This window comes from Herpailurus yagouaroundi, unplaced genomic scaffold (genome assembly GCF_014898765.1).
Source record: "Herpailurus yagouaroundi ecotype Mexico unplaced genomic scaffold, PumYag 323, whole genome shotgun sequence".
NCBI lineage: Eukaryota > Metazoa > Chordata > Mammalia > Carnivora > Felidae > Herpailurus > Herpailurus yagouaroundi.
In genome coordinates this window covers 725,860-870,038 of record NW_024412540.1, presented here as the reverse complement: position 1 = coordinate 870,038, position 144,179 = coordinate 725,860, and the positions used below count along the sequence as shown (strand labels likewise).

The 144,179-nt window shown below is 41.9% G+C and overlaps 2 long non-coding RNA genes and 1 pseudogene across 17 annotated transcripts; all 3 read left to right on the top strand.

Moving 5' to 3' along the window:
* Positions 1–1,777, top strand: part of LOC121021847 (protein shisa-6-like) — a 14,251-nt pseudogene extending 12,474 nt beyond the window's left edge.
* A 25,246-nt stretch (positions 1,778–27,023) lies between these two features.
* LOC121021844 (uncharacterized) lies at positions 27,024–37,761 on the top strand. Of its 4 annotated transcripts, XR_005786712.1 has the most exons (8): positions 27,024–27,292; positions 27,406–27,441; positions 27,516–27,583; positions 31,921–32,028; positions 33,488–33,642; positions 34,271–34,347; positions 35,912–36,038; positions 37,589–37,761. It is a non-coding gene; the product is annotated as an uncharacterized LOC121021844 (long non-coding RNA). The 4 variants fall into 4 exon arrangements; XR_005786713.1 differs by lacking the exon at positions 27,024–27,292 and having other exon boundaries at positions 27,315–27,441; positions 27,521–27,583; XR_005786714.1 differs by lacking the exons at positions 27,024–27,292; positions 27,406–27,441; positions 27,516–27,583 and adding exons at positions 29,792–30,119; positions 30,807–30,974.
* A 3,317-nt stretch (positions 37,762–41,078) lies between these two features.
* On the top strand, positions 41,079–96,927 carry LOC121021843 (uncharacterized). Of its 13 annotated transcripts, XR_005786701.1 has the most exons (15): positions 41,079–41,211; positions 41,545–41,612; positions 42,009–42,133; positions 60,106–60,366; positions 60,808–60,924; positions 61,037–61,217; positions 61,439–61,508; positions 67,552–67,707; positions 71,920–72,061; positions 75,740–75,779; positions 86,947–87,057; positions 87,236–87,314; positions 87,391–90,043; positions 91,457–91,761; positions 96,713–96,927. It is a non-coding gene; the product is annotated as an uncharacterized LOC121021843 (long non-coding RNA). The 13 variants fall into 13 exon arrangements; XR_005786709.1 differs by lacking the exon at positions 75,740–75,779 and having other exon boundaries at positions 87,236–87,295; XR_005786710.1 differs by lacking the exon at positions 75,740–75,779 and having other exon boundaries at positions 89,901–90,043.
* The last annotated feature ends 47,252 nt before the right edge of the window (positions 96,928–144,179 follow it).

Genomic DNA, 144,179 nt, shown 5'->3' with positions numbered 1-144,179 from the left:
TTTTAAAATCAAACTTAGAAGTGGCTCAACACCCCCAACTCTTGTGGGAAGGTGTCTGTGACCTATTCTCCTACCAGGCCCTTGCCCTAGGCTCCCAGCCTTGAGGCTTGCTGGGAGGTGCCTGGGTGGGGTGTGGTGGGGGTGGGCAGGCAGGAAAGCAGAGGTTAGGAGTCTGGCATTCTCCACCCAGCCCTGGCTTTCCCATTTGCTGACCATGTGACCTTGGGACAAAGCCCTTAACCTCTCTGAGCCTCAGCTTCTCAGACCTTGGTAGGCCTGTTGGAAGAGTCCTTTCCAATTTTGATTTAGTGCCTAGAAACATCCTAATCCGTCTGTGTGATCCTTGCAGCAGAAACTCCATTGTCTGTCCTGTTGTACGCATTCCTTTCCTCCCTTGGTTTAACACCAAAGATCTTGCATAAGAGCTTAGTAAGCTCATCAAAACAGCCTGTAAATAGTTTTTCTCATGCTTCTGGCTGCTGTAGGTGCTGGGAGATGCGCCTGGCTAGAGGGCGCAGTCGGGGGAAGGGAAGGGCGAAGCGAGCTGAGGCGGCCCCGGGCACCATGGAGGGGCGATCCTGGTCAAACTGTGCCCCAGTCTGCCTTGGAGTGGAAACCACTTAGTCTGTCCCCACCTAACGCCTGCGAGTCCCCCCTTCCCTGGAGGACAGATTCGAACCACAGCTCCTGCTCTCCGCCGCCCTCTGGCCCCGCCTCTCCCCGTAGCCGCCCGGAGCTGCACCCGGCGGCTCATCCTCCCCCACTCATCCTCCCCCCGCCCCGCCAGGCGCGCTCCTCCCCGCCCGGCCCCTCCCCCTCGGCGTGCGGCGCGCGGGAGGCGAACGCGGGCTCAGCCCCGCGCAGCTGCCTGCCTGCCGCGAGAGGCGGCGGCCCAGCGGCCGAGCCCAGGCTGGGAGACTTGGTTCGTCGCGACCTCCGGCTGCTTCCTCACCGAGCTGTGCGCCGGCGGGGGCCCGGCGCAGGAGCGAGCGGGGCACGGGCAGCTGGCGCAGCTGGGCGGCGTGGTAGTGCTGGCGGGGGGGGGGGGGACCCCACCACCACTCCGGGGCCGCCTGGGGAGAGGCCGGCGCGGGCGCGGGGGTCTCAGAGGAGCCCCCTTCCCGAGCGCCCACCCCGGACTTCTGCCGGAGCTACTTCGATGTCATGGGCCAGTGCGACCAGCCGTTCACTCGGGAGACTTCATCTTCTGTGCGGGACTTGTGACTTCCGGTTCTGCCGCCTGTTTAAGAAGCGGGACTGAGGCAGAGCACCTGCACCAAGCACGACACTCCGCTGTGGCTAGACACCCGCAAGCCCCCCCCCCCCCGCGCGCGCAAGGACGACCCCCTGCACCACCCCACGAAGGACAAGACCACCCTGATCCTTTACATCGTCTGCGGGGTGGGACGTCATTGGGCTTGTAGGCATCTTCACCAAGCTGGGGCTGGAGAAGGCGCCCGGGCGGCACAGGGAGCACATGTCCAGGTGGGCTCAACCCTTTCCCCCCACCCCCCGCCTCCCCTCCCGGCGCCGCTCTCCCTCCACCTTTCCTCTTCCTTCTCCACCTTTCCGTGGGCAATGGCGCGTCCCCCACCGCCCGCACCTCCGCTGGGAGAGGTCGCCCGGGAAGCCAACTTTCGCTCCGAGCGCGGAGAGGGGGCGCTGGGCTCCGCACGGGTGTGGACTTGAGCGCGTGTGTGTCTGTGGGGGGTGGTCTCTTCCCACCCTCCTTCACCCTCTCGCCGCCCCCTCCCGCCTAGGATTGAGGCGGATCTGAGACACACACAGCCCGGGAGCCCACGGCCCCCGGAGTCTTGGGTTTTGGCAAGGGGTCTACCCCTCGGATTCCAGATGCTAGTTTCTAGGTAAACAGGGCAGGCGGGCCCTGAAGGGAAGGAGGTGTGTGTGAGGGAGGGAAGGGGTGTGTGCCGCCTGCAACTCACTAGGCTGGCGAAAAGGAGGTGGAGAGAGAGAGAGGGGAGGGCGAGAACAAAAGCCTTGCCTGGAGCGGCCGCCTCTCTCACTGAGCGGCCAGGTCCCTGGAATTAGAACCTTGGTTGCCTCCCCGCCACCCGGACCCCTCCCCGCTTTCCGCTGTCGCCACTTCTCCCTGTTGGGTGCCAGCGCCTCTGCCCCGCGCTGCGCCCCTTGCAGGGGTTGGCGCGGACTCCAAGGGCGGGAGCCCTCCTCCTGCCCCCTGATTTCCTCAACTTTCCTTCAACTTTCATTATGCAAGTCCTAGTGGGAGCGAGTTGCAGCAGATGGGAGAAGGCATTTGGGGATTAATGGGGCGATTTTCCTTTTGCTTCTTGAAAAAGTGTCTAAATTGATTCGCACAACCCAGTAACCTTGGAGGCAGAGGACACAGCCACCGGGAAGCAGCCCCCAGACGCGACGCAGGCCAGGGTTGGCATGAGGTCTGGGCGGGCGGGGTTGGAGAGCGACTGGCCTTCTTGGGACAGCTGGATGGCTGGGCTCTAGCTAGCCGGATCTTGCCCAATGTGGGCAACGGGGTCTCCATATGTCCCCCCACCCCCCTACACACAGACACACACCCTCCCCACACCTCCGGCGGGGGCCCATGTGTGCTCGCACGGATGCACCAGCTCCGTGCGCCTGCCTAAAAAACCTGAACAGAGACCCACCCAAAATAGGCGAAGGAACATTACCAACTCACTAGTAATTATTATCCATTTATACTCAGAGTATCCGATGATTCCCACCCCACCCCCAAGAGGGGAGGGATTTGGGGCAAGAGGTGAGGAAGTTCCTCTTGGTTTGGGTCAGCAGGGAGGTGTGGGGGGATGTTGGCATCTTGAAGCACAAAAGTTAGCTTCGAGGGGATTCAGGAAACTCTGACCAACTGAGAGAGCAACACGCTGGCCCCGCCTATCTCCAGCACCCCCAAGATGCCCTGTCGCCAGCCCCACCGGCGGGGTTTCACTTCCCCTCAGTCCCTGCCAGTCCCTGTAGCTTCCCGGGGTCTGTGTTAAGGTGAAGGGAGAGTACCGAGGCAGGACTGCGGCAGGCGACGGGTGCCGCCTTGGTCGGGAGAGAACCTTGCAGATTCGGATACTCTGCTGAAGTATCCACTGAGCCTTTCCCTTGCAAACCAGGGCTTCCAGGAGCCCCCCCCCCCCCCCGAGTGTTTGAGTGGGGGGTGGAGGAGGGTAGGAAAGGCTGGAGAAGGAGGTGGGAAGGTGCGAGCTGAGCTAAAGGTGGGCGGCTCCCTTGAGCCTGTGGCGGGGGATGGTGATGTGTGATCTTCAGGCTTTTTGTGACCTGGGTATTCCTGTTGAGGCAGCGCTCCCCCGCCCACCCAAGGGCCCAGGAGGGACTCCTGTTCCTGTCCTGCCACCTTGAAGCTCTGTCTGGAGAAAAAGAATCCCCCCAGCTTAGTCGGTTGCAGCCACTTCTGCAGGGACCGGGAAAGGGCTGCTTGGGGGGGGGGGGTGTGTGGAATCTCGGGGCATCCACGCCTCTGATAACAGCCTGGACACAAGACTCTCCCGGGACACAGTAGGGCAATTCCAGAATGTGGTCGAAGTACATTCTCTTGAAGACAAAGGATAGTTGATTTTTATTGGCAGTTTCCCCGGTGTGGTTTTCAACCCCAGCTGCTGTTGAGCACCCCCTGGAGTGCTTTAAAAAAGAAACCAAACCAAAATAACCCTGTTGCTAGGGGCCCGCCCTAGGCAATTTAGATCAGGATCTCTAGGGTTGCTGAGTCTGTGTACTTCTGTAGAGCTCTCTAGGCTTTCCAATGTGTGGCCAGTCACTAGTACGGAAAAGGAAGGAACATTTGCCAGGCACACTGCACTAGAGGGGTGTGTGTGTGTGTATGTATACATACACACTCGCGTGCATGCGTGTGCAAACACTCCTTTAGTGTGCGTGACCACATTAGGAGACAGGTGCTATCAGTTCCCACTTATAGATGGGAAAATCATGGCTCAGGTTGAGTGGCTTCTCCAAGGTCACCCGGTTAGTCATAAAACTGCAGTCCCCAGCCCCCTGATTTCAACCGTGTTTTCAGTTTGAGTGAGCTTTGGGTGGGGGTGGGGTTGCATATTCCCGATTTCTGTCCGGAAAGGGAAAGATTCCGGGTCAGTAAAGATCTGGTATGTGGCCCAGAAATCTGCATGTAACAGCCTCCCTGAATGGCGCCTCAAAAGTGGCCTACACGTTTAAGGAAGGCTGTTCTTGAGTTTGGGACTATTTCAGTCTTGGAGATGGATGCGTTAATCCAGTGCCACTCTCTTATTTGCATTTGGTTGTGTGTTTTCTGCACGTATTTGTGCTTTGTGTATTTGTGGTGCTGGGGGCTGCCCCAAGGACCGTCCAAATGCATGTTGCACTGTGTATGCAGTTACTCATTTCAAGTCCCAGCCACAGGTCAGGGGGTACCTGGGTGGCGTATACCCAACCACCTGAGAGCTTCCGGGTGAAATTAACATCTCGGCCACAGCCTCTTAATTTATTTTGTCTTGGGGTGTGCCGGTCACTAAGATGAAGGGTTCATTCTCATTTCATCGGAAGGCACCCCCACATCACCAACTGCTTCTGGTGACCCGTGCACTTGTGGTATCCCAGAAGAGGCCTCCGTGATGTCAGTTTTCAGACCCAGAGTCATGGGTATGTCGGCTGCTCCTTTCTGGGCCGACTAGTACCTGAAAACAGGAGAAAGTCTCTAATTCCAGGAGCTGCGGGGGTCTTGCCCACGATACAGGCAGAGCTTCAGAGACCCTCATTCACCAGCCACAGCAGCGTTATATCCTGCCCCTCTGTATCAGAACAAGTGACTGCAAACAGTGGCCAGCTGTGGTTACCCAACCACACAGACATGTTTTGTTTGGTCTGCAAGGTATTGCTATTTATGTATTCTTTTTTTAAAAAATTTTTTAATGTTTATTTTTGAGAGAGAGAGAGAGAGAGAGAGCATGAGCGGGGGAGGGGCAGAGAGAGAGGGGGTGGGGGGAGACACAGATCTGAAACAGGTTCCAGGCTCTAAGCTGTCAGCACAGAGCCCAACACAGGGCTCAAACCTGGGAACGGCGAGATCATGACCTAGGCCGAAGTCAGACGCGCAACCAACCAAGCCACCCAGACGCCCCTATTTATGTATTATTTTTATTTTTAAGTTTCTCTCTCTCTCTCTCTCTCTCTCTTTTTTTAACTGAAACATTTTACACATACAAAAGACAAAACTTGAAAGAAGGATAAAAATGTCTTTAGGGTTTTTCACTCCCGGTACGACTGCCATTGGGGCAGCTCATTCTTGGTTGTGGGAAGCTGTTCTGTGCATTGTGACAGTTAAAAAAAAAAAAAGTCCTCAGTCATAGCCACATCTCATCTGGGGGTAGAATCACCCCCAGTTGAGAGTTACTAATCTAGGCCACACAATGGTGAGTATTTTGTCATATCTGCTTTAGTACACACTCTGTATTTTCATTTTCTCTCTCCCTTTCTCCCTCCATTTCTTTTTCCTTTGTTTCTTGGCCGAAACATTTGGAAAGAAGTTGCAGACGTGACACTTGATCCCTAAATCCTTCACCGTGGATTGCCTAAGAACAAGGACATTCCCCCACACAACACAGTCCCAGGATCACACTCAAGAAGGACAGAAACTCTGTGATACCATCAAATAGCCAATCATGGTAACATTTTCCTGGTCATGCCACAAATGTCCTCTGGAGCTTGGGCTTCCAAACTCAGATCCAGTCAAGGCTCACTGCGTCTGGGCTGTGAAATTTCTTCAGTGTCTGTTATATATTGTGTTTTAAACCCAACTTAGAACCAAGGAGATTTCACATAGAAATCCCAATTTCTGACTTCTCTTGAGAAATTGGTAGAACTGACAACACCCGACATGCATTTTCCCAGGGAAGCTGTTGGTTGCCTCCCAGGGGTGACTTCCCTCTTTAGGAAGCTCTCAGGTTCACCTCCTTCTCCACCCCCACCCAGTTCCCCTAGTGCTGGTCCCTGCAGTGCCTGGAGACGCATTCAGGCCGATCTCAAGTCAGATGGCCGGAGATTTCCATCCAGCCTGGCCACTTGAGAGTTGTGTGGCCTTGGGGCGCCTGGGTGGCGCAGTCGGTTAAGCGTCCGACTTCAGCCAGGTCACGATCTCACGGTCCGTGAGTTCGAGCCCCGCGTCAGGCTCTGGGCTGATGGCTCGGAGCCTGGAGCCTGTTTCCGATTCTGCGTCTCCCTCTCTCTCTGCCCCTCCCCCGTTCATGCTCTGTCTCTCTCTGTCCCAAAAATAAATAAATGTTGAGAGTTGTGTGGCCTTGAGAAAGTGACTTCACCTCTTTGAGTTCTAGGTTCTTGTCTGTAAAATGAGACCATGGTGATCCCTATGTCCTAGGCTTGTGTGAGGGTTTCACTGAGACTGGGCTTGGGAGGCCCTTAGCACAGGACCTCTTGGTCACTGCTCAGCAACTTTTACCCCTTTGCCATCACCCTTATTACTGGAATTTTCTACCCCTTACCTGTCAAAGGGGTACCTAGCCCTCGCTCTGTTATATCTTTTTAGCTGTGTGACATTGGTCAAGGCTCCTAACTCCTTCAGAGTTAAGCAGCGGAGGGTGACAGGTTCAGACTAGGAGAGAAGACCCAGGTATGGCCACCCTGAATGCCTTGCAAAGTGTTGGCCTGGGTGATATTAAAGAACTCTTGTCCAGGGGCGCCTGGGTGGCGCAGTCGGTTAAGCGTCCGACTTCAGCCAGGTCACGATCTCACGGTCCGTGAGTTCGAGCCCCGCGTCGGGCTCTGGGCTGATGGCTCAGAGCCTGGAGCCTGTTTCCGATTCTGTGTCTCCCTCTCTCTCTGCCCCTCCCCCGTTCATGCTCTGTCTCTCTCTGTCCCAAAATAAATAAAAAACGTTGAAAAAAAAAAAAAAAGAACTCTTGTCCAGCCTTCTATTTTGCCGTGAGCTTGGGTATAAATTCCCCTTTAATGTCAGGTCCTGCCCCAGTGAGGCAGGCCTTAGGACAGTGTGCCTGTGCCTTTGAAGAGGCACAGATTTCTTTCTGTGAGGATGAACAAGGCCCTGGGGCGTGGAGGAGTCAGACTTCCAACCTGGACAGTCTGAGGCCAGGGCACAGGTCCTTGACCACTAGGCTGCACGGCCTTTGAGGGGACACGTGCAGGACTTCCGTGCTCTCAGATCACAAAGAAGTGCTTGCTGTTCTGCAAATGGCAACACGTGCAGGGGGGCCCGTTCCAGGAGCCGCTGTAAGACCAAGACCAGGAGTGTTTCCTGCATCTGCCCCTGCCAGGGCCAGTGCCCTTGGAGGAGGCATTGATGAGAAATGACCTTGGGGGCAGGAATGCCTGTTTAATGCTCCATACACTTGAGGCCGGGAGGGAACACATGCCATTATTTTGCCCGCCTTCAAACAGAATCAGAAACCCAAGTGGCACATTACACAGCACAGTGTCCTGGGTGCTTTTCAAACACACTTCAGAAGAGCTGGAGTCCCTTCTAAAGAAGTGACATCAAGCGATAAATGTCTTCCCTTCTTTTGCCTTTTCTCTCTTCCTCCTGCTTCCCCGTTTTCCTGCATGTCTGTGGTTACCCCTGGCTTTGACCAGCTCCCCAGCCTGGAGAAACTCTTGCAGGCATGTCTCCTTGCCCGTGGAGTAGTCTGTCTGTATCCTTTTTCACGGCAGGTTACTTCTCTTTGGGCAGTGGAGTCCTTGCATTTTAGCAGTCACCTTCAGTGGGATACACTTTACACAATAAAAAGCACACGTTTTAAGTTTAAGTGTGGTTTGAGGAGCTTTGCCCGTAACCACCACTCCAGAAAGTTACCTCCTGCCCACGGCCCTTGAGATCTTGAAAGACTGAAAGATGCTTCTGGTACAAGAGGAAATGCTCCGGAATCCTAGTCAAGTGTTTAAATGTCAGAGCACGGTTTAGACCTCGGGACTCCTGGAAGCTTTGAACCAAGATGAGGAGGTTCTGAGCTCTGTTTGGGAATGTTGGGGTCTTTTATTTGCTCGCTGTAATTGGAAAGTGAAGGAACGCCGTATTCTCTTTTTGTTCCTCAAATATGTCAAGCTCATTGCTACCTTGGAGCTGTTGTGTTGGCTTGGATTGAATTATCCTCCATCAGACCTCACATGCTGACTCCCTCGCCATTGAGATCTCCGCTCCAGTGTCACCTTGTCTGAGAAGTCGTCCCTGACGACCCAGGCTCAGTTACCAGTATCCACCCACCCCAGCCCCTAGCAGCCCATCGCTTGGTGTTACCTGCTTCATTTCACATTACAGCCTAAAATTAACTTATTAATTTCCTGGTTTGCTACTTGTTTATCCATCTCTTTACATTACTGTCCACAGTAGGGAGTGCAGGGACACTTAGCAAATCTCTTCTACTGTTGTATCCTCAGTGCCTAGAACAGTATCTGGCACAGAGGAATTCTGGGTTCTGACATCCCAGTTTACAAAAAAAGTATCGCCTCTTTTATTCATTCATTCATTCATTCATTCACCCATTCACATATTCATTTAATTGATATTTATTGAGCACCTATGGCATACTTAGCACTGTTTTGAGAGCTATAAGAGAGTAGTGACAGTACAGACACAATCCCTGCACTCAAAGAATGCAGTCAAATGGCCCAAGACAGGTAACACACAAGTACATTTAGAAGGAAATTGACACTAAATTGAACCTTATGAAATTGCCAATATTCAATCATTTTTGACTACAAAAAGTGGCAATGTTTCAACCTAATTGTTCCGAATTGGGACAAGTGATATCAAGGAAAACTATAGTTTCTTTAGTAAGGTACCTGTATTAGTTAGGGTTCCCCAGAGAAAGAGAACTCTATTTATATATACATACATGCAGTTGAAGGCTGTCAGACAGGAAAATTCCCCTTTACTCAGGAGAGGGTCGGCCTTTTGTTCTGTGCATGCCTTCAACTGATTAGACAAGGCCCACTCGAACAATGGAGGGCAATCTACTCAGTCTGTTTTATGTCAACATTCATCTCATCCAAACACACATTCTCAGACGCATCCAGAATGACCTGTGACCAAATATTTGGGCACCCTGTGGCCCAGTAAAGTGGACACTTAAAAGTTACCATTATAGTTCTTTTAGGGACTTAGTACTCAGAGTGTGTCCTGTGGAGCAGCCTCATTTTCATGACCTGGGAGCTTGAGCAGAAGAATCTTATGCCCTGCCTCAGACTTACTGAAATAGAATCTGCATTTTATCAAGGCCCCTAGGTAGCATGAATGCACATCGTTTGAGAAGCACCCAAACTAGGTGCCACAAAGAGATGGCAAATCCTTGGGAATTTGTTTGACTTACAGCACACAGTTGGTGATTTCCATGGTCTTATTTATGAAACTTTATAGACACGTATTTTTACATGTTTTTTAGTATGTACCCTAATCCGTACACATTTGTTGTACTAATAATACCAGTGAACAGTTATTAGGTACATTATAAAGCATACATAATAACACATTTTAAACTGAGCTGAAGGTGCAGTCAATGTTATTTTAAAATTTGTTTGTAAGGATGATGATCCTTACATCGTGGAGTCATTAGCTAACGTCAAAGCATGATATATGTTGAGGAAGAAACTTACCATTAACTGAATATATTGAATATTTTACAGGAGAGTTTTGATTATTCTTGGCTGACTTTGCTTTGATCTGATAGGACATCGTTGTTTTTAACCTTGTGACAAGCTAGCTGTTGAAGAGAAGGGGAGAGTCGACGCAATTGTTTTCTTGTGCTTCTTCTATCAGTATTTTCTTCAACCTGTGGTTCTGTGAGGGCTGGGGTGAGGAGTGGTGGTTAAGCCAGGCTTAGTGATGGTTAGCCTCGCTAACCCTGGATAATACCTCTGCATATCTCCTTTTGCGGGGCTCATAGCTGTAATATGTGCAACATACCCCAGTGAGGGTGCCACTGCCAGTCACCGTTCTTGGTCTGAGCTTCCTGATCCTCACTGTCTGACGTGGGCATCTCAAGTGAGGGTGCCAGCATCCATCCACATATTGCATTGATTCCTCACTTTATTTATTAAAAAAATTTTTTTTTTAAATTTTATTTATTTTTTACAGTCAGAGACAGACAGAGCATGAGCAGGGGAGGGGCAGAGAGAGAGGGAGACACAGAATCCGAAGCAGGCTCCAGGCTCCGAGGCATAGCACAGAGCCTGATGTGGAGCTCGAACTCATGAACCGCGAGATCACGAGCCGAGCTGAAGTCAGACGCTTAACTGAGCCACCCATGCACCCCTGATTCCTCACTTTAACAACTAAAGACCATACACAGGAGTTCTCACATTTCCTGTCCTTATGCAGAGTCATTTTATGTGGTGCTTAGAGTGAGTGGACTCTACTTTGATGACTGCTTTTCCAGGATATGGAGGCCTCTTAAGAACTCTCATCTCCATTGCATGCCCTGGGAAGGACTGCCTTGGGGAAAAGCATCCTTGGTTTTTGGGCTGGGTTTTCAGGAATTTCAGCACTCCAGAGAAGCCCAGGGGTTATGCAGATAGTAGTGCTGCCCAAGTTCGTGGTAGCTGTCCTGATAACCTACTTTGCTACTCTCTTGAAAGCCTGAATAACATGGAATTCTGGGGGGGGGGGGGGGACTCCTTAGAGAAACTGGTGAAACCTACAGCTTCTTGTTCCAGAAAAATGCACAAACAAAATTTCCACTCAACACCCGCTGGGCCAGGGACCCCCTGAAGCTCATGATGAAGAACCTGTTTAGAAGTGAAAAAGGCAAATCAGGTTTGGAGGGCCTTTCTTTACCTCAAACATTCCCTTTCCTGTAGCTTCCTTGAGTTTCAGACTCTGCTTACAGCAAAGGGTGAGGAACGAGGCTGAACTCCGATTTCACAGACACTCAGGTTTGTATCTCATTCCCTGCAGTGATGCGCCAGGTGACCTTGAACAGTTTTTTAGCTCCATAAAACGGGTAGGATAATCCTCAGGGACATGTGCAACACTCCCATGAAGCAAACCCTACACACACTGGGCACACAGAAAACACACACACAGTTGTGGTCAGAAACACCCAAAGTGACAGCAAATTCACACATACAACCAATACACAGACACGAAACACAGATACACATGGATACTCTCACAGGGACACGTGTACCTGAGAGATACAGATAATACAGTCACAGACACAGAGATTTGCACAGCAGACATATGCTCATTCAGAGACACAGACAGATACACATGCATACAGATAAACACAAGAGGAAAATGATGAGGGGGCATAAGGCAAGCTGCCAGGCCTAAAACCCCCGCCCCACCCCCAGGTGGGATATGTGTGATATCCCTTGGGCACTCCTGGCTGCCCAAGAACAAAGGAAAAGAAAAGAAAAACAAATGGTTAACAGAGATCATAGTCCTGCAGGGCCTGTCTCCATCTACTTACAAATACTTTAGTAAATCACGAGAAAAAGGCAATGGTAATCTCCAGAAACCTATGGACTTGGTTTCCTAGAACCCCAGCAACATCCCTCCATAGTGATGTAGGAAACTAAGGCAGAAGGAAATGGCAGATAGGACTAAATTTCCTTAAAACCTGCAGCCCATTGACAAATACTTGAGGCCAGCAGAGTGAAACATTTCTCCAGTAACTCCCTGTGTCTTAATGCTAATGCTTTGCTAGAGGGCAAACAACCTTAGTTTGACAAAAGCTAGGCCTCCAGGATCCTGGGCGTCTTATTTAGCATATGAAAGTCTCACTGGAAACTTCCCCTGGACTTGACCTCCCCCCAGCTCCATAGTATATAACTAGTCTCTCCTCATGCTGCCTGGGCAGCTCTTCCGCCAGGGCCACTGGTCCTGTCCCTGTGCTTTAATGAAATCACGTTTTTGCACCAAAGATGACTTCAAAAATCCTTTCCCCACGAACCCCACTGTCACCCCAAAACCTCATCAGGAAACATGAAAACAGCCAAATAACAGGAAATTCATGTCCACAGTCAATACAACCACAGACCCAGAACTCCAACTCACAGGTGCATGATGCGGATTACACACATGTGCGCAAGTGCATGTGCATGTGCGCGCACACACACACACACACTCCAGGACAGCTCTGGCACCCCAGTGGAGGCCACTACAAGAAGAAGGGGTGCACAGACCCTGGCCTGACCTTTCCCATCTAAGTTGTCATGGAAGGGGGTGTTTTCCTGGTTCCAACCCTGTGCTGGGCATGTGTCCCATGTCAGTGCCTTATGGAGGGTTGTTCCCAGGCCTGGATTCCAGAGAGTGGCCAGGATAGGGTGGCTACAGGGACAGGGGCACAGGGCAGAGACAGGGTATGCTTAGAGTGGGGGTGTTGCATGGGACCAGGTCAGGTGAGGGAGACAGGCGAGTCTCATCCTTGGGGTGTGTCAAAGTGGGCTGTGCCTGCTCCCACAGCAATAATAGCACTAATGGCATCATCAGGACTAGCATATGACAGCACTATCATCACCACAGAGATGAATGACCAGCAACCTGAGGTGCAGGAGCCAGGCTGTGACCTTGCCATCTCGTTTGGCCTCAGCTTCTGTACAGGCTGACCTGGAGCAAAGCGGGGCTATGGGGCCAAGCATCTTTGTGGCCCTTGCTCCCTCTGGAGTCCCCAGGCCCCAGCTTCCCACTCTCCCAACATCCCCTCCCAGACCCAAGTCAGCAGTGAGCCTTTTCTCAGCCTGATTCCAGCCTTCCCCTTGAGGGCTCTGAGCCTGGTTCCCCATCTGTGCAAGGGGTTAGAGATGGTACTGCCGCTGGGTCCTGAGAGGTGATGTCTGCAAAGGCAAAGGATTGCCACAGGCCTGAAACTGGAGGGAACTGAGGTTTTCACCTTTGTTGCCTTTAACAGCTGTGCAACTTTTAAGGCACCAGACTGGGAAGACTCATGCCCCAGGGAGGTGGTGACACTGATATCCACTAGTGCATAGCACGTGGCTTCCTCTTGTCCTCAGCACAGTTCTGGACACAGGCATGGACACTCCCATTTTACTGTAGGAAACCAGCCCAGGCTCACACAGCTGTTAAGCAGCACACTGGATCTCAAACTCCAGGCTCCTGGCCCCGCCCCCAGGGGCCACGAAGGACTCCCAGATGGGAGGCTGACATTGGCTTTGGGGACACTTTCTCACCTCCATGAATGATCTCACTTGTTCAAGGCCCCCCAAACTCTGTCCACTGCCTCTTCTTTCCCCGGTTCCTGCTCCAGGTATAATCAGGGTGACCCTGGCCACCCTTCTTGAAATTCCCTAGGCCCCCTTATAGTCAGGGCCTCTCTCCCATTCACTTTTGGGCCATTCAAACTCCACCCCCTCTGTAGCCGGCCTCTCCTTGTACAACCAGGACAGCCCAACACTGGGGCTCTTTAGGTAGGCAGCAGGATCTAAAGGGAATGTAACACTATTGGTTTTTCACTCCTGCTTTGTTTTGGTTTTCGTTGTTTTGTATGGTTTCTTTATATCTAGATTGGAGCCCTTCCTTTGCTATTTTAGCAGTGCCAGAGTGGTTCCTGTTACAATAAATTTACATAAAAATAAAAGTGAGGGGATTTAGAGCAATGATTTTCAGTTGGGGAATCACTGAGTCAATCATGTACAGAAACTATATAGGAAGCTCAGCTCAGGACAGAGCCCAGGAGAGATGATCACAGTAGGTTTGTCTAGTCACCTGGGTCCCTGGCCTATGCCCAGCAGACCTGGTGCTGCCAACAATCTGGGTATTGTCCCATTTCCCCCAGGAGAGAAGCTGATGAACTATTTCTCTTACAATGCTCTCATTCCTGGAGATTGCAGGAGATCCCTTGTGAGTCAGCTGGATTTCCCCTCACCACCCCTGTATGGTTCATAATGTACAGCCCATGCCAATAGGTAGGAGGGTCACACAGATAAGTGACAGATCCACCACCGTTTGTGGTGTTAAAATGCCTAGGTCAACTAGAGATGATTTGGGGACCAGGCAATCTTCTCACACTAATATTCCAGGGTATTCCAGGCCAGGAGACATTTTTTATTACAATTTTATCGTGCACCTATCATTCAGTTCAAATATAGCTCTTTTTCTTTGGGATTTCTTGGCTCATATTCTACTTCTAGAGGAACTTCTCAATTTCTAAACATATGGGAGTTTCTAGTTACCTCTTTATTAGTGATTTCTAGCACATTCTATTACCAAAATATGCTTTGTGTGATTTCCTTTCTCTGAAATCATTTCATTCCTTTGAAATTTCCCTTATGGCTGTAATAAATAGGGTGAATGTTTGTAACTGTATCCTCTGTGCCTAAAGTGAATGTGTCCTCTACAGTGTTATGTCCATGTGGACACATACATGGATATAGCTGTGGGATTCAGATGGTTTTCTATCAAGATGACTACCCTATGGATGTTCTATCTGCTTTGACTTACTGAGAGAGGGTTAAACTTTCCTGTCTACTTGAGTATTTGATTGTTCTTGCAGTTGTGTCCTCCTCTGCTTTCTCGCTTGTTCAGCTATTGCCCATGGGAGATGGGAGTTCAGAAAGGAAACAGAGAGCACTCAGAAGAGGTGACGGGGAGCTGGGTTGGGAGGGCCCAGAAACCAGAAGGTCGGCCAAGTTTCCAGAAAGGAACGGTCGTTGGGATGGCACGTGATGGTGCACCAGGTGGGAAGCGGCTTTTTAAAAATGAGGTCACAATGGGGGTCCATATGGCTCTACCAGGGGTGAGGGCAGCTGATTGGTGGAGAGAGAGTATCAAGGCTCTGGGTTGCTAAGGCAACACCCAGACAGGTGAGGGCTTGGAAGAAGAAGGATCTTCCTCTGCTCCACCTGCTCCTGAGAGTCCACTTAACCTGCTGTTTGTGTCCTGCTCACCTAGTGATTTACTGACCTGCTGACCTACTAGCCTGTGTGAACCCTCCCCCCTCCTTGTACTTGATCTGATCCTGGTACTGTCTCTGACCCCCATCTTCTCCTGACACATCCCTAGCCCCACCCCCTTTTTATACTCCTCCCCCAACCCCAAGGATCACCCCTCTCCCTGTCCCACCCCTCCCCACTCCTCCCTTGCTAACCCCCTGTCTCCACCTCCTGCCTGGAACCCTAGGGTCCCCTTAAAGGACCAGGACAGGAAGGTGCAGAGGCTACTTTTCTGGCTCCTTCTGCTTGGGTGTCCTGGTTGCCCAAACACAAATGTGAGTAAACATGGACGTCGGTGGATTCTCCCTTCCTTTTGGGGGTTATTTCACACTGTGGTTACACAACAGCTTTTCCGTGGGGCTTTTGATGGGAACTTCAGAAGAACTTCATTTCTTCCTGAAGACTGAGGACCACAGGGCAGGTTTCTCCACCAGCCTGAAGTGGTTGTGGTCACAGCTGTCCACATCAAGTTCTGGGTCCTGTCTGTGCTGCTTGGTCCAAAAAGAGCAGTGGTGACAGGATGTAAACCCAATCATAGTAGGTTTATAGTGTCAAGAAGGAAGGATTTGTGAAGATACTAAAAGCTATTGAGCTGATTGACTGAAATAGGTGTTTCTATGATGTGTAAATTATTTCATTAAAGTTGCTTTAAAAAATGTCAAGAACTCTTATTTAATGGGAACTATGGGTATTAGACTGGCTCCTGGAAGCCCTGTTAAGATCCTGCTTCAAGCTTTGTAAGCTTAGGGTCCATGTTCTATGTAGTTCATTTTCCTATCAGCACGTTGTTCATATTTGTGAAATTTGGTAGCTTTGGGAACAGTGGTAACTGGAGCATTGGTGTTGGCACTAGAGTGTTAAAAAGTGAAATGTCTTTGGGCTCTGTGCTTCCTGGTTTGTTGACTTTTAGCAACTTCTGAGTCATCCCTTTGCCTCTGGTCTTGGAGGCTGTCCCCAGGGACTCTGTGTCCAACTGTGTTGATGGGAGCCTCATAAGCCCAGAAGAAACTAAGTGGCTGCATCTTGCTTGGACATTTACAATGGGAAAGTCACGAGGAGTGACATGATCAGGAAGTGAAAGAATTGTTGTCCCTTCTTTAGCTAAGTATGTGCAGAGTGTTGATTTCCTCAAAGCAAGAAGGGTTCTGAATATCCTTAGGATGGTCCAAATATAATGAAATACCTGGTTCCCAGTTCCCGGTGTTTCACTCTATCATTGAAAAGCAAAACTTGTACCCCTAGGAGAGTGAGAGAGGCAGACAGACGGGGACACCATAGAGATAAGTAGATTTCTTTAGATTGGCATGTACCAGATCCTTAGAGTGGGATCTGAAAAGTCCCAATAGTCAGGAATAACCCTTGCATTGAGGCAGAATCATTCCACACGGAAACGTCCAATGTAAATAGAAACGACTTTATTTCTTTTGAGACTATGAAGGAGGAAAATTCTTGATTGTCTTTATCAGAATCTTCCCCCTCTACCTAGGCTGCCTGTCACAAATTGGTTCAGTTCTCTCGCCATACCTCATCTCTGAATTCTTCCATTAGCTAACTTGTCTTGCATTTGCCACCTCTGCATACTCATGGCCATTGACTGTGAGAACCTAGTGTTATTGGCCCCATTGGATCTAATCTAGTTCAGCGTCAATTACTGATATCAGCAGCCAGACAGCTGCCAGATGCACCAAGAGTGCCCACAGCTGAAGGTGTTTTACCTTTGTGACAAGATGGCCTGTGTCTTTGGTGCATTTGAGCCCCACGAACAACCACTGTGCTGACAGCTACTGCTTTCTTTTAGACAGTGGCTAGTCAAAGACAGTGTATATTTCCCACCATTACACATTTTTGTGACCTTATCTCTGAGAGCTGAAGATGAAAATGTTATAGATTTCAGAGGCTACTTTCTAGACAGGTTCATTTGCACAAAATTAAGCTTGGTATGTGAATTAGTGTGAATTGCATTGTGAATGTTTTGCTCCTAAAATGCTTCTAAGTCCAGTTTTTGTAGAATGAGATGTGTTCTGTTGTTTTGGTGCCCATATTCAGGAATTTTGTATTCTTTTAGAGATCAGTTTTCAGAGTTGCGATTGATTGCTTTTGGCACAATACCATGAAAGAGAAACATGAATTCCTTTCATAGGCTATTTGGAGATGTGTGTTCAGGTAACTTAAAATCCCACAGATATTATCAAAATATACAAGGTCACCTGATTATGCAAATCTTTATGTGTCTCAGAAATCTGACATTTTGAGCTGTGATTCAGAATCGAAGTGAACAGTAAAACATCAAAAAGTGAACCATCATGTATAATTTATTTTTTTGGAAGAATAATCCCATATTATTATAATAGCAGTTGCCCGTTTCTCTCAGATATATCCGTTATCTGTAAACATCTTTCTATAGAACAATCTCATTTTTATCTCTAGTACATTTTGTGTTTTTACTTCCTTCCATTCTTCCATGAATTTTGGGCATAGTCTGGAGATATTCCAAAGGATTTTTTCCAGGTACTTCGTGAATGTACACTAGAAATCATTGACTTCTTATCTACTATAAATTTGCATTTTCTTAATTTTTCTATTTTACATTGGCTTACAAATTCTTACTATTAAAAGACAGCTGCAGGGCACCTGGGTGGCTCAGTTGGTTGAGCGTCCGACTTCACCTCAGGTCATGATCTCACGGTTTCGTGGGTTGGAGCCCTGCATCGGGCTCTGTGGTGGCGGTTCGAGCCTGGAGCCTGCTTTGGATTCTGTGTCTCCCTCTGTCTGTCTCTCTCAAAAATAAAAAAAAGATTTAAAAAAATTAATAAAACAAAGCAATATGTTTGTCAGCAAAATAAAATTTCTCAGTGTTGCCTATTACATCTTTCCTACAGCTGCAGTGTCGTATAATTTGTATAGAATAACAACACCTTTTTAAAGAACACAGTACGCTGATATTTGACATATGTAAGCAGCAATGAAACCATGACCACAGTAAGGTAGCAAACACAGTCATCACCCCCACAAGTTTGTTCCTGCTCCTTTATAAGCCATCTGTCCTCTCGCTCTTCCATGAGAAGATATTTGAGAGGTGTGCTTATAACCTCCTGGGGGCTGGTAGATGGTTTATAAAGATGATTCTTTGTGACAGATAGATTGTAAACATCTTTAAGATTCTTCATCATCTCCAATATTAATTCAGCCTGTCCATATTTTGCCTGACCATTTCCCTTTTGGCTCTGATGTGTTTGAAATTCTGTGGAAACATAACATTATTATTGCCTCTGTGAGAACTGGTGCTTGTCTAATTTACATCTGGAGAACTGTTTTTGCTGTGAATATACCAAGTACCTTATAGATAGACTTGTAATTATAAGTAAGCAGAAAATTTTATAGTCACTAGAATTTTTATATGCACTCAGTATTACAAATTTCCCTCTAATATGTTCAATTTTCATGATCATTTAGATTGAAATATGCTAAAATTTCTGTAGAAATGTCTTCTTTGACCTATATGGACTTTTTAAAAAAAATCAACTATAATTAACATACAGTGCAATATCAGTTTCAGGTGTTCCATGGTTCAGTGATTTCATGCATTTCTCGTGTTCATCACAAGTGTACTCTTGATCTACTTCACCTATTTCTGCCATCTCCCCACCTAACTCCCCTCAAATCCATGTCTTTTTGAGAAGGTTGTTGTTTAATCTCATTTTTTTGTCATTGTCCAACTAAGAACTTTTTGTTCTTGATGTCTAGTTTGAGTCATTTGTGGTCTGAGAACATAGTTCCTATGATTTCATTTCCTTTGTTCAGATCTCTCTATAACGTCTCAAGTACCTGCTCTAATTTTATAATGTCTTCAGGGAATGACTCTGGTCAAGGAAGCACATTTGCACTTTCTGGAAATGTTTGTTTTCATTTCTTTTGTTGCTTGTGTGTTTTCTCTAGCCATCTCCCAGTTCCTTTCAGAAATCTGATATTTTGAGCTATGTTGTTGGTGATGTGGGAAAAATCATAGGACCTGATTTGATAGAACTGTTTGTCAGTTCAGGAAATAGCCAACTGCACAAGACATTTCTCTGGTGTTTCTGGTGAGCCAGAGGCATATTTTAGTCCAAAGATTTTACTTTGCTTTGTCTGAAACTCTGAGATAATTTGTGGTTCTGGACTTTATTATGGCTATTGGACTTGACAAAAAAAGAACTGAAAGTAAATGGTGCATTGGTTATTAATTTAAAAGAAGTCTGCCAGGCCAGAAAGGAATGGCAGGAAATCTTCAATGTGATGAACAGAAAAAATATGCAGCCAAGAATCCTTTATCCAGCAAGTCTGGCATTCAGAATAGAAGGAGAGATAAAGGTCTTCCCAAACAAAAACTTAAGAAATTCATCACCACTAAACCAGCCCTGCAAGAGATCCTAAGGGGGACTCTGAGTGAAATGTTGCAAGGACCACAAAGTACAAGAGACATCACTACAAGCATGAAACCTACACACATCACAATAACTAAACCAATATCTTTCCATAATAACGCTGAATGTAAATGGACTAAATGCTCCAACCAAAAGATATAGGGTTTCAGAATGGATAAAAAAACAAGACCCACCTGTCTGCTGTCCACAAGAGACTCATTTTAGACCTGAGGACACCTTCAGATTGAAAGTGAGGGGATGGAGAACTATCTATCATGCTACTGGAAGTCAAAAGAAAGCTGGAGTAGACATACTTGTATCAGACAAACTAGACTTTAAATTAAAGGCTGTAACAAGAGATAAAGAAGGACATTATATAATAATTACAGGGTTTACCCATCAGGAAGAGCTAACAATTATAAATGTCTATGTGCCAAATACGGGAACCCCCAAATATATAAAACAATTACTCACAAACATAAGCAACCTTATTGATAAGAATGTGGTAATTGCAGGGGACTTTAATACTCCACTGACAACAATGGATAGATCATCTAGACAAAGGGCCAATAAAGAAACAAGGGCCCTGAATGATACATAGGATCAGGTGGACTTGACAGATATATTTAGAACTCTGCATTCCAAAGCAACAGAATATACTTTCTTCTTGAGTGCACATGGAACATTCTCCAAGATAGATCACATATTGGGTCACACAACAGGCCTTCATAAGTGTAAAAGAATTAAGATCATACCATGCAGACTTTCAGACCACAATGCTATGAAACTTGAAATCAATCACAGGAGAAAGTCTGGAAAACCTCCAAAAGCGTGGAGGTAAAAGAACACCCTAATGAAGAATGAATGGGTAAACCAGGCAATTAGAGAAGAAATTAAAAAATATATGCAAGCAAATGAAAATGAAAATACAACAATCCAAATGCTTTGGGATGCAGCAAAGGCAGTCCTCAGAGGAAAATACATTGCAATCCAGGCCAGTCTCAAGAAACAAGAAAAATCCCCAATACAGAATGTAACAGCACACCTAAAGGAACTAGAAGCAGAACGGCAAAGACACTCCAAACCGAGCAGAAGAAGAGAAATAATAAAGATCAGAGCAGAAATAAACAATATAGAATCTAGAAACACTGTAGAACAGATCAATGAAACCAAGAGTTGGTTTTTTGAAAAAAAAAAAAATTTGAGAAACCTCTAGCCAGGTTTCTCAAAAAGAAAAGGTAGATGACCCAAATAGATAAAATCATGAATGAAAATGGAATTATCACAACCAATCCCTCAGAAATACAAGCAATTATCAGGGAATACTATGAAAAATTATATGCCAACAAACTGGACAACCTGGAAGAAATGAACAAATTCCTAAGCACCCACACACTTTCAAAACTCAAACAGAAAGAAATAGAATACTTGAACAGACCCATAACCAGTGAAGAAATTGAATCAGTTATCAAAAATCTCCCAACAAATAAGAGTCCAGGACCAAATGGCTTCCCAGGGGCATTCTACCAGACATTTAAAGCAGAAATAACACCTATCCTTCTCAAGCTGTTCCAAAAAATAGAAAGGGAAGGAAAACTTCCAGACTCATCCTATGAAGCCAGCATTACTTAGATTCCTAAACCAGACAGAGAACCAGCAAAAAAAGAGAACTACAGGCCAATATCCCTGATGAATATGGATGCAAAAATTCTCAATAAGATACTAGCACATCGAATTCAACAGCATATAAAAAGAATTATTCACCATGATCAAGTGGGATTCATTCCTGGGCTACAGGGCTGGTTCAACATTTGCAAATCAATCAGTGTGATACAGCAGATTAATAAAAGAAAAGAACCACATGATCCTGTCAATTGATGTAGAAAAAGCATTTGACAAAATTCAGCATCCTTTCTCAATAAAAACCCTTATGAAAGTTGGGTTAGAAGAAACATACTTAAACATCATAAAAGCCATTTATGAAAAGCCCACAGCTAATATCATCCTTAATGGGGAAAAATTAAGAACTTTCCCCCTGAGATGAGGAACACGACAGGGATGTCCACTCTCACCGCTGTTGTTTCACATAGTGTTGGAAGTGCTAGCATCAGCAATCTGACAACAAAAGGAAATCAAAGGCATCAAAATTGGCAAAGATGAAATCAAGCTTTCACTTTTAGCAGATGACATTTTATTATACATGGAAAACCTGATAGACTCCACCAAAAGTCTACTAGAACTGATACATGAATTCAGCAAAGTCGCAGGATACAAAATCAATGTACAGAAATCTGTTGCGCTCTTATACACTAATAATGAAACAACAGAAAGACAAATAAACTGATCCCATTCATAATTGCACCAAGAATCATAAAATACCTAGGAATAAAACTAAACATCGAGGTAAAAGATCTGTATGCTGAAAACCATAGAAAGCTTATGAAGGAAATTGAAGAAGATAGAAAGAAATGAAAAAACATTCCATGTTCATGGATTGGAAGAATAAATATTGTTAAAATGTCAATACTACCCAAAGCAATCTACACATTCAATGCAATCCCAATCAAAATTGCACCAGCATACTTCTCGAAGCTAAAACAAGCAATCCTAAAATTTGTATGGAACCAGGAAAGACCCCAAATAGCCAATGCAATATTGAAGAAGACCAAAGTGGGAGGCATCACAATCCCCGACTTTAGCTTCTACTACAAAGCTGTAATCATCAAGACAGCATAGTATTGGTACAAAAACAGACACATAGACCAATGGAATAGAATAGAGACTCCAGAATTGAAGCCACAAAAGTATGGGCAACTAATCTTTGACAAAGTAGGAAAGAATATCCAATGGAAAAAAGACAGTGTCTTTAACAAATGGTGCTGGGGGAACTGGACAGCAACATGCAGAAGGATGAAACTAGACCACGTTCTTACATCATTCACAAAAATAAACTCAAAATGGATAAAGGACCTGAATGTGAGACAGGAAACCATCCAAACCCTAAAGGAGAAAGCAGGGAAAAATCTCTCTGACCTCAGCTGCAGTAATTTCTTACTTGACACATCTCCAAAGGCCAGGGATTTAAAAGCAAAAAATGAACTATTGGGACCTCATGAAGATAAAAACCTTCTGCACTGCAAAAGAAACAACCAAAACTAAAAGGCAACCAATGGAATGGGAAAAGATATTTGCAAATGATATATCAAACAAAGGGCTAGTATCCAAAATCTATAAAGAGCTCACCAAACTCCACACTCAAAACACAAATAATCCAATGAAGAAATGGGCAGAAAACATGAATAGACACTTCTCTAAAGAAGACATCCAGATGGCCAACAGGCACATGAAAAGATGCTCAACATCGCTCCTCATCAGGGAAATACAAATCAAAACCACACTCAGATACCACCTCACGCCAGTCAGAGTGGCTAAAATGAACAAATCAGGAGACCATAGATGCTGACGAGGATGTGGAGAAACGGGAACCCTCTTGCACTGTTGGTGGGAATGCAAACTGATGCAGCCGCTCTGGAAAACAGTGTGGAGGTTGCTCAAAAAATTAAAAATAGATCTCCACTGTGACCCAGCAATAGCACTGTTAAGAATTTACCCAAGGGATACAGGAGTGCTGATGTATAGGGGCACTTGTACCCCAATGTTTACAGCAGCACTCTCAACAATAGCCAAATTATGGAAAGAGCCTAAATGTCCATCAATTGATGAATGGATAAAGAAATTATTGTTTATATACACAATGGAATACTACGTGGCAATGAGAAAGAATGAAATAAGGCCTTTTGCAGCAACGTGGATGGAACTGGAGAGTGTTATGCTAAGTGAAATAAGTCATACAGAGAAAGACAGATACTGTATGTTTCACTCTTGTGTGGATCCTGAGAAACTTAATGGAAGACCATGGGGGGTGGGGAAGGGAAAAAAAAGATAGGGAGGGAGCCAAAACATAAGAGACTCTTAAAAACTGAGAACAAACTGAGGGTTGATGGGGGGTGGGAGGTAGGGGTGGGTAGGTGATGGGTATTGAGGAGGGCACCTTTTGGGATGAGCACTGGGTGTTGTGTGGAAACCAATTTGACAATAAATTTCATATTAAAAAAAAATCTCTTCTTTGTTCTGGGGCGCCTGGGTGGCTCAGTCAGTTAAACATCCAACTCCTGGTTTCAGCTCAGGTCATGGTCTCATGGTTCATGAGTTTGAGTCCTGCATCGGGCTTCGTGCTGACGGTGGGGAGCCTGCTTGGGATTCTCTCCCTCTGTCCCTCTCTTCCCTTCTCCTGCTCACTTGCTCTGTCTCTCTCTGAAAAAATAAATTAGAGTATTAAAATCCCTTCTTTGTTCTTTAAAAATGGAACTCAAAGTAATGAGTAAAGTATTCCTGATAACTATGTTTTTTGTTGAAGAATAACAGTGAGATGCTTGAGGTCACTAATGAATTTTTTAATGACATAATTCCAAGTGTGCACGCTTCGTTGCAATCTGAGAGAAATCAGAACGTCAAGAATCAGGGCTTCCTGAGTTACCATAATTTGATGTTTGCGCCCTTTTGATCATTGGGTGAATTGAGCCCCTTAACCTTCCATGCTGTCTACTGCTGTTCCAAGCAGTAATACCATAGTACCTCTTTTATTTAGGAGTTAGGCAGAATTTGTTTTCATAACCCTGGGTTAATTTTTATATCATTCAGTGCTGCCAGGAGAGGACACTAGGGGTTTCTTCGCCGTGTTGAATAGTTCTGTTCCTCTTAATTCAGAAAATTTTGAAAGTGAATCTGGTGACAATATTTCTCTTCCATAACGAAAAGTCATTCATTGGAGCTTTTTGGCTTGAAAGATTTTACACTGTCTTCACTTTTTCATTGTCATCCAGTCACAGTTCCATTGTCTGGAAACCAAGATAGTTGCTCTGAAACATTTACACCTTCCACCGTTATCTTCATCCTTCATTTCTTTATGTGTCTGGCTTTTCTCTTTGGCCCAAACTGGATCGACTGTTTTTAATGATACAGGGACTGACCATGGGGTGTGTTCTATTGACAACGCTTCTTTGTGACACGTTGTCCAGTGTTTGTTTGGAAAGCCTTGTACACGTTTTGTTTCTATCTTACTTGCAAATCAGGGAAAGGAAAAATCTACAAAGAACTTGAAAAGTGCTATTTTAGTAAACACTTCAGAAGTTTCCGAAGTAAATTCCCTCTATTTCCTGCAGGATTTCCACTGTACACTTTAGCTTTAAAGAAAAACAAATCTTTTATGTCTTAGAATATTCGATTTATATGTTATCTACTGAGTGATCTTCTTCTTGGGAAGAAGTCACTAGAGAGAATGTTTTTCTCAGCTTCACTTCTCCCTTAATGAAGTTCATACCAGGGAAGTGAAACCAAAGTCTGAAGAACAGCCTCTGCGGAAAGAAAATGCTCAGCTTAAGATCCAAAAGAATCAGGTAACAAAATTTACTATCAAATGTTATATAAATCAGAGAACTGAACATCATTACTTTCTTTTTAAGTTTCTCTTAACTGTGGTAAAATACATGCATTAGAATTTTTCCCATCATAAACATTTAAGTGTACATTTTAGTATTGGTAAGTACATTCGCTATACTGTATGTTCTTCTATAGTCATTCCACCTTCCTCAAATCTGTCTTAAAGTCAGGAGATACTGCACGCATCAAGGATTCGATGCAGAGAGTCTTGACGTCTAATAAATGTCACGTGGAAAAGGTGTTGCATTGGGGGGGAGAAAACCACTCTTGGTAGAATGAGTTTGCTCTGGGAAGGTAAAAAGTGGCTTCCTGCCTTGGGAGTCTTGTCCTTTCTCCTCTCCCCTCTCATGGCCACACTCGTGGGAACAGGTGTGCACACTCAAACTGTTTTATGCTTGATAGGCAGCAAAAGGGAACTGGGGGACAACTGTGATGCACTTAGGTGTGGGAAAGGGGCAAAAGATGCCAAATGGGACACGCTGAAGAAGAATGTAGACGTTCGTGTTGGAATGTGTGGACAAAGAGAGAAGCTCACAGAAGAGTAAGACTTTCAGGAGTTAATTGTTACAAACACTGTTATAAGAATGAATGTGTCAGACAGCGGGGATAATTTTCTTTCTTTGAGCACATTTAACACCAACCATACTTTTACCATAGTAATCAGTAAAGAATTGTGTTTCTCCCTTCTGCCTTGAAGGTGATCTGCACCTTCCTTCGCTTTGTGGAAACCTCAGGGTTCATTTTCAATGTCCTTTACCTTTCAGCCCCATCGTGGCAACATGACTGCCATATGTACGTATATTTTTGGTTGAACTCTAGACATTGGGTAGGAAATATTGGGAGGAGAATTCAGGTGTGCTGTGATGGTATCTTGCTGCAGATGATATGGGAGTTTATGTCTGGTAGGAGATCAGGGGTGCCAGCATTACTGAAACCTGTGAACTCAGTTTTCTTTCCTTTCTCTCTTTCCCTTCTCTTCATTCCTTTTCCAGGAGACAGTATTCTGAAGGTGGGCAATTCACATCATTTTCTTTTCATCAGTGTATTTTGCATTCTTCTCAACTGATGTCTTTGAGTCAGGTGGCAGGAGTTCCCTCGTGAAGTGTAGAAATGTCCAGTAGGTCATTGTACAGTGTTAATGACACCATGTCCGGGAAAGATGCCTCTATGGCAGTGTCATGGCCCGAGCCTTGATTGAAAGTTCAGGGCTCTTGGGAGAAAGTCAGGAACCCTTGCGTCATCCTTATGTGTTGAGTTGTGATGAGTTGGCTAGGCTTGGTTTTGTACATTGACAAGAAATACGCTTGTGCCGTCCCCATCACAAGCACAAGTCTGAGACTGGGAGGGCACTTATTGTGTCTCATGTGGGCTTTTTATATTTATGTGATGTATTGATGAGTAAGAACAGAAAGCTGTGAAGAGAAACTCAGAGTTGCCAAAGACTTGCCAGCATGCTGGAGTTTGAGTTTGTTTAGTCCCTTCATGGGGTGTGTCAATGCTTCCCCCTGGTTGTGTGTGAGGATCTGTGCATTTATGGGGAAGGGGAGAGGGGACATTTGAGTCCTGCCTTCAGATTTCAGGGAGGGAAGAAAGGCAGAATTTCACATGGGCTACCAGGTAATCTATGTTTCTTTCCCTTTAATGAAGCTGCGACTGAAAGAATGGGAGCAGGTGAAAGGGGAGAAGCAGCTGTCGGCCACAGAGGAGAAACTGAAATTAGCTGCAGAAGAGCTGTGGATCTACAAGTGAGTTCAGCTCCTACCAGCATCTCACACGACACCCATTGTATTACTTTGAAACTTTGTACAGTGTTTAGACCCAAGTAGCACACAAATCTATACAAATATTCAGGAGACATTTATTTATATAGACACTTCAGGAGAAATGTGACATTTTCCAGATGTTAAGTTAAAAATATTAATCTAAACAAGTTAAGGCACTAAAGATTTCCTGATCCCTGATGCTGGCCAGACTATGTGGAAATGTGGTTCCTGAACATGTTTCTGGAGGTGCTGGATATGATTACAAACCTCAGGAAGCAGTTTGGTGGAGGACGAATCACATTGACAAGTATGACCATCCCATTTAAGAGACCCACTTGTTGTAACCATGAGAAATAATGATGAAGATACAAGGAAAAGAAGATTTGGACTTTACAGTGAAAGATCCTCATTGCAGAATTAGGGAGCTGTCACCACAGGTAAGGAGACCGTGTCAACGTGGAGCCCCACAGGCATTAAATAATGAATCCAAGATGATGTAGCGATGGCTTTGAGCTTTCTGTACTCTCCTCCTCATGTGAAATGTGTCTTATATGATCAGATCGTGTGTATGAGAACTCAGTTCTTATACTGGGAACCTGGGCCAATTAACATCACCCTCAACATGGTGCTTCATCTGATGAAAGCCATTGCACACCCAGGAGAAGAGTAAAAGAAACACAAGAACAGCTGCAGCAGTCAGAGCTCACCTTCGGACACCAGGTATCTGCACTCTGCCCAGTAGTTCATGAGTGCTTCAGCACCTAATGCAGATGATCATAATGGGCCACTGAATCTCTCCACATGGGTTTTTATTGATGTGCTGACTCTTTCAGATGGCTCTTGGTGAGAAGGTGACTCAGGACAACTGGGTAAGAATGTTTTTCTCTCCTCTTCTTGTGCACATCCTGCCACAGCTGAACGTGGATGTGTTTCTCTCTCCCAGCTCAGGGCTCGTGATCTGGAGAGGGCGGTGGCTGAGCAGAGCAGGGAGGTGGCCTACTTGAAGTGCAGGTACAGGATTTTGACATATTTATTTTAAGGGTGCTGTGACGTGTTTAAAAAGGCTAAACTGTTTGGTGTCCAGTGGAGGCCTGGGTGTGGTAGCTCATAGTGAAACGGATTCATCTTGATCTTCAAGACTGGAAGTCATCCAAAGACAGAGGCTTCCAGAGGAATTCAGGAGGCACAAACCAATGGCAAGAAGACCTGACAGGGAGATCCCTCCATGGAGGTACAGAGCACATCGTGAAATGCAGTAGTTTAACTTCTGCAGCAACATCTGCACAATTGGCTTATTGTTCCCGTGGGTGTAATTGTTTGGTCTCCTGCAAACAGTCCCAGGTGGTTACTAGAGGGCAAAGTTGTCTCACAGTGGTGACAGGACACTGTTTCCCTCAGATGCCCCAGCCAGCAGGGCTCTTTGGGTCTGTCCCTTGTGCGTGGTGTAGCTCACGCCCCTCCAATGACTGTGGGCCCCCCTACAACCTCCCAGTTACAGTTAACTGGAGAGTGGGTGCTAGAACGGATGTGGGTCAGTCCCCCTTCCACCTTGAGACAATGTTGAAGGATTTTTCTTTTGTTTCACATGAATAATGTGAACAACAGCATGAATTGGAGGCTGTATGTCCCGATGAGCTTTCTTGATTGGCTTTTGGATAAATGCTCCGTAGAAAATATGCTTTCTGTAAAGAAAGCGGACATTTATTTACCTCTGTTTGGAGGTCCCTTTATTCTTTAAAAGATGTTTGTGTTTTTTTGTATTCTGAGCTATAGTACTCCATTAGTAAAGTAAATCCTTGTGAAATTTCACTCCTCTAATGTTATTTTATTAGTGTAACTCTAAAACTTTGCAGGTCATTCCACATGGAATTAACCTTTCCCTACCTCATTACTATAGTATTAGTCTCTTCAAGGCAATTTCTGTTCATGAATCCTCACATAATCCCTTGTCATACACATAAAGCAGACAATGTAGACAGTAAACCACTTCAAACGCCCCACCCATGCCTTGTAGAAAAAGACAGTGTGCTGTTCATGCTGACGTTTACGGACATTATCCTAACTAAACCATTCCTATTTTCATTTTTAATCTGATAAATTGTCATTTCCCATGATGTGTATTAGGAAACCCTTCTCTTCATGTTAATTTCCAATGAATTGAGCCCTGACCTGTCCACAGTTGGTTCATTATCAAATATCCAACCAAAGCCTTCTAGTGCCTTCCTCAACGCTCCCCTGAGTCCCAAGGAGCCACCTGGGCCATGTGGAAAACCCTCTGTTTCTGTGAAGGGACCTCATTGTAGGAAGATGGAGGAAGGCACAGAGGTTTTTTTTTTGTTTTGTTTTTTTCCACCCAGTCTATGCAAGTCAGAAGAAACCTCCATCCCTTCTTTGGCCTCTATCACATGCAGAACCTTGTGCAACTTCTGTGAGGAACAAGAATTCTTTCCCTACTATGGACACAGAGAAGGTCAAGGGAAATGATGTGACCATTTTCAGTTGTAGCTCTCTCTCTGGAATCTTTTTCTCTTTATACAGACTTTCTCCTGGTCTTGTCTTTAGGTTGTGTGTTCTGAGATATATCTATGGTGTTATTTACTTTACAAAGAGTAAAACTCTTTCCCAAGAGCCTATGGGCCTCTCTGTTCTTAGCTTGTTGGTCATCTTTGGTGGTGCCTCCAGCAGCCATAAGTGTTTAGAGGCTGAGGACCACAGGGAAGTCACTGTGTGTTTGTGGAAATATCATGAGGAGGATGACATCTCCCTCCACACTTACGTCTCCTGGCCTGGCTCACTTCTTCCAGACCCCCTTTCATGGGAATGTTCCTGAAAACTGAAACAGTAGTGTTGTTGTTCTTTTACTCCTTTTCTATCCAGAGTTAGTCGCCAACCTGTTTAGAACATCGATTGTAATTCTCACTAACTGAAATACATGAAAAGCCCAACTTTCTGAGAGGTGCGTATCAATTTTGAATGCTCTTATTCGAAGGTTATTTTTTTCTAAATTTCATAATTCATCAGTTTTCCCATCTCTTTTGGGAAATGTGCTTTTGCAGAGTCATTGCAGCTGTTCAGTTAGTAAAAATATTATGAATTCTCAGGGAAGACACATTTGCAGTAGAAAATGTACACTGGAACTGAAGGAACAGAGAGTGAAAGTCAGGTCTGATGTGCCAGTTTCTGGAAAAGAGCTGAAGCCATGTTCATGTAACCAGGTTCTTTTATGGCCTCTGTAGCTGTTATAGCTGGCATCTTCTATTCATACCTTAACTGTCTTTTCCATTTTGATATCAGAACATATTCATTTTAATTCTGTCATTTCAAATTCCAAAATATTTTTCCGCGGGAAAAAATTAGTCTGTGCGTCACAGTGTACCTAAAAATTCGGCATTACCTGTGAATTCACATATTATCTATAACTTTTCCTAACTAACTCCTGTAGGTGGCACTGTTCCTGCAGAAAACACTTTTCCCAATTCCCCTTTAGGGATGTCATCTCCCCAGAGATCTGTGTGGCTTCGGACAGCAGGTCCAGAGAGGGAGCCAGGTAACCGAGGCTGCCAGCAGGACCTTGCAGGCAGAGCTGGTATCAACTCCTGCTTCACCTTTTGCAAGCCTTTTACCTTCATTCCTCTTAGAGCAGGGTGTGGCTGGCCATCCTTACCTTGCAGAGTTTTGAGAATCAGAGCTCGGGCATGAAAGGCCTGTAGAAGGTTCTCTCATGAGTCTCCGTGGTGAAACCACTCATAAGAATTAACTGGAGGCAGACTAAAGATTTAAATGAATGCTATGAAACCATAATTCCCTGTCCTTCTATCTGCTCTTAATATGCCAAGATGGAGCTGTTGAGGTGGTAAAGGGCTGGGTGGAGAGTAGTCCTGGAAATAGATGCCTGTGTGTGTGGAACAGACATTCTTTAGTAGTCTGGAATTATCTATCTGATCCTCTAGGACCGGCCACTTCCTTCCTCCATTTGCAGACACAGCCAGTACCATGCATGCTGCCAGAAACTTACTGTCTTCTTTTCTCAAACTCCTATAAGGTCTAGGTGGGACCCAGTGGGAAGGGTGGAGTTTTGCAGCACTGATGCTGCCCTGTTGAAACCAGGTGGAAGGGAAGGAGACAAGCACTGTTCCTGCTTCATTGTGGTTCAGCTATGTTAGCGTTGGTGTTGGTGTTGGATTTCTCATCTTTTACCCTAACATATCTCAAAAGTTTAATATCTGTCCTGCAGGGCAACATGGCTGCCAGAGCATTTCCTTCTTTCCCAGAAGTGCCCTCCATGAGGTACCCATGGGCTGCCCTTTATGACCATTCATGAGCTCTGGGCCACCCCCATATTCTCCAACCTGGTGGCCTTTGGGACCTCACCCTCCATCTCCGTCTCCACCTCCACCATTTGGTAAAATGATCTGAATAGTAGAAGTTGACTTGCAAAACACATTTTATCTATTTTTTCTTGTTGAGTCTTTGGGGGAAGATGCAGTGATGGCATCACAGGGCTTTCAGGTCAGCCTGACTGAAGGCATTGTAACATTCTTGGGACATGCATGAAATGGGCTATTTTTTCCACATGGTCAGCTGGGCAGCAAGTGTCTCTTACAGAGAAGAAACAGGCCTTATACAGGTTGACAGACATAGCACTCTTTAGGATGTAGCTTGTTACAGAGACCACGTATTGGGCTCTCTGAGGGATGAGACATGCCCCTAAATTTATTTCTAGCTAGTTGAGACCTGAGCTGTTCACAGTTGCTTGATCAGTTATGAAAACACCTGAACCAGGGCCCTGTGGAATCTCCCTCAAAGGTCAGGGTCAGATCTTTTCTCTTGACTATAATATTAGTCTAAGTCCATTTCTATTCGGAAATAGTTATACAATACCTGCTGACATGTGGAAGGCAGCTTACAGATAAGCTGAAAGATTGAACAATTCCCCTGGAGCCAGACAAAACACACCCATGCTCTTCTGTTGAGGATTTATTGATGTTATACACCAATTGAGACTCTCATTTTAATTTTTATCTATAATGAGATGGTGATTTATTACCCCTAATGTATATTAAGAAATGGCTGTTTTGGTGACGATTTCCAGATTTCTATTTGAGCTGACCTGTCGAAAGTTATTTGACTAATTAAGAAGAACAAGAACCAGGGCCCTATGGTTTCTTCATTAAGATGATGGGATGGATCTCCCCCTTATCGTCGGGGTCACCTGAGGCTTGTGGGTTACTCTCTGCCTTTCTTCATGGTCCTGAGTGTGGGGAAGAGTTTAAGATGTCACAAGATGTGGTGTTTGTTTCAATTCTGCACAGCCTACTAAAAGCAGAATACACCTCCATCCCTTCTAGAGCCTTTAGCCGATCCAGAAGCTGGTGTCACTCCCATGAGTCACAAAAACAAGCACTCTACCAAAAATGCCAAGAAGGACCAGGAAAATGCTGGGGCCATTTTCAGTTGTAAGTCTGTCGGGACACCCTCATTTGCGATACAGCATGCTCTCCGGCCTTTTCCCTGTTTTTTTTGTGTTGTGTGATATGTCTGCCTGTTTCTATTTGCCAAATGCACATCCTTAACCCAAGAGTCTACAGGCTTCTCTCTTTTCAGCCTGTCACCTTTTTTTCTGGTAAATTTAGTGGCCAAAGGAACTTAGAGATTGAGTACCCTATTGCTTTTCCCATGTGTTCTGGAAATAACACAGGAAGATAACACTGCGCTCCATACTAAAGTCTCTAGGCTTGTTGACTCCTGCCATACCGCCTCTCTGTGGGATCAGTGTTCTTGTTATTTTCCTTTTTCTGGTCATGCGATTACGTGTTAAAGCTATCTGTTAATTGGAAATGTGAAAAGACGCCCCTCTATTTTTATATTGTGTGCCTTGTACAATTTAGAGTGGTCTTAGGCAAAGGTCATTGTCATAACTCACCACCTTCACATCTTCGTTGGTAAATGAGCTGTTTGGAACCCTTCAAGCTGTGCCTTGGGTAAAAATGTTTTGAACACAAGGTCCTTCACTTGTGTTCACACGAGCAGGTTCTGTTGTGTCTCCAATCCGTTTTAGAGCTGATACCATCACTCATGACACATCCCAGGGAATTGATACCAAAATCAAAACATGTTCACATTAATTCTGTTACATGAATTTCCTCTTTTTTCCCATATGATGTATTACTCTGTGTCTTCGTAGTGTGCTCAAAATCAGAATTCCTTATGAATTCAGATAAACACATGTGGGCTTAGTAGACACTGGTAAATAATGTGTTTGTCACAGCAAACACTTTCTCAGTTCCCCTGCAAGACTCCAGGGATCCCCAACTCCCCAGTGGCCTCTTAGGCCTTTGACAGCACTTCCAGAGATGGGGAAGACCCCTTTCTCAAGGAGGGAACAGGGGGCAAAGTGAGGGGCCAACAGGCAGAACTTTTCCCCAGTAGTAGCTGTGATTTTTTTTTTTGTGCAGAAAGTGAGCTGTTTATTTGCACTCAATTGTGTGTGTGTGTGTGTGTGTGTGTGTGTGTGTGTGTGTGTTCTGTAGATGCCAAAAACAGAGTTTCTACAGTCACTGTAGTGGAGGGATGCAGGGTGATCTTGGACATAGATGTCTGCCTGTCTGGAATATGCTACTTCATTTGTTTGGACTTACTTCTTTTAATCCTCTAAGATGGGATCATTTTGTTCTCCATTCTCAGACATGGGCAGGGATATGTGGTGTCAGTAGTTTAGCCTCCTGCATTTATTTGCCTAGGCTGTAGGTGGTACCCAGTGGGAGGATAAAGTTTTCAGGTAGTGATGCTACTCTCTTGGATCCTAGTGGCAGAGAAGGTGGCAGGTGCTGACCCGTACTTCTCTGGGTTTCAGCTGCTTTGGGTGTCGGTTCTCTTGTCTGGCATCTGAATGTAGCTGTCACTTCTGTTCTGCAGGGCAGTGTGGATCCATGGGGACCTCCTCTGTTAACTGGAAGATTCTGCACACCCTACCTACCCTAGAGGCCACCCTACGGGCTCCTGGGCACATCCACCTCCTGAACCTTGGTGGCCCTGGGTACTACCCTAAACCCCTCCACCTGCACCACTTGGTAAGATGATGTGAGCAGTATGAGTTGACTTTCAAAGCACGTTCATCTGATTTTTGTTGTTGCTGAGTCTTGGACAAGGTGCAGAGGTGTTACTACGGGGCATTATGATGCAAGAGAAATGTGTCTGCCGCCATTACCACATTCCTCGAGTGTCTCATGATCCACATATCATCTTTGTGTCATTTTCCCCACTCTGTGTTGGTACATATGTCTCTTGTGGAGATGGAATGGGGCCATATACAGAAAAGCAGGCATGGCGCTTCAGCAGATGTGTGCCGTACACAGTCCATGTGCTGGGCATTGGGAGGCATGAGGCTCAGCCTAACGTATATCTATCCAGTTGAGCCCTCACTCATCCACAGTTGTTTGATGAGTCATGAAAGCACCTGAACCAGGGCTATAACAGGTCATCATCAAAGTTTAAGGGATGGTTCTCCCCTTCACCTTGGGATCACCTGAAGCATGTGGGATACCCTCTGCATGTGATTTGGGATGTGACTGGGCCAAAGAGTTTAAGTTATTTGAGGAATGAGGTGATGGTTTTTGTTTTTAGTTTTTTGTTTTTTGTGTGTTTTTTTTTGTCTCTGCACAATCTACTCCAATCAAAATAAACCTCCATCCTTTATAGGGTCTTTTGCAGATCCAGATTTTGCTCCCGTGATTGACAACAAAACTGACTCTACCACAAGGACCAAGAAGGACAAGGTAAGTGTGTGGACATTTGCAGTTGTAACTTTTTGTGGAAACCCTTATTTTTCTGTTCAGCACTCTCTCCTGGCATTGTCTCTGTTTTTTTTTGTGTTGTATAATACATCTGCTTATTTTTCTTATTTTCCAAATGCACAACCTTAACCCAAGTGTCTACGGGCTTCTCTATTTTCATCTCGTCAACTCCTTGTGGTAAGTTTAGAAGCCAAACGTGGTCAGGGCTGAGGATCTGAGGGCTTTTCCAGTATGTTCCTGGAAATAACCCAAGGAGGATGACATCACACTCCACCTGGAAGTCTTCTGGCCTGCCTCATTTTTTCTGCACCTCCTCAAAGTGGAATCATTGTTCTTACTGTTACTTCCTGTTCTGTTTTTGTCTAGGGGATTAACGTGTTCAGAAAATCCGCAGTTATCCTTATGGTATGAAAATGCAAAATACCTTCACTCCAACTTTATTTTTGTATGTGTCATTTAGAGTGGTCTTAGACAATGTAAATTTCATACCCATCACATTTAGCCTTTTCTTTCTTTCTTTCTTTTTTTTTTTTTTTTGAAATGTGCTATCCGGAATCCCTTCACATGTGCCCTGGGTATAAATACTCTGAACTATAAGAGGTGACATAATTGTCCTAGAAAACATGCATTGGAACATGAGTGGCAAAGAGGGAAAGTCCATAATTGCCTGCATCGTAATTCCCCACTGTGTCCTTCGTTTGTGTTCACATGAGCATGTTCTCTTGTGTCCTGTGTCAGTGTTACAGGTGAAACATGGAAATGTACAGCAGAAACAAAAGTGTGTTTATGTTAATTCTGTTATTTAGAATTTCAGCTCATTTTTTCAGAGGACACAATTACCATGAAAATTGTACTATACTTAAACTGAGAAGTACCATTGCATTAAAATAAATTACCTAAGCCTAACTAACATGTATAAGTGACATGTTTCTCTAAGAACATGAATTTCCAGGTTCTCTGCATGACATCAGTATCCCCATCACCCCATGTGTCTCTGTGCCCATGGATAGCACTTCCAGAGAGGAGAAGAGCCCATTGTTGGGAGAGAAGCAGATTGGGCACAGGCAGGGGCTTAAAGGCAGATCTTTGAGCCACAAGCACTATGATTCCATGTGTGGAGACTGGGATTGTCATTCCTTCATATTCTGTAGTTCTTCACATACAAATAAGCAGCCTCTGTGGTAGAGGGGGATGAGGGGTGGTGGTTGATCCTGGACTTAGATGCCTTAATATCGGGAATATGCTATTTTATTAATTTACTCCATATTCACTCCATGAATCCTTTAGGACAAGAGCCCTTGCTGTCCTACATTTGCAGACATGTGGAGATCCTAGTTCCTTCCCATAGCCTCTGTTCCCCACCCCCAAAGCTCTCAATAGAACCCAAAGTATGGGTAGAGTTCTTTTGATGCCGATGCTGCCCGCTTGGAACCTGGTGGTGGGGAAGCTGGCGGGAGATGAGCACTGGTTCTTTAGGCTTCCACTTTTTGCCAGTGTTGGTACTTGGTTCTGACCTCTGAACATAGCTTTCATTTCTGTTCTGCAGGCCATTATGTATGCAAGAGGGCCTGGTCCTTTCCTAGGTTTGCCTTGCAAGCTGTACCCCATGGATCACCCTTCATCACCAGTCATGGGCTATGGGCCACCTCCAGCTCCTCCAAGTACTCAATTTGGTAAGATGACCTGAACTGGATGAGTGACTGATAAAGCGTATTCATCTTCTTTGTGAAAGACTTTGTGGGAATGACGTAGAGATGGTTGTGAGGGCTTGGCAATTCAACTGCAAACCTGCCTGAGGACAGTGTAATATAAATCCAAGGTTTCTCAGGACATAGGTATGATGGGCTTTGCCATTTCCCTGAAATGAGGTGAGGTATAGGTTTCTCTTGTCAAAAAGAAAGAGGATTTTTACACAACGGTAGACGTATCAGCAGTACTGGTGTGTATTTTACAGACACAATGTTGTGGGTTCTGTGACAGATGAGATGCACCCCTAACTTTAGGTGCCTCATGTGTCCTGTGTGAAATGGGGCACATGCATTATATGACACAGAACTTGTGGTCACCATAATGGAAGCAGCAGGGAAGGAATGGGGGAAACTTGAATCACACAGGAATAGAAAGTAAGTTGTGGGTGGCAAGCAGAGTTTGAGGAGGTGCAGAAAGGAGGGTGTTGGGGTCAGTAGGATGGATTTGGAGGCTTTTCATGGCAGGGCCCACGGCCTGGGCAGGGAGCATGAGGATATCTGCAAAGAACTGCTTCATGGGTTCAAGCACAGTGTACAATGCAGTCATCATCTCTGGAATGTCAAGGTTACCACAGTGCACCCAGTTCATAATCTAAAAAGAAGACTGTTGTTTCCTTTGGTTTTCTGAAGGGTCTGCACATGTATGAAAGAATGTCCTGGAGATTTGGTAAATTAAACTTGGTCTTAGGAAATGCTTGTCTGCCTAAGTTTGTGTGTCTCAGTGAGACTAAGTGCGAAGATAGGTTGTAGATCAACTGAACGGCTTCCTTGGCCTTCAGCCTGAGTCAGATTCTTGGGGAATTCAGGGTTGAGGAGGAGCCGCCCCTGCTGAAGTCTGGTCATCACACCCCTGCATCTGCTGTCACCACCCTGCCTGTGGGTTTGCATCTCCAGAACTTCCCTCACAATTTCCTGAGGCTTTGCCTGTGTTCCTGTTGGCTCAGCTCTAACACCAGCTCTCAGTGGGGCCATCTCAGAGCCTGAGATTTGTAATCTGAGAAACAGGGACAATGTTGGTTGCTGAGGTCAGTACGATGAAGAGGTGACAAGCACATAAGGAATTTGTAAAATGTATGGGATGAGTGGGCACTCACCCTTCTCAGGGTATAAATGTATATGCACACAGAAGATCATCTACAGATGTTCATTCAATTTCATGCAACTGAGAGTATAATGCCTGAGGCTGAGAGATTGGCAATCACTATTTCAAAAGATACGGCAAAGACCCCAGTGTTTTTTCTATGAAAATTCAGGTCCTGTTTTACAAAGAAGAAAAAGATAACTGTGATACTGTGTACATTCAGGAATCTATATCTAAGATTTAAAGACAGTCATCTTCCCTTATAGGTAGACACACAGATGTGGCCACACAATGAAGTGTTCATCCAAGGCCACAGATCTGTTGTCCTCCATGCATTTTGTCTTCAACAATATAAGATCCCATTGTAATAACCCAAAATCTCTTTGACTTACAGGAGAATTTGAAGTTTGAAGAGGACCCTGAACTGCGACAAATGGGCTGTGGTCATGTAATATATTTAGAAAAGTTGTCTGATATACGTATTTGACTGAATTCTTTCCCTGACCAATCCTGTCCCCTCTATTTTGTCTTTGCTCTTTTCCCCTGATAAACCCATCACAGTTCTGTGTCTGTGTCAGTATCTGCTTCCAGGAGGACATAACGGTCATTCTATTTTGATGTATACAGTGTGACTCCTGTATACACAGTCACAAACAGTTAGAATCTACAGTAATAGGGGCAGAAGATAAGTCACTGTTTGAATTGTATTGACTGCACATGTCCCCTGGTTCCTTCTGGGGTGGTGGACACAACCTTCCTCTAGATCTGGTGATGGTGGCGTTCACTCCTCAATAGGTACTCGCAAGCACACGGTGCCTGCTGGTCACAGTGGTGTGTGGTGATCAGCAGGACAGCTGTCAGTCCCCACGAAGTGGCTGATTCCTGATTGCAAGAAATGGATGAGGAGTCAGCAGTGTCTCTGGTAGAACAGTGAGGAAACCCTGCATTAATCCAGATGTTGGGGACTTTTCCCACCTACCAGCTACCTCACAGTAGCACCAATCCAGGTGGGAGCTGAGGTAGACTTATGGTAGTAGTTTTTGGGGTGAGACTTATGATGTCCTGTATTCCTTCCAGTGTTTTCTTTTAATTTTTTTGCAATGTGTTTATTTTTTGAGTGGGAGAGAGACAGAACACAAGCGAGAGAGGGGCAGAGAGAGAGAGCGGGAGACACAGAATCCAAAGCAGTCTCAGGCTTTGAGCTGTCAGCCCAGAACCCAACGAGAGGCTCAAACTCACAACCCACGAGATCACGACCTGAGCCGAAGTCAGACACTTAACCGACTGAGCCACCCATGTGCCCTTCTTCCCACTGTTTTCTCAGTGAGGGATGGGCAGGGCAGAGGTCGATGACATGATACCCTTTCCTCCCTCACCACCAAGGTGGGGTTGGTTGTAAGCATCTGGCTCTTTCCAGGTCCTCAAAGCCCATGCATAATGCCCCCGAGCCCCTGACTCCTGCTGGGCCCTCCTTCCTCCCAGGTTATGGAGGCAACCAGCCTTCCATCAACTTTGGGGTCATGATGGCTGGGCCACCAGGGGGTTAAGGTCTGGCTGTCCACATGCTTCCCAGGAGTGGCTTGGGACAGCAGTGCTGCAGTAAAGGTCAGCATGAGCAGCTTGTGTAAACAGGATTCTCATCCACTGCGATCAGGGCCTGGGCTAAAACATGACAGGAGAGAGGGGGACACAGGATATGTGGTGCCCTGCTTCTTGGCCAGGGTTGCACAGAGCAGAAGGCCGAGGGCCTGGGGAGAGGCAGAGAGACAGGCAGGGAGAGAGACACTGAGTCAGTGATGGGGGAATTGGGCATGTCCGAGAGAGTGAGAGGAAGAAACAGAGGGAGACAGGAGTAGAGAGAAGCAGAGACAAAGAGGAGTCAAAGAGGAAAGGATGGAGCTGGTCACAGTGTGTGAGGGGGTGATGGGCCATGCAGGAGGGGCTCTGTGACGATACTCTTAGTGTTGGAGGCAGAAAGTGTGGGAACCCTGGGCATGACAGTTCCCTGAATGCAAGGCTCCAACCTCACTGGGGCAACCTCTGTACAGGCCATTGCCCCTGGGAAGATGGGTGCCCCTCATTTTGCCTGGCGTGTTGGGGCCCAGTCTCAGTATCGGTCATGGAGAGAAATGGCTTGAGGCAGAGTGTGCAGGTCATCAGCAGGTAAAGTCCAGAGTGTGCCCCATGGGGAGGTAACCATCATCTGTCTCCCCCACTGCTCCCAGTCCCTACTCCATTCCCCCGTGCTTGAGCATGACCTTCCCTATGTTCCAAAACCAGGCATCAGGCATTGTGCTGTCCCCAGAGCCTGCAGCCTGGAACTTGCAAAGATGGATTGTTGATCTCAACCAAAAGCTTTTGAGAATAAGGTCTGTATTCTCCTTCTGGACCGAGTTATGTGCAACATGGTAGTGCGTTGCTATTCTTACATCTACTGCTGACCTCTGGATTCTGGATTGTAAGTGAGCAGTTTAAAACACCACAGCCTTCTCTTACATGAAAGGAGAAACCTATGTCTTCACCTAGACTTCCTCAGATTGTGAAGACATGGCAATTATTATTTGAAGGCACAATTATCTACCTATGAGTCTGATGGAAACTATTTCATCCGTCTTCACCCTGAAAGCATTTTTCATTGAAAATATTACCCATATAGAGGCAGGAAATTCATAACAGATGTGTAGCTCCCTCTGGGTATGCATTCTGACCTTGTCACATTTGTGTCATCAAACACATTATTGACAACATGAAAAATAAGCTCTCAACATCAAGATGGTGACATTAGAGAATGTGGTATAAATGGAATTTCATATGTTCTCAATTAGAAATAATTTTTTAATGGTGAAGGAGAAACTTAAAGTTTTGTCAAATTTTATTGATATATAGTAGACACACCATGTTGTATTAGTTTCAGGCGTATATCATAGTGATTCCGTGTGTATACATTATGCTCTCCAGATACCTAGACAAGTGTAGCTATCATGTGAAAGCATGCAACCCTTTCTTACAGGATTGACTATATTCCATAGGCTGTACCTTGTACATCATTACGTATTCATTCCATAGCTGGAAGCCTGTATCTCTTTCTCAAGGGTGTCAATTTTTTATTCAACCCAAGTATTTTCGTGGTAAACGCCACTGCCTGTGGTTCATTCAGCATGTGTCAATTTGCGTTCTGTATTTCTGGGAATGCTGCTTAAAGCATTATAAATGAGGGGCGCCTGGGTGGCTCAGTCGATTGAGCGTCTGACTTCAGCTCAGGTCGCAATCTCGCCGTTCGTGGGTTCAAGCCCCGCATCGGGCTCTGTGCTGACAGCTCAGAGTCTGGAGCCTGCTTCAGATCCTGTGTCTCCCTCTCTCTCTGCCCCTTCCCTGCTCATACTCTGTCTCTCTCTGGTTCTCAAAAATGAATAAATGTTAAAAAAAATTTTTTTAAAGCATTACAAATGATATCATGGCATCAATAAATTCTGTTTCATTCTTCACTCACTATACAGGAGAAGGAAAAGATTTCTTTGTGTCCCAGGCCCTGTCACTAAGACCTTTCCCAGTCTGGAGAACAGGCCTACTGGACCGGCTGCACCCTCAGTACCTCCAGCTGAGCCGCCACGGCCTTGAGCATTGCAGGAATTCCGGCAGCCGGCAGAGGGCGCATGCGCGCGCGTGCGCACCAAGCCCAGGGAGGGCCTGGTCTTCTGCTTGCTCAGTGATGGCAGGAAAAGGCGCTTGTTAGGTTTTTCTGATCCAGTGTGCCTCAGAGCTGGAAAGGCTTCCTTGCTTCTGAGGTCCCAGTGCCTCTGAGCGTGGGCAAAGAGCCAGAGCTGCGTTTCCAGCAGGTTCCACCCCAGGCGGGGGGACACCCTGGAGGCTTCCAGCAGGAGAAATCCTGACACAAATCCGGAGGAACAAGAGCCGCATTCAGTTGGAAAGTGAAGAAGCCAAATGTTGACTCTCAGGACCTTCTAGAAGAATGAGCTGGGAACCACCCTCTGGGTCCTGCCGGAACCAGAGCCCGAGGTAAAAACGCGATGTGTCCTCCACATCATACATGCTTTTAGTAATGTTCAGTGGGGATTTTTTTCCCAACAATGTTGTAGTCGTTGACAACAACTGAAAAACTGACAGGTAAGTTGTGTCAGGAACCTCCCGTTATTTGAATGTTCAATATTATTCCTGCCACAGAATTTGTTGTGGTTGTCCTCTGTTGTCTTCGTTGGAAGGAGTCTCATCAATAATATCTTAAAAACATACTCGTTACCTTTTCCCCCTTTCAGTTGAGATTTGGCATGTTTTCTGATTTCTCATGAACATCTGAAATACTTTTAAATTGATTGCGGTTTTTACTAAAAGCTGAATCACCGGATCCCTCTGTGACTGCTCCCGGTGAAAGGACATACCAAGGCCACTTCTCAGTGTGGGTACGATTGTGCTAAGCAAACACTGTGAATCAATTTTATTTTTTTTATTAAATTAAAAAAAAATTTTTTTTAACGTTTATTTATTTTTGAGACAGGGAGAGACAGAGCATGAACAGGGGAGGGTCAGAGAGAGGGAGACACAGAATATGAAGCAGGCTCCAGGCTCTGAGCTGTCAGCACAGAACCCGATGCGGGGCTCAAATTCACGGACCTCGAGATCATGACCTGAGCCGAAGTCGACCGCCTAACTGACTGAGCCACCCAGGCGCCCCTGTGAATCAATTTTAGAAGAAAAAGCCTGATGGTATTTTGTCTTTATGAAAATTGATGCTTAGATTCCCCTGTCTGATACATTTCGACTTTTTTTTTCTTTTTTGCTCATTTTCTCATTCATAGATTCATAGACCTGCCTGAGTTTTACATTCACCACACATACTTTCAAAGCTCCTTTCTGTCGCTGTAAGAAAGAAGACAGACCTTCTGATGCACATGCAAGTTTCTGTAACTTCAAGATTCGTTGTGTAGGTCTCTGTTACTTTTCCCAACCAGTTGAAAATATCATCCCACCTTGGGTAGATCCATAAAAAATGTAATCTGTGTGCACCAGTATGATTTCATTTCATTATACTGGATTTCTTCATTGTATGTGTATGTATGTAAGATGTTCTTCATCTTATGTATATGTATACATTAGATGTTTTAGTCCTGAGAAAATCCCTCATGTAGTTGAATTTGAAAGAAAAATGTATATCCTATACATTTTGCATATTAAATTCCTAAATGTAGATTTTTTGCAAGTGAAATTAGGGTTGTTTTCTGAGAAAGATGCAAGGGGAGAAAAACCATTTCAGGGGGAAAAGAATGGTGTGTAGTTTTCACATGTCTGCAGGAGTTACTCAGTGACATATGTGTTTATGAGCAATTTTATGACAGTGTCCTATTTTTCCAATTCATTAATGATTTCATAAGCTACATATATCACTTTTCATTCCAAGATTATAAAATTAAAACTTCTTTCTTCTGTTGCTATGAGAGTATTTCCATTTTGTATTAATTTGTAAAATTCAAGTGTAATTAACATTGGGTTATGTTTGCTTCAAGGTGTACAGTATAATGGTTTAACACTTCTCCTATGACTCCATGCTCCTCAATATGAGCGTATTCTTCATCTCCTTCCCCTCTTTCACCCACCCCCCACCTACCTGCCCTCTGGCAAGCACCAGTTTCCTCTCTAAATTTCAGAGTCGGGTTTTTTTTGGTCTGTCTTCTTTTCTCCATTTTCTTTGTTTCTTTGTTTTGTTTCCCAAATTCCATGTAAAGTGATGTCATATGGTATTTTTCTTTTAGCGTAGAGCCTCATGGGGGGCTTGAACTCCTGAACTGTGAGAGCATGACCTGAGCCCAAACCAAGAGTCGGACGCTTCACTGACTGAGCCACTCAGGCACCTAAGGTGAATGACTTTTTAAATGCATTGTTGGATTTGGGTTGAAAATATTTTCTTGACAATTACTGTATTTATGTTCATTGGAGATATTGGCCTGTTGTTTTGTTATTGTTTTGTAATGTCTTTATTTGGTTTGGTATCAGGGTACTGATGACCTTGTAGAATGAACTTGGAAACTTGACTTCCACTTTCATATTTTAGAGTATTTTAAGAACAGGTATTAACTGTTAATTTTTTTAATATAATTTATTTTCAAATTGGCTTATATACACCACCCACTGCTTATCCTAACAAGTGCCCTCCTCAGTGCCCATCACCCACTTTCCCCTCTCCCCCACCCTCCCATCCATCCTCAGTTTGTTCTGTGTATTTGAGTGTCTCTTATGATGTGCCTCCCTCCCTCTCTGTTTGTAACTATTTTTTCCCCCTTTTCTTCCCCCATGGTCTTGTTAAGTTTCTCAAGATCCACATATGAGTGAAAACATATGATATCTGTCTTTCTCTGACTGACTTATTTCACTTAGCATGACACCCTCCAGTTCCTTCCACGTTGCTCCGAATGGCATGATTTTATTCTTCCTCATTGCCACATAGTACTCCATTGTGTATATAAACCACAATTTCTTTATCCATTCATCAGTTGATGGACATTTTAGGCTCTTTCCATAATTTGGCTATTGTTGAAAGCACTGCCATAACCATAGGGGTACATGTGCCCCTATGTATCAACACTCCTGTATCCCTTGGGTAAATTCCTAGCAGTGCTATTGCTGGGTAGTTGTAGTTTTAATTTTTTGAGGAAGCTCTGCTCTGTTTTCCAGAGAGGCTGCATCAGTTTGCATTCCCACCAACAGTGCAAGAGGGTTCCCATTTATCCACATCCTTGCCAGCATCTATAATTTCCTGATTTGTCCATTGTAGTCACTGACCGGTGTGAGGTGGTATCTCATTGTAGCTTTGAGTTGTATTTCCCTGATGAGGAGTGACGTTGAGCATCATTTCATGTGTCTGTTGGCCATCTGGATGTCTTCTTTGGAAAAGTGTCTATTCATATCTTCTGCCCATTTCTTCACTGGATTATTTGTTTTTCGAGTGTGGAGCTTGATGAGTTCTTTATAAATTTTGGATACCAGTCCTTTATCCGGTGTGTCATTTGCAAATACCTTTTCCTATTCTGTTGATTGCCTTTTCCTTTTGTTGGTTGTTTTCTTGGCGGTACAGAAGCTTTTGATCTTGATGAGGTCCCAATAGTTCATTTTTGTTTCTAATTCCCTGGTCTTTGGAGATATGTTGAATAAGAAATTGCTGCAGCCGAGGTCAAAGAGGTTGTTGCCTGCTTTCTCCTCGAGGATTTTTATGACTTCTTGTCTCACATTTAGGTCTTTCATCCATTTTGAGTTTATTTTTGTGTATGGTGTAAGAAAGTGGTCTAGTTTTCTTCTTCTGCATGTTAATGTCCAGTTCTCCCAGCACCATTTGCCTTTTTTTCCCATTGGATACTCTTTCCAGCTTTTTCAAAGATGAGTTGGCCATCCATTTGTGGGTCCACATCTGGGTTCTCTATTCTATTGCATTGGTCTATGCCTCTGTTTTTGTGCCAGTACCATACCGTCTTGATGATTACAGCTTTGTAGTAGAGGCTAAAGTCTGGGATTGTGATTCCTCCAGCTTTGGTTTTCTTTTTCAGTATTATGTTGGGTATTCGGGGTCTTTTGTGGCTCCATACAAATTTTAGCATTTTTTCTCCTAGCTTGGAGAAGAATGCTCGTGCAATTTTGATTGGGATTGCATTGAATGTGTAGATAGCTTTGGGTAGTATTGACATTTTAACAATATTTATTCTTCCAATCCATGAGCATGGAATATTTTTCCATTTCTTTGTGTCTTCTCCAATTTCCTTCATAAGCTTTCTATAGTTTTCAGCATACAGATCTTTTACATCTCTGGTTAGGTTTATTCCTAGGTATTTTATGATTCTTGGTGCAATTGTAAATGGGATCCATTTCTATATTTATCTTTCTGTTGCTTCACTATTGGTGTATAAAAATGCAACCGATTTTTGTACGTTGATTTTGTACCCTGTGACTTTGTTGAATTCATGTATCAGTTCTAGAAGTCTTTCGGTGGAGTTTTTTGGGTTTCCATGTAGGGTATCATGTTGTCTATGAAAAGTGAAAGTTTGGCTTCTTTGCCAGTTTTGATGCTTTTTATTTCATTTTGTTGTCTGACTACTGATGCTAGGACTTCCAACACTATGTTAAGCAAGAGTGGAGAGAGTGGACATCCCTGTCCTGTTCCTGATCTCAGGGGGAAACTCTCCGTTTTTCCCCACTGAGGATGATATTAGCTGTGGGCTTCTCATCTATGGCCCTTATGATGTTTAAGTATGTTCCTTTTATCCCGGCTTTCTTGAGGGTTTTTATTTAGAAAGGATGCTGTATTTTGTTATATGCTTTTTCTGCATCTATTGACAGGACCATATGGTTCTGATCTTTTATTTTATTAATGTGATGAATCACATTGATTGATTTGTGAATAGTGAACCAGCCCAGGAATATCAAATATCAAATATCAAATATCAAGCAGCCCAGGAATGAATCCCGCTTGATCATGGTGAATACTTCTTTGTATATGTCGTTGAATTTGATTTGCTAATATCTTGTTGAGTATTTTTACATTCATGTTCATCAGGGATATTGGCCTGTAGTTCTACTTTTTTGTGGGGACCCTGTCTGGTTTGGGAATGAAAGTAATGCTGGATTCATAGAATGATTCCACAAGTTTTCCTTCCATTTCTATATTTTTGGGACAGCTGGAGAAGGATTGATATTAACTCTGCTTTAAATGTCTGGTAGAATTCCCCAGGGAAGCCATGTGGTCCAGGACTCTTATTTGTTGGGAGATTTTTGATAACTGATTAACTTCTTTACTAGTTATGGGTTTGTTCAAATGTTCTATTTCTTCCCATTTGAGTTTTGGTAGTATGTGGGTGTTTATGAATTTGTCCATTTCTTCCTGGTTGTCCAGTTTGTTGGCATAGAATTTTTCATAGTATTCTCTGATAATTGCTTGTATTTCTGAGGGACTGGTTGCAATAAATCTCTTGTGATTTTATCTACTTGGATCCTCTCTCTTTTCTTTTTGAGAAGTCTGGCTGGAGGTTTATCAGTTTAGTTTATTTTTTCAAAAAACCAACTCTTAGTTTCATTGATCTGTTCCACTGTTTTTTGGGGGGGTTCTGTATTGTTTGTTTCTGCTCTGCTCTTTATTATTCCTTTTCTTCTGCTGGATTTGGGGTTTTTTTGCTGTTCTGCATCTAGTTCCTTTAGATGTGCTGTTAGATTTTGTACTTGGGATTTTTCTTGTTTTTTTGAAATAGGCTTGGATTGCAATGTATTTTCCTCTTAGGACTGCCTTTGCTGCATCCCAAAGCGTTTGGATTGTTGTGTTTTCATTTTCACTGGTTTCAATAGATTTTTAAATTTCTTCTTTAATTGCCTGGTTCACCCATTTGTTCTTTAGTAGGAAGTTCTTTAACCTCCATGCATTTGGAGGGTTTCCAAACATTTTCCTGTGATTAATTTCAAGTTTCATAGCATTGTGATCTGAAAGTGTGCATGGTATGGTCTCAATTCTTTTATATTTATTGAGGGCTGTTTTGTGACCCAGTATATGATCTATCTTGGAGAATGTTCCCTGTGCACTTGAGAAGAATGTGTATTCTGCTGCTGCAGGATGAAAAGTTCTAAATATATCTGTCAAGTCAATCTGGTCCAGTGTATCATTCAGGGCCATTTTTCTTTATTGATTTTCTGTCTATATGATCTGTCCATTGTTGTAAGTGGAGTGTTAAAGCCCCTGCAGTTACCACATTCGTACCAATAAGGTTGCTTATGTTTTTGATTAAGTGTTTCATATATTTGGGTGCTTCCGAATTCGGTGCATAGACGTTTGTAATTGTTAGCTCTTGTTGATGGAGAGACCTCGTAATTATTACCTAATGCCCTTCTTCATCTCTCATTACAGCCTTTAGTTTAACATCTAGTTTGTCTAATTTAAGTATGGCTACTCCAGCTTTCCTTTTACTTCCAGTAGCATGGTAGATGGTTCTTCATCCCCTCTGTTTCAGTCTGAAGGTGTCCTCAGGTCTAAAATGGGTCTCTTGTAGTCAGCAAATAGATGGGTCTTGTTTTTTTTTTTTTTTTTTTTTTTTTAAATCCGTTCTAATACCCTATGTCTTTTGATTGGAGCATTTAGTTCATTTGCATTCAGTGTTATTATTGAAAGATATGGGTTTACAGTCATTGTATTATCTGTAGGTTTCGTGCTTGTAGTGATGTCTCTTGTCCTTTGTGGTCCTTGTACCATTTTACTCACAGAGTGCCCCTTAGGATCTCTTGTAGGGCTGGTTTATTGGTGATGAATTCTTTCAGTTTTTGTTTGTTTGGGAAAACCTTGATCTCTCCTTCTATTCTGAATGACAGGCTTGCTGGATAAAGGATTCTTGGCTGCATATTTTTCCTTTTAATCACATTGACACTCTCCTGCCACTCCTTTCTGACCTGCCAAGTTTTAGTATATAGGTCAGCTACTTCCCTTATGTGTCTACCTTTGTATGTTAAGCCCCATGTATCCCGAGCTGCTTTCAGAATTCTCTCTTTACCTTTGTATTTTGCCAGTTTCACTATGATATGTCATGCAGAAGATCGATGCAAGTTACATCTGAAGGGAATTATCTGTGCCTCCTTGATTTCAATGTTTGTTTCCTTCCCCAGGTTGGGGAAGTTCTCAGCTATGATTTGTTCAGATATACCATTGGCCCCTTTCTCTCTCTTCTTCTGGAACTCCTATGGTATGGATATTGTTCCATTTTATCATTTAGTTCTCTAAATCTAATTGGATCACTTAGTTCTCTAAATCTCCCCTCATGATCCAGAATTTTTTTTAATCTCTCTTTTCCTCAGTTTCCTCTTTTTCCATAATTTTATCTTCTAATTCACCTATTCTCCCCTCTGCCTCTTCAATCCTCGTTGTGACCACCTCTATTTTATTTTGCACCTCATTTATAGCATGTTTTAATTCATCATTACTGTTTTTTAGTTCCTTGATCTCTGCAGCAATAGATTCTCTGCCTTCCTGTATGCTTTTCTCAAGCCCAGCCATTAATCTTACGAGTATTATTCTAAATTCTTGTGCAGTTATATTGGGTATATCTGTTTTGATGGATTGTTTAGCTGTCATTTCATCGTGGAATTTCTTTTGAGGAAAACTCTTCTGTTTCATCATTTTGGCTAGTTTTCTTTTATGTGTTTTAAAAGGTTGGGGCGCCTGGGTGGCGCAGTCGGTTAAGCGTCCGACTTCAGCCAGGTCACGATCTCGCGGTCCGTGAGTTCGAGCCCCACGTCAGGCTCTGGGCTCATGGCTCAGAGCCTGGAGCCTGTTTCTGATTCTGTGTCTCCCTCTCTCTCTGCCCCTCCCCCGTTCATGCTCTGTCTCTCTCTGTCCCAAAAATAAATAAATGTTGAAAAAAAATTAAAAAAAAAAAAGGTGGTTATGTGCCCTGCACCTGCGAGCCCTTCTAGATTAAAGAGGGGCCACACACTGTCCAGGGCCTGGCCCTTTAGGAGATGTTTTTTTGGAGAGCATTGCTTGCTCTTTGTTGTTGTGACCTTGGGTACTTTATATCCCAACTTGTAGTCATGTTTTGGACTCTCCACCAGGTATGTTTTGATCATTGAAGTAGCCCTGGAAAGGAAAACCAACAGATGAACAAACAAAAAACAAACAGAACACAAAAACACACAAACAAACAAACAAACCAAAAAAACCTAAAACAAAAAACCAGAAACATCAGCTATAAGTAAACCATAGGGTGGAGGTGGTGCTGATAAAAGAGACCTTATCCCATACAAAGAGAGACAGGATAGGGGCGGGGAAAAGAAAGAATAAAAATGGACCAGAGAAACTATACAGCTTAATCTAGAGAGAGAGAAAGGAAAATAAAAAAGAAGGTGGGGAAGAATGAAAGAAGATAAAGTTGTGCAGACAGAGAAATTATAAGGCTTACTCCAAAGAGAGAGAATGGAGAATAAAGTAGGAGTTTTGGAACATGTATCAAGAAAATGGATTAAATATGTCTGCTTAAACAAACCAACAACAGAGTAACCAGAATAGAGGAGGGAAGAGATGAGAAGGAGAAAAGGAAGGAAGAATGTATCTATATAATCAGAAATGTCTGAGAATTAAACCAGGCAATGTAGCAGCACAGGTCTGGAGGAGGGGGCATCCACTGTGGGTCCTGTCTGATCCCTGTGGCCCCATCTTGGTGGTTGTGGGGAGAAAAATGGCGGGCCCCCCCCCCCCCCCCCGCCATCTCTCCTCCGCAGACCACTCTGTTCAAGCTGTCCTCACTCTGCCATGGATACAAATGAGGCAGTTTGTCTTGCTCCCCCAACTCCCGTGCCTGGCACTTTGCTGGGATTCAGTCTTGCTCCACGGCCCCAATACTGGGGAAGCATTTCTCCACACCACCTGATATGTGGTCCCTGGCTGGCGGGTGCAGGCAGGCTTTGTCTTGTCCCACAGCACTCCAGGGAGGGGATCGCTTTCTCCTAGTGCGGACTGCGCCCCTGACCTAGCCCCCGAGCCTGGGGCTGGCTCCCCTCCTCCCCACGTTCCTGATATGAGCAGCTGGCCCCAGTCCACAGCAAGCCCCGCAGTTAGAGATTGGATCTTTCTCCGTCCTGGTCTGACGTTTCTCTCGTGTCCAGATACAGTCCTATGCTTCCACAGCCACTCTTTCTCTTCCCTTTGTCTCTCTGAAGAAGCAGATCCCTCCCTCTGTTCATTTCATCTCTCCCAGTTCACAATCATGCACCTATGGCCTGTCAGGTTGTCCCAGTGGGTCCCTGGAAGCATGGCTATCTCTTTTCCTCCTGGACTCATGGGATTCAAAGTCCTTTGGCTTCAACACTTCTTTGGGAGAAGAGTGAAATTTGGATCCCCCTACTTCTCTGCCATTTTGGCCCCTACCCTCAGGTGTTAACTCTTTAAATGGTTGAAAGGATTCAGCTCTGAAGCCATTGGATACTGGCCTTTTGTTTGTTGGGAGTTTTTTGATTACTGGTTGAATTTGATTGCTATTCATCAGTCTGTTCAAACTTTCTATTTCTTTCAGGTTCGCTTTTGGATGTGATGTTTCTAAGAATTGATGCATCCATTTGGTTGGTATATATTTTTTCATGATATTCTGTTATAATCCTTTGTATTTCTGTGATGTCTGTCATTATTTATCGTCTTTCATTTCTGCTTTTAGTTTAGTCCTCTTTTTGGGGGCAGGGGGATGAGTATCGCTAAAGGTGCATCAATTTTGCTTATTCTTTGAAACTATGAGCTTCTGGTTTCATTGAAGGCTTCTGCTGTCTTTGGGGTTTGTTGGTTTTCTTTTTTAACTATGTTATGTGTAAGGTTAGGTGGTTTATTTGAGATTTTTCTTCTTGAAGGAGGCCTGGATTGTTGTAATCGTCCCTCTTAGATCTTTCCTGGCATCCCAAGGATTTTGGACCCTGGTGTTTCTTTTCTCATTTGTCTCCCTATATTTTTAGATTTCCTCTTTGATTTCTTGGTTAATCCATTCATTGCTTAGGAGCATGTTATTTATCCTGCATTTCCTGATTCTTTTCCTGTGATTGATTTCCGGTTTCCTGCCATTGTGGTCAGAAAAGATGCATGAGATGCATTCATCTTTTTGAATTTGTTGAGACTTGTTTTGTAGCCTAACATGTGATCTCTTCTGGAGAATGTTCCATGTGCACCTGACAAGAATGTGTATTTTGCTGTTTTCGGATGGAATGTTTGGAAAATAATTATTAGATCCATCTAGTCCAATGTGTCATACAAAGCCACTGTTTTCTTTTTGATTTTCTGATTGGATGATCTGTCCATTGTTGTAAGGTGGTGTTAAAATCCTATACTAATATTGTATTGCTGTGAATTTCTTCTTTTATGTCTGTTGTTAGCTGCTTTATATTTCAGTGCTCCCATGTTGGTTGCATGAATACTCATAATTGGTATGTCTTCTTGTAGATTGTTCCTATTATCGCTATGTAGGGTTCTTGGTCTCCTGATGTAGTCTTTGTTTGAAAGTCTATTTTGCCTGATTGGAGTATTGCTACCCCACCTTTCTTTTCACTTCCATTTGCATGATAAATGTGTTTCCATCTTTTCACTTTCAATCTGCATGTGTCTCTAGTTCTGGAATGAGACTCTTGTAGGCAGCACATAGGTGGGTCTTGCTTTCTTCATCCATTAAGGCACCCTGTGTGTTTTGATTGGAGCATTTAGTCCACTTATATTCAAAGCTATTATTTATTTTAGTGTATTTTATTTGCTGAATAGTTAACATGCAGTGTTCTGTTAGTTTCAGGTGTTAGTTTCAACAATTTTCTACATCACCAATGCACATCACAATAAGTCCACTCCTTAATCCCCAACTGTGATTCCACCCATCCCCCACCCCACCCCCTCTGGTAACCATCAGTTCTCAATAATTAAGAGTCTGTTTCAAGGCTCGTCTCTCTTCTCTCTTTCCTTCAGTCGTTTGTTTCTTAAATGCCCCATGTGAGTGAAGTCATATGGTATTTGTCTTTCTCTGATTGATTTCACTTAGAAGTATACTCTGTAGCTCCATTCATGTCATTGCAAATGGGGATATTTCATTCTTTTTTATGGCTGTTAGGATTCACTTGTACATATATATTCCATACATATTCCAGGTATGTAAGTATTCATCTATCTAGGGACACTTGTGCTCTTGCATAATTTGTCTTGTAAATATTGCTGCCTAAACATGGGGTGCATGTATCCCTTTGAAAGAGTGTTTTTGTATTTTGGGGGTAAATACTCAGTAGTGCTGTTGCTGGATCATTGGGTAGTTCCATTTTTTACCTTGTGGAGGAACCTCCATAGTGTTACCACAGTGTGGTAGCAGTTGGCATTCCCATCAACAGTGCACAAGCGCTCCTTTTCCTGCACAACCTATTCTACCCTTGTTGCTTCTGTTGTTGATTGTAGCCATTCTGACAGGTATGAATTGATGTCTCCTTGTACTTTTGATTTGCATTTCCCTGATGAGGGGAGATGTTGAGCATCTTTTCATGTGTCTGTTGGCCATCTCTCTCTTCCTTGGAGAGAGATCTGTTCATTTCTTTTGCTCATTTTTTAATTGGATATTTTTGTGGGGGTTGATTTGCTTAAATTCTTTATATATGTGGGATACTAACCCTGTTTTGGATATGTCATTTGCAAATATCTTCCCCCATTCAGTATGTTTCCCTTAAGTTTTGTTGATTGTTTCTTTTACTTGATTGTTTCTTTTGCTATGCAGAAGCTTTATATTTTGATGAAATCCCAATAGTTTATTTTTGCTTTTATTTCCCTTGCTTCAGGGGACATATCTAGAAACATGTTACTATGGTAGTTACCAGAGATATTACTGCCTGTTTTCTGTTCTGGGATTTTTATGGATTCATGTATCACGTCAGGTCCTTAATCCATTTTGAATTTACTTTTGTGTATAGTGTAAGAAAGCAGTCCAATTTTATTCTTTTGTTTATAGCTGACCAGTTTTTCCAGCACCATTTGTTGAAGAGCCTGATTTTTCCCATTGTATATTCCTTCCTGCTTTGTTGAAGATGAATTGAACATAAAATTATAGGTTTATGGGGCGACTGGGTGGCTCAGTCGGTTGAGTGTCCGACTTCAGCTCAGGTCATGATCTTGTAGCTCGTGGGTTCGAGCCCCATGACAGGCTCTGTGCTGACAGCTTGGAGCCTGGAGCCTACTTCAGATTCTGTGTCTCCCTCTCTCTCTGCCCCTAACCCACTCGCATTCTGTCTCTGTCTCTCTCAAAAATAAATAAACATTAAACATTTTTTAAAAAATAATTGTAGGTTTATTTCTGAATATTTTATTCTGTTCCCTCAACGTATGTATTTATTTTTGTGTCAGGACTGTACTGTTTTACTATCTACTGCTTTGGACCAGAACTTGAACTCTTGAATTGCGATCCCTCCAGCTTTGCTTTTGTTTTCCAAAGCTTCTTTGGTAATTTGGGATCTTTGCTGGTTCCAAATATATTGTTAGGATTTTTGTTTTAGTTGTGTGAAAAAATGCTGTTGGTACTTTGATAGGGATTGCATTAAATCTGTAGATTGCTTTTTGGTAGTGTAGACATTTCAAAAATATTGGTTCTTTCTTTTATATTTATTAAATTTTTTTTATGTTTATTTTTGAGAGAGAGAGAGGGAAATAAAGCATGAGTTGGGGAGGGGCAGGAAGAGATGGAAGCATAGAATCCCAGGCAGGTTCCAGGCTCTGGGCTGTCAGCACATGGCCTGATGTGGGGCTCGGATGCACGAACTGTGAGATCATGACCCAAGCTGAAGTTGGACACTTAACCCACTGAGCCAGCCAGGTGCCCCTTTTCTTTTTTGTTACATTTTTTTTAACATTTTATTTATTTTTGCAATAAATAAGAGAGAGAGAGAGAGCATGAATGGGTGAGGGTCAGAGAGAGAGGGAGACACAGAATCCCAAGCCAGCTTCAGGCTCTGAGCTGTCACTACAGAGCCTGAAGCAGACCTCGAACCCATGAACACGAGATCATGAACTGAGCTGAAGTCAGATGCTTAACTGACTGAGACACCCAGGCTCCCCTGGTTCCTTCTGTGCATGAGCATGGAGTGGCTTTCCATTTATTTATGTTGTCTTCAATTTCTTTCATCAGTGTTTCGAGGTCAGAGTAAAGGCCTTGCACTTATTTGCTTAGGTTTATTCCTAGGTAACTTATTATTTTTTGTGTGTAAATGTAATTGGGATTGTTTCCTTAATTTTCTTTTTATTGCTTTATTATTATTTTATACAAATGATACTGATTTCTGCACATTGATTTTCTGTCCTGCGACATTACTAAATTCAGGTTTCAGTTCTGGTAGCTTTTTGGTGGAGTCTATTGGATTTTCTATATAGAGTATCATGTCATCTGCACGTAGTGAAATTGTACTTCTTCCTTCCCAATGTGAATGCCTTTCGTTTCTTTTTGTTGGCTAAGTGCTGTAACTAGGGCTGCCAGTACCTATGTTGAATAGAAGTGATAAGAGTGGAGATCTTTACTTTTTACTGACCTTGGACGAAAGCTCTCCGTTTTCTCCACTGAGTACGATGCCTGCTGTGGGCTTACATAGATAGACTATATTAAGCTGAGGTATGTTCCCTCTAAACCTGCTTTTAGAGGGCTTTTATCATGAATGGGAGTTGTACTTTGTCAAATAATTTTTCTGTGTCTGTAGAAATGATATGTATTTTATGCTTTCAATTAGTACTTTGATATAGCAGGTTGATTGATTTTCGAATATGGAACTACCCTTGCATTCTGGAAGATATCCCACTTTATGCTGGTGGACTATTTTTTGAACGTGTTTTTGGATTCTGTTTGCTAAATCTTGGTTGAGGACTTTTGCATCTGTGTGCATGAACGATATGGACCTGTAGTTTTGTTTTTTTGTGGTATCTTTATCTGGTTTTGGTATTAGGGTAATGCTGGCCTCATAGAATTAATTTGGGTATTTTTCCTTCCTGTTCTGTTTTCTGGAATAGTTTGACAAGTATAGGCATCAACTTTTCTTAAGATGTTGATAGAATGTGCTTGTGAAGTCCTCCGGTCCTGGACGTTTGTCTGTTAGGCAATTTTTGATTACTGAGTCTCTCTCCTTGCTAGTAAACAATCTGTTCAAATTTTCGGTTTCATCCTGCTTCAGTTTTGGTAGGTTCCATGTTGCTAGGAATTGATCCGTCTATTCCAGTTTGTCCAGCTTGTTGGCATATAGTTTTTCATAATATTCTCTTACAGTTTTTTGTATTTCTGTGGTGTTGGTTGTTCTTCTCTGTCATTGTTATTTATATGCATCATTTCTGTTTTCTGATTAGTCTGGCTAGGGGTTATCAATTTTATTGATCTTTTCATGGAAGCAGCTCCTAATTTCATTTACCTTGTTCTGTAGTTTTAATTTCTAATCATTTATTTCTCCTCTGCTTTTAATTATTTTCTTCATTCTTCTGTTTGGGGGTTTTGTTTGTTGTCCTTTGTCTAGCTTTTATTGTTATAAGGTTATAGAGTTTACTTCAGGTTCTTTTTTTTTTTTCCCCTGAGGCAGATCTGTGTTGCTATAAACTTCCCTGTTAGAACCACTTTTCCTGCTTTACAAAAGTTTGAATTGTTGTGTTTTCATTTTCATTTGTTTCCATGTTTTTTGGATTTCTTCTCTGATTTCTTACTTGACCTGTTGATTGTTTAGGAGCATGTTATTTAACTTCCATGTTTTTGTGCTTTTTCCACATTTTTTTTTTCTTGTTGTAGACTTCTACTTTCATAGCATTGTGGTCTGAAAAGACACATGGTATGAGTTCGATCTGCCTGAATTTATTTTGGCTTGTTTTATGACCTAATATTTTATCTAGTGTGGGGAATGTTGCATGTGCGCCTGGAAAGAATGTGTATTGTGCTATTTTAGGATGGAATGTCCTAAGTCTGTCGGTTAAGTCCATCTGGTCTACTCCGTTATTCAAAAAGTCACTACTTCCTTGTTAATTTTCTGATTGAATGATCTCTCCATTGATGTCATTGGATGTTAAAATGCCCTATTATGATTGTATTACTATGATGTATACATCATACTATGTATGATAGTAATACATACTGTTTTGTGTATTTGGATGCTCTCATTGAGCGCATATATGTTTACAATTGTTCTATCTTTTTGTTGATTGTACCTTTTATTATTATAGTATCCTTCTTTGTCTCTTGTTACAGTTTTATTTTTAAATCTATTTTGTCTGATGTAGGTATTGCTACTGCCGTTTTCTTTTGATACTTTATTTCTATAACTAGTGTCTTGTCGGTAGAAGATAGATGGATCCTATATTTTTATTCATTCTTTCACCCAGTGCCTTTTACTATTAAGAGAGAGAGCATAGGTGTGGGACGGCGGGGTGAGGGGAGTGGGGGGGAGAGAGAGAGAATGAGAGATGAATCTTAAGCAAGTTGTATGCTCAGTGCACAGTCCAACATGGGGCTCAATCCCATGATCCTGGGATCATAGCCTGAGCTGAAATCAGTAGTTGAAATCTCCAGTGATTGAGCCATCCAGGGGCCCCTATCTGTCACCCACTGCCTTTGATTTGAACATTTATTCTGTTTCCATTCAAATCAATAGACATGTACTTGTTGTCATTTTATTACTTGATTTTGGTTGTTTATGAATCTTTCTGATCCTTTCTTCTCTTTCTCTTTTTTATGGTTTGCTGGGTTTCTTTAGTAGCACATTTGAAATTGCTTGTCTTTATTCTCTGCATATGTATTAGTGGTGTTTGATTTGTGCTTATTGTTAGGTTTGTAACCTAACCACTTGTGCATATAGAAGTCTATATTAAGTTCATAGTTAAGTTTGAACCAGTTCTTTACTCCTCTCCTCCCAGTGTTGTAGATATGTAGTATCATGTTTCAAAACATTTTATATCATAAATACCTTGACTGATGTTTGATGGAAATACTCATTTTCATTGCTTTTGCGTTTTGCACTTTAATACTGTCACTTTAGGTGTTTATTTTCCACTCAAAGAGTCCCCTTTAACATTTCTTGCTGGGACGGTTTGTTGTTTGTGAACTCACTTCATTTTTATTTGGGAAACTCTTGATCTCTCCTTCTATCTGAATGATAGTGTGCTGAATAAAGTCTCCTTGGCTGCAGATGTTTTCCATTCAGTACCTTTAACATACCATGCTGCTCACTTATGGTTTCAAAGTTTCTTCTGAAAAAATCCAGTGATAACCTTACATGGTTTCCCTTGTAGGTAACTGTCGTCTTGTGTTTTCCTGCTGTTAAAATTTTTCTTTATCACTACATTGTGTGTTTTAATTACTCCATGACTTGGTGTGGATCTGCTTCTGTTGAATATATTGGGGGTTCTTTGTGCCTCCTGCTTCTGGATCTGTTTCCTTCCCCGCATTAGGGAAGTTTTCATCTATTGTGTCTTCAGATTTTCTGGTTCTTTTTCTCAGAGTTCTGAGAATGAGAGATAGGACAGAAAAGACCTATTGAAGGTTCTCTATGAGTCACTGGACTTACATGCATGGAGGATAGGTTTGGGACTCAAATGAACAACCTAACTTTAACTTCAAAGAACTAGAAAAAAACAACAATCTAAGTCCAGTGTTCTCGGATGGGAGAAAGTAATACATATGAGAGTGGAAACAAATGAAAATGAGACCATGAAATGAATAGAAAATATGAAGAAGACCAACAGTGGGTTTTTTGAAAAGTTAAACAAAATTGACAAGACTGTACATAGACTATGCTAAAGACAGAGAGAGGACCCAAATCAAAAGAATTATAAATAAAAGAGAAGACATTACATATGATATCACAGAAACATAAAGGAGACAAAGAGGCGACTATGGCCAAATTGGATGCCAGCAAACCGCCTACCTAGAAGAAATGGATAGGTTCTTAGAAACACACAACCTACCAAGACTGTATCAGGAAGAAAGAGAAGGTTTTCACAGACCAATTAAAGGAAGACTGTATCAATACCAGAAGATAACTAATGCAAGTAATTTGAATCAGTCATTGAAAATCTCCCAGTGAAGAAAAGCCCAGGAGCAGGTGGATTCACTGGTGAATTTGACCAAACGTTTGTAGAAGAAACTAACAGCAGTCCTCTCACTGATTAAAGAGGGATGAACACCACCAAACTCATTTCATGAGATTGGAATTACCCTGTTAGGAAGCCAGTAAAGGATACTACCTGAACAGAAAACTATAGGCCGGTATCCCTGTGATGAATATAGATGAAAATTTTCCAATAATATACAGGCAAACCAAATTCAGCAGCACATTAAAAGGATCATTGATCGTGATGAAGGGCTTTTTCCCTGTAAAGGAAGGATGTCTCAGAAATGCAAATCAATAAATGTGACCCCTCACATAAATGAATGAAAGAAAACTCAACCAGAAACCAGACTCTTAACTATAAATAGCAAACTGAGGGTTACTGGAAGGGAGGTGGGCAGGGAGATGGGTTAAGGGTGATGGGCTAAGGAGGGCATTAGTAGCAAGGAATACCGGGTGTTGTATGTTAGTGATGGATGACTAAATTCCATAACCGAAACTAATATTACACTATATGTTAACCAACTGAAATTTAAGTGAAAACTTGAAAAAATAAATACTAAATATACAAATAAACTGCAATAAATAAATAAATTTTAAAAATTGAAAAGAAATCTCATATGACCATGTCAATAGACACAGAAAAAAATCTTGAGAAAATGTGGTATCCATTTGTCCTAAAAACAAACAAACCAAAAACTCTTTAAAAATTCAGTGTAGAAGGAACATATCTCAACATAAGGAAGTCCATGTTTCTGAAGCCCACAGCTAACGTCATACTCAATAGTGAAATTGTGAAAGATTTTCCTCTAAGATCAGGCACAAGACAAGGATGCCCTATATATGTGAAGGGGATTGGGTGATGCAGGCTTCTGGTTATGGAATGAATAAATCACAGATAGAAGATATAGAATGGGGAACATAGTTAATGGTACTGGAATAGCGATGTATGGTGATGGATACCAGCTACACCTGTGTTAGTGTAGCAGAATGTATACACTTGTCCAATCACTATGTTGTTCATTTGAAACTAGCGTAACATCGTGTGTCAGCTATTCCCAAATAAAATGATTTTTTTAATAAGATAAAAGAATGAAATAAAAAATATAATATCAAAAAGCCTATTAATATCTAATCAAGAAATGCAGTAAAGTTGCAAAATAGAAAGTCACCATACCAAATTCTGTAGCATTCCTATACACTAACCAGATTATCTAAAAAGAAGTAAATAAAACAATCCCACTTACCAAAGCATCAAAAACAATAAAATATATAGGAATAAGTTTGGTCAAGGAAGTGAAAGATCTCTCTACAGAAAACTATTAAACCTGTGTGGAGAAATGGAAGAAATTCAACTTGGATGAAAGAAACGGAAGAATACACGTCAGTGAAAAGCCATCCCGTGTCCATCTTTTGAAGGAATTAATACAGATAAAATGTCCATACTACCCAAAGCCATCTAGAGATTCAGTGCAATCTTTATCAAGACTCCAATGCAATTTTTATACAGTTAGAAAAACATATCCTCAAATGTATTTGGAACCACACAAACACCCCAAGTTGCCAAAGCAAGAAAGAACAAAACAGGAGGCATCACACTTCTTGATTTCAAGCTGCATTCTAACACTAAAGAAATCAGTTATGTCGCTGGTATAAGGACACACACAAGACGATGGAAGAGAAATTGAGAGCCCAAACCCATGCATGCACAGTCAACTAGTATTTGACAAGGGAGTCAAGAATATACAGTGGAGTAAAGTAGTCTCTTGAATAACTGGTGCTGGGAAAATTGGATATTTATAAGAATAAGGTTAGAACCTTATGTTGTTACACCACTCACAAGAATGAACTTGAAATGGATTAAAATGTAAATGAATTATAGGGAAACCTAATTCTTCCTCATCATTTCAGCTCTTATGCCAAGACGGAGCTGTTGAGGTGGTGAAGCGCTGGGGAGAGAGTAGTCCTGGAAATAGAAGCCTGTGTGTGTGGAACAGACTTTCTTTAGTAGTCTGGAATTATCCCTCTGATCCTTTAAGACTAGCCACTTCCTTCCCTACCTTTGCAGACACAGTTAGTACCATGCATGCTGTCAGTAATGCACTGTGTTGTCTCCTCAAGCTCCTAGAAGCTCTAGGTGGGAGCTGGTGGGAAGGATGGAGTTTTGTGGCACCGATGCTGCCCTGTTGAAACCAGGTGGAGGGGAAGGAGACAGGCACTGTTCCTGCTTCACTGGGGTTCAGCTATGTTAGTGTTGGTGTGGTGTTGGATTTTTCACCTTTTACCCTAACACATCTCAAAAGTTTAATTTCTGTCCTGTAGGTCAACGTGGCTGCCAGAACATTTCTTCCTTTCCCAGAAGTGCCCTCCATGTTGTACCCTGTGGGCTGCCCTTTATCACCATCCATGGGCTTTGGGCCACCCCCACCTTCTCCAAGCTGGTGACCTCTGGAACCTCACCCTCCACCTCCACCATCTGGGAAGATGATCTGAACAGTAGGAGTTAACTTAGAAAACACGTTTTGTCTTTCTTCTTGTTGAGTCTTGGGAGAAGATGCAGTGATGGTACTACATGGCTTTCAGGTCAGTCTGAGGACGTTGTAATGTTTTTTGTTTCTCAGGACATGCATGAAATGGACAGTCATTTCCACATAGTGAGTTGGGCAACATATGTCTCTTACAGAGAAGGAAAGAGGCCTTATACAGGCCGACAAACAGAGCACTCCCTAGAATGTAGCTTGTACAGAGACCATGTGCTGGGCTCTCTGAGGGATGAGACACACCCCTAACTTTATTTCTAGCTAGTTGAGACCTGAGCTGTTCACAGCTGCTTGATTAGTTATAAAAACACCTGAACCAGGGCTCTGTGAACCTTCCTCAAGGGACAGCATCAGATCTCCCTCTTGTCCTCAAGGGTCCCCCGAGGCACCTGAAAATCCTCTGCCCCCAGTAAGGGACCCAAGAGTGGGAAAGAGTTGAATATAATGAAACATGTGTCAGAAGGTTTGTTTTTCTTCCACAAAGTCTATGCAAGTCAGAATCACCTCCATCCACCTCCAGCCTTTATGAGACCCAGGACGTGGTACAACTCCCATGGGGAACATCAGTTCTGTCTCTACCAAGGATGCAGAGAAAGACAAGGTAAATTCTGTTGCCCGTTTCAGTTGTAATGGTTTCTGGAAACTTTTATCTGGCCTTGTCTCGTATTCTATGTCCTCTGGTGTCTTTACTGTTTTATTTACATCCTCACAAGCCTCCAGGCTTCTCCAGTTTAAGATCATCATGGTAGCTGGCACCTCTGGAAGCCACAAGTGCGTCGAGGCTGAGGACCGCGTGGCTCTCACTTTGTGGAAATAACTTGAGGAGGATGACACGTCACTGTACCCTCAAATCTTCTGGAGGGGCTGACTCCTTCCACACCTTCTTTACATGGGGTTATTGTTATTATTTTTATTTTTTTCTATTTCATTGTAGGCGATGAACTTGCTCAGAACGTCTGCGATAAGCCTCGTGACTGGAAAAGATGAAAACTCTTTCCAGCTTTATATTGTGTGCTTTGTGCCGTGCTGAATGTTCTTAGATAAATTTCAGAATTCATTACTGATCCTTCTGTGTTGGTAAATGTGCGATAGAGAATTTCTCAGTTGTCCCCTAGGTGGAACTACTCTGAATTATGAGAAGCGGCACGTGTACTCAAAAATGTACATGGAACTGCAGTCGTGAAGGTAGAGAATCAGTGATTACCTACAGGGCTAGTATCTCACAGAGTCCTTCAGTTGTGTTTATATGAGCAGGTTCTCTTGCGTCCCTGGAGCAGTTATAACTGGTACTTTGTCTCACGATACCTTTTGGGAGTTTGACACCTGAAATCCAGACATGTTTCTGTTCATTCTTTTATGTAGAATTTCTACGTCCCTTTCACAATGAGACAGAATAGCTCTGCAACTCATATTGTACTTAAAAGCTGAATTACCTGTGGATTAAGGTAAACATACCTGAGACCAATGAATGTGTACAGGTAATGTGTTTCTCTCCAAAAACACATTTCCAGGCCCCCTGCAGGACTCCAGGGATCCCGTCTCCTCAGAAGTCTCTGTGGCCTTGCAGAGAAGATACCTTTGTCAGGGAGAGAAGCACAGCGAGTACAGGCATGGGCTGGCAGGCTGAGCTCTGACCCTGGGTGGCCTTAATCTCTGTGTGGTGCTGGGCTTTTCTTTCCTGCATGTTCTGTCCGTTCTCAATGTGCAAGTAAAAAGTCTGCAGATGTGGTGGAAGAGGACACCAGAGGGGTCCTGGACACAGATGCCTGCCTCTCTGGAATACGCTTCTTTATTAGACTGGCATTACTGCCATCAGTCTTCTAGAATAGGACGCCTTATTACAAATGCCTACTGCATTTGTAAACACAGGAAGTGACATGTGGTGACAGTAGTTTCTCCTTGTAGCATCTGGTGGGGATGCTTCAGGCTGTAGGTGGGATCTCGTGGGAGGGTAGAGTTTTCTGGCACTGATGCCCTGTTCTAGAACCTGTGAATGAACAAGCAGCCAGGTGCTGACACCTGCTTCATTGGGTTTCAGCTCCTGCAGGTGTTCTGCTTCTGTCTGTCATACCAGCATACCTGTCACTTCTGTTCTGTAGATCCCTATGGATGCAAGAGGACCTCCTCCTTTACCAGGTCCACCCTGCAGGCCCTTCCCCAAAAACCACTTTTATCACTGTTCATGGGCTCTATGAGCCTCCTCCAGCTCCTTGGTGTCCTCAGACACAGGACCCACCACCTCCACCTCAACTATTTATAAAATGATATGAACAGTATGCGTGGACGTGTTCAGCACGTTCAGCTTCTGTCTTGTTGAGTCTTTGAGAAGACATAGAGATGGCCTCACAGGCTTGGCAATGCAAGGGTGCTGCTGGCTGAGGACACTGTCAAGATTCCTCAGGAACTGAACTGGGGAACTGGGCTGCAGGTGTCTCTTATGGAGAAGGAATGAGTCTTTTCATAGAAAAGCAGGCATATCAGTTCTGCAGGTGTGCCTTGTACAGAGTCCGTGTTAATGGCTCTGTGAGAGATGAGGCACACCCCTACCATCAGGGGCTTCAAGTGTCCTAACGGGGAGAGAGTCACATGCATTAAAAGACATGGAGCTTCTGATCTACAATAGTGGCAGCTCCAGTAATGGGGCCTTAAGTACAAGAGCCAGAGACGTGAATCTCATGGGAATGTATTGGAGACTGTGCCTGAGAAGGACGAGCTGAGATGGTCCAGAGGGGAGGGTGTTGGACTCAGTGAGATGGAGTTGGAGGCCATTTCTGGCAGGGCCCACAACCTGGGCAGGGAGAGTGAGCTCAGCGTGAGGTCCACACAGAGCTGCTGCATGGGGTCAAGGACAGTTCATGCAGGTATCATCTCTGAAATGCCACAGTGTCCAGAGTGCACCTAGCTCATTATCGAAATAAAGACTGTTGTTTCCCTTGGTTTTCTGAAGGTTCTGGATCTGTGTGAAAGAATGCCCTGGAGATTTGTAGTTTAACTTGGTTCTTATGGGATGCGTGTCTGCCTAAGTTTGTGTGCCTCTGTGAGACTAGATGGGACAAAAGGTTGTAGATCAGCTGTGTGGCTTCCTTGGCCTTCAGCCTGAGTCAGACTCCTAGCGGGGAATTCAGGGTTGACCACGAAATGCCCCTGCTGGGCTCTTGTCACCGCACCCCTGCACCTGCTGTCACCACCCTGCCTAAAGGTTTGCATCTCTGAAACTTCCCTCACAATTTCCAGAGGCACTGCCTGTGATCCCGCTGTCTCAGCCCTAATGCTAGCTCTCAGTGGGGCCATCTCAGAGCCTAAGCTTTGTAACCTGAGAATCAGGGACACTGTTGGTCTCTGAGGTCAGTGCAATGAAGAGGTGGTTAAGCACATAAGGAATTTGTAAAATGTATGGGATGAGTGGGCATTCACCCTTCTCAGGGGGAAAATGAATGTATCTGCACACAGAAGATCATCAACAGATATTCATTCAATTTCATGAAACTAAGGCTATAATGCCTGAGGCTGGGGAATTGGCAATTCCTGTTTCAAAAGATACAACAAAGACCCCTGTGTTTTTTCTATTAAAATTGGGGTCCTACTTTACAAAGAAGGAAAATATAAGTATGAGAATGTGTAAATTCAGAGATCTACACCTAAGATCTGAAGATAATCCTCTTCCATTACAGGTAGACACACAAATGCAGCCACACAAATATGTGCTCATCCAAAGCCACGGATGTATTGTAGAAGAAAAAATGCATAAAGGAGAACAGAAGATCCGTTTGCAGTTACTAAAAATCACTTTGACATAGAGGGCAATCAGTTTGAAATTTGAAGAGGACACTGAACCATTACAAACCAGCTGTGGTTATTATATATTTAGAGATGGTGTCCAATCTGCCCCTTGGTCTGAATGCTTTCCCTGCCCACCCTGTCCCCTCCACTTTGTCCTTCCTAGTGTCCTCTAATACACTTGTCACAGTCGTGTCTCTGTGTCATCATCTGCTTCCAGGAAAATCGACACTCATTCCCCATCAGGTGTACACTTTCGGGTTCCTGTAACACAGTTAACCAACAGGTAGAATGTATAGTATTGGTGGAAGAAGACAGACCATTCTTTGGGGTTGTATTGCCTGGAAGGGACCTGTAGTTCCATCTGAGGAGTTGTACACATCCTTTAGGGAGCTCTGGTGGTGGTTGTTAAACTCTGTAGGTAGGTACTCATGAGCATATGGCATGCCTGCTAGTTTATGGGGTTTGTGCTGATGAGCAGGTCAGGTATCTGTCTCCAGGAAAGGGTCTATTCTGAAGGTGGGGAATGGATTCAGGAGACCAGTAAGGAGGCCCTGCATTAATCCAGCACTTGTGCCCTTATGTACCTCACCAGCTGCCCCCAATAGCACCAATCCAGGTGGCCTCCAAGGGGGCAAATGGCAGCAATTTTTGTGGTGAGTCACATGAGGTCCCATAAACCTCCCCTGTTGCCTTATTGAGGCATGGGGAGGGCAGAGGTCCATGGTCTGAGATAGGTTTCTTTGACACCACCCAGGAGAGTTGGATTGTAAGCATATGGCTCCTTCTACATCGGCCAATCCAATCCACTTTGCCCCCAGGGACCCTGAACCCTGTGAGCCCCTTTTTCCTCCCAGCTTAGGGAAGCAGCCAGCCCTCCAGCAGCTTTTGGGTCATGGCTGGGCCACCAAGGGTAAATGCCTGGCTGTCCACATGCTGCTAGCATTGCTATAGCAAATGTCAACACGAGCAGCTGCTGTATAGGGGGTTTCTTCTCTATTGTGATCAGGGCCTGGGACCAAATATGACAGAAGAGAGGGAGAGACAGGAGTGCCCTGTGCTCCTGGACAGGGCTGCATGTACAGAGCAAATAGCCTGAAGCCTGGGGAGAGAAAGAGACAGGGAGAGAGACACTGGATGAGTGATGCGGGATTGGGCAAGTCCTAGAGAGTGAAAGGAAGAAACAGAGAGAGATGGGGTTAGAGAGAAACGAAGAAGTACAAGGAGGAAAGTAGGGACCTGGTCCAGGTATGTGGACGGGGTGACATGGGCCAGGGGAGAGGGGGTGTATGAAGTGGCTCAGTGCTGGGGCAGAAAAGGCCGGTATCATGGGCATCAGAGTTCTGTGACTCCCAACACCCTGGGGCCAAGCTCTGCAGAGGGCATTGCATTTTAAAAGACTGGTATCCCTCATTTCTCCTGGAATTGTGGGGCTCAGTCTCATGTTCTGTCATGGAGAGGGGATGTCTTGAGGGAGAGTGTGTTGCTCTTTGGCAGGTAAACTCCAGAGCCTCTCTGTGGGGAGGTGACCCTGGGCCATCTCCCTCACTGCCCCAGGCCCTGCTGCATCCCCCGCAAACCTGCTGGCCTTCCTCATGTTCTGAACCCAGGCATCAGGCATTGTGCTGCCCCCAAGTCCTGCAGTCTGGACCTGGCAGAGGTGGATTGCTGATACTGATAAAAAGTATTTGACAATAAGGTCCATATTCTCCCTCTGGAACTAGCGGTGTGTTTCAAGATAGTGGGTTGCTATCCTCCTGTGCACTGCCAAACTGAGGATGCCAGATGGTAGGTGAACCCTTTAAAACACCGTTGTCTTCTCTTACATCAAAGTCAGAGACATTTTCATCTCCCAGCTTTCTTTTAATTCTGAAGAGATGGCAATTCATAATTGAAGACACAATGGTCCTGTAAGAAATTGACCTATATGACTGATAGACATTGCTTCATTCATCTATATCCCTAAAGCACATTTCATTGAAAATATTAGCCAAGGACACTTACAGTAAATTCCTAACAGATGTGTAGTTCCCTGTAAGTTGCATTCTGACCTTGTCACCTATGTGTCCATCAAAGATATTATTAGTGACTTTTCAGATAAGCTGTCAACATCAAGATGGTGATGTTAGAGAATCTGGTATAAATGGAATTTCACAGATTCTAAATTATGAATGATTATTTTTTCATTTTTAATGTTTATTTTTATTTTTTCCTTTTTTGAGAGATCCTGAGCAGGGGAGGGCGTATAGAGAAGGATACACAGAATCTGAGGCAGGCTCCAGGCTCTGAGCCTGACATAGGGCTCAAACTCATGGACTGCAAGATCATGACCTGAGTCAAGTCGGATGCTTAACCAACTAAGCCACCCAAGTGCCCCAGGAATGATAGTTTATTGGCAAAGAAGTAGAAATTAAAGATAGTGTAAAGGATGTCAATTTTTAATTGAATATTTTTCACACATTTGTTGTGTTAGTTTTAGGCATACATTGTAGTCATTCCATATATCTATAAATTATGTTGTACTTAACTACAAGTGTAGCTATCATGTGAAAGCATGCAACAGTATTAGTACAGGTTGACTCTATTCCATTGGCTGTCCCTTGTATCCCTAGGACTCATTCATTCCATAGCTGGAAGCCAGTATCTCTCTCTCAAAGGTGTCAACTCTTTATCTAACCTAAGTATTTTGGTGGTAGACACATTTACCTCTTGTTCAGTATGTGTAAATTGGTGGTCTGTGTTTCTGTAAACATTGCTTAAAGCATTACAAATGATGTCATTACATTAATAAATTCGGTTTGATTCTTCACTCACAAGAAAGGAGAAGGAAAAGATTTCTTTGTGTCCCAGGCCCTATCAGTAAGACCCTTCCCAATGTGGAGAACAGGCTTAGTTGCCCAGAGCACCTTGGGTCCATCAGCTGAGTGACCAGGGCCTTCCACATTGCAGGAATTCCCATGGTGGCCAGCAGAGAGAGCTAGAGCACCACAAAGCAGGAGGGGCTGGTTCCTCTGGGTGCACAGTGAAGGCCTGCAGAGGGTACCCCATTGGCTTTTCTGACCCAGGGCACCTCAGAACAGGAAGGGCTTCTGTTCCCAGAGGACTCAGGGCCTCTGCTGCTGCCTTAGGACAGAGACCAGGGTGCGATTCCAGCAGGTTCTGCTGCCCATCCCAGGGGAGGCCTTGGGAGCTTTGCAGCAACTTGGCATCTCCTGAGTCACCAGAGAGAAACTGCCTTGTTGTACTGAGTGCTGAGGAGGGGGCGCTGGGTGGCTTCCCTGGGCGCGCTGGTCGGTCAGCAGCACAGGCCCTTGCACTTTCTGGGCTGTTCCCATGTTTCATTCCTCCCCTCCCTAGACAGTATTTGAACAAGACGTATTTTACTAAAGGACCTGTGGATTGAGGGGTCTCATGACATCACATCATAGATGCTGTGGATGGTTTGTTCCAGATTCAGGCTTGTTTCCGGGAAGAAATCCTGACGGAAATTCAGAAAAACGGGAGCTGCGTTCCATTAGGACATGAATGCATGAAATGCTCATCTCAGGACCTTCTAGAAGAATGAGCTGGGACCCACTTCCGAGTCCTGCTGGAACCAGAGACCGAGGTAAGGGCACAAACTGGGCCCCACATCATACATGCTTTTTAAAAATTTAATGATTAACCCAAAGCTATCTACACATTCAATGCAATCCCACTCAAAATTGCACCAGCATTCTTCTTGAAGCTAGAACGAGCAATCCTAAAATTCATATGGAACCACAAAAAGCCCTGAATAGCCAAAGTAATTTTGAAGAAGACCAAAGCAGGAGGCATCACAATCCCAGACTTTAGCCTCTACTACAAAGCTGTCATCATCAAGACAGCATTGTAGTGGCACAAAAACAGACACATCGACCAATGGAATAGAATAGAAACCCCAGAACTAGACCCACAAAAGTATGGCCAGCTAATCTTTGACAAAGCAGGAAAGAATATCCAATGGAAAAAAGACAGTCTCTTTAACAAATGGTGCTGGGACAACTGGGCAGCAACATGCAGAAGAATGAACCTAGACCACTTTCTTACACCATTCACAAAAATAAACTCAAAATGGATAAAGGACCTGAATGTGAGACAGGAAACAATCAAAACCCTAGAGGAGAAAGCAGGAAAAGACCTCTCTGACCTCAGCCGTAGCAATTTCTTACTTGACACATCCCCAAAGGCAAGGGAATTAAAAGCAAAAATGAACTATTGGGACCTCATGAAGATAAAAAGCTTCTGCACAGCAAAGGAAACAATCAACAAAACTAAAAGGCAAGTGATGGAATGGGAAAAAATATTTTCAAATGACATATCAGACAAAGGGCTAGTATCCACAATCTATAAAGAGTTCACCAAATTCCACACCCAAAAAACAAATAATCCAATGAAGAAATGGGCAGAAAACATGAATAGACACTTCTCTAAAGAAGACATCCGGATGACCAACAGGCACATGAAAAGATGCTCAACGTCGCTCCTCATCAGGGAAATACAAATCAAAACCACACTCAGATATCACCTCACGCCAGTCAGAGTGGCCAAAATGAACAAATCAGGAGACTATAGATGCTGGAGAGGATGTGGAGAAACGGGAACCCTCTTGCACTGTTGGTGGGAATGCAAACTGGTACAGCCGCTCTGGAAAACAGTGTGGAGGTTGCTCAAAAAATTAAAAATAGACCTATCCTATGACCCAGCAGTAGCACTGCTAGGAATTTACCCAAGGGATACAGGAGTACTGATGCATAGGGGCACTTGTACCCCAATGTTTATAGCAGCACTCTCAACAATAGCCAAGTTGTGGAAAGAGCCTAAGTGTCCATCAACTGATGAATGGATGAAGAAATTGTGGTTTATATACACAATGGAGTACTACGTGGCAATGAGAAAGAATGAAATATGGCCCTTTGTAGCAACGTGGATGGAACTGGAGAGTGTGATGCTAAATGAAATAAGCCATACAGAGAAAGACAGATACCATATGGTTTCACTCTTTTGTGGAACCTGAGAAACTTAACAGAAACCCATGGGGGAGGGGAAGGAAAAAAAAGAGAGATTAGAGTGGGAGAGAGCCAATGCATAAGAGACTCTTAAAAACTGAGAACTGAGGGTTGATGGGGGGTGGGAGGGAGGGGAGGGTAGGTGATGCGTATTGAAGATGGCATCTTTTGGGATGAGCACTGGGTATTGTATGGAAACCAATTTGAGAATAAATTTCATATATTAAAAAAAACAGAAAAAAAATTTAAAAAAATTTAAAAAGTAAATAAAAATGTAACGGTTATTTTTCCAACATAGTGAAGTGATTGAAAACTACAGAAAACCTGGTAGGTGTCATTAACCTTATGTTATTTTTTAATTTAAATTCTAGTTAGTAAAGATACAGTGTAATATTAGTTTCAGGTGTACAATGTAGAGCAACACTAAACATGTCATCTGGTGCTCATCCCAAGTGCACTTAATACCCATCACCTGTTTCACCCATCCCCCACCCCAGTGGGGAAACCCTCAGTTTGTTTCCTAGTTAAGAGTCTGTGTTTCACTGTCTCCTTCCCCCCCCCCCCGCCTTTGTTTTGTTTCATTTCCATGTGTTAGTGAAATCATCTGGTATTTGTCTTTCTCTGACAGGCTTATTTCACCTAGCATGACATTCTCCCGCTCCATCCACCTCATGGCAAATGACAAAATTTCATGTTTTTACAGCTAAATAATATTCCATTCCATATACTATATCTCAATTTATTCAGCAGTTGATGGAAACTTGGGCAGTTTCCATAATTTGGCTGTTGTAGAAAATGCTGCTGTAAACATCAGTGTGCATGTATCCCTTTGAAGCATTATTTTTGTATTCTTTGTGTAAATACCTCGTAGTGAAATTGCTGGATCATAAGGTAGTTCTATTTTCAATTTTTTGAGGAATCTCCTTGGTATTTTCCAGAGTGGCTGCACCAGTTTGCATTCCTACCAACAGTGCAAGAGGTTTCCTTTTTCCCCACATCCTTGGCAACACCTGCTGTTTCATCATTCGTTGATTTTAGTCATTCTGACAGATGTGATGAGTTATCTCATTGTACTTTAGAATTGTATTTCCCTGAAGATCAGTATTGTTGAGCATCTTTTCATGTGTCTCTTGGCTATCTGTCTGTCTTCTTTGGGAAAATGTCTATTCATGTCTTCTGCCCATTTTTAATTGGATTTCTCTTTTTTTGCGTGCTGTGTAACTTTATATATTTTGGACACTAACCCTTTATCAGATGTCGTTTGCAAATATCATCATCCTGTAGGTTGTGTTTTAGTTTTGTTGATTGTTTCCTTGGTGACAGAAGCTTTTTATTTTTAGGAAGTCCCATTATTTTTCTTGTGTTTCCTTACCTCAGGAGATATATCTACAAAGACATTTGTACAGCCAGTGTCAAAAAAGATACTGCCTGTGTTATCCTCTGGGATTTTTATGGTTTTAGGTTTCACACATAGGTCGTTATCCATGTTGGATTCATTTTTGTTTATGTTGTAAGAAAGTGGTCTGTTGTTTTTGTTTGTTTTGCAGGTTGCTGTCTAGTTTTTCCAAAACCATATGTTGGAGAGACTTTTTTTTTAAGTGTATTTATTTATTTTTGAGAGAGAGAGAGAGACAGAGCATGCAGAAGAGAGGCAGAGAGAAATAGAATCCCATGCAGACTCTGCACTGTGTGGAGCCCGGCACGGGTTTGAAACTGATGAAACCTGAGATCATCACCTGAGCTGAAGCCATGATCAGACGCTTCAGTGACTGAGCCACCCATGTGCCCCAAGACTATCTTTTTTTCAATTGGATATTCCTTCCTGCTTTGTTGAGGATTAATTGACCATATAGGTATGAGTTGATTTCTGGGTTTCCATTCTATTGATCTATGCGTCTGTGGTTGGTTTTGTTTTGTTTTGTTTTGCTAGTACCATACTGTTCTGATCACTATAGCTTTTTTTTAAAAATTTTTTTAGTGTTTATTTTTGACAGAGAGAGAGACAGAACATGAGCGGGGGAGGGGCAGAGAGAGAAGGAGATACAGAATCTGAAATAGGCTCCAGGCTCTGAGCTGTCAGCACAGAGCCCGATGTGGGGCTAGAACTCACAGACTGCGAGATCATGACCTGAGCCGAAGTCGGATGCTCAATTGACTGAGCCACCCAGGCGCCCCACGGTAGCTTTGTAATATGACCTAAAGTCTGGAATTGTGATGTCTCCATCTTTGCTTTTCTTCAAGTTTGTTTTGGCTGTTTGGGGTCTTTTGTTGTTCCATACAAATTTTGGGATTATTTGTTCTAATTCTGTGACAAATTTTTTGTTAGTGTAATAGGGATTTCATTACATGTGTAGATTGTTTTGAGGAGTATAGTCATTTTAACAGTATTTTGTTCTTCCCATCCATGAACATGAAATGTATTTCCCTTTCTTTGTTTCCTCTTCCATTTCTTTCATCAGTGTTTCATAGTCTTTAGAGTGTAAGTCTTTCACCTCTTTGGTTAGGTTTATTCCTGGTATGTTGTGGTATTTGGTGTACCTGTCAATGGGATTGATTCCTTAATTTCTCTCTCTGTTCATGATTCGTCTATAGAAATGCAATAGATTTCTGTACATTGATTTCTGTATATTGTGACTTGTCAAATTCATATATCAATTCTAGCAATTTCTATCAGAGTCTTTCATGATTTTTATAGAGAGCATCATGTCAGTTACAAATAGTGAAAGTTCTACTTCTTCCTTGCTGATTTGGATCCCTCTTATTTCTTTTTGTTGTATGATTGCTGTGGCTAGGACTTCCAGTACTATGTGGAATAACTGGTGAGAGGGGTCATCCCCATCTTGTTCCTGACCTTGGAGGAAAAGCTTTCAATTTTTCCCCATTGAGGATGAGATTAGCTGTGTGTTTTTCGTAGATGACCTTTATTATGTGCAGGTAGGTTGAGTCTCAGTCTACTTTGCTGAGGGTTTTTTATCATGAATGGATGTGACATTTTGTCAAGTGCTTTTCCTGCATCTGTTGAAAGTATCATATTGTCTTTATCCTTTCTTCTATTACTGTGGTGCATCATGTTGATTGATCTGTGAATGTGGAACCACCCTTGCAGCCCAGGAATATATCCCACTTGATTATGGTAAATGATTCTATTAATGTATTGTTGACTTTAATTTGAAGGTATTTTAATGAGAATTTCTGTGTACATACTCATTAGGCTATTGGTCTGCAGTTTTATTTTTTAAAAAAATTAAAATTTTTTTTTAACATTTATTTATTTTTGAGAGAGAGAGAGAGAGACAGAGCTCAAGAGGGGAAGGGCCAGAGAGAGGGAGACACAGAATCTGAAGCAGGCTCCAGGCTTTGAGCTGTCAGCACAGAGCCTGACCCGGAGTTTGAACTCACGACCCGCGAGATCATGACCTGAGCCGAAGTCGGACGCTTAATCGACTGAGCCACCCAGGTGCCCCTATTTAAAAAAAATTTTTTTAACATATTTTTGAATGCTTATTTATTTATGTAGAGAGATAGAGTACATAAAAGTGAGGGAGGGGCAGAGAGACAGGGAGAGAGAATCCTGAGCATGCTCCACTGTCAGCACAGGGTACAATGTGGGACTCAAATGCATAAACCGCAAGATAATGACCTAATCCGAAATTAAGAGTTGAACAGCCAACCGACCAAGCCACCCAGGCGCCCCGGCAGTTTTTGGTTTTAGTGGAGGCTTTATCTGATTTTGGTACCAGGGTAATAATGGCCTGATAGCATGGGTTTGTAAGTTTTCCTTCTTTTTTATTTTTTGTAATAATTCAAGAAGAATAGATATTACCTCTTCCTTACATGTTTGGTAGAATTAATCACTGAAGCCTTCTGGCCCTGAACTCTTGTGTTGGGGGAGATATGTTTTTATTACTGATTCAGTTTCTTTCTGGTTTCTGATTTTATGTATCTACCTGTTTCAGTTTTGGTAGTTTATGTGTTTCTAGGAATTTATCCATTTTTCCCAGAGTGTCCAATTTGTTGCATATAGTTTTTCATAGTGTTATCTTCTAATTGTATTTCTGTGGTGGGGACTGTTATTTCTCCTCTCTTATTTGTGATTTTATTTATTTGAGTCCTTTCTTTCTTCTTTGTGAAAAGTCTGTCTAGGAGGTTTTCAAATTGATTACTGTTTTCCAAAGAACCAGCCCCTGGCTTCATTGATTTGGTCTAGTGTTTTTTAGTTTCTATATCACTTATTTATCCCTTAATCTTTATTATTTCCTTCCTTCTGCCATCCTTAGGGTTGGATTGTTCTTCTTCTCATTCCTTTAGTTGTAAGTTTGGATTGTTTGAGATTTTTCTTGCTCTGTAAGGTAGGCTTGTATTGCTATATACTTCTATCTTAGACTGCTTTTGCCGCATTCCAAAGGTTTTTACCAGTGTATTTACATTTTCATTTGTTTCAGTGTATTTTCTCATTCATTTCCTGGTTGACCCATTCATTTAGTAGCATGTTGTTTAACCTCCCTTTATTTGTGGCCTTTCCTTTTTTTTTTTTTCTTTTATTTTTTGGGGGGAGGGCGTTGACTTCAAGTTTCTTAGCTTTGTGGTCAGAAAAGATGCTTGGTCTGATCTCTGGGTACCTGTTGAGGCCTGATTTGTGACCTAGAATGTGATCGATTCTGGAGAATGTCCCATGTACACTTGAAAAGAATGTGTATTCTGCCATTTTAGTATGAGTGTTCTGAATATGTTTGTCTTTCTCTGATTGACATATTTCACTTAGCATAATATATTCTAGCTCCATCCACATTGTTGCAGATGGCAAGATTTCATTCTTTTTTGATGGCTGAGTGATATTTCATTGTATATATGTGTGTGTGTGTGTGTGTGTGTATGTATGTATGTATGTATGTCTGTATATATATGTCTGTATGTATACACACACACACCCCACAACTTCTTTATACCTTCAGCAGTTGAGTTGATGGATATTTGGGCTTTCTCTATAGTTTTGCTATTGTTGATAATGCTGCTATAAATAATGGGTGTATGCAATTTCACTATTAGGTATTTACCCAAAGGGTACCAAAATACAGTCTTGGTTTTAAAGTTTATTTTGCCTGATATAAGTATTGCTGTTGGCTTTCTTTTGACATTATTGGCATGAGAAATGTTTCTTCATTCCCTCACTTTAAATCTGAAGGTGACTTTAGGTCCAAATAAGGCTTTGTAGGCAGCATCTAGATACGTCTTGGGTTTTTTTGTTTGTTTGTTTCTTTTCTTTTTTTTTCTTTTGTCCATTCTGACACCCTATTCGGTGTCTTTTTATTGGAGTATTTAGTCCATTTACATTCAGAGTAATTATTGATAGATATATAGTTAGTGCCATTTTATTGGGTGTTTTGCCATTATTTCTTGATGTTTTCTCTGATCCTTTGTTGTCTGTATCACTTTTGGTCTTTCATTTCCACTTAAAGAGTCCGATTTAAATATTCTTTTCTTTTGATTGGTATTAATTAATTTATTTTTCATATATATATATATTTTAATTTAAGCCCAAGTTAGTTATCTTATAGAATACATTTTCAGGAGTAGAATTTAGTGATCCATCAACTACGAAAAATACCCAGTACTCATCGCAAGTGCCCCCCTCCAGTGCCTGTCACCCATTTAGCCTATCCCTATTCAGTAACCCTCCAGGAACCCTGAGTTTCTTCTCTGTATTTAAGAGTCTCTTATCATTTGACTCCCTCTCTGTTTGTATCTTATTTTTGCCTTCCTTTCACTATGTTCATCAGCTTAATTTCTTAAATTCCATAGATGAGAGAAATCATATGATGTGTGTCTTTCTCTGACATTTTGCTTAGCATAATATAGTTCAGTTCCATCCACAGTGTTGCAGATAGCAAGATTTCATTCTTTCTGATCGCTGAGTAATATTCCACTGTATAAATATACCACATCTTCTTTATCCATTCATCAGTCAATGGTCATTTGGGCTTTTTGCATAATTTAGCTATTGTTGATAATGCTGCTATAAATATTGGAGTGCATGTGCCACTTTAAGTCAGCGTTTGTGTATCCTTTGGATAAATACCTAGTAGTGCAATTGCTGGGTCATAGTGTAGTTCTATTTTTAATTTTTGTGACGAATCTCCATACTATTTTCCAGTGTGGCTATACCACTTTGAATTCCCACCAGCATTGCAAAAGGGTTCCCTTTCTCTGCATCCTTGCCAACACCTGTAAATTCCTGAGATGTTAATTTTAGCCATTCTGATAGGTGTGAGGGGCTATCTCATTGTGGTTTTGATTTGAATTTCAATGATGTTGAGTGAGGTTGAGCATCTTTTTTTATGTGTGACCAATCTGGATGTCATCTTTGGTAAAGTGTCTCTTCATGTCTTTTGCCCATTTCTTCACTGGATTATTTGGTTTTTGGGTGTTGAGTTTGATACATTTTTTTATAGATTTTGGATACTAACCCTTTACCTGATGTGTCACTTGCAAATATCTTCTCCCATTCCATCATCTGCCTTTTACTTTTGCTGATTGTGTCCTCTGATGTGCAGAAGCTTTTTATCTGGAGGTCCCAATAGTTCATTTTTGTTTTTGTTTCCCTTGCTTCTGGAGACACGACAAGCAAGAATTTGCTGTGGCCAGGATCAAAGAGGTAGGTTGCCTATTTTCTCCTCTAGGATTTTGATGGTTCCTGTCTTACATTTAGATCTTTCATCCATTTTGAGGTGTGTGTGTGTGTGTGTGTGTGTGTGTGTGTGTGTGTGTGGTTTAAGAACATAGTCCAGATTCATTCTTCTCGCTGTCCAGTTTTCCCAGTACCATTTGCTGAAGAGACTCTTTTTTTCCATTGGATATTCTTTCATTCTTTGTCAAAGATTACTCGGCCATATGTTTGAGGGTCCATTTCTGGGTTCCCTATTCTGTTCCATTGATCTCTGTGTCTCTTTTTGTGTCCGTACCATACTGTCTTGATGATTGCAGCTTTCTAATACACCATAAAGTCCAGAATTATAATGTCTCCAGCTTTGTTTTCTTTTTCAATATGACTTTGGCTATTTGGGGTCTTTTCTGGTTCCTTATAAATTTTAGGGTTGGTTGTTCTAGCTCTGTGAAGAATGCTGGTGTTATTTTGATAGGGATTGCATTGAATGTGTCGATTGCTTTGGGTAGTATTGACATTTTAACAATATTTGCTCTTCTAATCCATGAGCATGGAATGTTTTTCCATTTCTTTCTGTCTTCTTCAATTTATTTCATAGATGTTATATTGTTTTTTCTTTTAATTTTTTTTTAATGTTTGTTTATTTTTGAGAGAGAGACAGAGCATGAGCAGGGGAGGGGCAGAGAGAGAGGGAGACACAGAATGTGAAGCAGGCTCCAGGCTCCAAGCTGTCAGCACAGAGCCCATCGTGGGACTCCAACCCACAAATGTGGGATCATAACCTGAGCTGAAGTCAGTGCTTAACTGACTGAGCCACCCAGGGGCCCCTCTACTGTTTTAAGTGTACTGATCTTTCACCTCTTTGGTTAGGTTTATCCCTGGGTATTTTATGGTTTTCAGTGCAATTGTAAATGAGATCAATTCCTTGATTTCCTGCTGCTTCATTATTGGCATATAGAAATGCAACCAAATTCTATATCTTGATTTTATATCCTGAGACTTTCCTGAATTCCTGTATCAGTCCTAGAAGTTTTTTGGTGGAGTCTTTTGGATTTTCCACGGAGAGTATCATGTCTGTGAGGAGGGTAAGTTTGACCCCTCCTTGCCAGTTTATACACCTTGTATTTCTTTTTGTTGTCTGATTGTTGAGGCTAGGACTTCTGACAGTATGTTGAATTATAGTGGTGAGAGTGGACATCCCTGTTGTGTTCCTGACCTTAGGGGGAAATCTCTCTTTTTTCCCCACTGAAGAGGATATTAGCTGTGGGACTTTTGTATCTGGACATTATGATGTTGAGGCATGATCCTTCTATCCCTCCTTTCATGAGGGTTGTTTTTTTTTTTTTTTTTTCATGAAGAAAGGATGCCGTATTTTGTCAAATGCTTTTTCTGCATCTATTGAGAGGATCATGTGGTTCTTACCCTTTCGTTTATCAATGTGATGTATCCCATCAGTTGATTTGCAGACACTGAATCAGTTGTGCATCCCAAAAATAAATCCCACCTCATTGTGGTAAGTACTTCTTTTTATGTATTGTTGGATCTGGTTTGCTAATTTTTGTTGAGAATTTTTGCATCCAGGTTCATCAGGAAAATTGGTCTGTAGTTTTCCTTTCTAGTGGGGTCTTTGTCCAATTTGGACTCAAGGCCATGCTGGCCTCATGGAATGAGTTTGGAAGTGTTCCTTCCATTTCTCTTCCCTTGACCTTATCTTGTTCTTTCATTTGGGATGCATTCCTCTTGTCTTGGTATTTTGGCTGAGTATGTGCCTTCTCTCTGTTACCAAACCTCATTGTGTTACCTGCCTATGAGTTGAATGGTTTTATGAAGAGGAGCTCATCCAATGTCCAGGGCCTGACACATCAGGGAGTGTCTGTGGTGTGTGTTGCATGCCCTGTTTTGTGTTCTGGCTGCAGTATCCTTCAGGCCAGTTGTATGGAAAGTGTATGGTCCTTGGCCAGAATGTGGTGAGTTTTATCTAGGTCTGCTCTGATCTGCTTGTTAAATAAGACTTGAAATGACTGCCACTAGAAGTGAAGCCCTGCAGAACTGTCTGGTCAATAGAGGTGGCGTGGTCATGGGCTTCACCTGGTCTTCTGGGGAAGGGGCCAGCTCCATTGGGACTGAGGCAACCTTGAATGACCCAGAAGGCCAGTCTCCCCAGAGCACAGGGAGGTGGGGCTTGGTCTGAGCAGGTTAGGCAGCCAGTGTGGGAATGGCCTTGTTTCTAGCAGGTGGCTCTGTGTTTATGCTGGGGGGCAGAGGAGGTAAATGGTGCCACCCAGCTCCTCTGGCCCAGCTCCTTTGTCCCCTCTTTGTGAACACTGCCTCTCAGGGATATTCTCCAAGGTGAATGTATAATCTCCCCACTGTGTGCACCAGGAGTTGTACAGATCACTGTTTCCATGCCATCTGCTTGCAAATAGTTTGCTGCCTTCTCTCCAGGAGTAGGCCAGTGTCCTCAGGGCTGTATCCCAGCCAAGCCTGCTAACCTTTGAAACTCCACATTCTTGGTGTGGATGGCTTGATTAAGTGTCTGACTCTTGATCCTGACTCAAATCATGACCTCATGGTCATGGGATTCTCTCTCTCCCTCTCTTCCCGCCCCTCCCTTGCATGTGCTCTCCTTATGTCTGTCTCAAAATAAATAAACTTAAAAAAAATTAGTGGCATGGAATACCTCATTTAGGTAAGATTGCCTCCCTGAGGGGAATGGCAGGAGTCTATCAGTTAAATTTCCAGCACTGACTAGGAAATTCTTTGTTGACTCATTAAAGGTTACATTCCTGCAGGAATGAAACTAGGTTTGGTGACATGGGGCCTTAACGTAAGTAACTCCATGATGGGCCTGTGATTTTTCTTAACATTCCAAACCCAAATTTTTACACATCCATTTTTTATTAAAGATATAGCCCTAAATAATATTTTAGCCATCTACTGCCAGCCCGATTTTTCATATCCTGTGAAACTATGACCATCTCCTAATCATAGATGAAGATCAACTCTGTGGCTCTAAGATCTTTGTGAGTCTAAGTTACTGATGGACTTTTGAAGTCTTTGACCCAGGGACCCCCAGCCAGGCTGCTAAGCCATCACTTAGGCACAGAAGCACCCTTTCCAAGTCACCCCTTCCTAAAGCGTTGTCTTTCCCTCTTGTACTTCTGGGTCTTACCCTTTGGCAAGTCACATATCCTCATGCAAACCTGTCAAAGTGGCCCAGAGAAAGCTGCTTGCCTGTGACTGCCACTTCATGGTCACATCTTTTCCTTCTGAAACCACTTGAAATCCCTATCATTCTTCCAGTCTTTGAAAATCTCTTTGATTTGGAAATATTTTATTCTGTTGTATTCCTGCTAAAAATATGCATGAAAATATTAAAGCAAGGATTCTTTAGAATAAGTGAGCCAGTCACAATGATTCATCTGGCCGTTTGTACATTTTTTTTTTTAATGTTCAGGCATGATGTGAAGCACATCCTGTAAAATCTGAGTATCATTCATTATCTAGGATAACCACCTTTATGGAAAGCCATTAGATGACATGCTTCTTCAAGATCAGAAAAACACTTAATTTACATACCACAGAATACAGTGGTATATACATATGTTATTACCTTAAAATATGTAAAGTAGATGTTTCTATGAATTGTATATCATTGTGCATTTGGTTTTCCATAACATGAATGCTATTATTTAAATTAAACGATAGTAAGAACAACAAGAAGAGGTACATGTCAATCACTAGTAACTAATACTAGAACTAGTTATATGATATTATGTGTTGAAAAAATAAAACCATGATTACTAATAATCTTTTCATTCATGATGGGTTTCTAGTTACCAAAAAAATTGGGAAGATGTCCACAGACATCAGATTGTTTTCTGACTATTGATGTCCATGAGTTGGTACATTATCACAATCAATATCCCGAAGAGATATGGTAGTATTAACTAAAGTTTATATGTTAACTCAGATTTCTTCAGTTTTAACCTCTTCTGTTCCAGACTCCTCCTAGCTGGCACATTACATTCAGTCATTCTGTCTCCTTAGGCTCCACCTGGTCATGATGATTTTTAGATTTTCCATATTTTTCATAATCTGCAAAGTTTTGAGGGTACTTTTGTACAATGTATTTTGTAGCATGATCCTTGGTTGGGATATGTCTAATGTTTGTTCAAATGCTTAGGCCAGAGTTACTGTGTTTTGGAGCAGAAGATCCAGAGACATAACGCCATCCATAATTATCACTTCACATAAAGGTTGTTTACTCTGAAGATTGGGGTCTTTTGTGTTTCCATATGAATTTTAGGACTGTTCTAGTTCTGTGAAAAATGCTGTTGGTATCTTGATGGAGATTGCACTAATTGTGTCAATTGCTTTGGGAAGTATAGACATTTTCACAATATTTGTACTTGCGATCCATGAGCATGGAATGTCCTTCTGTTTCTTTGTGTCATCTTGAATTTCTTTCATCACTGTTTTACACTTTTCAGAGTATAGGTCGCTCACCACTTTGGTTAGATTTATTCATAGATATCTTATTATTTGGTGTGCAACTGTAAATGGGACTGTTTTCTTAATATCTCTTTATACTGCTTCATTATTGTTGTCTAGAAATGCAACAGATTTCTGTACAATGATTTTGTATCCTGTGACATTGCTGAATTCATTTATCAGTTCTAGCAGTTATTGGGTGGACTCTTTAGGGTTTTCTATATATAGTATCATGTAGTCTGCAAAATGTGAAAGTTTCACTTCTTGCAGATTTGGATTTGTTTTGTTTTGTTTTTTTGTCTGATTGTTGTGGCTTGGACTTCCAGTACTATGTTTACGAAAAGTCGTGAGTAAACATCCTTGTCTTCTTCCTGACCTTAGAAGAAAAGCTCTCAGATTTTCCCCATTAAGGTTGATGTTAACCGCATAGATAACCCTTTATTACGTTGATGTATGTTCCCTGTAAACCTAGTTTAGGGGGTTATAATCATGAAAGGATGTTGTACTTTGTCACATGCTTTTTTCTGTATGTATTGATAATGACCGTATGTTTTTTTTTTCTTATATGTTTATTCATTTTTGAAAGACAGAGACAGAATGTGAGTGGGGTAGGGGCAGAGAGAGAGGGAGACAAAGAAGCAGGCTCCAGGCTCTGAACTGTCAGCAGAGAGCCTAATGCAGGGCCTGAACCATATGGTCATGACTTGAGCCAATCAAGAAATGAGCCACCCAGGAGCCCAGATCATATGGTTCTTATCCTTTCTCCCAGTGATGTAATGCATCACAGTGATTGATTTGTGAATATGGAACCACCTTGCAGCTTGGGAACAAATCCACTTAATTGTGGCGAATGATTTCTTGAAGGTATTTTTGAATTTGGTTGGTAGTATTTGATTGAGAATTCTTGCATCCATGTTCGTCAAGGATATTGGCCTGGAGTTCTCTTTTCTAGTGGACTCTTTATCTGGTTTTGGTATCAGGGTAATGCTGGCCTCATAGAATGAATTTGGTAGTTTTCCATCCTTTTTTATATTTTGGAATAGCTTAGAAGATGAGGTCTTAACCTTGTTTTAACTGTTTGGTAGAATTTACCTGTGAAGTCATCTGGTCCTAGACTTTAGATTGTTGAGAGTTTTTTGATTAGTGACTCAATTTCTTTGCTGGCTATTGTTCTGTTCATGTTTTCCATTTCTGTGTCAGTTGATGTAACTTATATGTGTCCAGGAATTTACCTGTTTGTTGTAAATTGTCCAAATTTTTTACTTACAAGTTTTCATAATATTATCTTATGATTGTGTTTCTGACGTGTTGGTTGTGATTTCTCCTCTCTGATTTATGATTTTATTTGAGTCCTTTCTCTTTTTTTTCTTCTGATACAAGTATTGCTACCCTGGGTTTCTTTTGACATTCATTTACATTTCTTGACATCCTCTCATTTTTATTCTGTAGGTGTCTTGCAGTCTAAAATGGGTCATTTGTAGGCAGCATATAAATGTGTTTTGTGTTTTCAAACATTTTTACACCCTATGTCTTTTTATTACAGCATTCATTACAGCATTCACATGCAAAGTAATTATTGATTTGTATCTATGTATTGCCATTTTGTTACCTGTTTTGTTGTGGTTTCTAGTGATTTTCTCTATCCTTTCTTGTCTTTCTCTTTCATGCTTTGCTGATTTACTTTACTGATGTATTTTGATTTCTTTCTCCTTATTCTTTGCTTATTTATGAGTGGTTTTTGATGTATGGTGACCATTAAGTTTTTACATAATTTCTTTATGTTTAGCCATTTATATTAAGTTGATGGTCATTTACCTTTGAACCCATTATTTTCTTCTCCCTATATTTTGGTACATGAGTTCCTTGACTGATTTTTTACAGAAATATTCATTTTTACTGGATTTGTATTTTCTACCTCCCTGTTGTCACTTTTGTTCTCTCCTTTCCACTCAAAGAGTCCCTCTTAGTATTTCTGGCTGGATTGGTTTAGTGGTACAAACTCCTTTAGTTTTTGTTTGGGAAACTCTATGTCTCCTTCTATTCTGAATGATAGCCTTGCTGGATAGAGTGTTCTTGGCTGCTGATTTTTCCATTCAGCGCTTTGAATATGTCATGTCACTTCCTTCTGTCTTTCCAAGATTCTGTTGACAAATCTGTAGCTGTCTTTGGTGGCTGGGGGCAATGCACCCAGGGGCTCAAGGCTGTGCACAGAGTGTGTCAGTGGCTGGGACATGTGGGTGGGTGACACAGATGAGGGTAGCCAGGGGTGCACAGCATGCAGTGGTAGCTCTGCCTGCAGCTGGCCAGACAGGGTGCCCATGCGGTTTTAACAGAGTTTGCCCTGAGCCCAGTGCTGAGGCCAGCAGGCTTGGAGTGGGTGAGTCCACCAGAGGACTGGCACATGGCTAGTATGTTAGGTAGCAAGTGTCTGTGCAGCTCCACTCCCTGGTATGTGCTTCTGGTCTTATTCCTGGACGGGGGGTGGGGGTGGGGGTGGGGGGGAGAGGCAGGAATGGTGCCTGTAAGCTCCCTCATTGTTGGAGAAGTCCCCTAACGACTCAGAAGTCAGCATGAACAGGTCTGTCTCCTGTTGCCTTGACATTGTGTAAAATGCTACGTTTACGTTGTCTCTCTACGCTGGCAGGGACCTGGCTATCACTCATCCACTGGATCACCCGGCGCTGGGTCATCTGACCTCCAAAGCTCCAGGATCCAAACTCAAGGGAATTCAGCCCCTCTGGGTTTTGAAGCCGAATGTTCTGGGGATTCGTCTTGCCTGTGTGAGCTCCCTGGTGTGACGGCTCACGTTCTCTGCCTGTCTGCGGGCAGCTGCCCTCCACCTTTCTGACCTTCCTAACCTTTCAGGTACAGCTTCTATTTAGTTGTGGAGTTTGTTCTGCCAGTCTTTGGATCGCTCTCTGGTTCATGGACTTGGATGTGGATGTTTTGCAGTTGAAAACATGGGACAGGGTGAGCTCAGGGTCCTCTTACTCTGCTATTATTAATTTTTTAAATGTCTTCATCTTTTGGATTTTTGAGACATGGTCAGACACACTCCTATCACCCATGCACTCAGGATTAGAAAGGAACTTTCCCACATTTGCTTCTAGTATTTTATGTTTTGAAACTCTCTTTAATGATGTATAATATACATATAACAAATAGCCTCTAGTTAAAGGGTATGATTTGATGAGACTTGATCTCATAGCTACAGCACCATGAAGTCATATGGTTTCTCTCTAAACCTTAAATCATGATTCCTTTGTGTCTAAGTTAATGTTGCTTTTGAAGTACGGACTATATTTTTTTTTATGTTTTCAGATATTGCCCAGGTGTCTGAATGCCTGCACGGGGGTACCTCCTTTTCTGATAGCCTGTATTCCTGTTAAGTATTGCAGTCGGTCTAGCTTTGGACTTTATCCCGTATTGTATCTTTCACTATGTTTACTTAATTTTGTTGCAGTATGATGATGTTGCGGTATGAGTGATGAGGGATTCATAATTGGATTGATTTTCACTAAATGGCACGAGCTGCAGTTCCAATTATGACAGAAAGCATGGGTTTCCTGTGTTAGGTACTCAAGAGCAGGGCAGATATCCTGGGCACTTGAGCTGAGAATGTCACTCTTTTCGCTCGTACTCTTCCCTTCCCTTGGAGACAAGAATCCCCTTTTGTTCACACAGAAATGTAGGTGAAGTCAGCAGAGAAACGTACCTTCTCTTCTCTCCCCTTTGTCTCTCAGACTCCCTGTCGCTACCTTCTGCCTGTCCCTTTCTCTGACTCAATCCCCCAGGTCCCCTGCTCCAATCCAGCCATGATCAGGGTGTCCTCCAGCTCCTGGCCTCTGCTCCGGCCATCCCTCAGTGAGGAAACTGCAAGAGCATTATGTAGTTCACGGGTCTGATCAAGAAATCTCTGTTCCTCGGAGCCCTCCTACACATGGCACTGTCTGTGGAGACCTGGCACCCTGGGCAAGGGTTTGACTCCATGTGTGGCCTCCTCACTCCTCTCCCACAGTCACTGCTGGTCCCTCATCCTTCCCCACCATTAGAACTCCACCATTTCCCAGGGACAGATACCTATCTATTTGACCCCAAGGCACCAGGAAGCCAGTGAATATTTCTAAAATAAATGAGCATAAGCACCCCATCAATCTAGATATAGGAAGTTCCCATCACCCCAGAAAACTCCCTCGGGCTCCCCTGCACAAAGGGTGATCTTGCTTCTATCCTCTATCACCACCATTTCTGGTAACACTTTGTTACCTGTGTGTACAGGAACCCCACTGTGTGCACTCGATGGGGAGTGAGAGTAGATGGTCCTAGAAGCAGACGCTGACACAGAGATAGAACGATGAAAGGTGGGTTAGTGGACAGTAGGAACGACAAAGTGGAGGGGACAGGATGGGCAGGGAAAGCATTCAGGCAGATCTGACACCTGCTTAAAATGTATATGTAATCACCATAGAATGTCTCCGTGCACAGTCCTCTTCAAATTTCAGAATAGTTGTCCTATAAGGCAAAGAGATTTTGGTTTATTTCCCTCTGATCTTATGTTTTCCTACATGCATTCTGTCTTCTGTAGTTTATCAGTGGCTGTGGCCTCAGATGAACACTTTAGAGTGTGGCTGCATCTGTGAGATTGTATGTAATGGAAAATGATTGTCTTCAGATCCAGATCTATGAATGTACACATTCTCATAATTATCTCTTCTTTCTTTGTCTGGTAGGGCCCGAATTTTAATAGAAAAATGAGGGACCTTGTCTCATTGTTTAAAACGGCGATTCCCAGTCCCTGGGCTGACATGTTAACAGTCTTAGTTTAATGAGCTTCTGTGACCATCGTTTTTTGATGATCACTGTGTGGAGATATCTTAATTGAAACTGTGAGAAGGGTGAATGGACACTTCCCAGACATTTTGCAGATGCTTTATGTATTTAATGTCTTCTTTTCATAATGTTCTTAGAAACAAATATTACCCCTGTTTTCACAGATAACACAGCTGAGGCTCTGTGTAGGTCCCACTGAGAACTGGTATTAGGGCTGAGACAGCAGGAACACAGGCAAAGCCTCAGGATATTGTGAGAGAAGCTTGAGGAGATGCAAAGCTGTAATCAGGTTGATGCAGGGATGGCTTCTGGCCAACCCTGAATTATAGGTTGACCCACTAAGAGTTTGACTCAGGCTGAAGGCCAATGCGGGCCCTCAGCTGATCTAGATCCTGTCTCCACTTTTAGTCTCACTGAGGGATATGAACTTGGGCATACAAGCATTTCCATAAGACCAAGTTAAATTTCCCATGTCTCCAGGGCATTTTCCCCCCACAAATATCCAGAACCTTCAGAAAACCCAGGGTGACAACAGCCTTTTTAGATGATTACCTAGGTGCACTTTGATGAAAATGACATTTCGGAGATGAACACTGCATTGTGCACTGAGAGTGATCGCACATAGCAGCTCCGTGTGAACCTCACACTCCCTGCTCAGGCTGTGGTCAGGAATGGCCTCCAACTGCATCTCACTGACCCCAGCACCCTCTGCACTTCCTCAAACTCTGCTTACTGTCCTCAACTTCCCTTCTATTCCTGTGTAATACAAGTTTCCCCTATTTCTGCACTGGATCCTTCACTGGTGTTTCCATTATGGTGATCACAAGGTCTGTGTCACTTAATGCATGTCCCTCTTTCACATAGGACACCTGATGCTCTAAAAGTTAGGGGTGCACCTCATTCTTTATAGAACCCAAAGCATTGTGCCTCCAAAATATGCACCAGTGCTGCTGATACATCTGCTTTTGTGTAGAAAATCCTCTTTCATTTTGACAAGAAAGATGTATATAGCTCACTGTATTACAGGGAAATGACACTGCCCATTGTATGTGTGCCCTGAGAAACTTGAGATATGCTACAGTGTCCTCAGGCAGGTTGTAGTTGGATTGCCAAGACTCACAACCATCTCTACATCATTACCACGAAGTCAGTCATGAAGAAGATGAATATACTTTACCAGTCAATCATCCAGTTCAGGTCATCTTAGCAAATAGAGTAGGTGGAAGAGAGGGAGGTGGCCTATAGCCCATGACTGGTAGTGAAGGGTGGTCCATGGGATAGAGCCTGCAAGGCGATCCTGGGAAAGGAACAGGCCCTCTTGCATACATAATGGCCTGCAGAACAGAAATAAAAGCTGTGTTCACAGGATAGAACAAAGCACCAACATCAGCAAAGAGCAGAAACCCAAAGAAGCAGTGCTCATAACCTGCCAGCTTCCTGGCCACCATGTTCCAAGAGGGCAGCATCAGTGCCAAAATCTCTACCCATACTTTGGGTTCCACTTACAGCTTTGGGATGGGGAACGGATGTTATGGATAAACTAGTGTCTCCACGTGTCGGGAAATGTAGAAACATCAAGGGCTCTATTGCTAGATTAGTAGACTTAATGCCAAATTAACAACGTAGCATATTCCAGATAGGAAGACATCTATGTCCAGGATCACCCTCTACCTCTCATCACCCTCCACCACAGAGGCTGCTTATTTATATGTGAAGAACTACAGAATGAGAAGGAATGACAATCCCAGTCTCCACACATGGAATCATAGCCCTCGTGGCTCAAAGCTCTGCCTCTAAGCCCTTGCCTGTGCCCAATCTACTTCTCTCTCAACAGTGGGGTCTCCTCCTCTCTGGAAGTGCTATCCATGGGCACAGAGACACATGGGGAGGTGGGGATCCTGAGATCCTACAGAGGACCTGGATAAGCATGCTCTTAGAGAAACAGGTAACCTATACATGTTAGTTGGGTTCAGCTAATTTATTTGAATTCAGAGGTATTCCTCAGCTTAAGTACAGTACATTTTGCAGGGTAATTGTGTCCTCTGGAAAAGTGAGCTGAAATTCTAAATGACAAAATTAACACAAATGCACTTTGATTTCTGGCGTATGTTTCTATGTTTTAGCTGTACCTGTGACACAGGACACAAGAGAATGTGCTCATGTGAACACAAGTGAAGGACATGGTGGGGACTTGCCACACAGGTAATTTTGGATTTTTTCTCTTCACAACTTAAGTTTCAGGGCATGTTTTCTATGACAAATATGTCACCTCTTATAGTTTACAGTATTTATACCCACGGCACACTTGAAGGAATTTTGGACAGCACATTTACCAAAAAAAAGGTGGAATGCTGACGGGTATGAAATGTACTTCATCTAAGACCATTCTAAATGACGCATACAAAAATATAAGTTGGAGTGAAGGCAGTTTTCATTTTCAAACTGTAAGGATACCCACAGATTTTTCTGAACACGTGAAAACCCTTGATAGAAAGAAACAGGAGAGGAAGAAACAGCAAAAGCAATGATTTCACACTGAGAAGATCTGGAAAGAATGAGGCAAGGTAGGAGACTTCCAAGTGGAGTGTGGTGTCATCCTCCTTGATTTATTCCGGGAACACGTTGGAAAAGCCCTATGGTCCTCACCCTTAAGCACACTTAGCTTCTAAAGGTACCACAAAGAGATGCCAGGTGGAAAACAGGGAAGCCCGTAGACTCAGGGGTAAAGGTTGTGCATTTGGGGGGAAAAAAAGACAGCACCCATACCATACGGCACTCAAACCAGAGACAGTGGCAGGAGAGTGTGCTGCACAGAAAGATGCGGCTCTCTGGAAAGACGTAGAACTGAAAATGCCACAGCATTTACCTTATGCTTCTTGGCAGTTTTGGTAGAGCCAGTGTTGATGTCACTCTTGGGAGTGACACCTGCTTCTGGATCTGCTAAAGGCCCTAGAAGGGATGGAGGTTTATTTTGATTTGAGTAGACTGTTTAGAGATCAAAAACAAAAACAAAGAAAACCCTCCCTTCATTCTTGTGACAACTTAAACTCTTTGCCCCAGTCAGATCCCAAATCAGATGCAGAGGGTGTCCCACATGCCTCAGGTGATCCCCGAGGAACTTGAAGAACCATCCCTTATAACCTAATGAAGACTCCTAAAAGCCCTGATTCAGATGTATTCCTCACTCATCGAACAACTATAGATGGCTGGGGGCACAACTAGATGGACATACGTTACGTTGTGCCTCATGCCTCACAGATCCCAGCACGTGGACTGTGTATAGGGAGGGCATCACTGCTGAACCGCTCTGTCTGCTTTTCTGTACACGGCCCCATTCCTTCCCCACAAGAGACGCCTGTACCAACATATGGTGGGGGAAATGACAAAGATGATATGTTGAGCATGAGAAACTTGAGGAATGTGGTAGTGGAAACAGACACATTCCCCTTGTATCACAATGGTCTGTGGCACTGCTCCTGCACCTTGGCCAAAGGCCTAACACCAACAAAAATAAGATGAGTGTGTTTTACAAGTCACCTTCTAGTGCTCAGATCATCTTACCAAGTGTTGCAGGTGGAGGGGTTTGGGGTGGCCCCAGGGCCACCAAGGCTCAGGAGGTGGATGTGCCTAATAGTCCATGGGGGCGGGGCACCTCTAGGGTAGGGCATGCAAAATCATCCAGTTAACAGAGGAGGTCCCCAGGATCCAGACTGCCCTGCAGAACAGAAGTGACAGCTACATTCATATGCCAGACAAGAGAACAAATATCAAAACCAGAGAAGAATGTGTTCACACCTGCCACCTTCTCTGCCACCAGGATCCAAGAGAGTAGCATCAGTACCTGAAAGCTCCATCCCTGCCACTGGACACCACCTACAGCTTGGGGTAGTAGATGCAAGAGGTTAACCTACTGCCACCACTCATCACTGCCCATGTCTGCAGAAGTAAAATGGCAAGGGTCCTGTCCTAGAGGGTTAACAGAAGTAATTACAGTCTAATGAAGTAGCACTCTCTGGACAGGCAGCCATCGATGTCCAGGTTCACCCTGCATCCCTCCTCTACGGCGACTCCAGATGCTCTGTTTTGGTATGTTAAGAACACAAAAAAATGAGTGGGAATAAATGGCTCATATTCTGCTCATGGAATCATAGCCACTCCTGGCGAAAAGTTCTGCAGCTGGACCCTCACCTTGCCTCCTCTGCTTCTCTCCCTGAGAAAGGAGTCTTCCTTCCTGAAGTGTTGTCAAAGGCCTCTGAGACCTCTGGGGAGTGGAGGATGCCTGGAATCTTGCAGGGGAATGAGAGTCTCCTGTGACAAATAAGTTACTTATGAATGTCTACAAAGCTCAGATGTGTTCATCTTAATTCATAGGGAATTCTGATTTTAAGCATACTACAGGACACAGAGTAATTATGCCCAACAGAAAAAAGAGGTAGAAATTCACATAACCGATTTAAAGCAAGTGTTTTGGTATAAAACTCCTGGTATGTGTCATGAGACTGTAGCAGCTCTAACAGTGACTGGGGACACAACCAGAAACTGCTCATATAAACATAATTGAAGGACACAGTGTTCAAACTATTTTTACCTAAGGTATAGCTGGAAGGATTCCAGACAACTCATTTACCAACAAATATGGGAAGGTGATGCGTGATGACACTGACTTTATCTAAGACCACTCTAAATGGTACAGGGCACAAAATATAAAGTTGGAGTCATGATGTCGTTTTGCACTTTTGAATTTTAAACAATATGGCAGACTTTCTAACAGGTTCATCTCCTAGCCAGAATCAAGAAAGGAAGACACAGCAGCCACACTGTTCCCACAGAGGTGAGGTCTGGAAGGGGTCACCCAGCCCAGGAGGCTTCTGTTTGGAGTGTGGGGTCATCCTCCTCTCATTATTTCCTGAACCACATGGAAAAACCTTAAGGTACTCAGTCTCTAAGCACTTTTCACCTCTAAACTTGCCACAGAAAGCTGACAGACTAAAAAGTGAGAAGTCTGTGGGCTCCTGGGTTATGGGTGTGCATTTGGAAAACAAAGAACAAACAGACACAGAACAAGACAAGGCCGGGAGAGTGTGCTGTACAGAAAGATGAGGGTTTCCCGAAAGAGTTACAACTGAGAATGGCCCTAGTGTTTACTTTGTCCTCATCTGCATTCTTGGTATAGTCAGAGCTGCTGTAATTCACAGAGGTTTCAGCAGTTTCTGGATCTACTAAAGATCCTAGAAGGGACGGAGGTTTTTTCTGCTTTTAGAGGACTGTGTGGAATGAAAACAATCTCTCATCTCATTCCTCAAATATCTTTTTTTTTTAAATTTTTTTTTCAACGTTTATTTATTTTTGGGACAGAGAGAGACAGAGCATGAACGGGGGAGGGGCAGAGAGAGAGGGAGACACAGAATCGGAAACAGGCTCCAGGCTCTGAGCCATCAGCCCAGAGCCCGACGCGGGGCTCGAACTCACGGACCGCGAGATCGTGACCTGGCTGAAGTCGGACGCCTAACCGACTGCGCCACCCAGGCGCCCCTCATTCCTCAAATATCTTAAACTTTTCCCTACACTCAGGTCCCTGACCAGAGGCAGAGGGTATCCCACATGCCTCAGGCGACTGACTCTTGATTTTGGCTCAGGTCATGATCTCATAGCTTGTGAATTTGAGCCCAGCATTGGGTTCCTCACTGACACTGTGGTGCCTGCGTGTGATTCTCTCTTTGTGCCTCTTACTCTATGCCTCCCAGACTCTCTCTCTCAAAATAAACTTAAAAAAAAAAAAAAGAATAAAATTGAGAATACTGCTTTGGTGTATATCCTCAATGGATCTCAAGAAGGGTGCGTTTCTTCAGACTTAAGGCAAATTGTTCAATCTCTCAGCTTATCTACAAGCTGCCTTCCACATGAGAGCAGTTATTATATAACGAAAGGCTAATTTTACACTATTGAGAAAAGGAAAACTATGAGAAGTTAACAGTGAAGCTGCAGAGTTGCACTGATACCATCAGAGGACTAAGCTAAGCTCTATGGAACTTGAATTGAGGGATGTAGGGCTACAGTTCCCAAAAACAAACAAAAATAAAGACCCTTAAAATAGTGAATAAATGACCTTCTTCTCAAATAAAGTCTTCACATTGAGTCCGGGTGGATGGGGCCCATGTCCTGTCATCCTTTCCAGGCTCTTCAGACAGGGGGATGCTAGAGGAGGTGGGAGGGTCACAGAGGAGGGGCATGAGCTCCACCAGTCACAGGGACAAGTGCCTCATTGCCTGCAGCACCAGAGGAGAACACCCTTCTGTCACCCATTCAGACCACCTGCCATCCTTAGTGCTTGTGATTCTTTCCAGACCACACGATGATCACACACAGGAACAGGCTGCACAGCAGAAATTAGACTGCGGCACATCACAACATGCTCCTTACCTCTCCTTGGAGGGTTCTGCGTCTCTGGTCTTGCAGCCATTGGTTTCTGCCTCCTGTATCCCTCAGGCAGCCTCTTTGCTTCCATCCTGTCCAGTCTTGGATACAGAAAAATAATGGACTTATATAAGAGTTGCAACACCACGTCGTCTTCTAGACAACAAACAGTGCACGCATCATCCCTGGAAACACCCATAAAAATGCAAGTCAAATGACCACACCTGTATTTCAAGTAAGCGACCTCCCTGCCCTACTCCGCCATCTCCCTATCCCAGATCTGAGTCTTGATCTGGGGGAGAAACGACACATCCACCTTCAGTCGTGCCAGACTGTGCACCAAAGAAAGAGGAGGAGACAAGAAAACACTTACCTAGTTGTCCTGAGCATTCTTCTCATGAGCTGCGATCTGAAAAAGCCAACAATGAAAAGCCCGTGGTTAGGGATTCCAAGGGCTGCTACACTCACCCGCATGAGGTGCTAAGGGTTCAGTTTGTCAGGCAGAGCTCAGGTTACCTGGTATCTAAAGGTGAGCTCTGCCTGCTGCAGCTGTTCCCATGTTTGTTCAATTTGTTGCCTGTGAGTTACAATTGCTCTTGTCAGATAAGACCCAATATTGGGTATGATTTTAAATAATCTGCCGACATTCCCAACAACCTCATATCTGTCCCTTGATACAATTTATTCTTACACATGAAACACTTTTCACATGATTATAAATGTACAGTAGGATCAAAGCTATTGTTACATCCTTACCTTACTCATTATTCCATGCCCATAGGGCTCAGAGTTCATAGAATTCCTTCCCATTTTCAATCTTTCCCTAATTCATCATGTGACAAGTGTCTTTCAGATAAAGCTCTATTCTTCTTTAACTTATATCCTCACCAGGATGCAAAAACGAGGGCCATGGAATGGCACTACCATGTTGATGGTTATGATTCATTGTACAACACACTGCTCTCCTATAGATTATGACAACTGACACCACCCCCAAGGAATGTTGGCATGGACAAAGTTTCTTACATAGTCTGGCTATTGCTTGAGATCTGCAAATGTTTAAAAACCTAATTGTTTTGTTCTTTCTAAAACTTACCTTTTTTATCTGTTAATACTCTATGGATATGATCTCTGAATTTTTGTTTATATTACTAAGTTGAGTCTAAACATTGTAAAAAGGTTAAAAAAAATGAACAGAGGTTTCATGAGCTGCTGGTAATTAGTAGCCGAACTCACTTGTACTTATGTCTTTCGTAGCTGTTTTCCTTTTTTATTAATGTTCATTTTTGAGAGAGACAATGAATGGGGGAGGGACAGAGAGAGAGATAACAGAATCCGAAGCAGGCTCCAGGCTCGGAGCTGTCAGTACAGACCCTGACACGGGGCTCGAACTCATGGACTGTGAAATTATGACCTGAGCTGAAGTCAGACGCTTAACCGACTGAGCCCCCCAGGAGCCCTTTCTGTAGCTATTTTCAAATTTTACCTGCAGCTGCCAGCTGATTCTTCTTTGCCATCAGTTCACACTATCATTTGCAGTTTCCTAAGATGGGAAAGATATATACAGTCAGGACCAAGATCCAGAAATTCTCCCTTTTTACCTCCCAGCACTCTTGAAGGCCTATGCAGATATCCCTTCCCCCACCTCTCCCATAAATGCACAGACTGACAACACAATCAGAGAAAGGAGGTGAGCACCCCATTTAAGTTAAAGAACATTCAACCTCTGTTGCCATGTCTCTGCTATCGGAACTGTCTTTCTAGTTCTCTTTTTCCTCTCCTTCATCATAAAGTCATCAAATAACATTGCACTTCGTGCCTTCCCAGAGTTGGTCTTTGTTTGAGATGGTGAAGACTCATTTCATCAGTGTGAAAAACCATGTCTGACCAACTGTACCCATTAGAATAAGGCAGGGGATCATCACTAGTCTTACACCTCCATGGGGAGCCCTGATTCTCAGTCCACAAGTTGTACCATGACACAATCACCCTGAAAGACGACCTCCCAGACTATGGCTTCACCAACATTGCAGCTCACTCCCAGACATCGCTAGAGTTCAGGACTCCAACCCCTGCCTCCACCTTTACATATCCTAGTGGAGAAAAAGGCCAATCGTAGAGGGGCAACATCTCCTGAAGTATAACCTGATATGAAATGTCACACAGTCTGGGTTTATTTCCAGGAAACAGATTTCAGATGGAAAAATCTCAACTTCATGGAGCCAATCTACTTTAACAAGACTGGTTCCATTGATAGTGAAGGCAGCAAAAGGCAATGCTTAGAAAGGCTGGTTTGTTGTGTTGCCCTCAGACTATTTTGTTTGTGGTGTTCATTTAAAGGCTTTCACATTGACACTTAATGTACTCAAGAATCACATGCAAAATTGAAATTCTCTTAGAAATGGACACAAAAGCATGAGACACAGAAAGGCACATGCATTTCCTTCTGGCCTCTCAGGCAGTCCTTCAGCAAATGGTTGCTGGAGTGGTTGTAATGTAGTGGCTCTGTTGTAAGGGGTTGAAGATAGAAAGGTGGTCAGGGCACTGTACTCACAGAAAGAGCTTACAAATTAAAAAACAAAAAACAAACAAAAAAAACCCCCAGAAGATGCCAGTGAGACAGAACAGACCCTAACCCCAGGTGTGGAAAGGACTAACATAAAGCTGAGTCTCCAGGGAAGAGAAGGAAGAGTTCACTTTCCAACATGAGTGAGGGACTCTAAAGTCCCTGATGTCCTGAGAACAAAAGGAAATACTGTACAAAGGAGAAAGCATGTGAGTGAATGCACCAAGTATTTAACAACCCCACGAAGACACACAAGACCAAGATAGGAAGGAAGCCCAGGACAAAGCCAGCCTGGCAGTTGGACCCAATCTTCCTAGGGCTCATCATTGATTTGGGGGGCATACATCTGAATGGCAAAGAAGCTGAACAACCTTATGGGCAAAGACTTAGAAGTAAACAAATGTAGTTCAGGGGTGGCCAGCAAAGATGAGCCCTAGTGAAGCTGCAGGCTTTGGTCAAGACTCAGAAAAGTTACATGTAAAACCTCAGGGGACAGGAAACAATTCGACTTTCTTAGGGGTTGGGCCTGCACTGAACAATCTCACTGGCCGAATGGATGCAGGGATTCAGTACAGCTGGTACCCCTACCCACTTTTCAGAAAGCAGTTTCTATTGTGTCTGTAGCAAGATAATTCAAATCCCCCCCCCCCCCAACACACACATTTTTGACCCATGTCTGGCCCTGAACAAAATGACCTAATTGCTGGATGACAAAACAGTGTGATGGGCTTGAAACCTATAGGACAATGTAGGTGTATCTACAGTGGATCCAGGTATCAACGTTACTGCTGGTACATTCCCTCTTTGGCCCCAAATTCATGACACAATGTGTGACAAGCACTTAGGGCAGAAAGGAAAATGCAGGTTACAGAAAGCAAGGTAGGAAGGGCAGGCACAATTCCACTGAATGCATTTGGCAAAATACTCTGGATCCAGTTCCAAAAGAAATATAATTATCTCTATTGGTTGCCACATTCTTTCTTACAATGCAGTACTTGTGACAGTTCTCACATGAATATCTTACTCTTCTGTAGCCACTTTTCTTTGTTCATAGAATTCTTCTAGGTGATATGCCTTCTCCTTCAGCTGTTTGACTTTTGCTTCCTTTGTTGCTTTCACAGTCCTCAATGCATTACACTTGTCTTCCAGGGCCTTTTTATTTTCTGTAAAAAAGAAAAAGGGGTTTTCTTTATAAAGGTGCACAAGACCTGAGTCTTGATTTTGGCGAGACAGAAAAAACGCAAGAACCTTGAAGGCATGAGGGTATTCTTTCCCTTTCCAATGCAGTCATTGCCATCATATGGAGATTTCTTCCCAACAGAAAATATACCTTCCAGTTGACAGTTATTGGACCTCAAGGCTCTTAGCTCCACATCCTCGAATTCAACATTTGAATCTTGTAGTTAAGACAGATATGAGAAAAGACTTTTACAGAAAACTGATCGCACAGCAATAAGATCATGCATTGCAATAAACAAAGACCTTGAGGCATAAATATAACTAGAAGACAAAGATGGTGGAAGATAGTTCACATCTAACAACTCATAAATGGCTTTCTTAGTGGTATACATATGTATGTATATGCATATGTGTGTGTGTGTATCCCCTCTCCCCCATTCATGTCAAGAATTCACTGTTCAGCCTTGAGAGAAAGAGACTACAGAGCACCTGGGTGGCTCCATCAGTTGAGCATCAGACTCTTGATTTTGGGTCAGGTCATGATTCTAGGATCATGCGATCCAGACCTGTGTTGGGCTGCAAACTGAGCGTGGATCCTGCTTAAGATTCTCTTTCCCTTTGCCCCTCTCCCACACTCACATGCCTTGTCTCACTAAAAAAAAAAAAAATAAAAAATGATTTAAAAATATTTTTTTTAAAAGGAAAGGATTATACACTTTGGCTATCACCCTTTCTCTCTCAACTATATTTGGGGATTTTGTACATATCTTGGAGGGCAGTGTTGAATGATGTGATAATTACCTAGTTGTGAAAACAAAAGGTAGTCCTTGAAATGGACTCCTAGTCCTTGAAACGGCAAAACTTATCTTGGTGCTCCTACTGAAATTCCAGCTCATTGTTCAGAAAGAGGTTTGGCTCCCAGAGGCCCACTCTCTACTGTGGTAAATGGCAAGCAAATATGTTGTGCTTACTTCACCCAATGAACAAAAAGCCTCCAAAGCCAAATTACAGTAAAACTCAGCAGCCAACTCTTACCACTTCCTGATTCTTCACATTCCTGTCTCTCTCTCGCTCTGAGTTTGCAAGGTAGCAAGTGCACTTTGAAGGGTGTCATTTAAAATTTCTTTCAAGTGGGTGCCTGGGTGGCTCAGTCGGTTAAGCATCTGACTTCAGCTCAGGTCGTCATTTTGTGGTTTATGAGTTTGAGCCCTGTGTCGGGTTCTTTGCTGAAAGTTCAGACCCTGGAGCCTGTTTTGGATTCTGTGTCTCCCCCTCTCTCTCTATCCCTTCTCCTGCTTGTGCTCTGTCTCTGTCTCTCAAAAAATTAATAAACACTAATATTTTTAATTTAATTAAAGTGCTCAACTATTTTGATGTTCTCCTTCAACAAAACGTGTTGAATGAGTAATAAGAATTCATTACTTTTACTTGTGTTTTTTAGAATGCAATCCAGGCAAAGAAGGGATTCTCACCTTCAATTTAAGAGCTTCATCAGAGAGAAACTTACTTTCTCTCTTAGTTTCCTGAAGACATTTCCTTAATTCATTGTTGTATAAAACACAAAAAGGAATCAGAATTAAAAAAAAAAAGCATAGTGCTAGATAAACCTACCTTCTAATGTGTGACTCCTTTCACAAATAAAGAGGTAGCTCTTTACATTTGTGAAGCTTGTCTTGAATTGGTACTGCTTATAGAACACATAGAATAGGTCAGTAGGATGATCTACTAGAGTGGAAGTAACCAAAATGAAATCACAAAAAATATTTGAAAGGGCCATGCTACCTTCTGTTCCCGAATGGATATTTCTTCAGGAAGTAAAGTTCTCTGTTTTCGTTCTTAAAAGTATTGATCTTCTCAGTTATTCTCTGTAAACTAACTAAAAAGAGAGAAAACATTTTCTAAGTTTGTTACCAAACCAGTGACATCGAATAATCCCAGTGTGTTAGCAGCACAGACACATGATCTGACAGGTGGGTGTAACTAACATTTTTGCTTTCCCGTTGTGCCTGATGGAATCAAGTTTTAGCAGAATTTTAAACCTAAGAAAACTTTATTTCAATGAGACTCGTATTTAAAATATTGTCCAAAATGGAGCAACACAATAAAATATCTTCTAATTTCTCTCCCATCTGGAAACACCCTTCTTGGAAAATTCAATCACTTCAAATACTTATGTCACCACCAGAGATGAAACAGAAAAATCAAATCCTATCAACTTACATTTCTCTCCTCCAGTTATTAAGGTACATACATAGGTCCCTGCAAATAAAGGAACAAACAAAAACAAAACCATCATTTAGTCTCGATTTGAGCTACTTACACCCCCAGGCGCTATTTGGAATATCAAGGAAAGCTCAAACTGCTGACTGATTAACTACTCAAAGGCCTTGGATGTCTTCCTGCTGCTCACAGATTGCTTTTCATGAACCCAAGCCTGGGGGCCCTGGAGGACAAGGTCTTTGGAATCAAACATATGGGTACAATCTCAGCTTTACACTTAGTGGCTGGAGGATCTGGATTAATGGCAATTCCTAGAAGACAAACTTTTTTCATTCCAACATGTGAACATTACCCTCCAACCTTACAGGAATATTATTCAACACAGGTGGATAACACATATAAGCTCTAGAACAGACTCCTCTAACAGGGATTAATTCTCTCATCTGACCATATAGTGCAAACTTCTCTTCTGTTGGCCTAGTGTGAGAGCTCTCATGCCCTGAGATCACTTTTCTCACCGCCACCACTGCTGCATTCAAAGGGATAAACACTAGCCTTGGAGGGTTTGCTAAGTGTCAGACAGCCACCCTGGCTCTCAACAGCACCACAGAATCACCACAGTCTACCCCCATTTGCAACAAATTCATTTCCACTCATGCTTTCCTGGCACAAATGGCTCCCTCCACTTCAGACTCAAAACCATGGTTTAAACTTCTCTTGTGACACACACCCTGCCTGGCAATATCTGGCTTCTTCTCTAAGCTTAGGCTTCTTGATAGACTCAAAAAGGGTTTTCTCATTGTGACATTTCAGCAAGAGCCAGGTCATGGCAAAGTACTCACTCCAAACCTCAGGCTCATATCATCACTTGTTTCATTCCCTCTACTCTGGTGATGTGTTCCTCCTCCTGATGTCTTATCTTAAGAGATGGTAACTCCCTCCACATTGTCACTTAGGCTCTGAACAGGGAAGAGAAAGATGAATTTCAAGAGTTAACAAATCAATTAGACAACAGACGTCACCATATTTATTCTTAGTTGAATTAAAAAGCACAGCAAGGGGTGCCTGGGTGGCTCAGTTGGTTCAGTGTCTGACTTTGGCTCAGGTCATGAGCTCGTGGTTCATGGGTTCTACCCTCCCATCAGGCTCTGTGGTGACAGGTAGGAGCCTGTAGCCCGCTTCAGACTCTGTGTCTCCTTCTCTCTCTGTCCCTCCCCCACTCATACTCTCTCTCTCACTCAAACATTAAAACAAAAAAACAAAAAAACAAAACCCACACCAAACACCAGTACTGAGAAAATACTGCAAAGAAAACTAAAGCTTAAATTCTTACCATGATATTCTAGAAGCTCTAAGAGGGGAAAAAACAAATTTTTTGTCAAAACATATTATTAGTAAAAGCCTACATTTTGCATAATTAATTCACAGGATTAAAAAATAAGAAAATATAGAATTTCCTATTTAAGTCATGTTACTTCACAATTTCTGTTAAAGAGCACAACGTAAATAGCTTTTTTCAACCAAAAATCTGTTTATATTGAATGAATATAAACGGCCTATTCAGCCTATTCAATTTTGACCATTGATAATACAGACATTTACAAAATTCTCTAAATCGTCATTTCCCTCACTTATTTTTTTTTTAAACCCAGTATTCACACTGAAGTTTAGAACTAGGATTATTTTTAAATCCTGAAATAAAGAAACAGGAAGGAAGGAAGGAAGGGAGGAAGAGTGGGCAAAACCTTTGAACTAAGATATGTCTCTTTCATTCTCTAGAAAGCTCTTCTGAAATATTACATGAAGTTGGCTGTTTGCTGAATTCATACAGAGTTATAGCACATCAGGTGCCATGAGTTTTTCCAGACTGTTACAAATGAAATAAAAGCCACCAAATGAGAGAAAGAATAAAACACGGCGAGAGCTAAAGCACAAGCAACAACAGAAATGACAGCCAATGTTTAAAAAAGGAGCAAAAAGTGCTCTGCAGACCTCAGTCACCCCTGATAAATTCTAGTTGGATCAAATCTAGACATGACCCAGTTTTGATACCATTAACATATTTCCCCATTCTAAAGTTTTAAAGGATGATGAGAGGCTAAGGCCAGCCCTAAACTCTTGCCAGGACATCAGAATATCATCATGCTATCAAAAAGCCACTTAGGAACTTCTGAGCTTCCCTGTCCCTTGTCACCCAGCAGCACTGGCAGGGGAAGTGAAAAGGAATATGAACTCACCAAATACTTCATATTTGTGTTTCTTGGTGAAGGCAAGTTTTCTACAGTGGCAGGGAGAGGGGGAAATACTTATTTAGAAATAAATTCCAAAGTATTCTGTTCTTCCAGAAGAGATCTGCCTTCAAGAGAAACTAAGAGCCTAACTGGGGATTTCCTAAAGAGTAACTAATACAGCTGAGGGAAAATACTCAACTCCAGGACTCTCTCCTTCCTGTCTCACCTGGCAGTAAATTCAGCCTAACCCCCAGCCATATAAATATAAAAACCTCACACTCATGTTCTATTTACCTCCGTTTCTTTACCAGCACATAACATTTAGCTTTCCACACAACTTACAAGGCATAGTTAAGTAAAAACCACACAGTTTGAACACAGACAGCAAGCACTAGAATCACAGAGATGAGCAGAGTGAGCAGAGATGTAGGAGTTACCAGTCAGTGAACTTAAAACCACTTCCATTCCTATGATAATGCAGATAATGAAAAAAGTGGACATTATGCAAAAAGAGATGGTGAATGTAAGCAGAGAGATGAAACTCTAACAGTTTAAAGTGATTCGAGATATCAAAAGCACCATAACAGAAATAAAAAATGCCTTTGATGGGTTCATTAATAGACTCAACATAGTTGAGGAAAGAATCATTGAGGCTAAAGAAATGCCAGTAGCACCTTCCAAAAAGGAACACAAAGAAAATAAAAATAAAAATATGGCACAGAAAACCCAAGACCAGTGGGACAATTGCAAAATGTGAAACACACACATGTTAGGCATACCATGACAATGGAGGAGAGAGACTTGAAGCAATAATGACTGAGGATTTTCCAAAATGAATACTGGTCACCAAATCACAGATCCAGGATACTCAAAAAATCAACAGCAGGACAAATACCCAAACAAACATACAAACAACTAACAACAACAATAAACCCATCAACTATGCTTAATATATAATATTCAACTATGGATAATTAAAATAGTTTTGGAAATCTGGAGCAGGGGTTGGAGGTATAAGGAGAGAGGGGCACAAGAACACCTTACCCAAGAGGAATAAGGATAAGAAATACCTAAGACTTCTTTTCATAAACCACACAATCAAGAATGAAATATTTCAAGTGTTAAGAGAAACATTAAACTATCTGTAGCCAGTGAAATTATCCTTCAAACACACTACAGAGTAAGGAAAATTGTCAGGGATCATGACTGGCATTATTTCAATGGTAAAGAAGTCAGTTCTCCAAAAAGACTCAACAATTTCTAATGTGCATGCATTAACAACAGATGAGTCTAGATACACAAGGCCAATGCTGACAGAACTTCTGGTAGAAAGAACTGAATCCATTACTATAGCTGGATAATTCAATACCCTCTATCAGTCACTGACAGATCCAGTATATAGACATTCAGTAAGATCACAGATGAACTGAACAGCATCACTAATCAACTGGATCCATTACCATCTGTAGAATACTTCATCCAACAGAAGATTATACATTCCTGTCAAGGTCACATAGAACGTTTACCGAGATGGGCCATATTTGTGGCCATAAGATACATCTGAACAACCACAATAACAGAAATCATAGGAAGTATGTTCTTAGACCATAAATGAGTCAAATTAGACCTCACGAACAGAAAGAGAGCTGGAAAATGACAAAAACTTGTAGATTAAATAAGCTTCTAAAGAACACATGGGTTAGAGGGGAGATTGGTGGGGGGATGGGCAAAAGAGGTGAAGGGAATCAAGAGTATACTTATGGTGATGAGCACTGAGAAATGTAAAGAATTGCAGAATCATAATGTACACCTGAATCTAATATTACATTTTATGTTCATTATACTTGAACTTAAAAAAAAAATGGGTCAAAGAAGACATTTCTACAGAAATTTTTAAATAGTTCAGTTGAAATGATAGTGAAAATTGAACAGATTAGAGTGAAATTTGTAATACTGAGTGCATATAAAGGCACAGTGAGTATAAAATTTTCTGCTTATTTATGATTTAAAAAATCTAAGGTACTTTAGTATATTCACAGCAAGGACAGTTCTCCAGAGGTAAATTAGAAGTGCACAAATTCCGAGGGAGGCAGTAATAATGTTATGTTTCCACAGAATTCCAAACACATCAGAGCCATGAGAGAAATGGTAGGCTCAAATATGGAGAAGCTGAAATAATATTGGAGACAACGAGGAATCCATCAGACATTGACAATGTATCTGTCACAAAGAATCATCTTTACAAACCCTCAAACAATCTCCAGGAGACTTTCCAATGCCTCCTCAAAGGAGAAGGACAGACAGGTTAGCAAGGAGCAGGAGCAAACTTTTGGGAGTGATGCAATGAGTTTACTCTCTTACTGTGGTGATAGCTTCATTACTCCTTTCATATGTTAAATATCAACAAATTGTTTCCTTTAAAAAGGTGTTATTATACATAAATTATACCACACTGAAGCTATAGGAAAACTATAACAGGCAACACTTAGGGATTTTATTTTGCTGAAAAACACTTCCAAATACTTTCTAAATAGTTAACTTAAGAATTTATAAACCAACTCAAAACAGAAAAATACATAATATTAAACATATGGTAGATAAGAAGTCAATGACTTCTATTGTACATTAATAAAATACCTAAATAATTAAGTAAATAAAATTACTTTCTTTTATCTCAACAGAAATGTATTCTCATTCCTCACATCTTTCTTACACATCTTTTATTTTTTTATATGCAGAGTTACTTTTCTTATTTCTGTCAGTCTTAATTACATTTAGCAGAAAACTTTTAACTCTTAGAAACCTAAGTCTCCAGTAAAAACTAAGTAGTAATCAATTGTGAACTGTGTTATACCAGAATTCTTCTAGATCTAAAATGTATAATTGCATTTTATAATCTAAAAACATATTTTTCCCTAGTACAATCTTTTAAGGAATCACAAAGCATATTCCCAACAGACCCAAATATCCTCATCTTCTCTTCAGTAAGAAGCCCAAAGTCCAAATCTATGTTCAGTAATTAATGTTACAGCACTCAGTCCTATTTGGAAAATGCACAGACGGCCAACGAATTCAGTTCTATTTATCATTCAAGCAAAACTTTCAAGTTAAGGACTTTGAAAGCTATCTTAACAATTATCCAAGAAAACTTTGAGACAGACAAAATTAAGAATCATTTTAAGCCCTCTTTTTGCTAACCAATTGCAACAGAAATAACACAAGCTTATTTGACTTTCTGCACACCTTGGTAGAATAACAGTTTTATATTTGATGCTGACAACTCCAAAGACATGTCCATTTTCATTAAACCAACAAACATAGTTTAAATACCAAATACAGGGGCGCCTGGGTGGCGCAGTCGGTTAAGCGTCCGACTTCAGCCAGGTCACGATCTCGCGGTCCGTGAGTTCGAGCCCCGCGTCAGGCTCTGGGCTGATGGCTCAGAGCCTGGAGCCTGTTTCCCATTCTGTGTCTCCCTCTCTCTCTGCCCCTCCCCCGTTCATGCTCTGTCTCTCTCTGTCCCAAAAATAAATAAACGTTGAAAAAAAATTTTTAAATAAAATAAAAAAAAATAAATACCAAATATATTCCACCTGGAGCCACTAAAAAGTCCATCAGTTTGTTCCCCATTGTCAATTTTTACCTGGAGCTGCTGCTGCAAATCTGAAATAAGTCCAAGGGGTTATTCTGTGCTCCTTGACAGCGAGGATAGAAGGAGCCAGTGCTGCCAGATGCACCAAGGATGGTATATGAGTTTAATATGCAGGTGGCACCCCGGGTGATAGAGAAAGAGGAGGAGGGGTTCTGGGGAAGCCTACCTGTCTCCTACACTTGACATGGCCCCATGAAACACTCCCACTCTAAGTGTATCCTGTCCCTATCCTGTGCCCCTGTCCTCATGGACACCCTACCCTGGCCACTTTCTGTAATCCAGGCCTGGGCACAACCCTCCATAAGCCACTGGCATGGGACAGATGCCCAGCACAGGGTTAGAACCAGGAAAATACCCTCTTCCATGACAACTTGGAACAGGTCATGCCAGGGTCTGTGCATTCCATCTGCCTGTGCTGGCCTTCACTGGAGTGCCAGAGTTATGTGGAATGTGGTGTGTGTGTATGTGTAAATCTACATTATGCACCTGTGAGTCTGAGTTCTCTTTCTGTGAATATATTGACTGTCGACATGAGTTTCCTGTTTTTAGGTTGCTTTCATGTTTTACTCTCGTGTTTATCTGTATGCATGTGTATTTGTGTCTGTCTCTGAATGAGCATATATCTGCTGTGCAAAACTGTGTCTGTGACTGTATTATCTGTATCCCTCGGGTACATGTGTCCCTGTGGGAGTATCTGTGTTTGATGTCTGTGTGTGTATTGGTTGTATGTGTGGATTTGAGGCCCCTTTGAGTGTTCTTGATCATACCTGTGGGTATGTGTGTGGTTTTCTGTGCTTGTGTCTAGTATGTGTAGAGTTTGCTTTATGGGGCTTGGTCATGTGACCCTGTGTGTGTGTGCGTATTCCCAATGTCATTGGCTATGTATGCTGTGTGGGTCTGTGTGTGAGCCTGTCCATGAGCCCCAGACCTGAGTCCCCCGAATGGGGCTGTCGGTGGTTCCACGCCTGTGTGCCTCTGTGCTTGTGGTGTGTGTTTTTTCCTCTGCACATGTGTATCCATGCAGCTCAGAAGTAAGCAGCTGCAGAGGGGGCCCTTTAAGGGTGACTCCTGGGAGGGGGTGAGCAAGAGACAATATGTGCTTCCTCCACTCAGGCTCAGCTCCCTCTGCCTGTTTTTCTCCCATCCTTCAGTGCCCCTCTTGTGGTGCGATGCCTTGTGGTGTAGATGGATGGAGTGCAGGATCACCTCATAGGATCACAGGCCAGGGGCTGGGAGGGCTGTAAATGGCAGCTGGAGGTCACAAAGAGTGGGGAAGCCTCGGGGCCCCTGGTGACGCTGAGGGATTCCTAGGCCCTGGGAAGGGTGAGTGAGTGGGGGCCCCAAGGGAGGGCTCGGGGCTCCTGGGACCCATGGAAGGAATGCAGGATTGGGCACCCCGGGAAAGAGCTGGAGGAGTCCTGCAGGACTTGTGAGTCCCCAAAGGGCAGATCCCTCACTCACCTGTGATGGTACAGGCTGGGGCTGGGAAGCAGCAGCAGCATCCAGAGGCAGCAGATCCATGGGATGGTAGATGGAGCAGTGAGCCATGGTCTTGCAAGCAAGTGGAATCACCACGCTGAGCTGCCCTGGGCCCTTTCCCCCTTCCCCAGCCACCTCGCTAGCTCTGGCCCTGACATCACCCTCCAGCAGGGCATGGGCAAGCCAGGCAGAGACAGACACCTGTGGCCACAGAAGTGTCTCCTCTGACCTCTGTGCTAATTGTTGAATGGGCATAAGGAGTCACCCAGGGCCCCTGGAACCAGGAGGGAGAATTTAGCCCTGGAATCTTCTCTGATGGGACTTGGGGAGAATTATGGAGGGACAGCATTTAGTGCCAGTTCATTCACAGGATAAAAGCACAACACAAGGTCACCTTCGATGCTGATGTCAGTGTTTTCTTACACAGACCACTTTCAGAGCACTCACTCAGGAGTGAGAATAACTGATATTAATTTAAAAGAACAAAAATGCTGGATCGTGTGCACTCCTGATGCTCTTACAAAACAATGCTCAACACTCCCTCCTCATCCTCTCCATAGTGGGAAAACTGAGGCAGTCAGGGATTTGGCCAGGATCACATAGTGGTTTCTGAATGTTTTGCTGATTACATCTGACTAAACTCCATTTTCTGAAGTTCACGTCTTTAATTTTGTCAGTGATGTTTTTGGGCCGCTCTGTGACAAATGTTTTGTGGCCGCTCTCCATCCTCAATGAGTCCTGCTGTCATTTCCTACCAATGACCCATGCCCCTCCTTTGCCCCTGCACAGTCCCCCAGACAGGCTGGTACCATATGGTAGCCTCACTAGGCTCCACGAAGAATGTCACATTGTCCTCTGACCCGGTAAGCTGGACGCAGCCCTGTGATGTGCTCTGACCTGTGAAATGTGAGTGGGAGTGAAATGTGCCACCTCGAACACAACACTTGGGAACAACTGCGTCTGGCCACCTCTCTGTCCATCTCTTATGGCACCTGGTAGTTACCTATGGTGGGTGTTCTTCTATCCAGGTCCCAGGAGGATCATGGTGGACATGTGGCATGAGCAAGGAAGAGACTTCCCTTATTATAAGCCATTAAGACTTTGGGGCTATTTCCCACAATAACATCTAGCCCATCCTAGCTGGTATGTATCCTCCATTCTCCTCTCTACGAGGCAGCACAGCCTAACATTTAAAGCATGATCTCTGTTGTTAGATACACATGGGTTTGAGTTCCAGCTCCATCATTTAATTAACTCCAACCCCAGGCAATTTACTGGGAGTCTCTGAGCCTCCATTTCTGCTCCATAAAATGGATGGTTACACCATCTCATGTTTGAAGAGGATTAAATGAAATAATAAAACATATAAAACTTTGAGTCCAGGGCCTGGCACACATAGTGAATGCTCAATAAGTATTAGCTATATAGCTTTATGTCCAGATTGCATTCAGAAAATGCAGCAACTATTACAAAAGAAAAGAAGGAAATATTAAGCCTGTGGCATATGTTGCCTTTCAAACTGTTTTATAACAAATAAGATAATGTTACGTATTTCACACCCTGCTTTCTACTCTTAATAAGATATTGTTGTGATATTTTTATGTTACAAATAAAAAGATCTGCATCGTCTTTTTAAATTATAGGACAACATTAAATACCATGAAGAATTCAACCACTTCTCTGTTGCTGGACATTTCCATAGGTTGCACATGGCACTGAAAACAAATGAAGTAAATAAAAACTATCAGAATGTATTGTTTTCTAGAATAAATATTTGTTAACTTTTGTTTGCTCTCTATATATGTATTGGGTTGCAATTTACAATGTTTTTCTTATCACAATGTTTTTAAAAACTATGGCAGTTGTTTTCAAGTTTTTTCAAAATCTGAAAGGTTACAAATAATCCATGTTTTTAAATTTCAGGAATAGAATTTAGTGATTCATCACTTACTTATAACACCCAGGGATCATCCCAAAAAGTGTCCTCCTTAATGCCCCTTGCTCATTTAGCCCATCCCATCCAACACCACACCAATGACCCTCTGTTTGTTCTCCTTATTTAAGAGTCTCTTATGATTTGTCTGCCTCTCTGCTTTTATATTATTTTTGCTTCCCTTATGTTCATATATTTTGTTTCTTAAATTCCACATATGAGTAAAATCATGTGACATTTGTCTTTCTCTGACTTGTTTAACTTAGCATAGTACACTGTAGTTTCATTTACATTGTTGCAAGTGGCAAGATTTCATTCTTTTTGATTGATGAGTAATATTCCATTGTATATATATACCACGTCTTCTTTACCTATTCATTAGTCAATAGACATTTGGGCTCTTTTCATACTTGAGCTATTTTTGATAGTGCTGCTATAAACATTGGGGTCATGTTCCCCTTTGAATCAGCCGTCCTGTACCCTTTGCATAAATACTTAGTAGTGAATTTCTGGGTCACAGTGTAGTTCTATTTTTAATTTTTTTTTTAGGAACCTTCATACTCTTTTCCAGGATGGCTGCACCAGTTTGCATTCCCACCAGCAGTGCAAAAGGGTTCATCTGTCTCTGCATCCTCGCCAACATCTGTCATTGCTTTAGTTGTTAATTTTATCTGTTCTGACAGATTTGAGGGAGTATCTCAGTGTGGTTTTGATTTGTATTTCCCTCATGATAAGTCATGTTGAGCATCTTTTCATGTGTCTGTTAGCCATCTGGATCTCTTCTTTGGAAAAGTATCTTTCATGTCTTTTGCCCATTTCTTCACTGGATTATTTGCTTTTCAGGTGTTGAGTTTGATAAGTTCTTTATAGATTTTGGATACTAACCCTTTACCTGATATGTCATTTGGAAATATCTTCTCCCAATCCATTGGTTGCCTTTTAGATTCACTGATTGTTTCCTCTGCTGTGCAGAAGGTTTTTATCCTGATGAGGTCCCAAGAGTTCATTTTTGCTTTTGTTTCTCTTGCCTCCGGAGACATGACAAGAAGTTGATGCAGCCGAGGTCAAAGAGGTTGTTGCGTGTTTTCTCCACTAGGATTTTTGTGGCTTCCCACCTTACATTTAGGTCTTTCATCCATTTTGAGTTTCTTTTGTGTATGGTGTAAGACAGTGGTCCACATTCAGTCTTCTGCATGTCGCAGTCCAGTTTTCCCAGTACCATTTGCTGAAGAGACTGTCTTTTCTATTACATATTCTTTATTGCTTTGTCAAAGATTAGTTGGCTATAGGTTTGTGGGTCCATTTCTGGGTTTTTATTCTGTTCCATTGATCTAACAGTCTGTTTTTGTGCCAGTACCATACTGTCTTCATGATTACAACTTTGTAATGCAGCTTGAAGTCTTGAATTGTGATGCCTCCAGCCTTTGTTTTATTTATTTATTTTTTTATTTTTTTTAAATTTTTTTTTCCCAACGTTTTTATTTATTTTTGGGACAGAGAGAGACAGAGCATGAACCGGGGAGGGTCAGAGAGAGAGGGAGACACAGAATCGGAAACAGGCTCCAGGCTCTGAGCCATCAGCCCAGAGCCTGACGCGGGGCTCGAACTCACGGACCGCGAGATCGTGACCTGGCTGAAGTCGGACGCTTAACCGACTGCACCACCCAGGCGCCCCAGCCTTTGTTTTATTTTTAAGGATTGCTTTGGCTATTCAGGGTCTTTTCTGATTCCATACAAATTTTAGGAATGTTTGTTCTAGCTCTGTGAAGAATGCTGGTGTTATTTTGATAGGGATTGCATTGAATATGTAGATTGCTTTAGGTAGTATCGACATTTTAACAATATCTGTTCCTCCTATCCATGAGCATGGAATGTTTTTCATTTTTCTGTGTCTTCTTCAATTTCTTCAATACACTTTCTGTAGTTTTCAGTTTAGAGATTTTTCACCCCTTTGGTTTGGTTTATCCCTAGGGATTTTATGGTGTTTGTTGCAAGTGTAAATGAGATTGATTCCTTGATTTCTCTTTCTGCTGCTTCATTATTTGTATATAAAAATGCAGCTGATTTCTGTATACTGATTTTGTATCCTGTGACTTGGCTGAATTCATCTATAAGTTATAACAGTTTTTTGGTGGAGGATTTGTGTTTTCCACACAGAGTACCATGTCATCTATGAACAGTGAAAGTTTGACTTGCTCCCTGCTGATTTGGATGCCTTTTATTTCTTTGTATTGTCTTATTGCTGAGGCTAGGACCTCCAATACTATGTTGTATAATAGTGGTGAGAATGGACATCCTTGATCTAGTCCAGACCTTAGAGGGAAAGCCCTCAGTTTTTCCCTGTTGAGGATAATATTAGCTGTGGGTCTTTATTATATGGCCTTTATGATCTTGAGGTATGATCTTTCTTTCCCTCCGTTCTTGAGGGTTTTTATCATGAAAGGATGCTGTATTTTGTCAAATGCTTTTTCTACATTTATTGAGAGGATCATGTGGTTCATATCCTTTTACTAATGTGATGAATCACATTGGTTAATTTGTGGATATTGAATCAGCCCTGCATCCTAGGAATAAATCCCACTTGATCATGGTGAATAGTTATTTTAATGTATTACTTGATCCAGTTGCCTAGTATCTTGTTAAGAATTTTTGGATCAAGGTTCATCAGGGAAATTGGTCTGTAGTTCTCCTTTGTAGTGCAGTCTTTGTCTTGTTTTGAATTAAAGGTAATGCTGGACTCATAGAATGAGTTTGGAAGTTTTCCATCCATTTCTATTTGTTGGAACTGCTTCAAAATAATAGGTGGTAACTTCTTTAAATGTTTGGTAGAATTCCTCTGGAAAGCCATCTGGCTCTGGACTCTTTGTTGGGAGAGTTTTGATTGCTGATTCAATTTCTTTAGTGGTTTTGGATTTCTTCAAAGTTTCCATTTCCTCCTGTTTCAGTTTCGGTAGTTTATATTTCTATGAATTTGTCCATTTCTTCCTGATTGCCCAACTTGTTGGCATATAATTGCTCATAGTATGGTCTTTTTATTGTTTGTATTTCTGTGATGTTGGCTGTGATATCTCCTCTTTTATTCATGACTTTAATTATTTGCATCATTTCCTTTTTCTTTTTGATCAATCTGGCCAGAGGTTTATCAATTTTGTTAATTATTTCAAAAAACCAGCTTCTGGTTTTGTTGAACTGTTCTACTGTTTTGTTTTTTGTTGGTTTGTTTGATTTCTGCCCTAATCTTATTATTCCCTTCTTCTATCTGTTTGAGCTTTATTTGCTATTCTTTCCCCAGCTCCTTTAGGTGTAAGGTTGCATTGTGTATTTGACACTTTTATTCCTTATGTTTGTGATTAATTAATTGATTTATATACTTGAGTTCCACCACGTTGGGGGCACAAATGTTTACAATTGTAGATCTTCTTGGTGGATAGACCCTTTATTTATGATATAATGCCCTTCCTCATCTCTTGTTACAGTCTTTATTTTAAAATCTAATTTGCCTGGTAAAAGTATGGCTACTCTGGCTTTCTTTTGGCGACCATTAGCGTGATAGATGATCCTCCATCCCCTTATTTTCAATTTGTATCTTGAGGTCTACAATGAGTCTCTTGTAAGCAGCATATAGATCTTGTTTTCTTATTCCTTTTCATGCCCTATGTCTTTTGATTGGAGTGTTTGGTCCATTGACATTTAGATTGAGTACTCAAAGATATGGATTTTGTACCATTGTGTTGCCTGTAGATTTGCGGTTTCTGATGATGTTGTCTGGGCCTTTCTAATCTTTGTTGCTTTTGGTATTTTCTGTTTTGTTTTGTCTTTTCCCCAAAGATTTACCCTTAAAATTTCTTGCAGGGCTGGTTTAGTGGTTGTGAACTCCTTCATTTTTTGAATGTCTGGAAAACTCTTTATCTCTCCTTCTGTTTTGAATGACAGCCTTGCTAGATGAAGAATTCTTGGCTGCATATTTCTCTGATTCAGCACATTGAATATATCCTCTGACTCCTTTCTGACCTGCCAAATTTCCGTTTACAGGTTTGCTGCAAACCTGATCTGTCTTCCCTTGTACATTAAGGACACTGTTTCCCTTGCTGCTTTCATAATTATTTCCTTGTCTGTGTATTTTCTGAATTTGACTATGATATGCCTTGGTGATGGTCGTTTTCTGTTGAATCTAATGGGAGTTCTCTGTGCTTCTTGGATTTTGATGTCTATGTTGTTCTCCAGATTATGAAAGTTTTACACTATAATTTGTTCACATAAACCTTCTGCCCCTTTTTCTCTCTCTTCATCTTCTGGGACTCCTATTTTTCAGATGTTATTCCTTTTTTTTTTTAAAGTCACTGAGTTCTCTACTTCTTGTATCATGCTCTTTTGCCTGTTCCCCTCCTTTTTTCTGCTTCATTTCCCCCCATAATTTTATCTTCTATTTTGCTGATTCACTGCTCTCCTTTGTCCATTCATTCCATTGTGGCATTAATTCGATATTGCATGTCAGTTTTAGCATTTTTAATTTCATCCTTACTAGATTTTATTTCTTCTATCTCTGCAGAAATGGATTTTGTGCTTTTTTACACCCAGCTAGTATGCCTATTATTGTGGTTCTAAATTCTAGTTCAGACATCTTGCTTATATCTGTGTTGATTAAGCCCCTATCATTTCTCCCTGTTCTTTCTGTGGGGGTGAATCCCTCACCTTGTTATTTTGGAGTAAGAAAAAAAATGGTCAAATAAAAAATAAAAAAATTCAAATAAGAGAAGCTAGATCCTAGGTTTGTTTTGTTGCCTTGTGAAAGAAGCTTGCTGTGTGGGGAATAAGCTTAGAAATTCTCTGGGCTTACACCAATGGGTTAACAAGGCATAAAGAATTACAAAGCCATCGGATGCTCACATCTGAGTTTGGGTAAACAGGAAAAGGCAACCAAGAATAGGGAGTTGCAAAGGCACCCCAGAATAGAGGGGGGGTGCAGAACCCCTACAATAGAGAGGGAGGGGCAAAGGCCCGAAATAAGGGCGCAAATGTGCCCAATACATAGGTATATGAAATAAACAAGATTAGATATTCAGAGTGGAAGCACCCCCAATTTAATACTATAGCAAAAATCTGCTTTCACAAGAGGAAAGGACCAAGTTAGGTAAACAGGTAAGTTGGACTATAGACTGCTGCTACACCTGTAGCATCTCCAGAGTGGAGATGATTAACAAAAGAAAGGTGCCTTATTAATTCTGTCTAGGATATTATTAGAATAGAGAAAAGAGGGAAAGAAAATAAACCCACAAAACAAAACATTAAAATTTATATAATTAGAATGAAATAAAGAAAATGAAACAGAATAAAAGACTTTAAAAAGTTAAAAATAAACTAAAAAAAATTAAAAACACATTTTTCTTTCTGTTTCCAAAGGGGCACAAAGAAAGAAAGAAAAAAGTCTACATTTTAAGACCAAGCAGAAGAAAATGTGCAAATAAATGAACCAGGAAACAGAATGAAACCCAAATGAAGTTACATCCAGTTTCACCTAGAACTGAAAGTATGAAGCCCTCTATAGTGTGTACACTCAGTAAGTGAAGTGACTTGTGCTGGTCTTCTAGGGGATGTGCTTGAAGGGGACAGTTGGGTAAGTGTTGGTGTAAGGCTCTGTTCTCCAGTAGTTTAGCTTACTGGCGTGGGTGTGCGCATGTGTGTGTGTGAGAGAAGTGGAAATGGCTTCAGCCAGCTCCCTAGTCTCTGGCAAAGAAACTTCATACTCTCACCAACCCACGATCAAGCACCTCTCCCTTATCCCAGGCCTCTGTCCGCTCTCCACATCTACTCTTTCATGTCCACACTGTCTGCCTGCCAGGCAGCACCTTCCTGTAGAATTTTATCTCAGACGGGGTTGTGTTTCAAAGTCCCACACTTCAGAGACACCTGTGGCTTGGACAAGCACCAACTCTCTGGGGGAGGGTCTCACTGAGCAATGGCCAGGTGAGGGCTTGCCCAGAAAATATTCATGCAATAGCACGGCAGCAGAGGTTCAGAGATTATGGCAAATCACAACACACACAGCTGGTGTCAGGTTTCACTCTGGCATCTTTGTCCCAATACCAGCAAATGTGGCTGCTCTCTGGGGTCTGCATGAGATCTTTTTCTGTGAGGAGGTCATATGGCCTCTACCAAATGCATTCCAAGCAGGGGAATCATTTCTCCCCATGTGGCACAAGGACCCTTCAGGCCCCACTGCCTGTTCCTGGGGAGTTGCCGTACTTCCTCACCAGAGCACTGCCAGGCATTGAGTTCCAAAACTTCAGACTTTGCACTCCATTGACCCTCTCCTGTCCTCCTATCAAAGGTCTTAAGGAACTGATTTCTTGTTCAGTCTCCTGTGAGCATTTTTACTCTCTCTCCAGCTACTTTCAGGGGAGTGCTTTTCTTGCATGATCCTGTTGCACCACACTCTCCCCCCTTCTCTTTCTCTGTCCTCTCTCTGGAAAAACATCTCCCTACCCTTCTCATTTTTTCTCTCCCCCAGTTTACCCTCTGCACCATGTACATGATGAATTCTGTTGCTCAAGTTATGCCAATTGCTTTGTCCTCGGATCAATTTCCTAGGTTTTAGAAATGGTTCCATGCTGATCTGGCTGTGTTTCAGGGATGAGGCAAGATCAGGATATCCATGCACTTCTGTCATCTTAACTCCACACAAATAATCTTGATACCTCTGGGCACTTGCTTCATCTTTTCTTTATGTTGACATGCCAGCCATGTTTCTGACATAGGACAGAGGTTCCATCTGATTGAGTTGCTTCCCCCAAATCCCTAAGTTGAACTGCTTCTGCTTAGGGAAATGTTCATTCCGTTGTCTCCATAAGCTTCACCCCAGCCACCCAAGGGGATGTGGGGCAGCAGAACCCCAGGAACCACTGGAGGATACAAGATCCCATCCATCTGCCCTCAATCACCTTCCTCGGGTACTTATACAGAGATGTTACCGACTTCACATGCTGCTGCAGCTCTTGGGTGAGCTGGTCCTGGTCATGGGAGAGGAATTCTGGGGTCAGGACAATAAATGCCTTCACCACCTGCAGTGCAGAACCAGAGTGGAAGTTCAGGGTGAGTGGCAACCAGTTGCATAATTTAAAAAGTAAGTTTTTATTCAATAAATGTGAAAACAAGTTGAGAGTTGAGAGTTGAGCCTTTGGAAAAAACAGGGCCAGTTTCTATACTTCCAATGTCTACTCTTGGCCTTAGAAAATAACCTCTCAGCCTTTACTTCCTTCTCTGTGATGTGGGGATAGCACAGCTTCACCCCCCACTGCATTTATGTCAAGATTCATTGAGATCATACGTGGAAAATGTGAAGCCAGTTTAAATTATTTGTGTTCCTATCATTATCATCACCATTTTTACTATTATTATAGATGGAGTTCTGCGGGCATGAAATAAATGTTGGTAATTAACTCTTTTTAGATCATTTATGTCCCTTTATTTATTTATTTATTTATTTATTTATTTATGTAATAGTGAGTACTCAGCACACACTTGTTGAATCAATGAATGCACGCTCTGAAGCCAGACCTCTCAGATTCCCATTCTACCTCCACCACTTAAGGGCTTTGTGATTAGGCAAGTTATTTAATCTCTTTATGCTTCTTTACTATTTAAAATAGGGTATCATAATCCTTAATGAATTAGGCTGTTGTGAGGGGGAAATGAGCTTGCACATAGTAAGGGCTCATTCAATAGGAGATTGGCAGCAGCAGCAGGAGCAGCATTCACAAGCATCATTTTCTGTCAGCACACAGGGCCACAGTGCCCTCTGGTGACCACATAGTGTAAATGCACATGCACATGCACTCTACCCTCCCTCCACCCTAGGTGGGAGGCTGGGGAGATATGGCCTGGAAAATGTTTTTCCGGCTCCTGCCTTCTGGGTGCCCACACACAGACATGATGACTTCTGTGTCCTCGTTCTTACCTCCTTTTGAATCGGGTCTTGTTGCTCACCACAGCTGATTCAGCTACTGCCAGATGTTCCACCAGGGCATTCTTGACCTCACTGGCCTGATCCAGTACCTGGAGGATCAATGAATCCTTCTCAGTTTCTGAGCAACTGGCAGGGCTGGGTGACCCTGGCCATCAAGTGTCATATTTTTGAGTATCACATCTTAATTTGGTATGTAGGATAACTGTCTCAGTGAGCCCAGATACCTGTGACCTGCTTCTTTCTTGGGCCCCAAACATGAAGAATGGGCACTCCAGGTAAGAAATATGACAGTCACGGGGCACCTGGGTGGCTCGGTGGGTTAAGCATCTGACTTCAGCTCCGGTCACGATCTAGCAGTTTGTGACTTTGAGCCCCGCGTGGGGCTCTGTGCTGACAGCTCAGAGCCTGGAACCTGCTTCAGATACTGTGTCTCCCTCTCTTTCTGCCTCTTCTCTGCTGACACTCTGACTCTCTCTGCCCTCTCAAAAATAAATAATCATTAAAAAAAGAAAGAAATGTGATAGTCACATGCTCCCCAGAGTTTCTTACCTCACTGCCTCTGGTCAGGGAAGAGGGCACATGTTTAGTCTTCCCTGAGTTCTGGGGCTTAATCTGAAACCTTCAGGCAAATTCTGCATCCTATTCCTCATTATGTGAGCATGTTTTAGGAAAAAGAAGAAAAGACTCTCTATTGTTTAAATATACATGGAAATGGGGTGCTGTAGGATAATGTAAACTTTTTCTTAGAAAAATCACTTTATTTTACAAATATGTCCCATTCCTCCTTCTGCCTTCTCTCCAAGATTGCCAACATTCAACAAATGTTAAGTATCTGCTATGTGTCAGACATGATTCATGGTCTTAGGGACACAGTAGAGAACAAACAGACAGGGTCCCTGCTCTCAGTAACTCACATTCTCATAATGATAAGAAGGTTACCACAGATTAAGCTGTTATAGTATGCAAGCATGGTGCAGATTCATTTCCACACATCATGACTCTTACACTTCATAAAGGATTAGAAAGTACACAGTTACTTCCCCAGTTTCTCTAAGGTAACACAGACTCAAATGGTGAAATAATTTGTCCCATGTCACCAGCTAGTGTTGGGGTCTCAGAGTTGAGTTATCACTTGTTTCATTCTAATGTTCAGGCTGCATGTTTTTTTGGCACACGGACTCTAATTGTAACAAAGTCAGTAAGATTTTCTGATTTGAAGTTGAAGACAATCTCCTATATGTCCTATTGCATTACTACCTCAGCTTATGAGTTTTCAGGTTAATATGTCTTACTCTAGGGGCACCTGGGTGGCTCAGTCCATTAAACGTCTGACTCTTGATTTCAGCTCAGATCATGATCTTAACGTTCATAGGATCGAGCCCCACATCAGGCTCCATGCTGAGTGTGGAGCCTGCTAGGAATTGTCTCTCTCCTCCTCTCTTTGTGCCCCTCCCTGCACTCTCAAAATAGATCAATAAACTTAAAAAAATATGCCTCATTCCAGCGTGTAGGCAGGTAACACACAGAGGTATGAACAAAATCAATATTTCTTACACTTTCAAGTATTTTCTAAAATAATGTGGAGATACTCTGAAGTTGAGATCCAAGACCTAGTTTTCTTGTGTGCTAAGGAACAACTTAAGGAACATGCAAAGGTTCCCCTGCATCCTTTTCTGTATCCAAGTTTCTGATTCTTTCACTCATTAATTCACTCACTCCATGAGTACTAATGGAAAGCCTATTCGCTTCTAAGCAAAGTACATTGTGGTGAGCCAGAACACACGGCCCAGCCTCATGGGAATCAGATACAGCAGAGCAAAAACAAAATTTTAGTCTAACAACAGTGTTGTAATAATATAGCCACAAACTGAAATAAGTGCTATTAAGGGAAGGACCAGATAAGGCCATGAAGATACATTTTAGAAGGAAATTACCTATTTTAGGAGAACAAGGATCCCTTCCCCAAAAAAGTCCTACTTGCCCTGACATCTGAAGGATAAATGGGACATCACCAGGTGAAGGGGGGCATCCTGGAAGTGGGGGGGGGGCAGCTCGCACCAGAGGAACTCTCAGAAGGGTCATGCACACACTACTGAGTGTCAGGGGTTGGAAAGCAGGGGTCACTGAGAAGTGGGCTTGGTCTAGACCTTCCAGGCCATTTAGAGTCAAGATGATAATTGTCACCCAACATCCATTCTCCCTTCTCTGTCACAGTAAGACAACAAGCTGAGTTTAGGATAATTAATCTGAGGCTCCAGAGAAGCTGAACAACTTGTAATGATCACAGAATCACTCTGGGTTGGATATCTTAATTGAGATATTGACACACCATCAGATAATTCATTGAGCACTTTTATGTAGATATTTTATACTTCAGTTAATTTTTTTTTAGAAAAAAAGAGAAAAAGATATTTGCACACCATGAACTTTATCATGGTGGATTTTAGTATATTCATAAGGTTCTACAACCATCACTGCTAGATACACTTGCTCTTAAGTACTCCTCATTCTTATCAAAATTATTTTAAAATAATATTTTAATTGAGTTTATAAAATACACAATTTAATTTGCAATGAAATTTTTACATGTGCATTCATCTGTGGAACCCCCTACCACATCAAGATGCTTAGGACACCTTTAGCCACCTGGATGGCTCCCCAGGCCCTCTCCCACTTTGTATGCCCCCCAGAATGACCACTAACCATTCTTAAAGCCCCTTATAGTAGACAACAAAAAGGCAATGACTTTGAAGGGTCAGGTGTTAATCCGACATGCTATGCAGCAAAGAGGGCTGATGAGATCCTCCCTTGCTCCCTCAAACAGGCTTCCTCCTCAGAAGTGAGTAGAAAAGTCCTGAGAGGCCTTGTCCATCTCAGAAGGGATGAAAGCAGCAACTGTTGAGGCCCTGGTGGTGTGGGCATTAGAAAATTTCATCTTAGCCCTCAAACAGTCAGTCGGTTCAGACTGAAATATCAGGAAGGGATCATCTGGATCCTCATTAGGATCCATGGGTAGGATGATGCTGAGGGAACTAGCACTGGCCACTAACACAATGATATTTCCTAAGGAACCTGCTGCATGTACCACTGATCACTGTGATGGCTTTGTCATGCACCAGCACAGCACCACACACATTTTCTAAACCCACATGTAACCTCCACATAAATGCAATGACAAAGTCATGCTTCCCCCAGGATCCAACTAAACCTTGTACAACTGAAAACACACTAAATTCTTTCCCTAAAAAGTTTTGTCCTGGGTAATGTTCTCAAGTATTCCTCTCTAATTCATTCAAGTGGCGATTCCTCACTTTCCTTGTGATATTCTTGATGCTGGCCTCTGCTGTCAATGGTCTATGAGGTGTAAGATTTCAAGATGCTAAGAGTACTGATGCTGGAAAGTATGAAAATCACTCATAAAATGACAAAGGATGATGTCAGAGAGTTAGATCAGAAACATCTGAAGGAGAGAAAATGAACAGGAAGAATGATGTGATAAGCCCTTTAAGAAAAAAGGATAACGAGGAGATCCAGCATCCTGAGAACATTTCTGAAGCCCTCAAATATTTTTCATTGAAAAACAACCATTTTGGGGTTGCTTGAGTGGCTCAGTTGGTTGAGCGTCTGACTTCATTTTGGCTCATGTCATGATTCCAGAGTCAAGGGATGGAGACCCACATTGGGCTCCACAGTGAGCATGGAACATGCACCAGATTCTCTCTCTCTCCCTCTCTGCTCCTCCACCCCTGGTCATGTGAGCTCTCAAAAGAAAATTTTCAAAAAGAACCATTTTCACAATAGTATTGTACAAGTATGAATGGATTTCAAAATACTAAATTATAGTTGGCATATAATTTTTTTCAGAAAATTTGCATACAAACTCTCCTACATAAACACTTGACTCAGTATGTCTTTATGCCAGGAATGTGCATATAGTTGCAACTATAGCTTCAAAGTTATTATATGAAGTAAGCTAAAATACACAAGATGTTTTCAGGGCAAATTCTCAAACAGTTTTGCTTTCTTTTCTCAACCCTAGTATTAAGTTTTGGACTCCAATGTTTCAAATAAAATATTAAGGCACAAAAACATGTAAGAAGTCATCCTCATCAAAAGAACAAAAAAAGAAACCAAAGACTGGTAGAAAATATTTGTAAAGGACACACCTATAAGGACTGTTATCTAAATATGCCAAGTACCTTTCAAACTCAACAGTAAGAAATCAACATATGCAGAGACATATGTGCTCTGCATCATATGTCACAAGGTAGATGAAAATTAAAACAACAGGAGATACCACTACACCTGTTAGAATGGCCATAATCTAGAACAATGACTACACCACATGCTGTTGTGGATGTTGAGCAACAGAAACTCAATCATTCCTGGGGGGGGATGGTACAGCCATTTTGAAGAGAGTTGGGTGGTTCTTACAAAACTCTTATCCTATGATCCAGTAATTGTGCTCCTCCGTATTTGTCCACAAAGTTGAAAACTTTTACCCACAAAACCCTGAACATGGATGATTAGAGCAGTTTTAGTAACAATTTCCAACAGTAGGAAGTAACCAACGTGTCTGTTAGTAGGTGAATGGATAAGAAAACCGTGGTACATTCAGACAATGGATTGTTATTCAGGGCTATAATAAAAGAAGGTATCAAGCTATGAAAAGACATGGAGGAAAACCTAAACAGATGTTATTAGGGGGAAGAAGCCAATCTGAAAAGGCTACATACACTATGATTCCAACTATATGACATTCTAGAAAAGGCAAGATGATGGAGACAGTAAAAGGTCAGTGACTGTCAGGGCATAGGGCAGAGGGAGGGGGCAGGATGAATAGGTGCAGCACACAGAGTGTTTAGGGCAGTGAAACCAGTGGGTATGATACTATAATGGTGGATACATGTAATCAAAAATTTGTCCAGTTCCACAGAATGCACAACCCAAGAGTGAACCCAAATGAAAACCATGGTATGTCACAGGTTCCTAGTGTCACAGACATATCCTGTGTGGGACACCACCCAGGTGTCAGAAGGTGGGGATGGTGTGGATTTTTGGTAATGGACCTTCTCTAGGCTGCTTCTTTGGTTCTAGGGACTCTTCTTTGGCATGCCTTTCAACCCACTGGAACCAATTAGGATTGCAAGCTTTAAAAAAGGACTGGTCTTCTGTAACACGGCAAAGACTCATTATTCCTTAGGATACGAGGAAAAATCACCCAATAATGGGACATTAAGCTTCAGTATAAACTTTCCGTTGTATCTCTTCTGCAGGAAACAGGGAAAACGGACTGCTCTTTGACACTGAAGGGAGCAGGAGGGGTCAATGTCTAGGCCTGAATGGCCCTAAGTCAGGACCCCTATCTAAGGACCACTTGCAGAATATGTTTGGCCACTAATCAGGTTGATGAACTCCCTCCTGATATATTGGATGATTGTCTAAACATGCCTCCTCTGAAGAAATCCAGCTTGCTGGAGGAAACACAGGCCATCCCTAACAAAGGGGATGCTGACACTCTTTGTTCCTCCTTATAGACTCAGGTTCCTCTAGCTCTAAGTGGAAGCTTCTCCTTCGTTCATTTCCCAGGGTAATGGCTATGATAATTGGAGCCAGTTGTCTCTGGTGAATCTACCTTGGGACAGGGACTTTAAGGAATATTCTCAGGCAGCTGCCAAAACTTCTTTTGTTTCATGGAAGTTCCCTGTTTTCTCTGGCCAGATTTGGACTGCCCGTTTCCCCTTGCTGGTGGGGAGAAAACATCTGCATCTGGTTATCTGTCTGAGATGACAGGCTTTAGGACCAGAAAAGCTCTTTCTCTGCCCTCTAGGCTTTGACTTGCCCACAGCCTTCCTGGCAGCAGGAAGATAACCTCCCATCTCTGCCTTCCCTTCCCCCTCCTCCTGTTTTTGTACCACCTTGGATATTGCCTGCATAACTGGTTCCTATACCATCCTGGGTGCCTCTGGCACCATTGGCTCCTCCTGCTCCCTTCACTGTCAAAGAACAAAGAGCACCACCTTGGACTTACACTGCCCACTTCAGATTCCCCACCAGTGTCCCAGGTACAAGTTGAAATGGGGGAACAAATTGGTTGACTTTTAAGTGGACACAGGTGGACCATACTCAATATTTAAACTAATTTAAGTTTGTTGGTTTAATTAAGATAGACATGTCTTTGGAGTTGTCAGCATGAAATGTGAAACTTTTCTCTACCAGCATTTTCTAAAGGTCAAATAAGCTCCTGTTTTCTCTGTTGCAATTTGTTAGCAAAGGGAAGACTTGAAATGATGGTTAATTTCGTGTCTCAGAGTTTTCATGAGTAAATGTTAAGACAGCTATCAAGGGCTTTGGTAACCTGAAACTTTGAAGTTTTGCTAAGTTAAATGATAAATTGGGTTGAATTCATTGGTATCTAAGTATTTTCCAAATGAGATAAAATACTAAAGCAATGATTACTGAAGGTAGGTTTGTGCTTTTGGCTTCTTATTTCACAGAACCTAAGGATACTTGGATTTGTTGGTAAATATTCTGTGTGCTTTATGGAAAGATGGTACTATGGAAAAACCCATGTTTTAAAATTTCAGATCCAGAAGAATTCTGATGTAACAGACAATTCACAATTGGCCACTACTTAGTTTTCACTGGAGACTAAGGTTTATAAGAGTTAAAATTCTTCTGCTAAATGTAATTAAGATTCATGGAAATAAGGAAAGCAACTGTGAATTTTAAAAAAGATTGTAAAAGTTTCATAAAGGGAAATCTTTGGAAAGGAATTTTATGTGCTGTCAGGACAAAGTTGAAATAAATGGATTTTAAAAATTACACTGGTAGAAGATTGAAATTCTGCTTTTCTCTCTGTTAAAAAAGACAAAGGTTTCTTGGATTGTTGGTCAGCTCTTGATGAAAAAAATGTAAACAAAGCTGTTTTTTTCTTCTCTTTTGTCTCCACAGAGAACCAAAGTTTCTATGTTTTGTCTTTATCAGGTCCTTGGTTACTTAAAAAAGGTTAAAACTTCTCAATATTAAAGGAGCTAAATTTTACTCACAGCTATATAACCCTACATATTTGCCTTTAAAATCTTATTGGCACATTGGTTAAATAAATGTTTCAAGTTTTATAATGATCCATAATCCTATTTAGACATGTACTTTAAAACTTTGAGTGTTTTAACAAGCTTCCTTAAGACTTGATTTGTAAATGAAGTCTTTTTGACTAATTAGGCTTGTCTATTTGGTATGTTAAATTACATGGAAAGAACTGTCAAACAAATAATGATGAACTTTAAGTTGTATTGCTTGGGTTAATGTTGTCACTGTTCAAATATATAAATGAAATTCCTGAAGTTTTAATATGATTTGATAATAAATTCATCACTTGATATTCTAATTATTGAAGTGTTCTGTGTCACAAAAATAACTTGATTTTCTTGTCAACTGCATTGCAGTCTTTTGTCATTTGCAAAATGAGTTTCATCTTCAACAAGGTTCATAAAAAGAACTTTAAAAAAATACAGGTTTTTGATATCTTTAAAATCATAAAAATGAAATGGACAAGATTTCTAGAACTAAAAAGTTTAATTCAAACTGAACAAAAGATTAGTAACATGACACTAAATGAACTGAAAAAAAATATGATTTTTATGACTTTTGTTTGAACCATTACTGGTTCTCTAATGTTTGCTCTTCCAGACTGGGAAGAGCTCAGTCAGGCTCTAGGGTGAGCATGGGGCCTCCTTGGGGTTCTCTCTCCCACCCCACCTCTGCCTCTGCCCCTTTCCAAAACTTGTGTTCTTTCTCTTTAAAATAAAATTCAAAAAAGATCTCAGTGCAGTTCTTCCTGCCCACAGGTCCTGTTCCTGCGTTATAATAAAATCACCTTTTTGCACCAAAAACACCTCAAGAATTCTTTCTTAGTCATTGACTCTCTCAAACCCAAACCTTCAAAATTTTTTTCACATTTCATCAAAAGCTTGTATGAACTTTGAAAATTAGTAATGGGAAACCTTATAAAATGGACACAGAATGTTATGGTAGGGGCAGCTCTCCCACCCAACCATGGCAAGTTGATTGTAGACACAATAGGAAGAGAAGGACTTGACCTTACAAAGACTTGACATGGCATGTGGATACTAATCTACTACTCTAGCCAGAGGGAAGAAACTCTTTCCTCACCACCGCTATCTCTGCAACAGCTCAGACAATGAGAAGCCACCACATTTCAAACCTCCATTTTACTCCAATGGACTTTTAATCAGCCTTTCTTACTTACCCTTTTCTCCTTAAAAAAGCTTGCCCGTCCTTTATTTCCTATACTTGCTTATGGTTTTGTGACAGCTTGTGTGTCCCAGATTACAGTCCTCTTTCATTCCTGAATAAAACCATCTTCTTCTGGTAAAAGAACTGGCAGTTTCTATTTTTAAGGTTAACATTTCTTGGTGATCAGAAATGGGCTCCAGAGAAGACCCCAACTACTCCAGAGCTGGCTAGTTAACAAGTACAGTATCCGTGGGGCTGTTTGAGCTGCTTTCTTGCCCACCTGGGCTTTTCTCCTGGATTTCAAGCTCCACACCTCATGTCTCACTTCTCCAGGATTTGGGAACTATTTATGATTAAAAAAAAAAATGTATCTCAGAGGGTACTCATTTGGCCTTCAGTCTAAAGGAACTGCACCAGCCTTTGGTCTAATTTCTGTTTTGAATGAGACAGCTCCTAATGGAAGTGGGGTAGCCCTCAGTCTGAGTCCTTTTCTTTTTTTTAAATTGTTTTATCTTATGTTTATTTATTTTTGACAGATAGAAAGAGACAGAGCACAAGTGGGCGAGGGGCAGAGAGAGAAGGAGACACAGAATCCTAAGCAGGCTCCAGGCTCTGAGCTGTCAGCAGAGAGCCGGATGTGGGGCTTGAACACACAAACCGCGAGATCATGACCTGACCTGAAGCCAGCCGCTTAACCGACTGAGCCACCCAGGCACCCCAGTCTGAGTCTTTTTCAAAATCAGACCTTTCCAGTTGGAATGGTGCCAGGTGGAATTGTGAAGACCTTTGTTCTTATTCCCCTTTGCAACTGGTCTGTTCCCATTGGAACTCTGCCCGTTGGAACTGTGCTAACAGTCTGTGATCTGTTTGGGACTCGACTGTTCTCTCTGGAACTGTGCTGGCCTTTGGTCTGATTCCTTCTAGAAACAGGATGTCCCTGAAAACCTTCTAAGAAATGGGATCCCAGACATCAAAATGGTTTGAGGGCATCCTACCTACTGGGACTCTGGATGGTTTTATGTTTAAAAACTATGGTCCCTCTATGTATGCACACTGATAAATAAATAGGCTGACTTAACCAGAAATAATGTAGGACTTCAATGTCCATGATGGGGAGCTTTTGGTCATCTCCAACCTGATTTTCTCAAAGCTAAACTGGACAACCGTGGTCCTAAAATTGACAAAACCGAATGGGATGCCTATTTGAAGCTTCCAAATGCTATCAAGAATGAAAAATCACATCTCTCTAAATACAACTTACAAACTAAATAATGCAAGCATAGATTAAAAAGACAAAAAGGGGCTTCTGAGTCCTCTTCTTCCCTTTCCCCACCTTCTCTGTCTACAGAAGGGAGACAACCACCTTGTGTTCAGGCCACACCTCAGGCCCTGCCTCTGGTGCCCATCTTCCTCTGTCTGACATAATGTGTAAGGCCATGATTAAGGTTTCAGGTTTTTCTTAAGGCTCCTTTCCTGTTTGTTTGTTTGTTTGTTGGTTTGTTTTGTTTTGTTTCGTTTTTATCTCGGTTGTAATGTCCCTGATTGGCAGCTCCTAAGAGCTCCTCCTGGGTCCCTTCCAGGCCAACAGCCAATTTTTGCAGCTTCCTCTGAATATTTGGGGCCAACTGAGTAACAAATTTGTCCTTTAAAATCATCTCAGCCTCAGGGGTGTCAGCAGAGACAGCCATATATTTAATGAGAGCCTCCCTCAACCTCTCCAGGAAGGCCTTCAGGCTCCTATTTTGTGTCTGTAAAGTAGAGGCTATTTTAATATAATTTAAGGGCTTAACCTTAGACCTCCTTAATTTCTCTAAAGCACAAGCTTGGAAGTGGTGGCAATACCATTTCTTTTTAAAATTTTTTTTTCAACGTTTATTTATTTTTGGGACAGAGAGAGACAGAGCATGAACGGGCGAGGGGCAGAGAGAGAGGGAGACACAGAATGGGAAACAGGCTCCAGGCTCTGAGCCATCAGCCCAGAGCCTGACGCGGGGCTCGAACTCACGGACCGCGAGATCGTGACCTGGCTGAAGTCGGACGCTTAACCGACTGCGCCACCCAGGCGCCCCATGGCAATACCATTTCTTAATGGGATGGTCACAGTCCCATTTAGGATCTTGGGATATAATTACCTGGGTCCTAGTAGGAAACTGGACATTCCCTATAGGACCTCCAGCCCCTGATAATTACTGAGCTGTCTTTATTTTATTCTTTCAGAATTTATGGATCAAAATCATCCCAACGTTTCAGAATGCATTCCAAATGAGTATTGGCTTTGTTTGGGGAGTTGCCCATCTATAGGAAAAGGAGGCAGAGGCATCTCTTATCTTAATTTTCCATAGCTGGCCAAGAGAATCCTCATGTTCTGACCCTGATAGTTGGACAGGAAAAGAAGCCTTATCTCCTGGCCCTGCATTTTGGCTGGCTATTCGACTGGCAGCCAAAAGCCTTGTCAATCTCATGAGGTGCTGGGAGCAGTAACTCTTATCTATTTTTTTTTTTTTTTTGGTCATAAAATTTTGTTTATATATTCTTTTTTTTTTTTTAAATTTATATATGAAATTTATTGTCAAATTGGTTTCCATACAACACCCAGTGTTCATCCCAAAAGGTGCCCTCCTCAATACCCATCACCCACCCTCTCCTCCCTCCCACCCCCCATCAACCCTCAGTTTGTTCTCAGTTCTCAAAGTCTCTTATGCTTTGGCTCTCTCCCACTCTAACCTCTTTTTTTTTTTTTCTTCCTTCCCCTCCCCCATGGGTTCCTGTTGAGTTTCTCAGGAATAGACCTACCCTATGACCCAGCAATAGCACTGGGAGCAGTAACTCTTATCCAGGCTTGACTCTACCTCTGAGAGGTGACCTTGTCTTCCCTGATTTCTCCTATCCCTCCATTTTCTTCCTGCAGGACTTTGGGGGTATCGACTGTGACCAAGCAAGACTTGCCTGGTTGTAGAAGGATGCACTAATTTTATTTTGACCCAAAAGTAATCATCTTTACAAATATATTTTAAAAGGCTTATGAAACCATTTTTTGTGAGGATAAAATTGGCTGTTGAGAGGGCTAAAACGGCCAAAGTAGAGGTCTATTTCCTTGCTTTTTTCAGCAGTGCCCACAGAAATATGTTTCAGCTATGTGGATATCCATTTTAGAGTATCTAGGCTGTTAGAAATTGGCATAAACTGGACTAAGTGTATTCTCCTATGTATTCCAGTAAGAGCCATTTATGTATTATAGTCATCTATCCCATAAATGGCACAGACATCCATTCCTGTGCTAAAGAGAAACAACACAAATGTGGAGCATTTGGTGCCTGGCAGCAAGGACATCATCATCATCTCTCCAGCCTTTGGATCAAAGGAGGAGCAATTTCAACCAAAGCTTGAGTAAAACAACTCAAAAGAGCATGCTGTCCACCCTTTTGGTTAAAATCATATTTTTCCCATGTTTTTGGACAAAATTGGAAAAAAAAAAACCCTTCATTTACCTTTTTTTTTAAATCAAAAGAATACCAACAATCCAAGAAACCTTTGCCTTTTTAACAGAGTAGGGCAGAATTTTAATCTTATACCAGTGTACTTTCTATCTATCTATCTATCTATCTATTTATTTATTTATTTATTTATTTATTTTTGGGACAGAGAGAAACAGAGCATGAACGGGGGAGGGGCAGAGAGAGAGGGAGACACAGAATCGGAAACAGGCTCCAGGCTCCGAGCCATCAGCCTAGAGCCCGACGCAACTCGAACTCACGGACCGCGAGATCGTGACCTGGCTGAAGTCGGACGCTTAACCGACTGCGCCACCCAGGCGCCCCGACCAGTGTACTTTCAAAATCCATTTATTTTAACCTTAGTCTGTCCTGACCACATATAAAATTTCTTTCCAAAGATTTCCCTTCACAAACCTCTACAAGGCTTTCCTTTGCTTTCAGATTGTGACCTAAGCCCCTTTTCTCCAAACAACCAGTCTCATTTTGGACAAAATTACTTTCTTTTACCTTTAACAAAAATGTATTCCCATTGTTTATATCTTTCTTACATATCTCCTACTTTTCTATATAGTAAATTTCCTTATTTTTATCAGTATTAATTGCATTTAGCAGATTTTAACTCTTAGAAACCTTAGTCTCCAGTGAAAACTAAGCAGTAACCAATTGTGAATGGTTACAGCAGAATTCTTTAGATGGAAAATTTATCAATTAAGCAAAATCATGTTTTCCAAAAGATCCAAATATCCTTTGTTTCTGTGCAATAAGAAGTCAAAAGCACAAACCTATGTTTAGCAATCAATGCTGTGGCATGTTATCTCATTTGGAAAAGACCTAGATGTCCAATGAATTCAATTTCAATTTATCATCCAAGCAAAACTTACAAGTTTCAGGTTACCAAAGACTTTGAGAGCTATCTTAACAATTACCCACGAAAACTTTGAGAAAGAATTAACCACCATTTTAAGTCATCTTTTTGCTAGCAAATTGCAACAGAGACAGCATGAGCTTATTTGACCTTTAGTAAACCTAGATAGAATAAAAAGTTTTCTATTTAATGCCAATAATTCTATATTTAATTAAACCAATAAACTTACATTAGTTTAAATATTACGTTTCTCTTGCATCCACTTAAAAGGCAATCAACTTTTTCCCTATTGTCAGTTTTTACCTGGGACACTGGTAGGGAGATCTGAAGTGGGTGTCCCAAGGGAGTGCTCTTTGCTCCCTGACATCAGAGGGTGGGAGGAGGAGCCAATGGTGTCCCAGGCACGGCACTGAGCATGGTATAGGAACCAGTTTTGCAGGTCTTACCCAAGGTGATACATAAACAGGAGGGGGAGAGGAAGGCAGAAGAGGTGAGATTCAGCCTAAAAGCCTGAAGGCAGATAAAAGCCCAGAGAGAAAAGAGAGAGGTCTCCTGGTCCTAAAGCCTGTCAACTTGGACAGATGAGCAGACGCCAGATTTTGTCCACTAACAAGTAGAATTAGGCAGTCCATGCCAGGGTAGAGAAGACAGGGATCTTCCCTGAAACAAAAGGAATTTTAGTAGCTGCTTGAAAATATTCCTTAAAGTATCCATCCCAAGGTAGACTAACTAGAGACAGTTGGCTCTAATCATCATAATCATTGACCCAGGAAATGAACGAGGGAGAAGCCCCCACATACAGTTAGAGTCATTGTAATGTATTAGTAAAAACAGAGAAAGAGTGTTAGAGTCCCCTTTGCTAGGGATGGCCTGTATTGTTGTTGTTGTTTCCCAGCAATCTGGGTTAGGCTTTGGAATACTTCTATATATTGATCTGGGTTGTCTGCAAATTTTCACAGGTACTTTTTATTTGCTTAGAATCTTGCAAGGAAAATGGAACCTTCATGGGATCAAATTCACCATGAAGCATTTTAGTCAATAGATACATTGAATGTACCTTCCTTTTGAGGAGATGACTTTTCATCTCTGATAATCCTGGATAAGGAGGGCATGAGGGTCTATTAGGTGGCTTTTCCTGAGAAGAGCCCTCAGAGGGCAAGCCTGCAAGAGCTTGCTTTCCCTGGTCCTGTTAAGGGCCAGAAGTTTGACACCTAACTTACAACTCTTACATGAGGAAATTTTAACCATTTACCCTCTCTTTTACAATATAGATCTAACTTTAAGATAGTACTGACTGAATGTCTCCCTCAGGAGGCCAGGAATCTCCATCCTCCAGGAGATATTTCAGGCTCCTCTTAGCATTGGCAGGTCCAGTATCAAGCCCTGACCTGGATAAGACTCCCAGGGAAGTCTGACACCGCCTTAAGCTGTATGAAGTCACTCACCATGGAATCGTAGATTGGGATTCAACACTCGCTTGAGTCCCTTGGTCAGGTCCGAACCTTTCCACTGTCTGTCTCATTCACACAGTCATAGAGTGACTCCAACCTGCTGCCTAGTGCCCAGCACCTTAGAGTTGTGGCTTCACTCCTTATTCCTTATGGAACTACTCAGGTAATTCTGGGAGGTGATCAGGCTCCCCTTCTGTCTCTTAGGGGCAGGTCTACCAAAATGAACCTGGGTTTTACCAGTCTGACCACTGGCACCCCCTGAGCTAGTTCCTGGGCCTCACTGGTTCTGTTGTGCATCTGGGGCCCTTGCCCCAGTGCATCGGGAGGGGCTAGTCTCTTATGAATCAAGTGGTCTGCTGGCACCAGGTGAGGTCACTTCCCCTGGTGCTCTGAGGTTCATACCCCAGTGATAAACGAAGTGTGAATGCACCATCCCCGAATCCTGGAAGCAAGCCCCCAAGAGATACAGCAGGATTCTCACACAGAGAGACAGGACACTGAGGCTTTCTTTGTCCAGGAAGCAACTTTATTTGTTGTGCTTGCACAGGCTCAGTGGGCTTGTACCTGAAAAACAGAGCCCTGAGTGCAGCAGGGTATAAGAGTTATGTCAGAGCTATTCATACGTGTATGGGAGTTCACTGGGCCATACTGCCTTCCTTTGTTTTGAGAAGCCCTCTCCCACGTTCCCATATCCCATAGCAGATAGATACCAGAGAGATACCACCTATCCCATTACATCACTATTACAGTATCTTTGACTGTAGTCCTTATGCTCTGCTTTTTATTCCCATGACTTACTCAATTCACAACTGGAGGCTATATCTCCCTTTCCCCTTCTCCCATTTTGTACCCCTTGGCCATCTGGCAATCATCATTTTATTCCCTGTATTTATAGTTCTGATTCTGCTTGTTTTCTTATTAATTGTTTTTAGATTCCATTTATGAGTGCAATCATATGGTATTTGTCCTTCTTGGGACAAATAAGTGACTTATTTCACTTAGTATAATGCTCTCTGGGTCCTTTCATGTAGTCTCAAATGTCATGATCTCACACTTTTTAAAGCTGTATGATATTCCATCATATATGTATGCCACTTTTTCCTTATCCATTCATCTACTAACAGGCACTAAAGTTGCTTCCATATGTTGGCTATTGTAAACAGTGCTGCAATAAACATAAAGGTTGTGTATCTTTTATAGTTAGTGTTTTCCTTTTCCCTGGGTAAATATCAATAGTGGTACTATTGGGTCATATGGTATTTCTATTTTTAATTTTTTGTGTAAATACCATACTGTTTTCCCCAGTGGCTGTACCAATTTACATTCCCAACAACAGTGCACAACGTTCTTCTTTCTCTACATCCTCACCAACACTTGGTTTTTGTGTTCTTGATTTTAGCCATTCTAACAGGCATGAGGTGATATCACATTGCAGTTTTGATTTGCGTTTCCCTGATGATGAGTGATGCTGTGCACCTTATCTTTTCATGTGTCTGTTGGCCATCTATATTACTTCTTTGGAAAAATGTCTTTTCAGGTCCTCTGTCCATTTCTTAATTGGATTGTATTTTTGGTGTTGAGTTGTAGGAGTTCTTTTTGTATTTTAGATAGTAACTCCTATCAGATATTTCATTTGCAAATACCTTCTCCCATTCAGTAGGTTTTGTTTTGTTTTGTTGATGATATTCTTTTCTGTGCAAAAGCTCTTTATGAGAGGTGAAAGACCTGTGTTCTGAAAATTATAAAACACTGATGAAACTGAAGATAACACAAATGGAATTATGTTCCATGCTGATGGATTGGAATAATGAGCATTGTTGTGATGTCCATATTACCCAAAGCAATCTACAGATTCAATGCAATCCCTATCTTAATAACAAAAGCATTTTTTTTTTTTTGCAAAACTAGGATAATCCAAAAATATGTATGGAACCAATGAAGAACTCAAATAGCCAAAGCAATAATGAGAAAGAAGAACAAAGCTGGAGACAGCACAATCCCAGATTTGAAAATATACTATAAGGCTGTAGTAATCAAAACAGCATGGCACTAGATGAAAAACAGACACATAGATCAATGGAACAGAATAGAGACCCTAGAAATAAACCCACATGTAGATGATCAATTAATCTATGACAAAGGAGACAAGGATATACAATAGGGAAAAGATAGTCTTTTCAATATATTCTGCTGGGAAAAGTAGACAGCTACATATAAAAGAATTAAACTGGACTACTTTTAACACTATACACAAAAATAAACTCAAAATTGCTTACAGCCCTAAATCCAAATAAAATCCTAGAATTAAACACAGTCAGTAATTTCTCTGACATCTGTTACAGCAACGTATTTCTAGATACGTCTCCTAAGGTAAAGGAATCAAAAGCAAAAATAAACTATTGGAAATTCATCAAAATAAACAGACCCCAAGTATTTTATGTGCATAAGACTAAAGCTGAATTTCAAACTAGAGTTAAAGCATTTCCTAAAGTGACTGAGGACCCCTATATGTTTGCTGAAGAATTTAACATATTTATTCCAACTTACCAACATGGTTTCTCAGATTTTTATCAGTTTTTGCATGCTTGTTGCTGAGAGGCAGGCCAAATATTCCATGAAACTCACCCACTGGGAACACCCTGAACAAGATTTAGAGAAACAGAGAAACTTCTCCGGGTGGGGCCAAGATGGCAGAGCAGCATGGAGATTCTTGGCTTCTCTCATCCTTGAAATGCAGCTAGGTCAGCACCAAACCATTATGCACACCTAGGAAATTGATCTGGTTATTAACACAACAATGTGCATGATTTTAGCTATGGAATTTGGCAGGTAAGAATGCAGAGAGGTGAAGTGGGGGACAGTGAAGCCATAGAGGGTAGGGAGCTGTTTTGGGGGAGAGAGGGCAGAGAAACTGGAGGAGAGTGTGGTGCACTTGGGGAGTATAGGAAAAACACTCTCCCAAAAGCAGCTGAAGAGAAAGAGAAAGAGTGGAAACACCCACGAGGGACTGAACAAGAAATCTGTTCCTCAAAATAACTGATGGGGAGAAAAGAGAGGGTCTCAATACTATTATGACTCTATAAAAACAGGGGAGCACAGAGTTGGAAATTCCAGAGCCCAGTACCTGGTAGGAAGAATGAATCCCCAGGAGCAGAAAATGAGGTCTGAGGGGTCTGTAGGCCACATGGGGAGAAGTGGTTCCCCTGCTTGGAGGGCATTTGGTAGAGGCCATACAGCCTCTCCACAGGCAAAGGTCCCAGCAGACCCCAGAGAGTAGCCATGTTTGCTGGTATTAGAACAAAAATGTCAGAGTATGGTGAAACCTGGTACCAGTGATGTGTTGTGATGTGCCATGATCTCTGAAACTTTGCCACTGCAAGGATAGCATGAACATTTTCTGGGGCAAGCAGGCACCTGGCCATTGCTCAACAAGACTTCCCCAGATGGTTGGAGCAGGTCCAAGCTGCAGAGTTCTCAGAAGTGAGGGGTTTGGAAACACAGCCCCATCTGAAATAAAATTCAAGAGGGAGGTGCTGCCAGGCAGGCTGACAACTTGGACACAGACAGTGTAGAAGCAGAGAGTGGACAGAAGCCTCAGACAAAGGAGGGGTGCTTAAATGTGGTTGAGTGAGAACACAGAGTTCCTGTGCCAGAAACTAGGAAGCTGGGTGATGCCATTTTCACCTCTCCCATGCATGTGCATAAATCTGAAAAATAGGAGTCCCACAAGATGAAGAGAGAGAAAAAGCTGCAGAAGGTTTATGTAAGCAAATTATAATGGGAAATTTTCCTAATCTGGGGAAGGACAGAGACATCAAAATCAAAGAAGCACAGAGTACTCCCATTAGACTCAACAAAGACCGACCATCAACAAGGCATATCACAGTCAAATTTAAAAAAATACATAGAAAAGGAAAGAATTATGAAAGAAGCAAGGAAAAAAGTCCTTAACCTACCAGTGAAGACAGATCAGGTTGGCATCAGACCTATCCACAGAAGCCTGGCAGGCCAGAAAGGAGTGGCAGAATATATTCAACGTGCTGAATCAGAGAAATATGCAGCCAAGAACTCTTTATCCCGCAAGGTTGTCATTCAAAATAAAGGAGAAATAAAGTGTTTCCCAGACAAACAAAAACTAAAGAACTTTGTGACCACTAAACCGGCCTTGCAAGAACTGTTACTGGGGACTCCCCGAGGGGAGAAAAGATGGAACAAGACAAAAAAGACCAAAAGCAAAAAAGACTAGAAGGGACCAGAGAACAGCACCAGAAAGTCCAACTCTACAGGCAACACAACGGCACTAAATTCATATCTTTCAGTACTCACTCGAAATGTCAATGGATTAAAAGCTCCGATCAAAAGATGTAGGGAATGAGAATGGATATGAAAACAAGATCCATTTATATGCTGTTTACAAGACACCCATTTTAGACCTAAAGACACCTCAGATTGAAAGTAAGGGGAGGATTGGTGTCTGGGTGGTTCAGTCTGTTGAGTGTCTGACTTCAGCTCAGGTCATGATCTCGCAGTTCACAAGTTCGAGACCTGCATTGGGGTCTGTGCTGACAGCTCAGAGCCTGGAGCCTGCTTTGGATTCTGTGTCTCCCTCTCTCTCTCTCTGCCCCTCCTTGGCTCACGTTCTCTCTCTCTCTCTTTCTCAAGAATAAATAAACCTTCAGTCGGTTAAGCGTCCGACTTCAGCCAGGTCACGATCTCGCGGTCCGTGAGTTCGAGCCCCGCGTCAGGCTCTGGGCTGATGGCTCAGAGCCTGGAGCCTGTTTCCAGTTCTGTGTCTCCCTCTCTCTCTGCCCCTCCCCCATTCATGCTCTGTCTCTCTCTGTCCCAAAAATAAATAAACGTTGAAAAAAAAAATTAAAAAAAAAAAGAATAAATAAACCTTTTTTTTTTTTTTTTAAGAAAGCAAGTAAGGGGATGGAGAATGATCTATCATGCTAATGGTTGCTGAAAGAAAGCCAGAGTAGCCATACTGATATCAGACAAACTATATTTTAAAATAAACACTGTAAGAAGAGATGAAGAAAGGCATTATATCATAACTAAGGGCTCTGCCCACCAAGTAGAGCTAACAAATGTAAACATTTATGCCCCCAATATGATAGCACCCAAATACATAAATCAATTAACCACAAACATAAGAAACTCCTTGATAATAATACCATAATAGTAAGGGACTTCAAACCCCACTTAGAACAGTGGACCAATCATCTAAGTAGAAAATCAACTGGTAACAATGGCTTTGAATGACACACTGGACCAGATGGATTTAACAGGTATATTCAGAACATTTTTTCCTAAAGCAGAAGAATACACATTCTTCTTGAGTGCACATGGAACATTCTCTAGAACAGAACACACACTGGGTCACAAGTCAGCCCTCAACAAGTACAAAAAGATCAAGATGATACCATGCATAATTTCAGATCACAGTGCTATGAATCTCAAAATAAACCACAAGATAAAATTTTGAAAGACCACAAAAACTTTGATTATATAACATCCTACTAAAGAACAAATGGGCTAACCAAGAAATTAAAGAGCAAATTAAAAAGTACATGGAAGCCAATGAAAATGATAACATGACAGCCCCAATACTCTGGGATGCTGCAAAGGTGCTCATAAGAGGGAAGTATATAGCAATCCAGGCCAGCCTAAAGAAAGAAGAAAGGTCTCAAATACACAGTCTAACCTTACACCTTAAAGACTTAGAGAAAGAACAGAAAATACAGGCCAAAACAAGCATAAAAAGGGAAATAGTAAAGATTACAGGAGGAACCAATGATATCAAAATCAAGAAAACAATAGAACAGATCAATGAAATCAGGAGCTGGTTCTTTGAAAGAAGTAACAAAATTGATAAACCCCTAGCCAGACTGATCACAACAAAAAAGAAAGGGTCCAAATAAATAAAATTAAGAATGAAAGAGGAGAGATCACAACGAACACTGCAGAAATAAAAAACAGTCTTAAGAGAATATTACAAGCAATTATATGTCATTTAATTGGGCAATCTGGAAGAAATGGAGAAATTCCTAGAAACGTATAAGCTACCAAAAATGACATAGGAGGAAATAGAATATTTGAACAGGCCCATTACCAGTAAAGAAAGTGAATTATTAATCAAAAATCTCCCCAAAACAAGAGTCCAGGGCCAGATGGCTTTCCATGGGAAATATACCAAACATTTAAAGAAAAGTTAAACCTATTCTCTTGAAGCTTTTCCAAAAAATAGAAATTGAAGGCAAGGTACCAAACTCATTCTACAAGGCCAGCATAACTTTGATTCCAAAACCAGACAAAGACCCCATTTAAAAGAAGAACTACAGACAAATTTTCCTGATGACCATGGATGCAAAAATACTCAACAAGATACTAGCCAACCAGATCCAACAATATATTAAAGAAGTATTCCTCATGATCAAGAGATTATAGAGTGCTTCATAGTTTGAATTCTAGGGAAAACTGGATGTAACTTGTTTCGGATTTCATTCTGTGTGCTGGTTCACCTATTCAATTTTTTTTTCCTTTTTGTGGTGGTATTTCTGGATCTTATGATGAACACGAGCACTTCTGAGTCTTCCAAGCCAGGACTCTATTTGGCTGCCTTCCAAAGGTAAAGCACACATGTTGTTAGTACGTCTTCCATCTAGAGTTTAAAGAAGGATTCCTTATAAGTTTAGTGCCTGTAAATCCTGCAATTTTGAGTGAGGGTTTCAGCAGAAGGGCACTAATACCTAATTCTACAGTTTACTGTTTTCAGAAGCCTGAACAAAGGACATTAGTTTCTTGAGTTCCAATTTCCTTGTTCACCAAGAAAAAAATTTCAAACCTCATACCAATGTTTTAAGAATTAGTCACATTTTGTATATCTACCATTTCTTGACCCAGAGGATTTATTTAGTACATATTGAATGAATTAAAGACCTGGCAGGGGGCAGTGCTTTAATGGGATTTCATTCCCTCCGTCCCTTTCCTTTCTATTTATGTCACAGCCTTCCACTTACCTACCTCTTGTTACAAAGCTGACTCAAACAAACAGCTGCTGATTGTCCTGGGCAGAAGAGAAGGCTCACACTTTCACTGGTTACTCATAAACCTCCTCTGGTGACCATTCCCATAGTGCCTCAGGCTGAGTCCTCATGGCTCCCTGAAAATTGCCTGTTTGTTGCACCTGTTCACCACAGGCTGCTGAACTTGTTCAAATACCACTTTTACATCTATCTGCAAAAATCTGCCACATGTTGGGGATCCTTTTTCCCAGCCAAGTTCCTGTCCAGCCTATTGGGCAAATGTGTGCCTTAGAAGGTCACTCACACAGTTTCTCACCATGTGCATTCTGCCAGCTGGCTATTCTGTTCCCCCCTATTCTGTCCACTCCTGACAAGTCCCTATTTTCTCCTGAAAACTAAAAACCTTCCTTAAAATAACAAGTGTACAGCATGCTTATTGTTCAAAGTTTAAGAGGTTTACATTATTTTAAAGGTGAAAAATTCCTTTATTAAGTATTAAAAAATACTTTCCATAACCAACCATCCTTGCTAAAAGAGGCAGGTCTAAAGAAATGACCCATCCAGGGGCACCTGGTGTACACAGGTCCACAAATATCTCTTAGCCAACTTTATTGATCCAGTAACATTTTAAAGCAAATGTAAACTTTTCAAGAGAAAAAGAAAAAACATTTTTATTAACAAAAAATATATATAGTGGCACAAGGATTACTTTATTCTTTTTGATTCACATTTATCAAGAAAAAGCGAGAATAAATTTTTCTCCTATTGGAAAATGAGGTAAAATTGAATTAACAAGTGGTGAAACATGGGAAACTTGTAGACCAGGAATAAGTCAAAGTGACCAGGGCTCTAGAACAGAGACTGGAGAGCAGGGGAAGGATCAAAGGCAGATTTCATCCACTCATGTCTTCTCATTTGATGACATTTATTGAGTGATTCTGCTGCAACCGATACTGGGGTTTGTACTGACATAAAAAGAGGACTATGACATAACTCATCACTGGGTGAAGGGACACTGGACAATTTATACATAAACAGATGTGAGAATGTTTATACTCTGCTTTATAACAAGAATACTTAAGGAATGTAATCAAGTATTACATTGGTACTCTATAGGAAATATGGGGACTTTAAGATGGAGTGTTTGTTTAGTTTTACCTGAGTCAGGAAAAGTTTCATAGAGGAGGCGATAATGAATATTGAAAAATAGCTACCAGTTTACCACTATGTGGTTGGAGGAGGTACAGCATAATCCAATACAGTTTCTTGGTTTAAACCTTTTCCTGGAACTTCAGAGACCACAGAAACAGACATTAAAGCCCTAGGGACTAAATTACAGGAGACAATAGTAATAATAATAAATAGTAATAATTCAAGAGTATGTAACCAGAGACTATAGAGGAAAAGGTAGCTCTCTTGCTTAATACTGAAAATTTATGAGCAGTTTTTGAAGAAAACTAAAAGCACTGTTAAATCCATCACTAATATAGAACAGAGCTTTCAACTGTCAATCATGGTTACAATCACATAAATGCATTTACTAAATTCACTTAAAAATATTGATAAATAATTGAATTAGGGAAAGTATGTTGCCTTGGTAGGAAGAAAAAATATTTAGTAATGATGTTGTGTGTATTATGAATAGATGTATCATGTAATTGTGATGCATTGTTAGTAATTACCTCTTAGAGCACATGCAAATATGAATGGAGATTTTTACCGTGTTGGAAATGGGAAGTAAACACTATAAAATACCAAAATTTTTTGTTACAACCTTTATAATGCCATCACTTGATAGGTTTTTAATAGGATTTCCTTGTTGTGTCTTCCCCCATGTCTCTTCTTGAAGACATGCTAAAACACAGCCTTCCAGAAGGAATTCATAATACACTAATGACAGAATCAGTCTGCAAAAATATCCCAATAACTAGAGCAATGACCTAAAACTAAGATGATGAGATTGAACAGTGAAAAATAATTTACACAAAAACAAAATTCAAAGGCAGACAGAAGACCTTATTTAAAACAATTTGCTGCAAAATGATCTTGGCATGGAAAGTGACTACCAATCCAAAGCACCTGTTTCCTGGGACGGGGTGGGGACAGGGAGAAAGAAAAATCACTAGCTTCATTAATGGAAGAAGCCTCATTTCCACCTCAAATACTACCAATCCTTCCAGGCCAGACCACACGTAGACTATGGCATTCATTTAAGGACCAAGTGGCAAAATTAGAGCCTGTCCATTGGTGAGCACACTGGAGGATGCAACTTCTTAAAATCATACCACACAAGCAAGAACTTAAAAAATCAACAATTCTTAATTAATCCCCCCCCCAATGAGTTACAGTTACACCTAGTTTCATGATCTTTCAACAGGTAACTTGAGAATAGGTCAGGCTGTTCCATATTTACCCAGGACAAGAAGAGAAACTCAAGACAGACAGATCAACCCAGGATTAGAGGGATTAGAGTGGAACTGGATTAATTAGCATGGAAAAATGCAGAGTAAATGCTATATTTCTATCACTGGGAAATAAAATCAAAAAGTCATTAAACCACATTGCACCAATTCAAAATTTAAAATATATATCATTGAGTGTGGGTGAAGTGTAAGTTTATTAAATCACATTAAAAGTATAAACAGGATTACTATTTCGGGGCAATTTTAATCTGTTAAAAGGAACTCAACCCTGTTTAATGGCTTAAATATTTCCAATTGTTTGCCATTTGTATAATATAATTACACAGGACTCTTTTATAGCCGCTCCAACAGTCCTGCAAGATGCCTCTCACTAGCAGAACATTAACCTGGTGGTTTCTTTCAAACACCAAATAAAGTTGAGCATAAGAAAATTCCATTTCTTTTTTAAAAATATATCTATTTAATGAGTTATCTTATTCAGACTGTCCTTATTGCGATTACGCTCAAATAATGACACTTCAGTGCTTCATTAACTACCAAACACAATGACATTCTAGTAATAAAAAACAATGGAGCCTCCACTTTTCTGAAATGTACCTTATATTCAGAATCCTATGATGAACCTAATTTTTATTTTTCTTTTCATATTTTATAATCGATTCAATACATGTAACATGTCCTAAAGCCAGTAAAGTATCATGTTATAAGGCCAACTGTGATATACCCTGTCTTACATAGTCCATGTGCCTTGTCATGTGATTATGTGACACCATGGGAAAAGCCAGGGACAGGGCATGGAAGTCACCTATTTTTAAACCTTGTTATGGATTTCTCATCATTATCTCCAAGTTCACTGAACTCAATTACCCATATCCTGAAATGCTCCAAGACTCGAACTTGCATTATGACTTCTGTTCCTACTGGACCTGACCAGAAAAATCCCTCAGATGTTTCCACATTTACAGCCAACTGGAACATTCTAAGATGCCCTTTCCTCATATTCCCAGGGATTCGTGCCAGAAATGTGATCCTCAAGACAAAATGCAATCCAAACATGGCTTCAAAGATCATTAAAAGACTAGAACAATTCTGGTGTAAAACTGCCACTCTTTTATTAAGAATATGCTTTCAGTAACTTCCAGGGGTCTTTCTTGACCAGTATAATCATGTCATCCTTCTATTCTCAACTGCCTCCTCCAATTCCTCTACATGTTATCCCGTCTTTGATGAGCTTACAAAATAATATTCACACAATTAATTTTCTTATCTGTAAAATGGGAATAGTGGTTTGACCTTACAGGGCTGTTGGAACAATTTAGGCCAAGGCCTTGCTCATAGTAAGAACTTGATAAACAGTCACCAAGGAGACAAGCCAAGAACAAACCAACCCCTTCCATTTAAGGATTACCACAATGTATTGGCTATTTGCCACACTGAATTTGGTCTTGCCCTTCTCCAGGGGTGGAAACTCACTAACAACAGATGGCTTATTCATCACTGTGTCCTTAACGTCAAGCCCAACCCGCTGATTAGTACACAGTACATTCTCAAGAATTAATCAAGTTACTGAATTTAAGAAAGATGCTCATTTCTTTTTCCAGTTAGGATCTTGTCATCAGGTGCCCATCAGTGCATCTCCAAAAACATATTTATTCCATAAAAGTTTGAAAAGTGCTGAACTCTCTACACTCTTAACAATTAGCTTTTGCATAGGTTGCTTTCTTCATGAAAATGATTCTGGGATTAGCACAGCATGTGGTACATTATTTCTATCATCTGCCCTCTGTTTCTTCAACTATAAAATTGTGATAACAAAGACCTGCCCTCTTACTGCGAGTTGATGAGCTGAAAGAAGAATTTGAATTGAGGCTTATTCATGAAATGGTTTTACATGGGCCTAATAAAGGATAAACTCTCTGTGAGCTTATTCACTTGATGATTGACTGAGGGCCCATTTTAGGCCAGGCACTGTATGGGGTTCTAAAGAAATGCAGGTGTGTAAGATAGAGTTTGTGTTCTTAAACTCATGATTCAAGGAGAGAGACAGACACACAGAAACGGACAACAATTAAAAAATATATGTACGGGGCGCCTGGGTGGCGCAGTCGGTTAAGCGTCCGACTTCAGCCAGGTCACGATCTCGCGGTCTGTGAGTTCGAGCCCCGCGTCGGGCTCTGGGCTGATGGCTCAGAGCCTGGAGCCTGTTTCCGATTCTGTGTCTCCCTCTCTCTCTGCCCCTCCCCCGTTCATGCTCTGTCTCTCTGTCCCAAAAATAAACGTTGAAAAAAAAATATGTAATATGAGTAATGAGTGGTAAGAGTCTTTAAGGGCTGGAAATGTGTCTTATTCAGATATGTACTTCCAAAGCCTTGAAATGAAGTAAGTGTTCACTTAATGGTCTTGTGCTGAACCACGACTGAAGAGATGCAGGCAGTAATGGAAAGGAAAGAAGGCAAAGAAAAATGACGAGGGACTTACAGTCAAAATTCTGAATATTCATTGTAGAAACATGTTAGACAAAGAAGGGGAAATATATAATAAGTTTGAATTATTTATGTTTTAGGCAATGATTGAAAATGAAAATCTTAAGATTTTACTTGTAATCCTTTTTTTCCCCCTTTCATTTTATGCCAGGCATATTGTGATGGCAAGTAAATTAGAGAAGTATTGTCTAATTAATCCAATTATTTTATGTTAACAGTGAAAGTTTAAATATGACCACTAGTTAAAGAGTGAATTGGTTTTATCTAAAAGTACCTCCTAATCCAACAGTACTTTACAAAAGGCCATCACATGTATCCTCATACTTTGGCCTTAACAATACAGAGTGAATTACAAAATTGTTCAATCACTCCCTCAGCAAACATTTCCTGAGTGCCTGTGACATGCCAGACAGGGGCTCAAGGTTGGGGATGGAGTCACAAATGGAAGTCGACATGCCTGACTCACACGTGAAGCTAAAGGACAAGGTATGATGCCCGGTCATACATATGTGACTGGGTCAGATGTAGTCCCAGGCCAGCACTTTTGAGGTCCCAAAGCCACATTTGCCTAAACATGCCATTGTCAAGAGGACATTAACTATAGGCAGAAAATGCAAACTTTTAGAAACTTTCTAAAAAACATATGTCAAAAAAGATGCACTGGGAAGCAACATCTAAAAAAATTTTTATTTTAGTAACTACTAAAATGTGAAATGGGGGGGGTAACAATATATCAGAACTCTACCGAATAAAACAGGGAGGTGGATGATAGACTTAAGATTTTAAGGAAAAAAATTTAAAAAAAATAAAAAAAAGACTTTAAGGATATCATGTAAATACATCAAGGTAGTATTAGATTTTCCTGTATTTTATAACAGATGAGAAAGAAACTTAAATTAGCACAATTTGCTCATACCACTCAAAAATAAAAACAATAATACAATTTGTTATCATCTACAGTTATACTCCTAGGGCAATCAAAAGAATAACCTAAATGTGATATTTAAAAACAAAATTAGCTCCTCTCAAAGAAAGTATTCTAAGTTCAGATTGACGTTAAGTTATTGAAGAACTTTTCTGTATCTTTTGTGCTAATTATGACCTTGGTAAAAATTTATCTTATTTCTCTGTGAGTTGATCTGTGAGAATATGAACCTTATGAGTACCTGTAACAACCCCCTCTGCAATAAATGCTCAAAAAGTATACACTGTTTGATATTCCCTTAGCAGAATATGCTGATAATGTTCATTCCAAGCTGTATATTGTAGGAGAGGCTCTGGAGCCGGACTGTTTGAGTTCAAATACTGACTTTGGCAAGGACTAGGTCTAGAACCTTAGAAAAGTTTTCACATCTTTGTACTTCACTTTCCTTATCTATGAAGTGGTCCTTAGTAATAGAACCTACACCTCACAGAGTTGTTATGGTAACTAAACAGGATCATACACAGAAAATATTTGGAAGAGGGCTTTATCAAAAGCACTCAACACTCCCTATCATCACTGCCATTAAAATAATCTTTGAAAGGGTAGTAAAAAAACTATTATGTAACCCATCACGCTATTACAAGCCATTTTCCCAAAGTACATTAAAACTCTGAGAAAGTTTCCAAAAGGTTTAGTCCCAAAGATCATCTTTTTTTTAATATACTAAGATTTTTGACCAGAAACTGGAAGTCACTAATTTTAAAGAAATTCATGTTAATTTTAACCTCAATTAACTTAATTAATCCTTCACAATAACTGCCACACAAAACCTATTTTATATCTGTATCATCAGTGGTAGAATTTTAGATTATTTTCCTCTCCGTCCTGCTGTGGACCAATTCTATACCAGGTGGTATGGAACCAGTTGTCAATTATCCTTAGATCTGAAAGGGTAAAGAATATCAGGAATTCTAGGCCTTACTTTAAGTTAAATAAAAATAGATTTTTTAAATGTCTTGATTAATTCTGCTGGGAAAATAAATGGAATAAATAATTAGATAATTGTTTACCCTAATTTGTAACAGGGTGACTGGAATGATTTTTGACACTTTACACTAAAAATAAAGAGAAACATCTATACTATGATACATAATAGTTCACAAGTAAATCAATGGTTGGTCTAATAGCTGACTTTTTGGCATTAGTGCCATCAATACTAGAAGGCTTCTTCTCTATCATAAAGTGTGATTTTGAAAAATATACTCAAACTTACAATATGTAAAAATAGTGTCATAGTCAACCCAACTATGCCAAACCAAGAAAACCAACCCTACCATTGAATACAAACAATGACAAAGGAAACAGATCAAATTGGGGAATGGAGTAGCTCAAATAAAATAAGTTGAAAAGTTTTAAATAAATCATTTTTGTTGGTGAGAGCAATTACTATTAAGATAGAGTGATGGGAAGGGTGCCTGGGTGGCTCAGTTGGTTAAGTGACCGAATAAGCTCAGGTCATGATCTTACGGTTCAGTTCATGAGTTCAAGCCCTGCGTTGGGCTCTGTGTGGACAGCTCAGAGCCTGGAGCCTGCTTTGGATTCTGTGTTTCCCCCCTCTCTGTGACCCTCCGCCATTCATGCTCTCTCTCAAAAGTAAACATTAAAAAATTTTTCAAAATTTTAAAAAATTTTTTAAAAATTAAAGTAAAAGATGGACTGAAGGGAACATATCCAAAAGTTAACCCACAAAATCCTCACACCTTTGATACTAAGATAGGTAAAAGTAAATGTAATTTAGGTATTATGACTCAAGAATTATCAAGGGCAAAAACAGGAAAATAATGAAGTGCTGAAGTAAATTCTTGTACAAATAACAAAATCATTTCAAAATTTATGAGAAATTTTTTTCTCCAGGAAACATGAGATCAGACCCTTGTTCAAATTACAAAGAACAGTTCATACCAGACCCACTTAATACTTTTTTCCTTTGGAATTATCAAATGAGTGGTTAAGAGAAACAAGGCAGTTGTACATATACTCTATATTTAGAATTAGGGAAGACTCTGAGAACACATCTCTCAAATTAAATTACTTTAAGTTGTTATATCATAGGGGTGAGAAGCAGCCCTATAAATTGAATATTGGCAGCACTCACAAGGTCTCACTATAGAAGAGCTGATCTCTTCAGAGAAATGTCTAAGGAAAGTTAAATATACCAAACTATATGTAATGTCTTCAGGTAGTGTTCTTTAAGAAAATCAAACACATTTTTATAGTGTCCAATGATCCCTATCAGAAACAAAACTTTGGAATCCTTTTTCTCATATAGAGATGAAATTATTCATTCTCTTCTGTAATTTAGCAATATGGATTCAAGTTTAAAAAGGCATAGCCTTGGGAATAAAGTTTCAGTAATACAAGAGCAGTAAGTTCTAGAGATCTGCCCTGTGGTTAACAATATTGTAGTATACACTTAAAAATCTGTTAGAGAGTTGATCTTAT